Here is a 143,374-nt window from a genome sequence, read left to right as displayed (position 1 = left end):
GCGAGTGCATCGCAAAAACACATAGATATGCCCGACACCCGTAAACAAAACAGCATCTGGCTGCAGTTTAAAAACTTTTTTGTCTCGACTTGGTCTCAGTTTAGGCGGTCTTGACTACAAGTCTACCATGTACTAAATAAAAGTGGGAGGGAGGGTGGGGCACGAAAACAAGAACGAACAGCTGGGGGGAACATGTGTAGATGAGAACTGGAAGGAGCGTTTGGAAATTCAGATACTTCAGTTCTAAACTGGTCATAAGTGTGAATGTGAGCTTGGCTGGTTGTCAGATATGTCCCCACATCATGATTTGCAGAAACTTCAGTTATCCCCTGATGTTCATCTACCCAGACAACACAGACAGGTTCACTCGGGACAGGCACAGAGGGACGAGGAGTCACTGAGCCACACGTCCACACTTCACCAGTTAGTCTGACATGCCTGGGTTTGATTCTGAGCAATGAGGCAACAGAAAAATGACCGAGCCACACGAGGCTCCAACCTAGAACCCTGTCACAGTGATAACCACTGCATAACCGCCCTGCTCCCTGCACGTCCTTTCCCGCAGTTTCAGCCTGCTTGCTTCTTCCCGTCACCTGTGCAGGTAATAAAGTAATCAGCAGAAGCAGCTCCAGTGTCAGCACTGTACAAAGTGGAACATGGTGTCATTCATCGAGACTCTGCATGAGCTGGTAAAAATCCTGCAAACGCACACTTCTAGAAGACTTAGAGCTGTTTATTGTCATTGTGCAGTTTCTTGCACAGCGAAATTGGGTAGCTGGACCACAAAGGTGCTAAAGTAAGAAGAAGAGAAACCAATATACAACGAAGGCGGAAAATAAATAAATAATTAAATAAATAGAATAAAATAAAAAACAGTGTATATGTATACATATGTGAGTGGAACTATATACATAGTGTATGTGGAGGAAACATTGAAACAGACTGGGACCAAAATAATTGCACAGAACATGGAAAGACTGAGATATTGCATATAGATGATCCACAGCAGTGTCAGGGTGGATGTGTTGGGGAAGTCTTTACACACTCTTAGCTTGCATTAAGAGTTCTGACAGCCCGGGAAGAAGCTGTTCTTTAGTCTGTTGACTAATAATAATAATAATAATAATAATAATAACTTTATTTATAAAGCGCTTTCAATGTCCCTTTGTGACATGAAATCTGGATTTCTACTATTCTTAATTATTGTTGCCACCACAATTCTGCTCTGCATGAAATATTTTGGATGGATGTTTTGGTGACTGATTGAAATATGCTTCATACCTTAATTCTTGTGAAAAAATAAATATTCTTGCTGTTTTTGAGGTGAAAACACAACAATGTAAATGGTTGACAGCACACAGAGAAAGCTTATGCACAATGACAACCAGACAACGCAAAAACACAACATAAGTAGTTACATTACAGAGCAAACAAAGCACACACAGGACCATCGAACTGTACACGATGCGTTACAAAGACACTCTAATCAATAACTCACTGGATCACCATCATGGCCCCATCAGGGTGCTGATGGCTCGCTGCAGCTGCACACATGCGCCGCGGTGTTGACATGCATTCACACAGAATTACAATGATACACACATGTGCTCACCATGGTGTTGAAGGTTTGTTCCAGCTGCTGTTGCTGCAGGAGCAGTCCACAGGCCATACATTGCCCCTGACAGTCACTGCATCCAGGGGTGAAGAGACATGCCAGCAGGACCACCAGGCACCACAGAGGGATCTTCATCGCTCAGCGCACCCAGACAGGCAGCGACAAAGAGGAGCCCAGCAAACAGAAGAGTTCAAAACAAGGAGTCAGCAGCTGGAGGATCTGGGAGGTAAAAGCTGTGGGATCTGGGTCCAGCCTGCAGGGAGAGAGAGCGGACAGACTGACAGGAATACTGCATGAATTCCAACTCGCAGGGATAATTTGGTGGATTTGGCCGGCCAGTCGAAGCGTTGGTGGTGGGAGAGTGTTCATCAAATAACAGGAAATGGACAGTGTGGGTGGAGAGAGAGAGAGCACAACCTGAGGCAATAAATGATAAAATGGGCAATTTCCAGTGGACAGGAATCATCCTGTGCAGGCTGGAGGGTTGGATCGCAGATCGAAATCATACACCGCAGGCTGGAGATTAGTAAGAGCCCATATGTGCCTCCACAGATTAGCTTGAAACTACAACACAGGTCATTTCCTGAGGCAGCAAGAAATCCGCACACAACAGTGATTGGACGATGATAAAATGGGCATTAGAGTCAATGTTGAGGCAAAAAATATGCTAGCAGTGAAGAAATGTGTGACAGGACGCGTGCGCAGGCTGAGGAAGAATAACCGGTGAGATAGACCCCATCATCTGGTGTGGGCTCTACCTGTCTGACCCCCATTTATTCTGCCACGCACCACCGAATCAGCCAACAACAGCAATAACAAAGAGAAAAACAGAGCAGCATAGATTGCTGCTGCTTGATAGAAATATTCCACACTCTGTCTGCAGGCTTAAAGCCGGCACCCAAGGCCCTCATGCTCGTGTTTGCCAAACTATAAACGTTTAGGAAACATGTTCTCTGTTTTTCACATATTAACAGCTTTATTGCTGGAGCTGCTCAATCTGTTGACCTTAAAGGAGAGGTCAGAGGTCAAATAAGAAATACTAATAATGAAGTACTTGCTATATATCGACGATACACACCACACTTGTAAGAATCACAGTTTGTAAATTTGTCAGATTTCCCACCAGTAAATCTTTAAGGTCAACTCAGGCTACGTGCACACCGGCCCGGATAGATTAGAAAACTGCGTTTTTGTCTGAAAACGCTCCGCGTCCACGTTTCAGTCGTTTTCACAGACTTGTGCGTCCACATTGAAACATCTGAAAACACTTACGTACCAGTCCTGCGCATGCGTGAAACGCAAGAAGATTCGGCCTGCCTCATTTCTGTCTGCGGCTTATTCACTTTCGTTGAAATGTGGAGGAAAAGCAGCGAGTTTTTAAATGGACTCACAATGAGCTGGAGTTGTTGCTGCGAGTAACACAAAAGCACAAAGTTGCAAAAGCGAGTGAGAGTTTGAAGAAAAGCTCTATGAAGCACGTGCAGACTGATGTTAATCTTTAATAGGGCTGTCAGTAATTGGTCACATGACTGCATCACATGACTAACACGCGTCATCGTTTTAGAAACTGCGTTTTCGCTGTCCACACTGCGACGCGACAGCACCGTTTTGAAACGTATTCGTTTTCGAGAGCGTTTTCAAAACACTGCGTTTTTCCTTGAGGAAAATGTGTCTCGGTGTGGACAGGAGGCCAAAACGGAGAGAAAACGATGCGCATTAGTGTGGACGTATAAGGTCTTAAGATGCGAGCAAAGTTTGGATTGTACACCTCGACAAAATGTTACCAGGATTCAACCTCTCACGCTATTACGTTTACAGAGAGAAGGACACGTATGCAACCAAAAACATAACCTGCTTGGCAGAGCTAAAAACCTTACAGGTGTATGAAACTGAAGGGGAGCACAGAACCACACAGTCACGTATGTGAATCAGCAGAAGGGAAGGAGGATATTAAGGACGTTCAGCCGTTTTCTCGTGCTATTAGATGCGCTGCTGGTCTCAGTCTTTAAGTCTTTACTAGCTGTTTGCACGTGCACGATTACTTAGGGGGTCGTGGAAGTTTGGGGAAGGTGGCAGACCTGCAGAGCAGCCAGAGTCACAGAAGACTGGGACGATGTTCCTCTCCCCGGTGGGTCTCCTCGGTTCCCATTTACAAACTAAAAGAAGAGGAAAAGTCTACCAACTGTGTTCAGACGCGTTCAACAAAATGAGCCAATATTTTTCTTAAAATGATCGATTTTTCCCGTTAGATATGTTTTCTGTGTTCTCGTGTGAATAGAGTGGGAATCACCGCTTTCTCTTTTTATTTACATTTTAAACAGCGTACCAGCTTTGTGGGAGTCGGAGGACAATATTAGCGTTTCCACTTTGTTACATTTCCACTCGTAGTCAGCAGCATCTGAAAGCAGTCATGTGTGACTCCGGCCCATTTACACAAGTAGAAATGGTTTTATGGGAAGTCATTAGCGTAGCTGTTTGTTTGCTTTGCAAAGATCACTTGGTCGCCTGCTGACTAAGCCCATTTCAGATAGTTAGGCTCTCCTGTAAGCAGCTCTTACAAACGAGTAAACCAGGAAAATGTGATGGCGTCGGCCTTCGACAGGCATCAGAATCACAAAGATCCACCTTTCACACATTAATTATATTCAAACAGCGTGTTCATGTGAATACTGTTAAAAGGAGTTTTGTTCATTAATAATAGTTGTAGTGAAATGTTTTAGATAATGGACCGCCACACATTCAAAGGCTCATTAAAAACATTATTATAATTTTTAGCTGGGGCCTGAATATCTGTGAGGTCGAGCAGCGCAGCATTACATGCAGATATGCAATCTATGTAGAGCAGTCCCAGTGTTTGCACCGTGTCAGGACAGGGTTACATAAGGTCAACCCCGACGCTGCGGCGTCACTCGTTTGAGTCAGGACGTTTCAAACTGACTCAAAAAGCCTTGAAAAGACATTTTGTGAAGAAGCTGTTTGCAGTCAGAGCCGCACTTCGACTCATTGACAAACACATTTACAGCCTGAACAGAAAATGTTTGAGCTTCCTTCACATGAGGGGTTCTGAAAAGTTGATGTAACGAACGCCGCTGCGCCGCTCGGGGCGTGCAATAACCCACGTGTTGGCGAACGGGCGCACCAAACGAATTTTTGAACTATGACAAAGATGCTTTCTTCCCCACACGGTGACTTGCTTTGATTTAAAGTCGTACAGAAATATTTGAGATCAGTATTTGATGGGGGGGTTTTCCTGCGCCTGCTTGGTGGTGAACAGGCTTCCTAAAAGCTCTGATGGGGATAAATTACCACCACTCCTTGCTGCTTTGGCCATTTTGAATGAAGGCTATTACTTTGTGGATATTAACAATTAATGGACCGGGCGGTCTCGAGATTTGTGTAGCAGATGTAACAGTGAGCTGGCTGTAAAGATTTGCACGGATCGGCCAGTCACAGGCGTGATTGCCGTCGGTGTTTCCTGCATCACCTGGACACCTCTTCCCCCCCCTTCGCGCACCCCTTAATGCCCTGCAATTCATCTCATTAACAAAAAGTCCAGCGCCGTTATTTGCATCTCTAAACAGGTTTTAGGTGGAGTACACACACGTTGTATATGCCTCAAAGCGTAGTGTTTTTTATGGTGTCATTCCCGTACTGTGGTCACTTTCATATCGTTTGCTTCTGGTGGGAGCTCATGCATATGCGATTTGTGTGTCTAAAATGAGTTAATATTTCAGCAAATGCAGATCCGGTGCAGCCATGTGGAAATGCACACAGAGTTAAGCAGTGAGTTCAGATGTGTGTCGCCCTCTCGTTTGCACACAAGCCTACGCAGCAATGTGTTAAACGGCTTTGAGAGAACTGTTGTTGTGATTCGCCACCATATTAAATACCAATACAGTTTGTCTTAAGATCACAACGTACGTTAATACATCACCAAACAACTGTGCGTCCAAATGAAGATTACCATTCAGGATCGAGCCTGTAATAATAGTAATAATAGTAATAATAATAATAATAGTAATAATAATAATAATAGTAATAATAGTAATAATAGTAATAATAGTAATAATAGTAATGCAAATTTAATACAGGATTTACTTATTAACGGAGCTCTGCTCACTGAAGATCGGTGGGGGGTAGAGGATCTTCATTTAACTGATGAAGGCTGAAAGCAGTTAAGTCGAGTGATGAGCAAAGTGAGCGAGAACAGGGTAGAGGGTAGGGCTGCCATTCCTCCCCACTGAAAGGAGTCAGCTGTGGGAGGCGGCCCTGTAAGGGGACCTGCACCCAGATAAGCAGATAGAATATATGACATCGATTAGCTAGATTGTAAAATCATTTTGTGCAGGCATTTGTGATCCCTGCAGGATAACCTTTAATCCCACAAAAAACATAAAAACCTTTAGTACTTGACTGTTTTGTGAACTTCCTGACATTGAACCTCACAAAAATAAAACACCTTTAAACCACTAAAATGGCTACTGGAAACATGATGTTTGCATTTCTTTGGGACAGCTGTGGACCGCCTAAAAAGACACCATGAATTAATCTGCAGCAGTCGACATTAAAGCATTCCCGGTGTGTGTGGACCTGCCACTGTGCCCAAGAGCCACAGGAGTCTCAGCTTATCCACATCTCAATCACATCAAACTCAATTAGTGTGACACTTTGAGCCACAGACCACCACCCTCCTTTCTCTGCCTGATTTTCTGTAATGATTCGCTTCTCCATCATCCAGTTTAGCCACCTATAATTCTGAATACTATTTTAGTTATCCTCAACATTTCATATCATTTCCAGAGAAGGCAGTTAACGGGGTGCAGGGGGAGGATATGCACAGTGCTGACGGGGAGGCTAGGCCCCTACACAGCCTTTTCCCGACACCGCTGGAGCCGGGGAGAGAGTCGTATTCGAAAACAGGGCTTCATCGTGCGTAAATATAAAAACCTTGGCATTCTTAACGAACGCTGACATGAAAGCAAAAAGAAAATGGGCTTTAACGAAGGGGCCTGACGTCCCTGTACTTTTCAGATGATTCTTCCCATCTCGCTGAAATGAATGCTTTTACCCAGTTCTTTCCAAAACATATATTGTCCTGAGCTTCCATTAGAGTTAACTAAGACCCTGAAAGTCTTACGTGTCCTCAAGAGAAATGTTTTTCCCTTTGAATCAGAGAGGAAGCAATCAGAACATAAAAGGGCCACCGCTCTCATGCATTTGCTTTTGTTATCTGAGTACATTTCTTGTCAGAGCTGAAAATGAACAATCAGAAACATCTGCGGTAATTTTTCTACCAGTTTACTGTCCTTAAAGAAACGTAACGAAAATCATTAAGGGCAGCGTGGAGGTCAGAAACAGGTGAGTGATCTGTTTTTTACTTTTTTGTTGAAGGAAGGTAATCAAATTGTTTCAAACAGCAGACAAGTGCCTTTCAATGTTGTTTCAGCCCAGATCTTTTTTTATTTTAGGCTGTTATGAAATGTATTACTTCAAAAACAGCTCATAAAGGTGTATTTAGTTTTACATAACGGAAAAAAGAAGTGACAGACTTTAGTTTTATTTATTCATAGACTTCATCAACAAGGATGGACAACACTATTTTCCAAGTTAAGAGCCATTTTATGCATGAACTTTGTGAGAATCCGGTCAGACTGGCTATGTGTGAATGCACCAGAACACATGCAAAGTATTTCAGGTGTTCCACCCATCCATCAATCAATCCATCCACCCATCCATCCATCCATCCACCCATCCATCCATCCATCCATCCATCAATCCATCCATCCATCCATCCATCCACCCACCCACCCATCCATCCATCCACCCACCCATCAATCAATCCATCCATCAATCCATCCATCCACCCACCCATCCATCCATCCACCCACCCATCCATCCATCCACCCATCAATCCATCCATCCATCCATCAATCAATCCATCCATCCAATCCATCAATCCATCCATCCACCCACCCATCCATCAATCCATCCATCCACCCACCCATCCATCAATCCATCCATCCACCCACCCATCCATCAATCCATCCATCCACCCACCCACCCATCCATCCACCCACCCATCCATCCATCCACCCATCAATCCATCCATCCATCCACCCATCCACCCATCAATCAATCCATCCATCCAATCCATCAATCCATCCATCCATCCATCCACCCATCCATCCATCCATCCACCCATCAATCAATCCATCAATCCATCCATCCATCCATCCACCCATCAATCAATCAATCCATCCATCCATCAATCCATCCACCCACCCATCCATCCATCCATCAATCCATCCACCCATCAATCAATCCATCCATCCATCCATCCACCCATCCACCCATCAATCAATCCATACATCCATCAATCCATCCATCCATCCATCCACCCATCCACCCATCAATCAATCCATCAATCCATCCACCCATCCATCCATCCATCAATCCATCCATCCATCCATCCACCCATCCATCAATCCATCCATCCATCCACCCATCCATCCATCCACCCATCCATCAATCAATCCATCCATCCACCCATCCACCCATCCATCAATCCATCCATCCATCCATCCACCCATCAATCAATCAATCCATCCATCCATCCATCCATCCACCCATCCATCCATCCATCCATCCACCCATCAATCCATCCATCCATCCACCCATCCATCCATCCACCCATCCATCAATCAATCCATCCATCCACCCATCCACCCATCCATCAATCCATCCATCAGTCCATTCATCCATCCGCTTCCGCTTATCCTTTTCAGGGTTGCGGGGGGTGCTGGAGCCTATCCCAGCTGTCATAGGGCGAGAGGCGGGGTACACCCTGGTCAGGTCGCCAGTCTGTCGCAGGGCTAAGACACAGGGACAGACAACCATTCACACTCACATTCACACCCATGGGCAATTTAGATCAATTAACCTATCCCTACAAAGCGCATGTCTTTGGACATGCACTATTTCAGGTGTTTGCCTTATAATTTATTCAGTATAATAACCAGGTTAACAATTTACATTTGCTGTTATTCACATTATAGTACACGTGTTGGCTTGCCTTAAACAGCCTTAGCTAACTCTTTGGTCAGGTGCAGTGTTGATTCTAGACCGACGCCATTGTGCTGATGTACGACACCAACGCAGGGATGGGGTGGAGGGTAGGAGCGTAGATCCACACAGACACTGTGCCAGCCTGTCTGCTCTACTGTTTCTGACTTTTGAGGGAGAACCAAACATACTGGAGCTCCTCCACTTGGGAGCAGAAACTATTCCCAAGCTGGAGTGGGCAGTCCAGCCTTTCCTGGCTGAGAACCACTGCCTCAGACTAGGATGTGCTAATTCTCCACATGAAAACACAGCCATACTCAGTATGCTAATACTTTTTATACGGTCTCTGAAAAAAATGCCCTCTTGTGTTTCCAGCAAGTGAACAGGGGGATTCATCCTGTACGTTTGTGTACAAAGTTGCAAAGTGAAGTGAATTAATAAAGCTAACGATGGGGTAAATTAGCATTAGCAGCTTTAATAAAAGGTGGAGAGGGCATCCACGGTGTCACAAATGTGAAGAAAAGCTCCATGCTCGTCTGACAAAGCTCTGACTCACTCCATCTCATCCATTAGGTGTCTGCATAAAGCTGAAGAGCACAATGGAGTCTGCTAATGCATAGATAACCCAGAGGTCCCTCGCTCTCAGCTTCCCTCTTTCTCCCTTTTTAGCATCTTCTGTACTTTCCCACTTTTTGCTGCCTCCTTCTTCTTCCACTCGTCTCCCAACGTCTCTGCTTTCCCACATTTATGAATTTTAGCTGATGTGTTATCTCTACAGAGATATTGCAGAGGTTTCCAGCCTTTTCCACCGGTTAGAGATCTTAACTCCTGGTCATTAAGATCAACCTGGAGCCAGGAGCAATGAAAGATGGATTGCATGAAGATGCGATCACTTAAAAGGGGGAAGATGATTAAAATTTCTTCTCTGCCTATTAAATCTCACGGACCATTAATGGTGTTAGATTTATTCTTCATATTCTGGGATTTATGACTGTTTTATGACCTTACGCTCTCCAGTCACTTCTGGGAAATGTGTTGATCTGAGATAATAGTCCAGTGTGGTTTTGTGTGGAAAAGACAAAGATATTGATTCACAAGTCTTATTCTCATACACGTTTTAGATGCCTGTGAACAAATGCACACAAAACAATCTTTTAAAGGAATTCTTCATGGAAATACACAAACACACTCATTTGTAGCTAAGACAAATTAAACTTTCACGGTGCTCACGAACAACAACATATTTTTTTTCCAAAAGTTGCATCTCAGCTGCTCTAGATGATCCAGAGTCATGAGGGTAAAGACTTCGATAGAAAGTAAATCTGTTAAATGAAAATACACAGATTGGAAAGAGAGGCTCTTTTAAATGTCTCTCGTCTGAAGGTAACAAACTGACTGCCACTCACCTCCTTTGTAGCAAGGTGAAGGCATTAATGCAAATCTCAACCCCTGAGCGCATGAAAGCCACACGTCTGCATGGTGAAGTCCCACTGTGAGAACGTGGGACTTGTTTCTGTGGTCAAGTGAGACAGGAAACAGACTGTTGTCACCTCAATGACATTTTTCTGATTGTAAAAATAAACCGTGTTTACAAAAGTGCCTGAAAAATACAAATGCTGAATTGAACTTCATTAGCTTCCTCTTACAATATGACATCATGTTTTTGGAGTTTAATAACTACAAACTACTCGCTGCACTTTTCCTAGTCTGTACTTCCAGGACGTGTTTCCGTATTTCAGATTAGATCAAAAACACGAAGCGTCCTGAACCTTGGTTGTGTTAATGTGATTATACACGAAACAGTAGATAAAACCTCGAGAGCAAAGTTATCATAGATTGCTTTTTCCAGCCTATTAGTTTAGTTTCACCGCTGTTCCTTTCAGTTTACTTCTTATCTTCAACAGAAAGCGTTTGGTTTTAATGTTCATTGTGAATCTGCTCGTGCTGACAGAAAGAGTCAAAAACTAAAACATTCCCTCCACAATTGTATTTAATCTCAGATTCTTTAGTTAAAATATCCTTTTTAAGGGTTTTTCTGTCAGTAGTTAGTCTAGTTTTGGTCACTCTACTAGTTCTAGTTATGAGTGGATCTGGCCATCTCGCACAGAGAGGGGCAGCCAATCAGAAGAGAGCGTCAGAGAAGCTACAAGTGCTTGTGTTAGACAGTGGATGCACTCACTGTGGTCCAGTACAATGTAAATACGGATTATATTTAAATATGAATCATGAACACCTGTTCTAGAAGAGTCCAAGAATAAAACGATGGAGGAGGATATGAACATAACTCCCCCATTTTAACACTGTTAATACTACTGCAAAGGGCTGTTAGCCTTCCCTGCATTATGATCAATCATGTCCCCATTTAAAATTCCAACGCTAGTAAAAATAAATTCTTATTGACCTTCATGGTTAAAGAATATTCTGTGACTTCACTCGATAGTTGTTCTGTCTAAAAATCACAAAAACAAATTTCAAAATCACAAAGTCAGTTAGTGCCACACACAGTGCAACACCACTGAAATACACACCACATATGGCTCCCTACACACACACAGACACACACACTCAGAAAAATTATGGTTCTTAAATGGTTCTTCAGATGTCTTCATGGTTCTTTAAAGAACCATCATACGTCAAAGAACCTTTTTATTTTGTGGATGGTTCTTCAGCTATTACAAATGGTTCTTTAAAGAACAAAAGGTTCTTCATCCTTAGCAATCTAAGTTTGATGGTGTAAATGGCATAAATATTTACTCACTATAACGAGGCTGTGAATTATACTGTGTGTTTTCTTTGTGTGCATGTGTGTGCGAAGGGAGAGGGCGGGATACCTGGCAATTACCCTTTAAGAGAAGATGGTAGGAAACTGAATATTCAAATAAAAGTTAGAAATATTTGCTTAAAAATATACTGGTGGCAGGGGTGGGGGGGAAAGCCTAAAGACCCTAACCCCCCCCCCCCCACACACACACACACACACACACACACCTAACCCCGCAAACCCATTATGAATATGGTGAGTTAACAAACAGTAGACACAATACACACATTCAAATACTGTACTTTAGTTTTAAATTTTAATAAAGCATTACTATTTTCTACTCCAAGGCATTACTTTTGAGATTATTATATATTTTTGAAAATATAGCATAATGATAATACTAGTTATTGTAAACTTTACAAACCACCCAGCAGTATGTAAAGTCAAATTATAAAATACAAGTAAATAACAACTGCAGAACAGAATGTCAGTGTAATGAACACACACTTCGTTTTGACAAAGCACAGCTTAGGTAAATGATCTGAGTAGTTGTTCATCACTGAGCAATTTGTTAATGTGTGTTTCGAGCCAAATAAATGACAGGGAGAGAGAGAGTGACGTCAGAATACGTCATACTATAACCTCCCGGGAGCGGACGGAGGAGGTCAGTCGTTGGGATGCGCATGCGCAGACGAGCGGCGGGTCTTGACTTTCGGGGAAAAAACTCACGGACTATTAAAAAAATATATATATTACTGTTTAAAACACTAATGTGACATGTATTAGTAGTGATGTTGTGCTGAGGGTTAAAATGCCTTTTTGTAACTACAGAATGACAATAAACCATTAATATATGTCTATGCTGTGCTCGTGTTTATTTTGCCCTACTCAAATTCAATTTATGATGCATTTTATTTTGAAAGATTTAAAATGTTTTTTTTAAAGAACCACTCAAAAAAGGTCCTTCAAATGGTTCTTTTAAAGAACCATTTTTAAAAAAGTTCTTTGAAAAACCATTAAAGGTGCCCCAAAGAACCATTTCTTGATGGTTGTTTGGGGCACCTTTAAAGGTTCTTCAATGAACCACTGAAAGAAATGGTTCTTCAAAGAACCATTGTTTGAAAGGTTCTTTGTGGCACCAAAAAAGGTTCTTCTATGGCATCAGTCTAAAGAACCACTTTTGGTTCCAGTTGGCACCTTTTTTTTCTGAGTGCAGTGCAACACCACTGAAATACACACCACATATGGCTCCCTACACACACACAGACACACACACAGCTGCTGGATCATCAGCCGTGGAAATCCAGCCTGTGCGGCCACAGATAAACCGTGGGTGACTCAGCGCACCGTTCAGACCAGCAGGACCTGCAGGAGCAGCAGGAGCTGCGCTTGCAGTTGTGCCCCGGCAGATCCTAAAACGACTAATCTGAGAGAATGCTCTTAATCCGATTTGGACTTTCTGCCACGGCTGCAGCAGATTTCAGGATTGGAACTATTACCTGGCCCATTGCACCATTTAAGAAATGTTATTGTGACACAGATAAACAAATTGACTGGTTACGGGGAACGTAAAGAGGTCAAGAGTAGGCAGGGACATTTGTAGGAAGGGGTGAGAGGACAGGAAGTGAGAACCGGCCGATAAGAGCCGTGAGAAATTCCCCAAGAAGTTTAAAACTGATTCAGAATGAACGATGTCAGCTGTGGAAAAAATCCCTCTGTTGGTCTTGAATCTTTTATTACACGAGCAATTTTTTATCATCCCGGAGTGATATAACTGGCAGGATACAGTAGTGTGTTATGAAAGGAGGCAGATGGACAAAGAGGAGGGCAACAGGAGAGAGGAGGCGACAACAGGTGTGTGTCAGGACGCTCACATTAAACACAGCATCACAAAAACATCATGTAAAAACTCGCTTTCTCATCATAATCACATTCGGGTTTTTAGTGAAGTTGTATTGTGATGGTTTCTTTTCATTGTCCAGTAAGCAGTGCTCTCTATAATGGTTATTCTGGGCACAGTGTTTATGTCTAATCAGTGAAGTTATTATCGGGTACCTCAAACATGTGAGCGCAGGGCTGTGTAACTTCATGCAGAACTGTCAGGTTTACTGGCGCCGGCATTTAAAACTCTTCATACATGTTTGGTTTATAATCAAAAAAGGCTTTCATGAAGGTGAGATTGTATTTCTGTTGTTTTAGTGTATTTTTTAGTATTTCTGTCAATTTTTATTATTACTAGCAAAGCCCTACATGCTGCTTTGGTGTTAGGCCAGGATCTATATGCAGGTAAACTGGCCAGAAAAACACTGATTGTGATTACATAATACATTTGTTAGATACCATATTGTCACCAATATAAATATGCAAAATGAAGAATATGTTAAAATTAAAATCAGATTTAATATTCATACTGTCGCTGTTATCCTCATATTGTTCTCATCATATTTTCCAGACTTTAAGCATTTTTGTAGCTGGTTATTTGATCATCAGACACTCAGATTACAAATTTGCATCGACTGTTACAATATGTTGTGTAACGAATGTAGCACGCACACACTCAACTTCAACAAACGTCCACATTTGTAAAGTCACCGATTAGACGATTATCGGATTTATATCAAATATTTACGTCTGTCACATGGATGTGAGCGCTCACGGTGCCCTAACCAAGGTTTATGTAAGGTTTCATCAGGATTGATGGAAAACACAAACATGCACACACCCATGTGCTACAATCATTATAGTCTTAGTTTTATCATAAATACTAATAACACAAGTGCTCTTAATGCACATTTAAGATAATCCAGCGCTGTATGCAATAATACAGTGATGAAGACGACCCCACCTCCTGTAATTTACACCTATGGCTGTACTGTGATGATGTCACATATCAAGAGCTTGAGGAGGGAGTGGGTGGGGGTGTGACGCCACTCCTCCACGCTGCACCCACAGGGTAAGGGTTTGAAGGGTTCGATCCTGTGAGGAACGGCGTGATGACACGCCACTCCAGATTTGGTTTTATCTTTGAAATTCTCTTTGTCTTAATCTCTGCTTCCTCACATCTGCTGGAAGAATCAGAACTCCTGCTGCTGGAAAACAACACGATGTTATCTCTCGTTGCTTCTGTTCTTTAGGAAACCTTATCGAATGCAGACTGCAGAGCACACCGATCGAGGAGGTGCAGTTCTCTCTCTACAACAGTCTCACTGAAATTCTCCCAAATATTAAGTGGGGAAACGTTGCACCCCTCACATCCATTACTGGTTTCTTTCCCACCATCAGATCAGCTGAGCTTATCATTGCTACTGTTTCCATCAGTGGCTCAAGCAGCTTTCTTTTAATTGGAAATAGATTTGTACCTGGGGCTAAACGCTCACGTGGGTGACATCTCTTCAGCAATCACTCTCTGCGTCGCTTATGTCCTTCACAGTGGGGGAAAAAAATCACACCCCTGATCAAGGTGCATTAAAAGCCTGGAAAGAATATTACACCAGTGCAGAGCAGAGCGTAGTGCACATACATCGGCTGAGGCTGGGGCCGGGATTGGATGTGTGGGAGACGGAGGGAAACCTGGACGCTCCCATGACATTCCCCAAACCTGTACAGGTTATTTAGTTTGATGCGACCCCAAAATGAAAGAATGTGCCTCAAACATTCATTGAAAACATCGAATGTGTGAATCCACAAAGAATATTGGAGAAGAATGAAAGGTTTTCACACAAAAGGGACATTACGCCCTTAATGATGCGCTCAGTTCTGCAGTATTAATTCCCCACTGGCTCTGGCTGTACAGCTGAAATTCTGCAGAGTGTTATGCAGCTGACATTGTGTCATCATTGATCTGGTCGCTGTTAAGCTGCGTTGACACCTGTGCGAATCCATTGGACATGGACCCAGGGAAAGCAATCTAGCACGGCCACACAAGCTCCTTACTTTATCCAAGTGAGGAAACAGAAAAAAGAAGTGTTGAACTGCAAAATAGCTGTACGTGTAGCAGCGCGGGGGCAACAGATAACACGTAAACCTGCTGTTTTACAAAACAGACCCCCATTAATATGCATATATATGAATAAACAGCAAGAAATCTTAATGAATATTTACAGAGAGGCTCTAAAAAGCCTGTAAACGCTTTAATCGGTTCAATCTTTAGCGTAGGCAGCAGAAATCCTAAAAGCAGTTTCAGATGATTACAGGCAGGATGCTCGTAACGCACTGGCAGCAGATCCTTTTTTCTTTTTTGCTTCTTTACAAAAATAAAAGAAATTGCAAATGAAATCGTGACATGCTTTGGCAATAAAACGAGTTATAGATTTAACCTGTTTCAGATCTAAAGTAACATGGAGTCAGGTTTAGAAATGGGATTACTTTCACGCATGATCTTTAAACACCAATACACTGAGACGGGGGGGTCATTCCACCTATTAGTTCAGTGGCACTGATATAACTCTAAAACAGTTAAAACAGCGCCTCTGTCCTGTAGCCATCTGTCATCAAACATCCCCCTCGTGTGCACACATTTATCTGGGAATGGCACATTAACCACCCATTTTCTTCCTGTCTCTGCGAGGATCGTCTTTACTGATAATGGCCAAAGATTATGCACATTCATTACCATTATCATTAGAATCATCATTATCACGCGCTTTCAGCTGATTTTCTGGAGGTTTTTCTGTAGCACGGTTTGAAAGTGAAAAACAGCTTCTTAATATTAATGTTTTATTCAGTCAGATCAAACTAACCTGCTGGTGCTGTTTTCTCTTTTTTTTAAAAACACAAAAAAACAGGAAAAATTGTTTATTGATTTCTTCTCCATCTCAGTCATCTGTGTTGATTTGACCACTTCTGCATTGTTAGCTGTGTTAGGTTAAAATCACGTCAGCCCAAAAGCTGCTGAGTGACTAAGTGCTTTCTCCACACGATCTGGGACTCTCTCTCTCTCTCTGGTTAATTAAGTAGTAATCAGGTGTGGTGTCTTTACTGCTGATGATAACTGTGCTACCTTTAGAGCCGTGGGGACACAAACTGGGTAATGGAAAAGATTGCTTCAGGTGAAGGAGGATTATTCACAGGATTACCTCTTAAGTCAAAATCAAAACCACAGAGCCAAAGAGAGACAAAGTAGAAAGGAAAAGGCAGATGTAGGAGGTGAATCCTGACGGTGGTTGCCTTAAACAACAATATTCCCCCAGGATTAATGCACAATGCATGGGACACACAACAAGTCCTTTCCTAATTAACTATTGTCTCCTTTAAATAATCCAGGAAGTCCAACAACACAATCTCTCTACACAGGTAGACTCGCATAAATAAAGTCACATTCGAGCGCTTGCTTACCTGGATGTGTGAAGATGTTTCTCACAGTCTTTGCCTTCTGTGGCTACTGCAGAGTTTGGGTGGCTCAGCTCGTATCCTTAGGCTCGGGGTTTCAACAACTGAGTGCATGCCTCCTCTGAGGCTTCTTATAATGGCACACCCCTTCCCTCCTGGCTCAGCCCTCCAGTTCCCCCTCACCTCCCTCCCTTCTCCTGTATATCACCACTCGCATCACCGTAGAGAGCTAGAGAAAGGGGTGGATTCCCCCATTCAGTTACGCACAAACCCCCAGCCATACACACAAACGGTTGGCCCGCGCTGACGCAGGAGGTATTGCCTACGACACCAATTTCATCTTCATCGAGCCAACTGATGAGGCTCTAAAAATATGCATCATCATAAGATTTATCCAGAAGCTCCATATCTAAGGTGTCCATAAAGCCCACGGCCTCGACACCAGCTTCCTGCCGAGGTCAGGGAGACGACGGCACTTTGGATGATTTTTTGACTATGACTTAGAAAAGCAGCGTCACGGATGGAGGGAGAAGGTCACAGGTCGATAAAGTTGTTTAAGCTGGAAAAGAGTAACATAACAAGCCTTTTGTTGGTGGCAGTGGGGCCTTGAACAGTATATTATTTTATGGAACAATGACCAGGGTAAGGCAGTCGACAGGCAGAGCGTGCAGCCAATCAGGGCCTAGAGACAGGTATGAGTCATGGCAGATATTTGGGGCTGGAGCAGGGGGTTGAAGGTTTGTCCCACGGTGCTGAGAGCTTTCTTTTTTCTCTTTTAATTTATGTCGTGTGTTTTGATAAGGTGATAATGATGTCGACAGAAAGAAGAACAATGACATAAAAAGACTGAAACTGGGAAAATTCAATATTGTGGCTGATCTGAAGCAGACGATGTGGCCAGAGGTGACTGGCTGTACTAAAATTGTCCATGGAGCTCCACTGGGTGGGTGTGGTGTGACAGGTTTAAGTTACTCTCCCATTAAACTGACCCACACACTGTAATTTGAAAAAAGAAAATGGTGGTTTGAAGTAAATATTAACTTCCAAGAAGAAGAAGAAGAAGATGGTTCCAGTGGGAATTCTAATAATGTGATGCTGTGCATGAAATGCTGATAATGTTTACCATGTAATGGTTTAACATAAAGACATTTAGCTGTGGCAAATTACAATGACATTTGTTTTGCAAATGTTTGCCTAGCAAACCAATTTTGATCTGATCCTGGTGTCGGATAGAAAGTTACTGAATCATGTCTGAGTCCCTGCCTTCAAAGAGAGTGACAGGAAACTGTGCGCCAAGAAGATGTAATAATAACAATAATCGCTAATCGCTATGCTAGCTATAGACAAGATAGGATGGATATATTCTCAGGATCAATACTGTGGTTCACACAGGACCGCTCCTAGACTCACGTTTCCATTTGCAGTAATGTGTAGGTGTTCTTGGTTCTCCTCTCCCATCCATGGGCAGATGTATAGGCACGGGAAGCACCAGCAAGACCCCAGGAGGTGGGAGGAGCTGGGGCAGAGGTGGGTTACAAAGTGGCTTGCAGATGTGCACAGACTGTGTGCAGGCTAAATCAACTGAAATAATATGAGATATATGTATATCCTGTGTGAGGCATCACTTTGTGAGTTTGTGTTTACTCCGTAATGAAAGTCATCTTGTTGAATGCACTTAGGCCAGAGGGGCCGATATGGCAGCCTCGCTTCTGTCTGCCCCAGGGCAGCTGTGGCTGCAACTGTAGCTGCCTCCACCAGTGTGTGAATGTGAGAGTGAATGAATAGTGGCATTGTAAAGCGCTTTGAGGGTCTCAAAAAGCGCTGTATAAATGCAATCCGTTATTATTATTATTACTTAGGTTCAGGCTCAATGTCGGTCTTTAGCAAAGAGTAAATAATGGGACGTTCCACTCTCACAGCAGTGATCACCTGGCCATGATGAATGTGCAAAGCATATTTTGTGATAATCCATCAAATTGCTGTTGAGATATTTCACCAACTCTGACTTTTGATGGACAGAGGAGGGGCCACCAAAGTCAGGTAGGTTAATCCATCCTGTAACTGTTAGTGCTTCATTCTGGTTATATGTTATGTTTTCTACTGGTAAGACAAATTCCCAGGGCTGTTTTAAATAGTGGGGCCAAATGTTAGAGTTCAGTAGCAGCTGATTATGAACACAATAATTTTGTCTATAAATACATTTCATTGAAGAAAATGACTTTTTTCTTCTTTTTCTGAAGTTCAACACCTGAACTTCCTTTCACGTTGAGCTGCTCTTAGCCTCAGCTTCCTTTGAAAATGTGAAGGCTGACTCTGAACCTGTGTGAGGTCTGATAGTGATGGATGAATTGGGTCTATAGACAGAGCCCTGGGTTAGACTGAGATAAGGAGCCTGGAAGAGCAAGCAGCCTTTTGCAGGGTCTGTCTGTCATTGATATCGTTGTGATCCACCAGCTGTTCAGTGCACATAAACGCCTCCTGTGGTGGCCAAGAAGCAGCGATTACCTTGATGACAAAGAAGGCCAAGCTTGGCACCACATCACATTAAAACCTTAGAAGTCTTTTCTATGTATTGATTTTGATTTGGAAATTTGAAGCCAGTAAAATGAAGCGATATAGGATTTCATCTTACGCGGTGTGTTTGTCCTCTCATGTACACTGCTGTGCTTTTTGAAGCTCTTTTTTTATTCACATTGTCTACAAAATAAATTATTAATTTGTACATACTATTATTTCCTCAGATGATGTGATGTATGCAGTATTTCTGATTTGGAGTAGAGCCAAGTCAGCTCCAGTACTGAAAGAAACCAATTTTATCACTTATTAAACAACAAGGATTAGGAACATAAATAACCCTCCTTAGAAATTGGTTATTGGTGTGGAAACAGCCATAGCTTAGCATTGAAGCTATATACAGTACAGTATAATACAGTATATGGGAGTGATTAGTGCAATAACAGTTGGTTGTTTTATGATGAGTTGCAATGAGATATTGATTGATTGATGTCCACATGCACTCATCATGGGCATGAATGTGGTGATAATTTGGGGCTTTTAATGTTTTCTTTGCACTGTTCTTTTTCCACAATGATTGTACAGCATCTTTAATTACTTTTTACTGTTGACCCCCCCACACAGAGTCGAGGGCTCACCATCCACCGGAAACTGCTGGAAAAACTAACATCAAGTTTTACACCACCAGGGAATGAGCTGGCCATGAAGAAGCCACTGCTCCAGAACTGACACCTTCAAGCTTGACTGACATTTACAGCTGCCCACACGAACAAGACAAAGACCTTCCTGAGAAAAGCTTTATAGTCACACAAGCAAATATTAATCAATTTGGCCACAATGACAATAAGTATGTTTCGAGGCTTTCGAACATAAGAACACGCTACCAACTGTCAGGCATGGAGGTGGTAGCATCATGCTCTGCAGCTGGTTTGCTGTCAGTGGTGCTGGTACACTGCACAGGATGGTTGGAATAATGAAGAAGGAGCACAATCTCCGAAATCTTCACCTCAAGTCACCAGCTAGACAACTGAAGACACAGTTGTTCCTAAAGGACAGCGATCGCAAACACACATCAAAACTGGATATGGCCTGGATAAAGCAGGCATAAACGAAGCTTCTGGAATGGTTTTCCTTAAGCCCTGACCTCAAACCTACTGATGTTTGTGGATTATAGTGAGCTCTGTGCCAGGAAACCACGTCCAATAATTCTTCTATTCCCGAAGGTTGTCGTTCGCAGCCAAAATAAATACACTTTGTTTTTTTAAAATAACAAAACATCATCATCACCTCCCAACCCGAGCTTATAAATGTTCACATAAAATGCATTTGTTTTCATTAGGACAAACATTCACTTTCAATTCCTGCACAAGAGCACGTTCAGATGACTTCTTCGAACACCGAGGGAAATATTCGGTGTTAAAAAGGGCAGATGGCGTTAATAACTCCCAAAAGACTCTCACAGACAGAACCAAGGCCACCACAGGCCAAAGTCACTAAAAGCACAAAGAAAATGTGGCGTGAGCATACTTCATGAAGCACTGAGAAACATTTCACCCACCAGGGTGAAAGGTCAAAGTCTACAAATACACACTTTTGGAGCCAGCCTCAGGTGGCCGTTAGAGGACCTGCAGTTTTTGGCTGTACCACGCTTCACGTGTCTGAACCAAAATACTTTGACCTACAGCAATTTGAGGAAAAAGAAATGACCTCGTTGTCACCCCAGTACAAATAATGGTCTCCACCTGGACACCCCTGTCAAAAATGTCTGGCTTCGTCACTGATAGCTGTGGCCAGAGCTGACCGATGTATGGCTCGTTCATCTCAAGTCAAGCTCCTCCTTCCTTTTTCATCTCATCCAGCGGAGGTGTTTTACCGTCCTCCTTTGCAATGAAACTCAATGATGTGAAACCAAAGGAGGGGGGAACTCTGGGGTGGTTTATGGCAACTCGAGGTTTTCACCTGTCAAGGCACAACTGATTGTTATTAACAGCAGGCCGGAAAATGAATTTTTGCCTGGAAAAGAATTGCATTTCCACCCCAAAAGCCATCGTAATTTTGTGCGGAAGAAGAATTACATCTCAGCTCAGGAAAAATGTGCAGTGTCAACCACCAAATCCTCAGAAAACTTTTATTTCGGGGCGTAAGCATTCACGAGGACATATTTCATTTGTTTGTCTGTATTTATCTCATTGCATAACTCCATCCAGATCACTTTGTTTCAGTCCTGCACAGCTACAAAAGGAGTATTTGAAACCAAGCAAGTGTTCTTTCCTCACGGCCACTATATGCAATCAGCCCAGTGCCAGTAGAAAGACATTTGCTTTACGCAATAAAGACATGAGGATGATGGCAGACGTTTCAATGAAAGGCTGGCTTACGGAGGAGGGAAACCATTATTTGTCAGAGTGACGGCTGTGAAATTGAGTACGGGAAGCTGAGAAGATGTTTACCGATGTTTACTCTTCATGTGGGGAAGCTCGGGATAGACCTCGGGATTAAATTCAAGGGTTTTGACCTCAATCAAGGAAATAATTACTCTTGCCCCTCTGGTTGGTGGACTGCTTAATTAGCAAGCAAAGCCCCCACAGAAATTCCATTAGAGTGAAAGCAGAGGTGATTAAAACTATAATTCTTATTAGACTCATTAGTACCTTTTTGGGGATGCCTGGCATTATTGAATGTGCTGGGAAATTGAATTCATGATGCTTTGTGTGGATTCAGCACGCCCTGTACGGTGTCTTCATCCAGCTATGTAACAAAACAAGTCATATGACAATAGAATAAAGGGCAGAAGTGAAGTGTGACTCACTCCAACTTGCTCAAGTTATGAAGAGTATTCATGATTGGCATCACTGATAAAAGCTATGGATCGCATACACATGCACTTCTGAGCTGCTCTTTTCTTTCACTGTGTGCTTCATTGCAGTGAATCACTATGCTTCCTATTATATTCTCCCCAAAGAACAAAATGCACACACACACCTGCTGTTATCTGTCATCACCACAGTTGCCATGCCTCCGCCAAAAACAGTCGATACTGATGTAGCACCCACTCACTCTACAAGAGTGTATAGGTGTGTGTTTTGTTCACAGGCTCTTTTGTGATTAAATGGAACTGCAGCAAAAAGGGAAGTTTGGTACTTTTGGGGCACTTTTGTTGTTTTTTGGGCAAATTAAATAGGTTGATTACAAAACTGTCCTAATAGACTATTCAGATTCCTCTCTTTAGTAATGTATTCTCAGCACTTCCATCACGTTTGTATTTTTTTAACAAAATGCCTTTCGGTACTGAAAAGCAAGGACTGACAAATAGGTGCAAAACACTTCCGGTCAGGCTTTACTTTTCATTCTCTCTCTGAGCAATTAAAAGCACTAAGAGGGAAAAGGTTTCTGTCATAGTAAATGCAGATGCAAGCTGGCAACGTATCAAAACGTAGAAGGGAAAAACAGCAGAAACCCAAAATAGTCCCAGAGAGAGCCAAAGTACCGGATGGCACATCTAGGAAAACGCAGTCATTGTGATGGAAACCTACGAAACAGTAGACACTGGAAACAGGAGGGCAAAGGAACACAGCTGAAACTAATCAGTACAATAAATGAGACAGGAAGTTAAGCTCAAAGCGAGACACCTGCGGTGTACAAAGAAGCAACGACTTACTCAAGCTTAAAATCAGTTTTCTGTCTCACAAAAGTGACTCTTGTTTTAACTGGTGACATCGCAATGGGAACTTGGAGATCCTAAACACAGCTAGCTTAATCAGAATTCTGTAATTTATGTAAGTGCGTTGCAGATTCTCTGCTGGGGGAATTTGTTTTAAAAGTGCAAGTTGTTAAGGTTTGTCTTACTAAAACCAATGAATTAAGCACAACTGGTACATGACATGGTCACAGGAATATGCTTGTATTGACTTGGTGATGCAGAAAATGCGTAAATGCTGTTATCCTCTAATCTGCTGCAAAGTCTCCTTCACATTGCTACTAAACACAAAGAGTACCTGTTCAGGGCAGGGGTCGGCAACAAGCGGCTCTTTAGTCCTCATAGTGCGGCTCCGCGTGGTTTGGGAAGATAACTTAGAAGTATTTAGCTGAAGTGTAATTTGATTATGTATGTTCTTTTTTTTTTAACTTGTACTTCTAAATTGGAAGATTATTGTGATAGGGCCTAAATAAATATAAAAATAAAATTATATTCTATTATTTTTTTCATCGCTCAAAATAAGCGTCACACTCGCGGAAGCCGGTGCACCTCTGCCTCATTTATCGAGACTTTCAACCCCAGGTAGGCCAGTTATGGATCTTCGGATCCACATTATGTCAGCAGCTCCACCGTGAACTATGTTAAAAACAAACACGCTCACGCCTCACAGACGACAGCTTACAGTCCTGTAACGATGAAGTGACTTCGTACAGCCCCGACCTGCAGACGCTGTGCGCAGAGGTTCAGGAGCAGAAGTCCCGTTGTAAACATATCACGGCAGACCCGACGATGTTTGCATGAACAGGCTTTTCAGCATCTCTTTATTGACCACTTTTCACACACGGTTGCTGTGCGCACACAGCCGGCTGTAGCTTTGCAGCTCACAGCCCGACACATACCAACAACAGCAGAGAGAGCACAGACGTTAAGGCGGCGAGGCGTGATTGCGGGTGCCGCTCAGGTGCGTCCGCCTCCCCTGCAGCGGCGCTGCAGACCACGCCCCGCCACACCCATTAACCAGGTAAAATACATATTTAGGCAGAATTTTGCAAATATCTATTTTTCTTTTTTTTTTTTAGCAGCATAGAACTTTTTTCCAATTATTTTTTTTAAAAGTCAGGTCAAGGCTCCAAAAGCCCAAAGGCGATATGAGGGGGGCGGCTCACAGCAGGTTTTGTTTGCTGGGTCATTTTAGTTCAGCTTTCCTTTTGCTATATTTCTTTAAGAGATCAAAATGTGTTAATTACATAAATAAAATGTAATTTTCTCTGTAGCACTTCATGGATTTCATAAGAAACACACCTTAGTTGTTCACACAAAGCATAAAGGTTAAAAACAATATATACAGTGTTATCTTCATTTTAGATGTCAAAAAGTATCCCAGTGTTTTCTTTTGCGTGGAAACTGGCTCCAAATGGCTCTTTGGGTGCTAAAGGTTGCAGACCCCTGGCTCAGGGGATGTTAAACTGGTGGGCCATAGACCAGTAAACCTACATAATAAATGTATAAAATTATAGTTTTTGTTAATTTACTATAGATGTACTAATAGCAAACAAACAGCAACTTTCCTGTCATTTAACTGTTTATCTGTTAATTAATTCATAGGTGTAGTATGAATGGCAATGAGTGGGCAGTCTTTATCAACAGCAACTTGTAAAAATACAGTTAAAACTTCCAAATCTGCTTCACATTTTCTAAGGCTGTGGAATGGGCCAGATTGGAGTCTTCACTGGGCTCATTCTGGCCCCCAGGCCTTATGTATGACACCCCTGGTTTAAGAACTTAAGTTTCAGGGCTCTAAATAACCTGAAAACGCCGACAGCATTCACTGTTAGCATAGCACATCCATGTTAGCAGTGTATAAATGGATGGTTTAGCATATATTAGCACAGGTATCAATAAAGGACTACCGTATTGACCACTTTTACTAACCTCAGGCAGACGGACAGGCGCTCTGCAGGTGGGATTGAGCGCCTGTAATTGGTGTCTAGGCGGGCGATTCTGGGACCGACGCGGGAAAGCAGGTCCTCAAACTGGCCGGGTGACAGACGATGATATCGCTGGAATCTGCCGTCATCCAGGCGCAGCTCCTGGAGCAAATGGTGAAACTCACTAAACTGCTCACGCGCCTGGAGGACTTGATGGACCCAGGTACGGCGAGGACGTCTTTTACGCTGCTGCTCTGCTCTCCACAGTAAATAGAGAAGGGAGACTCTCTCTTCAAGCGCTAGCTCGACAGCTGCCATCTTGCAAAGATGGAAACTCCCACATTTCCGGTTCACGCGCGTCAAAATATCATATTTTGACGCGCGATGGATTTTTCTTGGACACGCGTTGAGACGCGAATGTGCACGTGTCAAATTAGGGGCGTTTGGGGCGTTTTATTCGCGTCCATCGCGTTCGGTGTGAACGTTTTCAACCATAAACAGAAGCCATGAGAGCACACTCAGCGATAACAAAATGTGCAGAAATTAAAATATTTGTTTTACTGCTCTGTGTAATAAATCCCAGGATGAATGATTTTCAGCAGCATTAAGCTGCTCTCGTATTTGCACATTTCTTTCTATTCTTTGTAGATTTTTAATCACCATTTTATCATCACCATCTGAGAAAAAGTCAGGCTCTGATAATATTAAAATAATATAAACATACAGTCACAAGTCATACAGTTGTGACTTTATAACTGCTGATTTCTAATCAATAGCATAACCTGGTCTAGGGTGGGCTGGGCTCGCAGCACGAACTACCATAAGAAACAAACCACGTTTGTATTACAGGAAACCCGGGCTTAACCTTTGGGACATATGCAGGGCCTCATTCCAGGAAGCAGGTTTAGTGAAGTTAGCTCATCCTGGAAGGAGGGAAACTCTGGGTTTTCTGGTTCAGAAAGAGCTCCAGTCAGTTACCAATCAGTTACCAGGGTAACAGACTCTGTAAGCCTGACCTGGAATGCTGAATGGTTTTCTTCAGTAAACTTTGAGGTTTGTCTGACTCCTTCCTTCCTGTTGCACCAGAAGCAGCTGACTGACTGCTGGCTTCATTTCTTCACTCATGAAGTTCCTCTGAAAGCTCAGAGGGAATTCATTTTACCTCTACTCAATCATTTACTAATCAGACTCAGAGCATAGACATTAATAACATCTGATTTATTATTCACTCAGAATAAATCGATATCTTTCTTATTCTGTGACTCTGTGGGCAGCAGCTGTCAGAACATCATTCTTTTGCACAGGAAACGTTTAGTGTATGTTAGCGATTGCTGTTTAAATAAAACATACCTGCATAAAGCTTTAGACAACACCCTGTGTGATGATGACTTATGCCATGTTGTAATCGGTCACATAACCTCTGTCACACTTGGGATTTTGGAGTTCATGTGAATCTTTGAGGCTGAAACGATTTTCAGACTAAAACAGCATTTCATTTATTTTAAAGTTGCTTCTGAAATGCAGCCGCAGACCGTCCGACGAGCTTCTCGACATTCTCAAAGATTGAGATTCAGTCATTAAACGATGCCCAACAACATTTTGAAATGGTGCATTTGTCCATTTGTGAGTTCTGTGCATGCGACTTTGCCACACTGATACTGATAAGTTCTACCCACACTGACTTTGTTTGCTGTTTACAGATTTTGTTGGATCAAACACAAAGAACACCAGAACCGTATTTAAATGAGCTATTTGTAACTGCTAACCGAATTTTTTTGCGTTTACACAGACAAATTCTTTTGTTGTTCGTTCAAATAAAAGCTCCATCTGGGCCTTCGTTTTCATTATTTACCAAAATAATGGTGTCCGTTTTTGACGTAACAAATTCCCTGTCTGAACTCCAACGTGGGCGGGGCTCGGACAATTCGAATCACATTACACGTCTCGGACTTGGCGCTCAACCAATCACAACGCGGTACTGAGGTTTCTTAGCCAATGACGATGCGTGTATAGGCAGAGCGGGATGTTCCGAAACTTAGACACGGAAGTTTGTGACGTTTTCGTCTGCGTTTCCTGTGTGTGTCATAAACAACAACAAAGAAACTCGTATTTGTTGAACATGGTTTCGTGTAAAGTGCCTCCAGTTGAATAAACGGAGGATTCAAGGCGTTCCGTCGCTCATAAAAGAAGCTGAAGTGTTCCGGGTAAGTCGGAAATCAAAGTAGGAAGAGCTTCATGTTTCGATGCCCTTTTAAACCACAGACTGCGCCATGTTAAACGCGCCGTCGGTTACCACCTTCATACGGTCAGTCGGAAGCGTTATTGTCTGTAATATACGGTTCATGATTGTTCTTCAGTTAAGCTTTATTTTAAGATTTATTATGTTGACTCGTTACGAACCTGAACGTCAACTTGAGGTTAGTATTTTCTCCTGTCATAAGCTACGATATGGATAAATGTAACGCTTGCTTACTATATTAAAGCGCTGTTTACGGTGTGTATATATATTAATTGTATAACATTAATCTGTGTTTGTCAGGAGACACAGCAGCTTCCGAGAGAGATGGAGGAGCTCTACACCTTAGAGAGGGAGGTGGGACGAGGCAGTTACGGCGTGGTGTTTGAGGGCCGTATGGCCAAAACTGGACAGAAGGTGGCTATTAAGCGGCTGCCCTGCAGCAACCCAGAGTGTATTGAACTCTACTTGCAAGAGCTGTGGGCCATGAGAACCACAGCCAGGAACCACGTCAATGTCATTGCACTGCACAGCTGCCTCCTGCAGACGGGGTCCAGGAGCCTGAAGACCTTAAAACCAGGGAAACTGCCCCTGCGTCTGGTTGAGAGCGTGCTCAAAGGAAGTGTGGTCACAGCAAAGCAAAGTCAGGAAAGGACCAATCCTCAGTCTAACACCAGGAGGACAAACTCTGGCTTCAGACTGCAGGACAGGACTAACACTGTGCAGGCCAGAGCTCATCTCCATAACAAGGATGAATCAAATGCATCTGATTCCACAACCCCTCAAAGGCCTCAGAGCAGAGTCAGGAAGAGACCGGCCCCGAGGGAGGAAGAGCAGACTGCGCCGCTGCGCTGCTTGGCCCTGTGGCTCGTGATGGAGTACTGTGATGGAGGAGACTTGAATCAGTACCTGCTCTCCAGGCCCCCAGATGCTCAGCGTAACCACAACGTGGTGCAACAGCTGTGCAGCGCCGTGGCCTTCCTACATAGCCTGGGAATCACCCACCGGGACCTGAAACCTGACAATGTGCTGGTGTGTGTGACACCAAAAGGCCCCGTCGTCAAGGTGGGCAGATGTGACGGTGTTTATCTCAGATCAAGTGGCGTCAAGCTTTGTTTGAAAAGTCACACTGTTCAAATTTGAAGGCACATTAGTGCTTAATAGTTCTGCTCTCTGAGGGGGTGTTTGCTTTTCACAGCAGCAGTCTGCTTGAGACGCAATTAACATAAGAAAGTAAAATATGAAGAAAACAATTGGAAACAAAATTGCTCTACTGATCTCTTTATAGCTAAGCAATGAACACATTATATACAAAGCAGAGGGAAATATTTATGGCACAGCAGTGCAGCCAGGAAGTGAGATTCTACTGAAAGTCAAATCACAGATCAAGTGTTCGTGTAAATCCATGTAAACCCAAACAAGCCAGATTATCTGGTGAGTTTTTATCTTTATATGTGGAACAAATGAAACTCTAAATTAAGATGCAGCTACAGGTTGCTTTCATTGTTTGTTGATCTGCCACTTACATCTCTACAGAACATCAGAAAGTCATGAAGCATGTCCAGCCAAAAGTGATGTCCTCACATGTAAAGAGCACTCTACCAACATTGACTCATCATTCTGTAATGATCAGACCTTACGTATCTTTGTAAATCATCTTAGATGCGTGGATGAGTCTTGATGAAACTTTGGCCACTGTGACTGCCAACATCTCTTTGGTGCTTACAAATATTTTTACTCATCCCACACATTGTTCGATCAAGCACCAAATAAAAGTGTCACTGTATAGAATACAAAGTCAGATTAGAGTAGCGTGTCACGATATAATATAAATCAGGGGTCCCCAATCCCAGTCCACGAGGGCCGGTGTCCCTGCAGGTTTTAGATCTCACCCTGGGTCAACACACCTGAATCACATGATTAGTTCATTACCAGGCGTCTGGAGAACTTCAAGATGGTTATTTATCCATTTAAATCAGCTGTGATGGATCAAGGACACACATCTAAAACCTGCAGGGACACCGGCCCTCGTGGACTGGGATTAGGGACCCTGATATAAATGATCATAGCATATGTATGTTTCCCATCTTCCCAATGGTTGATTAATTTTCTACCAGTTGGCTAGTAGGAAAAAAAACTTTGTGTGCCAGCTTTTCTTTCCTTTTCTTTTTTGTTCTAAGCCAGATATTAAAAGTAAAGGACAGCGCTTTTTACTGTCCTTCTAAAACCAGGGGTACGCAACTCCAGGCCTCGAGGGCCGGTGTCCTGCAGGTTTTAGATGTTTCCTTGATCCATCACAGCTGATTTAAAGGGCTAAACGACTCCTCAGCATTTCTGAAGTTCTCCAGAGGCCTGGTAATGAACTAATCATTTGATTCAGGTGTGTTAACCCAGGGTGAGATCTAAAGCCTGCAGGACACTGGCCCTCGAGGCCTGGAGTTGCCTACCCCTGTTCTAAAACTATTGGTGGCACATTGATGAGACTAAGCCCAAGCTGTAAGCTAACCGAAGGCGTGCTGGTTTTTCTTTTTCTTCTTTAACCCCGAGGTGGCAGATTTTGGTCTGAGCAAAATGAGTGAGGGCTCCGTGGATGGCGGCCTGACCAGACAGCACTTCTCCTCCACCTGTGGTTCGGACTTCTACATGGCTCCAGAGGTGTGGGGCGGGCTGACCTACACGGCCCAGGCAGACATATTCTCTCTGGGCGTGATGTTTTGGGCGGTCCTGGAGAGAATCACCTTTCTGGAAGAAGGGATGACTCAGGAACAACTGGGTAAGCGTCTCGCTGAGAGAAGACGTCACCATAAGCCTCTGCCTCACTATTTGGCGCACTCGCAGGAAGGTGGGAAAGGTTGAGTGTGCGGTCAGCCTGGTGATGATGCATCGCGCTGAATCCAGTTTGCCTTAATTAAGTGGCACATATTAAAAATGTCAGCTGCTATACATCATTCATTTATCAAGCATGGATGGTACGATCATAGATCTAAATAGCAAAAAGATGAATGATGATTTATGCAATGCTGATGTGGATTATAGTACCTTGTATTTTAATACAAGCTGACATTATGTAATTCAGCCTTCCATCTTATTAAGAATTTGAGAAATCTGCGTGTTCGTCCATTCTCTCATCTTTGCTCCAGACCTGAGAAAGTTTTAATGATCGCTGGTTCTCTGCAGTGACTGCTGCCCACTCCACTCAGTAAGAGCCATAATAAGAGGGAGATGCAGCATTCAGAAATAAACTGAGATCTCTGAATCCCACAACAGCAAAGTGGTGACAGTGTAACTTTCAGGAGAAATAAAAGCACTTTTAAAAACGATATTTTGTGGAAAGGTTAGCAAACTTTGATTTGACTTTGACTGCATGATTCGTAAAAAATGTACAAACTTCAGACTCCAGCTTTCTTTCTGCCAGCTCCTCCTAATAATAGCATATAAAACGATATCAAATATAAGTCATATATTTGGATGTGTGACGCGTAACTTAACACAGCGGTCCCCAACCCCCGGCCCACGGACCGGTTTGGTAGCGGGCCGCGAGAGTTGAGGCTCGGGTGTGAAATTGATGGTTTTCAGGGTTTTTATCATTAACTCTGTTTCCCTGGGTCTTTCCCGTGTCGTAGTTGTGCGTCTTATTTTGAAAGAAATGTTTATGCGTTACCATAGCGACAAGAGAGCATTAAGGGGCGGAGAGGAGGACGTTACTCTCGATGTTGTTGGCGCATTTCAGGAGGACGCTGCTAATAAATTCAATTCAATCTTTATTGGCAGACTTCATGTCCATAAAAACAAGACAAGAAACACACACACAACTCCCCCCCACCCCCCACAACACAAGGTATAAACCGCTAAATATATATATGTATATAAATAAGTATATAAAGCATTTGTAAAAATATAAAACCATAATATACATAAAACACAATTACTTAAAATAAATCAATAAATACACAAACACTTTAACCAGTGCTTTCTGAGACTGGATGAGTAACGGGAACCACTCACTGTCGGATCTGTAAGTGCTAAAATTATACTGTTACTCGAACCATCCAGTCGTTCTCTAAAACTGAACATTAACTTTCTTAAAAGTGCTTTAAAAGTCCAGACACCCACAGCTACAAACATCTGGCTGGCACTACCACTTCTAGGTATCCTGCAAAGGATTCTCATTGCATCATTATATGCAACATGCAGCTTCTGCATGCTACATTGTTTGTAGGATGACCACAAGGGGGCAGTATATAGCGGTGTGCAATACGCTTTAAACAAAGCCACTGGAAGTGAACAAAAGCTGAATTTGCCTGCACATAGAGCTTACACCGCTGTCTGTATATGTCATCATCATCATTCATTTGCTCAGTAATAAAGTGACCGAGGTATTTCACCTTTTTAAGAACTTCAAGAGTTTTTGGGACAGTTTAAACAAAGGGAAATTTAGCTGTTTATCCTGCTTGGTTCTACATATCAAAACAGCACTTTTAGCAGCATTGTACTCAATGTCATATTGCACACCATATTCAGTACAGACATTGAGAAGATCCTGTAACCCAGCACTGCTTGGACTAAAAACAACCAGGTCATCTGCATACATGAGATGATTTATCAGTGCTTTACCTAATATACACCCAGTGTTACAGGCTCTCAGCTGTATGGACAGATCATCAACATATAGATTAAATAAAATTGGAGACAAAATCCCACCCTGTCTGACACCAAAGGGGGCAGAAATACTGCTTCCCCATTTAACCTGCATGTTCTGATGAGCGTACCAGTAAGAGAGAATCCTCGCCATGTATTGAGGAACTCCCCGTCTCTTCAGTTTATCAAAAAGTTTTCTGTGGTTCACTCGATCAAAAGCCTTAGAGGCATCAATGAAACACATGAGGACAGATGAATTTTTAGCCCTGTACAAACTGACTATTTCCTTGAGTGCATATATGCACATGTCAGTGCCGTGCTTTGGTTTGAAGCCAAACTGATTATCCAGAGAAGAGATGAACACATTAACTCTGTCAAACACAATCTCTGATCTGAGAGGTTTTGTGGTCAGCAGCAGCTCAGTCGGTGGTTCCAAGTTTTACACAAATGAGTCCTCAGTCTGTTGCTACAGCTTTAAAGACGATTGCCTATATTTTCCTAAGTGGCAGATGAGTTGGTATTTGTGTATGACAACATAATTTGTCCTTCTCGTACGTCAGCATTGTCATCAAACTCTGATGCCGTGGCATTGGAAGTATAACGTCTCCAAAGTTGTTGGCAGTTCGATTCGAGCAGAGGAGGGCACCGAGCCATGCGCTGGAGCTCCGCAGTGAGATTTTAATTTCTTTTCTTGATGTCTCGTCAGAAACCCGCGTGGCCGTCGGATGGTGCAGCGTCTCGACGTACAATAACACAGAGCGCTGTTCTGCTCTGCTCTCAGAGAGTAATGAAATGGCTGCAACACCGACGTCTCATTTTGTTCGCACAAACCCGATTCTGCTCAGAGGAGACCGAGCAGCGGGGCGATGTGAAGCATTATCCCCCAGTTTAGTGCCCGAGAACTTCCCTGAGTCGTTGATGTTTATGCTGAAAGAAGATGCTTACAATTGGAGAGTTGTGTGAGTGGATCATTTTTCCCTTTAATAAAAAAAGTAGAGTTTAGCAGCTCAGCTATCACAAAGAGAAAACCGAGAGATTCAACTGAAGGTGTTTCAAAGGTAGAAATAACGCTCCATTATTTAACTTTAGCGTGTCTGAGGATGTGCACGCCCACATGCTTACACAACGATCCAGGGGAGCGGAGAGGAGCCAATCACAGAAAAGCCAGACTCAGCCTCCTGTGCTTTAGGCCTGGAAAGCCTTCATGGCGTTTTGCTCAGTCAGGTTAGGCAATGATTTGCTGGGCTCTGACTCGGGCCAGCGTTACTCAGACTTCAGTGTTGACCTCAGGCTTTTATGAACAATGTGTCACCTTAGGGTCCTCTGTGATTTTGGTCACACTACCTCAAAAACCTGGTGTTGAGCTAAAGTACCAACCGATGCTTTTCAAATGACTTTTTAAAATTTTTGCAGCACATGTGTTTCAGTGATGCGGCTTTATTAGTTTCCCTCCATTAATCTCATTTTTCTGTTAGTTAATGTAGTTGTCTTATGTCTAATGATGACGAATGACCAGTTCAAGTGAGTTCACAGTTTTATCTTATGGTATCTTGATTACACTTATCAAAATCTTCTGGTGCAAAAGGAAGAAAAGAAGCTCAAATATTTCAACTTTGATTCTGAAGATCAGAGGCAGGAAGTTCTTTCTGCTCATGGGTTAGGATCATGTTCAGCCTACAGAAGCAAGCACATACACTTGTATGTAATGACACCTGTGGACAGGTCGGGCTGAAATATACTGAACACCTTTCAAAGTGTTGACATCATGTAGTGACCAAATCACAGTCTGTGAACACATTTAAACATGAAAACACTCGTTTCACCATCCGTGTGTCTAAATCTTTTTTAATGTAAACAGTTATTGTTAAAGTGAGGTGCAGGAAGTGTTTGCATCCAAGGAAACTGACGTGTGACAGGATTACTGTCCGTGGAGTCAGAGCTAGAACCTTTACGGGTTTCCGTCATCTTGGGGTCATGTTAGCTAAACCTTGGAGTAGGGCCCGGTGCCTGAACGTCATCTCATCTTTGCTAATAATGATCCGACTCTTACGCCGTAGCACTCTAAGCCAGACTGATTACACTTGATGCTGTGTCACAGGGCCAATCAGAGCCCTCAGTTCATCATGTGATGCTTGATGGATTGTTCCTGTGAAGGAGTAATGCTGGCCCTGAGCTCTTATTGAATCTCCATTTTCTTTGTAAAGGACCCATACATAAGAAATGTCACACAAGCTTTTTATCACATGCATACTAACAGTCTGCCACATGCAGACACATAGAAGGGAAATAGTTTTACTGAGCCATCCACAAATAGTCTCCACAAAGAGAGCAATTTATGAGAGCTAAGAAAATCCCAGCGTCAATTTAATTTAAACACTTTTGTGTTCCACGTTTTTCCTTGTCATTTAATTGTAATTATGTTGTTTCTGATTAGTCCATGAATGACTCATTAATAAAGTGTGTCTCGTCGTGCTCTGAACATCTTGCACACCCTGTTAGTAATTCCTGGTAATATTCCACGCCAGCTTCTCAAAGTCACTGAGGTCTGAGGCGCTCTGCCGTGTCTAACCTACCCGTCTTCCTCCCCGTTTCCCCTTCAGGCGCCTACGTGTGCAAGGGACGCTCAGGCTGGCTGATGCCGCTGGGAGAGGCTCTGTGGGAGAATGCAGAGCTCCAGCTGTGCATCCCGACGAAGTTTAAGAGAGCGCCCCCGCTGCCGCCCCCTCCCGGCCCTGCCACGTGCGCCCTGCTTTCAGAGATGCTCGCCTCAAACCCGGACGCCCGGCCGACGGCTGACCAGCTGGGGGCCAGGGTGCGCTCCGCTCTGAGAGAGGACTCCCACTGACACAGAGTACACTTGAAAGACTGTAATGGGCTGAACGACAGTAAGGAGCCCAGACTGCAGTTCGTCCTGTTTGTTTAAAGGTTTTTTAATTCCACATTATTATTATTATTATTATTATTATTATTATTATTAATTTAGCCTAGGTATGGCTCTACTGAGCTATAAGGACATAAAAGTAGTAGGCTTAAATCTGTAGCGTGGGTCGGACTACATAATGCTGTGTGTGCTGAAATAACTCTGTGATACTATTTTTGTGTCTAAGCTGTAATGTTTCAGTTTATGCTGTTATATATTTTCACAAAGGTGTGTGTGGACATGATTTTAATACTCAGTTTCACTCAAACGTTCTCACCTCAAATCTTCAGAACAAAATGTCTATTTATTCTTCTGTTTTAGTGAAATATAACCTTTGTATACGTCAGTTTACTTACTCTCAGAGGCACTTAGCGTCTTTTTTCCTGCCTGTGTGCATTCAAACATTAATATTTGAGTTTGTCATTTGTAAATATTTCTTCTTCATTTCACGTGTTTGCTTTGAGTTAGTGACGCCGTCAGCTGTTTACAGGATTTTCAAACTTGTGTCATATCTGCTGCACAGCACAAGGCTCGCTGTGACGGACGGTCGCTAACGTCTCCTCCTGAACAGGAAATTAAAGCCAGGCATGTGGATTGTTGCTGATCATATCCACGCAGTGTTCACTCTGTTTATTAGTGATCATCAGTCTCAGTCACATGCGTGGATGAATGGAGATCGATTATAACATCAACTGTGTCCTAAATTTCTTGTTAATCTCATGTAATTTAAATAAAGATGGATTTATAACCTCTTTAATCAGTGGTAACGGGAATTTTTATTCATGTAAAATTCATGCTTGCAGTGTAGTTAAAGTCAAACATTGACCTGTGGAATAAATGAACTCTTTGCTCAATAAGGCTGTTACACCGAGCGCACGGAGACTCGGACATTAGAGGGAAGTAGTATGGGCTCAAAATGTGGTCATAAATATTTTGTACTTGTAAATCAGCTTTGTATCTGTGAAAAGATTTGTGTGTGGACTTAGCCCCAAAAAACCCCTGCAAGTTACAAGTACGAATTTTGGCCCTATTTTTCTTCCTTTCATCTGATTGGTCAATGTCATGTCAATCACAAATGTAACAATCCAATCAGAGAACAGATGGGTTTGGCCGTTGGAAGGCCGCTTTTTTTGAACTGCAGGTCTTTGAAGGAAATAAATGCCCTTTTACATGCCAACCCAGCGTTTTCCTTCATCACCACAAAGGAAAACAGTCTGTGGTCGTCCGAGTTTGGTGATTTTTGTGTCACAGGTCTACGTGTTTAATATAGGGACTACCACAGCCTTTTCAACAGTGCTGCGGAACGCAGGGTGGGGGCGGGCAGTGTTTTGTAAATGACAGTCTTCATTACAAAGCTTTCTTCGTTATGAATTAGCATACATGTTTTTACATTTGAAGAACTAGCAAAAAAACCAAACTCTTGTAGAGGACATAAAGTCAGAGATAGAAACGACAAGGAGCAGGTGCATCTAGTACAGGTAGAGCTGCTGCAAAAACCCACAGAGCCCAGCAGCCAGCGCAACAAATTCTGGATCCTTTGCTTTTAGTTAGCAGTTAGCATTAGCAGCACATCCTGCTCTGATGTGAAAGGACTTTTATGCTGCGCACTGTGACTCACAGCAATGGTCCCAGGTCAGCCCTGACTTTGTGTTAAACTAATCCTAAAGTAATAACGGTATTTCTAACCACTGATATACCACAACTTTCTCCTTTCAACAGCTACTGAAAGTTAGGGGACCTAGCTGCTATTGGATATTTATATAGAGATCCTCCAGCTTCAAACTGTATTACCCTTCAAGGACCTGCAGTTCAAAAAAAAGCGCCCCTCCGACAGCCAAACCCATCTGCTCTCTGATTGGATTGTTACATTTGTGATTGACATGACATTGGCCAATCAGATGAAAGGAAGAAAAATAGGGTCAAAATTCGTACTTGTAACTTGCAGGGGTTTTTTTGACACACAAGTCCACACACAAATCTTTTTTACGCACGCACAAATTCTTTTTACACATACGAAACTGATTTACAAGTACAAAATATTTATGACCACATTTTGAGCCCATAAAGTAGCGATTTAAGCTAGTGAGGTGACGGTCAGCGCCTGCGCTCAGTGAGGTTGTCTGTGACAGAGGCCAGTACATCACAAACACGACCTTTGAATGCTTGTCCACAGAGGTTGTAGAGGACGGATCGCTCCGGCTCATCACCACAGAACCTGTGCAGGTGGAACATTAAATGTCTTCTGCACGAATCCCCAAAACAGAATCACAAACACCGGCTACGTTATCAAGTAAACCCAGCCACTGAGTAAACCTGTGCAACTGCTTGCCAACGCATATCTAATCAGCCAATCACGTGGCAGCAATTCAATAAATTCAGGAATGTAGACGTCATTAAGCAAACCTGCAGAAGTTCTGTTTGAACCACGGCGTGCAGAAGCGCATCTCTAAATGCATTTAACTTTGAGTCCACATGCAGTTTACACAGAGCATATGTGAAAATGTTGCTGAGAACACGTCTCAAATTTCGCTACTATTCACATGATGGATCAGAATTTGGCATGAACAAAAGTATGGATCCGTCCTGCCTTTTATTTAAAGCAGGGGTCAGCAACCTTTCTGATGATGAGTGCCATCTAGTGTCGCATTAACTGGTATTAACTCAGCCAGTTAATGCGATGCAAACCCAGCTGCTCATTAAAGCTTTCTGGTTTGATCAGTCTCGAGTCTTCGGATGTATCCGTGTATTTCCGCGGTGCTGATGCTGCGCTGAGCGGACAGCTGCTGAAGCATTTGAAGTGTCTGAATGTGGAAATTTCAACATCGCTCGAAAAAACTGCCAGCTAGCAACGTCCCTCTGTTGTTTTTAGCCAATTACAAGTTGAATCTGGTAGTTGGGGTTGTTAGCTAAGATACCGTCATTACGAAACGGCACAACTAATGTGTGTATGCGAGTTAATTTGCGATGTGCAGCGCTGGCCCGGCCATTTATTTTTTAATGCACCTTCTCAGATTAACTCACTGCGTGTCGTGCCCAGGGCTGGACTGGGACAAAGAATCGGCCCGGGCATTTTGACGAGAGACCGGCCCCCCATAAAGCCTTTGAATGCAAACGCTGTTGTGACAGTGATGTACAGTCTTGTTGGTATATGTATGATTTCTATACATTTTACATCAGATGAAAACTTTGGTTGTAAGACTCAGATAATTATTTATTAAAAGTGAGATATTTTAAATGATAATAAGAAAGAAAAGTATTTCTTTGTGCCCCCCTCTCCCTGTTAATGCCCTACCTGCCCCCCTGGCAACACTTTGCTAGACCCGCCCCTGCACAGTTACCAGCTGTCAGCTACACAGAAAAGGATCCTGGTGTTATTTGTCTCTCAGAAACAGTTCATAACTTCAACTCATCCATGTCACCTAAAAGGTAAACCTTTTTCTCCATCACCTGTTCAGCTCTGATGATTCAGTAAGGACATCTCCTGGTTTCATCTTCATGTTTCCCTCTCACCACATATCCAAACCGACATCATGACCAGCAGCTTTACAGCTGTGGCTCCAGCAAACATCAGCTGATACTGGAAATTAATATTAAATAAATTCTAACAACAGCTGATCAAGCTTAAACGTGCTGCTGTTGTTTAGCGCGACATCCGCTGGTTTCCTCTTTCTGGCACAAAGTGGGCGATAAACAAACAAGAGAGAAAAGCCGATCAGCTGATCATTGATCAGTTTCATGATTGAAGTAGCAACAGGAGAGGGAGGGGGAGAGAATGAGAGAAGAAGAGGCCGCTGTGCAGCGTAATGACGCAGAATAAATCCAGCTTTGTGTCTTTTTCCATCCTAGCTGAAGAAAAAGTCAGCACAACGAAAATAAACTCCACCTAAACTTGGTTTATATCTGACCCAGATAGACTGCAGGTCATAACTTCTTACCTGAAGTTCAGTTCACCTGACACTCGGACCGGCGGCTGCCTCAGGTCTCTCCTTCTCCTGCCTCGCCTTTCCCTCATCCACCTGCTGGAAGCTCCACCATAGCCACCACCAAACAACTGAGTTATTTTTACAAATCAAAGGAGCTTGCAAAGAAAGGCGTCTGGACTTCTTTAAGTTGCTTGAAGACGTTTCACCTCTCATCCGAGAAGCTTCTTCAGTTCTAAGGTCAAATTCTAAGGTCACATCCTGGGCCATCTGACCTCAGGAATTCGCATGATAAGGTGGGGCCAGGTTTCACAATGAGCACACCCGAAACTCTGGCTGATTGGGACCCACACCCAGTTTCACACCTTGGCTCAGGCGATTAGAGGATCATCAGGGGTCCTTTTGTCCCTCTGTGGGGGGAAACTCCCACTAGGTTTATATCTGGGACTCTCCACCATGTGACCTTAGAACTGAAGAAGCTTCTCGGATGAGAGGTGAAACGTCTTCAAGCAACTTAAAGAAGTCCAGACGCTTTTCTTTGCAAGCTCCTTTGACTACGATGACCTGGATGACTGAGAACCTTCACAGACATATTTTTACAAATCTTCCAGCATCTGGCCAATCCACCACCTTTCATTGTTTATACCGTTACTACAAAATAAATAATAATAAGATCATCGGCCCATAAAAACGAAAAATCACCATCGGCCCACCGGGCAAATGCCCGATGGCCAGTCCAGCTATGGACGTGCCATCAGTTAACCCTTCGGCACGCGTGCCCAGGATTGCCGACCCCTGCTCTAAAGGATTCCTTTAGTTGTTCTTTTTGCAAATGCACCAAATCTGGTCCCTCCTAAAGTCCACTTTGGACCACACACGCAGAGTTCTGTGAGCAGCTACCAGATCCTTCGTTTCAAATCCAGTCAAGTGTTGTACAAAAGCAAAATTACTCATGTTGTGTCACTTTTCATGTACACGAGCCAGAGTGTACAGAAACAATTAGAAGTTCAATATTACAGATGGGAACCATAATCTCCAGCTCATATTTATAGCCCACTGCGTCTCAATGTTAACCGATGAAGTTTCAGCAGATGTTAGATGTTATCTTTCATTCCCTCATATGTCTTTACTGAATGACAGTAACATTAGGAGGGAATTTCGTGCTAGACTATCTTTAGACGACGCCAACTTGATTTGGCTAACTTGTACTTGCCAAAGGCTCTTATCCCCCATTACTCAAAATTGGAATTGCATTAGGAAGGGATCAACTTACAGCAAGTGTGGGCTGGAAGAAACATTACAGGCGCACTAACTCTTTCATTGTACTGTGAGTGTTAAAGTTAAAAGCATAAATCTGGAAAAACTTGTTTGACTAAAAAAAATCTCTTAGTTATATTTTTTCCCACAAATTAAGGTTTAAATAAAAACGTGGGAAACACGGGGCTTTGAGCTAAATGCTAACAGCAGAACGTGAACATGTGGTTGAGCTAAGCTTTTGTTGAGACACTCAAGTCTGAGCTGTAAATATCAGCGCCATAAAAATGTGGTCATCCGAGTCATTTTGATTCACTGCTGAGGATGAATTATTTGAATTATTGCATATTTGTTTGTTTTTTAAACTCAGAATTAACTTTTGGTCGAATATTTGAGTCATTCTGACTGGAAACACTTGATGAATTTTGATGAGACTTTGTGGTTCGGCAGAGTGAGCTCAAGCTGGTTTCCAGTTCTCTGCTGAGATTTCGCTTTCTTCTCTCCTACAATGTGAACTCGTGAATGGGATGTAAATAGATTACCACATTGTGATTCAACTTCAATTCATTCACCAGTTCACGATCATATTCACCTCGGGGTAATGCATAATGCATAGACCCTGCAGAATGTGAGAGAGAACCTCAACAATTAGACAATTCACTGTGAGCAACTGTGGGGAGAAAGAACTCCCCTTTGATAGGAAGCAAGCTCTGATAAAGCTCAGGGAGCAGCAGGTGTCTACTGCGACTAGTTGGAGGGCGGAGGTGTATCTGGTGTGTGTTGGTGCATCATCATAACAGCGTTGGTCCCGATCCAGCCAATCAGACATGTTCGTTTTGTTTCTGTAACCATAACGTTGTTTTCTTTATTCATTTTCTTTTATATTATTCTTTTATCATTTACGATGCTCGTGTTGGTTTGCTTGTGATAATGTTTAAGTAGCAAAGTCTTGGCTAATGCTAACTGATGCTCAGACAACACGATGTTGATCCTGGACCAACGTGAAGGATCCTTTTTATAAACACGAGCGTTTGGTACTTAAACTTTTTTTTTTACATAACTCAGATTCAGAAATGAGAAAAAAAGTTTTGTATTAAAGTTAAATTCATGCCTCAGGTTCTCAGAGGACGTGATAACTTCTGCGTTTGGATCATACAGGACTCTTCATCGTTTAAATACAGCACCTGACTCTTCTGCGTCGGGAGCTCAGCTGAGACAAAACGTTTAAATATTTCCTCACTTCAAATCATATTTTCACTCTCAGTCTGAAAACAGGATTACCGGCCTGCTTCTGTCGTTATTTTTACACTGCGAGAGTTTAAACAGCTTCACATCTGTTTACTTAAATTCGACTTTTGGGCCGGGCGTCTAAAACGGTTTGAAGCTCACCACAGCTCGATGCCTTTCTCATCTCTCACTGTGGTAATGTTAGTGGGCAGTTCTGTAACCTTCAGCCTGCTGCACCTCGGCTCGTGTCGCAGAGAAGATGAGACCCGACTCCACACAGTGTGGCGGCGCGGGTGGGGGACGAGGAGTCCTTTCAGATTTCACAGCTGATAGAAGGAGTGAACAAGCGTGGAGAGAAAAGCCCGAGTGTGGCGTGTACCTCACTGCGTCAGGACTGCAACACACACAGCGCAGTCACGACACAGCGGCCGCATCCGTTCAGCTCCAGTCGCCCGTGCGGTCGAATCCTACACGAGGCAGAGGTCTCCATGTGAGCCCCCTTTATCGCTATGTTTGATGACAAACGCTTTCCTGTGACTGTGGTTTAAAACAGCAGCCAGGACAGGTACGAGATTTGACCGGAAAGGATTTGTCAAATGAGCTCTCGGCGCGGGTCTGCTACCAACCCCCGGCGATGAGGATCACATTATCAGAGGCTCTGATAGGATGTGACCTTTACCCCTGGAAGCTTTCCACCTTTCTGTCGTTTAGTTTTAACGCCTCAAAGGTCTCCCTGCAACAACAACTCAAAATCTCACAAGCAGTTACTGAAATATACTTTATTGTTCCAGAAAAAGACAAGAAGGCATGACAGAAAACACAAGAAACAGGATTAACTGAGACGCTTTTATGTAACGCTAATATTCAATTTCCTGCCCTACAAATCAAAACAACAGCTGCCCGGCGAGGACGCTTTCCACTGTTTGTTCATCCGCCGCCGTCCGTTAATGAACGCTCCCCTCGTAATGGGTTTCTATGTGATTGCAACATAAACATGATTAACTGGAACCGTGATGCAGGCGTCTCATTCCATCCCAGGCAAACGGTTATTTCACGGATACCCAGATATGCCGATTTTTCTCCGCTGCGCGCACGGATCATTGGAGTGGAATTAAAAATGCCTCGGCAGGTTGGCTCTTGTTCCACGTCAAAGTGAATCAGTGCTGCTTGTTGTGAAAGAGTCTGAGCGGTGCGACCGGGACCCGTGTTTACAGAAAAAGGGGGAGACTCGGAAATGCGCAACTTTAAATAAAAGGCGCCCATATGAGGACACTGTACGTTTAAAGAATCTTAATTTGAACTCAAAACACAAGGCTGGCTTCACCCTAGATAGCGTTCCCTAATTCCTTACATCCTCTCGTATGTCTCCTTATCTTTAAAAAACAGAAGAAATGGAGCAGCGGCGGCCTCTGTGTGCTCCAGATAAAACAAGCCGACCAGCACCGCCTCCGATACTGCAGAACACCATCACATTAATATTCGCGTCCCAGAGTGCTGTTTTGATAAATAAAGTCCGTTTCAGTCCGCTCCCGGCCGGTACAGGTCCTTCACCATATACGGTCCCTCCAGCTCGTAGCCCATCTTCCTGTAGTAGTTCCTTGTTCCCACACCTGCAGGATGAATCACAGCATTCTCAGTGTCACAGGACCCAAACATTCACATCACCGGCTCCTGATAATCTCTCAGTCTGACACACGCAGTGACATTATTGGCTCGTCACAGATAAATCTGTGTTGTTCACGAGGCCTCAGCACACCGGGCGGGCCCCCTGTTTGATTTGGCAAAGTCTCATCCCGGGATCAAACCAGGGATCCTTCTGTTGTTAGGTGAATGTGTAAACCAGCACTTAAAAAAATAAGTAGTCAGTTATTACAGTGTACAATTCAGTCTCGGCCACATCTTCAAAAACACTTCTCCTCTGCTCCTTCAGATTAAAAGCATCAAATTTCTGGTGAAGGGTAAAGATTTTTCCTCCTTTCACTGTGGTCTCCGTGGTTACAGTTACTAAAGATTGTCTACTTTTACAAACTAAAGTGTTTGTTTTTTCTGTGTCAGAACAGTTCACATCGTCTGCATCGACTCACCTGATATAACAGCCAGTTTGCAGGAGCCGTGCTCATCCCTGGCGATTCTTTCAGCCTCCTCCATCAGCATCATGCCAAACCCCTGCACACGCAACACAAATACAATTGGTTTGAAAACATTCAGAGCTTCTGAGGTTCGGCCGGTGTGGAGAAAAACTCGGAGAGGCTCGGAGCGAAACCGTCACAGGCATATCTGTTGTTGTGTGTGCATGTGTGTGAAAGTGTAAGCCACCTGATGCTGGAACTTGCTCGGGTCTCGGCTGCTCACAGGGACCACGCTGCCATACACGTGCAGCTCACGGACAATGGACACGCCTCCTTTGAGCTCCGGGCGGAAGGACTGTGGAGAGCAGCGGCGCAGCCGCAACAGACCGATCAGGATGTCCTGCTCAGGGTCTTCATAGGAGAGAAAGGTCTCCCAGCCGCTGTTGGCCACATAGTCTCTCCGTATCAGCTCCACCTGCACACAGACATCTGTGTTAGGGAGCATCAGGAAACCACAACGTCTCCTCGGCCCGTCTCACGCTGCGAGTGAGGGCGTCGGTTACCTGGTAAGGTCGGACTTTGTGGTGGATCTCTTGGATGCCTACTTCCCGGGTTCTGACGTCACGACACTGCAGGCGCACACACACACACACACACACACACACACATACACACACACACACACACACAGAGACGAATTAGAAAGTCCAATCACCTCACAGCTGTTACAGCTCATCAGTATAATGCTCCTGCACATGCAGCTTATATATAAAATAGGGGTGGGGAAAAAAATCGATACTGTGTAGTATCGTGATATTTTGTATCGATACAGGGACAGCAGAAATCGATATTTTGTTACAAAAAGGTTTCTGTGCTCTGACTTCAGAGCATGTTGATCCTTTTTCTGAGCAAGAATCCTGACATCCCTTCACTGTCCAAATGTGTTTAACTGTTTTTGGCAGCAATAAACATGACAGTTTACTTATTTTAATTTAAGACATGTTTTATTTTAATTACGTTTAAAACTTTTTTATTTAATGTAAAATCATATTTTGTTTTAATTTACTTTCAAATTCTTCAGTTGCTGAATGGGCTGCATAGTTTTCATAAATAGCTATAATTGTACCAGATGGTTGCATTAAGTTAAGCTGGACTAGACTGTAATACAAACCGTTCAGTTTGTCAACGATAAAACTGAAATGAGAGAAAGACTGAGTGCGAGACTTTGATATTAGATAAAATGAATATTGATAAAGTTTACCTTTATGGACAGAATCTGAATATCGCAAAATATTTTTAAAAATTGCAATAATATCGTATCATGCATTAAGTATTGTGATAATATCGTATCGTGGGATGTATGGTGATTCCCACCTCTAATATAAAACAGACTTTTATCATCTCAGATTTCTCACAAGTTAAATGTGGCTCCACGTCTGGACCTGCAGTCTAACTGCACACAGTCACAAAACGATAGACAGGAAGTGTGACTGTGGGCTGCGGTGTTACCTGCTCCTATGCAGATCTAAGCCACAGCTCAAGCCACAGGTGAAACGTTTTCAGAAAGACGCAACACGTCAGCGAGCTGTTGCTGGAGGTGTTACCGTGTTAGACGGTCGTAAGTCACTGATGACAGTATGGAGCCCCATTAGGGATCTGGGGGTGTGGGGGGGCTCGACTGTTTATCTGTGTAAATGGTGATCAGCTGGTTAGCCGAGGCGTGTCCCTGCTGTAATGTGAGGAGCTCTGTCGGCGTGTGCAACACGAATTCAGACCACAGCAATGCCTAAGATCAAACTGGAGCCTCGTTGGCACCGGTCCCTCCTCTGCTCTCAGCAGCTGTCTAAGCACAGATAAAGGGCACTTGCTGTTACCACGGTAACCGCTGTGTCTCCAAATGAACCAGGCCTGAAATCTTACGGATTCGAACTTTAAAGCTTTCTGTTTCAAGGATGGCCAGCTGTGTCTTAAAGGGGACCATTTCTGCTCATTTCCAGCCTCAAAGTTTTATCCTTGGATTCTAGAGGAGCTCAGCGTTGCAGCGGCGAACACGACGCATCCCCGGGTCGAGGCCAGGAGGAGACTCGAGTCCAGTATCAGGAAGCACTGGCTCCAAGCCCGGGTAAAGGGGAGCTATCATCTTTCCTAAAATCAAATGTGCACGTCCATCTGCTACGGTGACCTCTCGGGAATAAGTACCTCACCTGTAGAGTCGCTGCGCGTGACTCCCAGCTCAAACTAATTCGTATTCATCCCGTCTGACACGAGTCGTTTGAGCTCCACCTCCTCACTCGAAGGCCACATTCATTCAGCTGTTCTGCCCTCGAGTGCTCACGGCGGTTTAAAGCCTGAACTACAGACTTCATCACAGCATTAGTTGTGTTTAAAACAGGGAAAGAGTTGAGGTAAACAAAGAGGAGCAGCTTTCTGCAAACCGGCTGGAAAAGTTTGCAGCGTCAACAAGAGAAGGAGGTCATGTTTGAATAATTTGGCATCACAACATCAGCATAACAGCGCAGAGCTGCGTGTGAGATCGACGCAGCGTGATTCTGGTTCGTAGCCGTGTGTGGAGCTCAGCCAGACAGGCGTGAGGGTAGTTGGTGTTTTTGGGAAGAGCAACGCAGAGCTCTTTCTGTGGTGGCGTTTCAGCTCGGCTCTCGCTGTCTGATAACGGCTGCTTTTTAAATCCAGTCTCTTTAAACGACGCTCTGCAGCTGCTGACTCTCGCATGTGCAGCCCAGCCTGGTGTTTTCAGCTTGGCTGGGCTCGTACCCACGTTCTAATCTACTTTCCAGCATAAATTCAACAAATGCTGGAGGAGGTCGGCTGGGCGGGAGGGTACGCAATTCTGTGCTCCAGCAGTCCTCAGCTACACCTGTGTGGCGTTTTAATCTGTCATCTTACCCACAACAGCTACAGCGGGAAAATTACTCTCACAGTCAGCATTTGCACATTGGCACTTGTCGCCACTCGAGTTCAACTGTTCTCCCCTTTTGTCGGATCAAATCCCAGCTGGAAAACACCGTTAGCTTCCTCCCTTAAAATAAGCTGACGCACAGCATGTCAGGCCTTATAGTCTCACCTCAGTGCCCATGTCCTTCATCCTGGCCAGTGCCAGCTCTCTCAGGTTGCCGTGCTCCACACCAGAGCTCACCAGCGGCATGGGGATGTCCCTGATGGGCGGATGATACAAGAAATGACTGAACAGCAGAGGCGCTCCACATCTTTGGTACAGTACTGCACTCGTGGTTTTCTGCACTAACAGAATTTCTTTTTTATACAGAAGCAGCTCTGCTGTCATGCTTCACGCTCACATTCACACCTGAGGGAAATTTAGAGTCACCAGTTAACCTGACCCCGCCCAAACAAAAACACTTTGGGGTTCCTGTAGGAACCGTTCATCTCAGCTTCATCTCCACATTTTTATTCTTGCATTCCATTCCTGTAGCTTTGCATAAGTCACACCTCAAATTAATTCCTATTAGACGTATAAAACATCTGCAGATTCTACTGTAATAATCGTCGCTGTGGTGGCTGTAAAAAGACAAATGAGTTTTTTATATTACATTTGGATTGTACTCAGTTATGGCCCAAAAAAGACATTTTGCACACACGAGGATATTTAATATATTTAAGGAATAAAATAAAATAATATAATAAAATACAATCCACTGAATATTTTGCAGTATTTTGATGTTTTTAGCACAAAGTTACCTGAAAAACTGGCCACCGTTCTTTTTCCCGGTGTGTGTGTGTGTGTGTGTGTGTGTGTGTGTGTGTGTGTGTGTGTGTGTGTGTGTGTGTGAGTGAGTGCTGGGTGAGCCCCATATGTGAGTCACTTCCTCCACAAACCGCTGCCTCTGTGCATTTTTATTACATTCATTCAAACACATCGACCTGTTGGAAGCTGTACATGCATATTTATGAGTTTAGCATCTTTGTTCTATGAAATAACCTCAAACAGTTACTGACTGCATCTTTGAGGCTTTCTCCTGATAACAGAGTTTGTTAAACTTCATCACCCTACAGATGCAGCTCTGAAGCATGACCTGGCTTTAGCCATGTGCTGGAATTATTGAGAATTGAGTGCACGCAGCTCACGTACCATCAAGCGTATCCACTCACCTTTGCACTCGGTACACTCGGGTCCAGGGCGGCACCAGCGCCAGAATCCGAGCCACGAGATCCACCAGAGCGCTGGGCGTGTAGCTCTTGTACCGGCCGGTCTTCCACAGCTCGTACAGACCCGTGCCTCGGATGACCAGGGTGGGGTACAGTTTCAGTCCATCTGGCCTGAAAGCTGGATTTTCAAAAAACTCCTGGAACAAGCAGATTCATGTTGCACTTTAAACTCACCGCTTAACAGAGAACAATTCACATTTGCATCAAAGTTTTATTTCTGGAATGAAGCAGAGAGTTTGTTTGAGCTTCTTGAAACTGATGAAACGGGGTCAGAGAGAAAAGGAGGAGCTGACTTCATTTATGTGACTTTTCCACACGGGTCAAGAAAAACGGGCCTCTGCAGAGGCAACGAGATTGGCTAGAAGCAGCATCCACTGACACTCAGTTATTCAGTGGGAGGAAAGAAATGTCTGGGTCTGCGCAGTAAGAGGAGTCAGTGTGATTTCCAGTCATGCTCCTCCCCTCTGCGCACGCTATCATGATCAGGACCGTGAAAATCTGGAGTGGAGGCGCATTCTCCAAAATAGACCGCATTATCGGTATCTCATAATCTCCCCCTCTCTCGTCACAGCTCATAATCACACGAGGACATGTCCCACACGGCCCTGCAGTGCAGCTGAAGGGAGGGAGGTGAGGGAGGAGGGGGAGCCGATCCGACAAATAACAACGCTTCGATACCAAAAGAAGGAGACCTGGGACTGGGGGCGGCGAGTATGCACCTGCTACTGGTTTGGACTGTAAATTCACAGCTTCTGTTGGTTGGTAGAGAAGAAACTCGTTAGGATGCCTCCCTGAGAACAGGAGCATCTGTACACAGGAGATAAGTGAGGGAGGAGCTCAGGCTGGGAGGAAGTTGTAATCGAATTTCTTTATCAGAACGAGCGTGAAGTGCAAAGTTCTCCTGTTGCTGCCCTTTGCAGATTTAAACTGGTCTGGGATGCTGCAGACAGCAGCGGGCCCATTATAATAGGCAGCAGCCACAGATAACAGGAAGCATGACTGATTTGCGTTTGCATTCATCTCGACCAAAGACAATGAGGAGCCCCCGCCTCCGAATGCTCGCAAACAGAGGACCTCAATCAAACTATTATTAGCAGCTGTCTGTAAACCAGTGATATACAGGGTGGGTCATTTATATGGATACCCCGCAATAACATGGGAATGGTTGGTGATATTAAAGTCCTGTTTGTGGCACATTAGTATATGTGAGGGGGCAAACTCCTCCAGATGGGTGGTGACCATGGTGGCCATGTAGAAGTCGGCCATTGTCTTTAGTTTTTTTCAATAGGAAGAGGGTCATGTGACACATCAAACTTATTGGTAATGTCACAAGAACAACAATGGTGTGCTTGGTTTCAACGTAACTTTATTCTGTCATGAGTTATTTACAAGTTTCTCTTTGTTCACAGCCATTGACATGTCGAAGAGGTTAACACATGAGGAGCGAAATTGTGTTGATATCTGGTGAACGCAGTAACCAGGTCATTGCAGCAGATTTCAATGCAAGACACCCTACGAGACCACCCATCTCCCATGCTACAGTTAGCAAACTGCTTGCTAAGTTTGGTGAAACTGGTTCAGTGTTGGATTTGCCAAAATGTGGACGCAAGAAAACTGTCAGTAATGAAGAAACATCAGTGGCTGTCCTAGCTTCATTCAGCAAGAGCCCACAGCGTAGCACTCGCCGCATGTCACTGGAGAGTGGCATTAGTCCAACATCCCTTCGGCGGATATTAGCTACTCACAAATGGCACCCATACAAACTCCAGCTGCTGCAGCATCTCAACGAGGATGACCCAGATCGGCCACAGAATTTGCAGAATGGGCAAAACAAAAACTGGAACAGGACCCTCAGTTCACGCAGAAGATTTTGTTCAGTGATGAGGCAAACTTTTATGTGAATGGTGTTAACAAACAAAATCACCGCTATTGGCCTGACACTAACCCACAGTGGATGGATCCCTCCAAGACTGTTGGAACAACAAAAGTGATGGTTTGGTGTGGTATATGGGAACAACGACAGTGGGTCCATTCTTCATCAATGGAAACCTCAAGGCTGCTGGATATTTGAAATTGCTACATGATGATGTGTTTCCCTCTTTATGCACTGAAGCTGGCACGTTCCCTGAGTTTTTCCAGCAAGATGGTGCACCACCACATTATGGGTGCAGGTCCGAGCATTCCTAGATGAACAGTTTCCTGGAAGAAAGTGGATTGGTCGTCGTGGGCCAGTTGAATGGTCCCCAAGGTCTCCCGATCTGACCCCCTTAGACTTTTATCTTTGGGGTCATCTAAAGGCAATTGTCTATGATGTGAAGATACGAGATGTGCAGCACCTGAAACTACGGATACTGGATGGCTGTGCTGGCATTTCTCCTGCGGTGTTGCTATCAGTGTGTGAAGAGTGGGAGAAGAGGGTTGCATTGACAATCCAACACAATGGGCTGCACATTGAACACATTTTATAAGTGGTCAGAAACTTGTAAATAACTCATGACAGAATAAAGTTACGTTGAAACCAAGCACACCATTGTTTTTCTTGTGACATTACCAATAAGTCTGATGTGTCACATGGTCCTCTTCCTATTGAAAAACAAAAGTTGTATCCAAGATGGCCGACTTCTACATGGCCACCATGGTCACCGCCCATCTGGAGGAGTTTGCCCCCTCACATATACAGGGAGTGCAGAATTATTAGGCAAATGAGTATTTTGTCCACATCATCCTCTTCATGCATGTTGTCTTATTCCAAGCTGTATAGGCTCGAAAGCCTACTACCAATTAAGCATATTAGGTGATGTGCATCTCTGTAATGAGAAGGGGTGTGGTCTAATGACATCAACACCCTATATCAGGTGTGCATAATTATTAGGCAACGTCCTTTCCTTTGGCAAAATGGGTCAAAAGAAGGACTTGACAGGCTCAGAAAAGTCAAAAATAGTGAGATATCTTGCAGAGGGATGCAGCAGTCTCAAAATTGCAAAGCTTCTGAAGCGTGATCATCGAACAATCAAGCGTTTCATTCAAAATAGTCAACAGGGTCGCAAGAAGCGTGTGGAAAAACCAAGGCGCAAAATAACTGCCCATGAACTGAGAAAAGTCAAGCGTGCAGCTGCCAAGATGCCACTTGCCACCAGTTTGGCCATATTTCAGAGCTGCAACATCACTGGAGTGCCCAAAAGCACAAGGTGTGCAATACTCAGAGACATGGCCAAGGTAAGAAAGGCTGAAAGACGACCACCACTGAACAAGACACACAAGCTGAAACGTCAAGACTGGGCCAAGAAATATCTCAAGACTGGTTTTTCTGAGATTTATCTGATCATTCGGGACTAACTATGAAGATTGGGTTTAAAGCTAGCCCCAAAAACACCTTATGGAGGCTTAACACAGGTCTGTTAAATAATGACTTGTCTAAAAGAGAAATGGGACAGGAGTTAAAAACATATTTAGAACTCAATGACAATGGAACAGTTAATCCTACGATTTTATGGGATGCGGCTAAGGCATACCTAAGGGGTAAAATTATTGCAAAATGTGCAGTCCTAAAGAAGGTCAGAGCAAAAAAGCTGTCAGATTTGCAGGAAAATTTGGGAAAATTGGAACAATTGCACACTGTTACGAGGTGCCCCCAGGTATTGGAGCAGATGAGGCTGGTTAAACAAGAGATCCACAAAATTTTAAGTGAGGAAATTGAAAAAAAATTAAAATATAATAGACAACGGTGGTATGAGGCAGGACCCAAAGCTGCTAGGCTATTATCATGGAGACTCAGGAGGCAACAACAGGAGAACACTATTCATAAAGTTCGAAATTTAAGAACAAATAAGATAACTAATAAACTTGAAGAAATTCAGAGAGCATTTGAAGAATATTACACTGAGCTATACACACAACCGGACAAAGCAGATGAGCATAAGATTCAGAATTTCTTATCCAGCCTAGATCTACCATTTATAGGTAAGCAGCAGAATGAAAAACTCGTCAGAGAAATATCAGCAGAAGAGATTAACATTGGGATCTCAAAACTCAAGACTTTTAAAGCCCCAGGATGTGATGGATTTCCACCAGAGTGGTATAGGCAGATGAGGGAACCCTTAATCCCGCTACTAAAGGCCTCTTTTAATTACTCTCTGAGTGGGGGGGCGCTCCCACCATCGTGGCGGGAGGCGTATATCTCTGTCATACCAAAAGCAGGGAAGGATAAAACTGACCCCAGAGGTTATAGACCTATTAGCGTGTTAAATATAGACTATAAACTATTTGCCGCGATTTTGGCTAGGAGGCTGAGTACATTGATGCCCACGCTGATAGAGGAGGATCAAACAGGCGTCATTGGTAACAGACAAACACACGATAATATCAGAAGGGCCATTCATATTATTGACCGGATACTTAAAGGGAAAACTGGAACAGTTCTCATTGGGCTTGATGCGGAAAAGGCATACGATACAGTCGGGTGGGAATTTCTGTTTCATGTGTTGAAGAGATTTGGGCTATGTGACAGGTTTATTCAGTGTATAAGAATGATTTATTTGTCTCCAACAGCGAGGATCAAAGTTAATGGAAGCCTCTCAAATCGGATAACGCTACGACGTGGCTGCAGGCAGGGCTGCCCGTTGAGCCCACTGCTCTTTAACCTTTTCATTGAGCCGTTGGCTCAATGTATCAGGGAAGATACTCGATTGGAGGGGGTTACAACGGGGAATGTGGAAAATAAAATTTGCTTGTATGCAGACGATGTGCTGGTAGCGCTAGGGAACCCGGAAGAGGGAATTCCTCTGCTTATGGAAATACTGGAAGAATATGGCAGACTGTCTGGTTATAGACTGAACATTCAAAAAACTCAAATCTTGGCATTCTCCTTTAACCCCTCAAGACAATTGGTAGCAAGATATAGATTCGGATGGCATCAATCTCAAATGGAGTATTTGGGGATCCTGCTGACAAAAGACCCTGCATTGTTATATGAAGTTAATTATAATCGGGTGAACAAGAAGATATATGAAGATCTGGAGAGGTGGGGCCTGCTCCCCCTCGATCTGGGCAGCAGAGTTAGAGCGATAAAGATAAATATCCTCCCAAAGCTGCTATATTTGTTTGCAGCACTTCCAGTTGAGGTTCCAGCAAAACAATTTAGGGAATGGGATATGCATTGCTCAAGATTCATATGGGGGAATAAAAGGCCGAGAGTGAAATATGCAACAATGCAGCTGCCTGGTGAGCGGGGGGGCATGGCTCTACCGTGCTTTGAGGATTACTATCTGGCAGCCCAGATCAGACCTCTGTGCTGGTGTAACTCTAAGTTTGAGGCAAAATGGAAGCACATTGAGCTTTCCTTGATGGATTTCCCAATACAGTCTGTTCTGGGGTCTCTTGAGAGTTTGCCACAGGCATATCAGATGCAAAATTTATGTGTAAGTTTTTCCCTGAAAAAATGGGCAGATGTGATTAAAATTTTTGGTCTTAATAGGGAAATAGGGTTGCTGGGATGGCCAGCGTATCTCCCACGCTTCCTTCCAGCATTGTTAGACCATAAATTCAGGGAGTGGTCCAGGCATGGAATCACTGCGATCTGTAAGATAGTTAAGCATGGGGAGCTGATCAAATTTGAGGACATGTGTCAGATTTACGAGATCGGCAGGGAAGATTTTTATCGTTACCTGCAGGTTCGGAGCTTCTTCCGGAAGGAAATTAGAATGCTTGACGCAGATGCTAGTGGGGTGATCCAAATATTTATGGATGCTTATGGTGAGAACATTATAAGAGGTACTATAGGCAAAATATACAGAAGTTTTACAGCCATGAAAAAGACCTCAACAAGATATGTCAGTCATCGATGGGAAAAAGAAGCAGGTATAACTATCTCAGAGGAAGATTGGTTGCGGATGTGGAAGAATGTGTTGTCTACCACAAATTCTTTAACATGGCGAGATTTTGGATGGAAGAATTTAATTAGATTCTTCATCACACCAAAGCAGAAATCCAAAATAAGTGGTTCAGGCGCTTCATGCTGGAGGGAGTGCGGGGAGGTCGCTGCAGGTTGCTTCCATGTCTTCTGGTCATGCCCTAAACTGAAGACCTTTTGGGAGGAGATTAAACAAATGGTGATGGATGTGCTGGAAGTAATACTGGACTTCTCCTTTAGTACCATGTACCTTGGGAATATCCCTGAGGATATAAATAACAGAGACTTATACTTACTGAAAATAATTATGGTTGCATGCAAAAAGGCAATTACTAGGTGTTGGTTACAGACAAGCCCCCCCACGCGGAAGCTGGTCATAGACATTATTAACGCAATTCATCATATGGAACTGATTACCCTCTCACTGCGGCTACAGAAGGAGAAAGGAGAGAGACTTTGGGAACGATGGGATCATTATGTCAAGAGGCTAGAAACTGATACCTCTGTGATGCAGAGGGACAGCTGCGAATTTGTTTGAATGGAACATGCACCTGTGTAATATGTAATATGTGTAAGTAAAACAAGGCGTAGTGTATTTTGGAATATGCGAACATATGTGACTGTGTTGGTTCCCCCTGCCCTCTTTAGTTCTGTATGTAAAATAAGATGAAAATCAATAAAGAGAAAGTATTAAAAAAAAAAAAAAAAAAAAAAAAAAAAAAGACTGGTTTTTCTAAGGTTTTATGGACTGATGAAATGAGAGTGAGTCTTGATGGGCCAGATGGATGGGCCCGTGGCTGGATTGGTAAAGGGCAGAGAGCTCCAGTCCCACTCAGACGCCAGCAAGGTGGAGGTGGAGTACTGGTTTGGGCTGGTATCATCAAAGATGAGCTTGTGGGGCCTTTTCGGGTTGAGGATGGAGTCAAGCTCAACTCCCAGTCCTACTGCCAGTTTCTGGAAGACACCTTCTTCAAGCAGTGGTACAGGAAGAAGTCTGCATCCTTCAAGAAAAACATGATTGTCATGCAGGACAATGCTCCATCACACGCGTCCAAGTACTCCACAGCGTGGCTGGCAAGAAAGGGTATAAAAGAAGAAAAACTAATGACATGGCCTCCTTGTTCACCTGATCTGAACCCCATTGAGAACCTGTGGTCCATCATCAAATGTGAGATTTACAAGGAGGGAAAACAGTACACCTCTCTGAACAGTGTCTGGGAGGCTGTGGTTGCTGCTGCACGCAATGTTGATGGTGAACAGATCAAAACACTGACAGAATCCATGGATGGCAGGCTTTTGAGTGTCCTTGCAAAGAAAGGTGGCTATATTGGTCGCTGATTTGTTTTGGTTTTGTTTTTGAATGTCAGAAATGTATATTTGTGAGTGTGGAGCTGTTATATTGGTGTCACTGGTAAAAAGAAATAATTGAAATGGGTATATATTTGTTTGTTGTTAAGTTGCCTAATAATTATGCACAGTAATAGTCACCTGCACACACAGATATCCCCCTAAAATAGCTCAAACTAAAAACAAACTAAAAACTACTTCCACAAACATTCAGCTTTGATATTAATGAGTTTTTTGGGTTCATTGAGAACATGGTTGTTGTTCAATAATAACATTATTCCTCAAAAATACAACTTGCCTAATAATTCTGCACTCCCTGTACTGATGTGCCACAAACAGGACTTTAATATCACCAACCATTCACATGTTATTACGGTGGATCCATACAAACGGCCCACCCTGTAGAGTCAAACGTGAGGTCGATGGATAAAGCGTGGCCCCAGTTGGCTCGTGCATGACAAAAATGTGAGAGACCAACAAAATCATTCAGAAAACAATTGCTTTAAGTCGTTGGCATAAATCTGGTGCTTCAGTTTATTGAATTACAAGATGTTTTTAAAATCTTACAGAACTGCTAACAGCCACGTTAATATTTCTTTACATGAGTTTAGCAGACAGACAGCCGCTGATCCCCGTCTGTCTGGTCACGTAGTGTCAAGAACCTGAACGAGCTCCCGGTGTTTAAACCCTCGAGGGGGTCGACCGCTTCCTATTTAAACACCTGGGACTGAAGAAGCCTCTTGAACGAGAGCTTTAACAACCTAACAAACTTAAAGAAGCCCACTCATCTTCTTTTCGAGCTCTGCATGATGTACAGTCTGTACTGATGTTGTGATTGATATGGAAACGTTTGCTCAGCCTTTTTGAAATGTTCTTCTGTTACTGGCACAAAATGTGGTGAAGACATAAAATAAGGACCTGCTATTACAAAGGAAGTACTCCACAGTGTGCTACTCCAGAGGTTATTAAGCAAACTAAAGTGAAACATCTTAATGCAAATCTAGGCACTCCTCTCTTCTCCATTTCCCCCACCTTTTCTGATCATTTCTTCTTCCCGTCCTTCAAACCGGCTGTTCCTGGATGCTCCGTCAGTAAGAGCTTTAGCTCGGATTTTTATGGAAAAGGATCCTGAAAAGCTTAGTTTGGATCCTGGAGTGAAAATTCATATTTTTTACGCTCCACTCACTGGCATGACGGGTGTCATGGAAGATTAGATATGATGAGGAGGAACAAAGGGGAGTCACACACAAGTTGTATAATGTAAGTGTCAGTGTGATAAAAGAGGCAGAGAGGAAGCCGGTGTGACTGCTGGAGGAGACGAGAGGAACGTTACAACTGGAGAGGAGAGAGAAGAAAGAGATCAAGTGAGAGACAACGGAGGAGAAAAGGAGACGCGAGAGAGAAAACACTCTGGGCTGTCTGGGAGAAACACAGACGACAGAGAGGACGAGCGACAGAGGAAATGCTGCAGGGAAGGAAACACAGATACAGCTTCCTGTCACAGTCCCGCCCTCCACGGTACAATGTGAGTCACATTCACGGGCACGACGGCTTCAGTGAACACACATGTACGTGAGGTTTGCTTTGAAAGAAGTCCACAGCTGAAGTGCACCAGACTGGAGACGCTCTCACGGCTGCACACCTTCCTTATTCTGCTCAGAGAGAAGTCCTACTCTGCTCTCATGAGTCGCTCCGCTCACAGACACTTGCCATATAATTATGTTTGAAATAAAGTCCTCCCTGTATGAAGGTGAGGATTGTAGCATCTGCCAATGAACTCCTCACACCTTCACAATAAAAGCAGAACTTCTGTGAAGAAAAGTGGGACACATGTCCCCCAGCGAGATATCAGAGACCAAAACATGACTACTTCCAGTTATTGCTGCCAGAGCTGTTCTAGAATAGAATAGACTAGAATAGAATAGAATAGAATAGAATAGAATAGAATAGAATAAACCTTTATTATCCCACCGTTGAGAAATTTGGGTGTTACACAGCTGTTACAGAAGGGGGAATATAAACTATAGAAGGAAGACACAAAGTAGTCCTATACACACAACTGAAGTTCATATGTACAGAAATATGTACACGTGTGTGTGTGTGTGTGTGTGTGTGTGTGGGTGTGTGTGTGTGTGTGTTGGGGGAGTGATTCTGGTGAAACGTACAGTGAACAAAGAAGCCGATGAGCAGGACGTCCAGCCGTCTGACAGCTGCTGGTAGGAGTGACCTCCTTCCTGTAAAAGTCTGTTGAACGAGCCGCTCAGTGCTCACACAGGCTCATCAGGGGTGGGAGCTGCTCAGTGACTGGAGGCTACGTCCACACTGGCCCGGATAGATTTGAAAACGCTTCGCGTCCACACTAGCGTTTTCAGTCGTTTTCACAGAGTTGTGCGTCCACATTGAAACGGTCGAAAACGCTCACGTTCCAGTCCTGCGCATGCGTGAAACGCAAGAAGATTCGACCTGCCTCATTTCTGTCTGCTGTTTATTTGCTTTCCGGCTCTTTGAAACGTTGCAGCAAAATGTGGAGGAAAAGCACCGAGTTTTTAAATGGACTCACAATGAGGTGGAGTTGTTGCTGCGAGTAACACAGACTTAATGTGGTGTTTGCTGTACAGTGCAGCGAGGAATGCTCAGACCTCTACATCGGAGAGACCAAACAGCCACTTCACAAGCGCATGGCACAACACAGAAGAGCCACCTCCACAGGACAAGACTCAGCAGTCCATCTGCATCTAAAGGTCAAAGGTCACTCTTTGAGGATGCCAATGTTCACATTTTGGACAGAGAGGACAGATGGTTTGAAAGAGGAGTGAAAGAAGCCATCTATGTCCACTGTGAGCGACCATCTTTGAACAGAGGCGGGGTTTACGACACCAACTCTCTGCCATCTATAATTCAGTTTTGAGATCCTTCCCAGACGCCTTAACGCCCACTCACATCCTGGGCCATCTGACCTCAGGAATTCGCATGATAAGGTGGGGCCAGGTTTCACAATGAACACACCTGAAACTCTGGCTGATTGGGACCCACACCCAGTTTCCCACCTTGGCTCAGGCGATGAGAGGATCATCAGGGGTCCTTTTGTCCCTCTGTGGGGGGAAACTCCCACTAGGTTTATATCTGGGACTCTCCACCATTTGACCTTAGAACTGAAGAAGCTTCTCGGATGAAGGTGAAACGTCTTCAAGCAACTTAAAGAAGTCCAGACGCTTTTCTTTGCAAGCTCCTTTGACTACGATGACCTGGATGACTGAGAACCTTCACAGACAAGTTAGAAGGAAGTTAGCTCGCTAGTTTCCACCTAAACATTTCATACCATGTTCTGACTGAGAGATTTTTGAAACTAATTCAAACGTACAGCTCTGCTACCACTTCCAACATAAATGAAGACAGAAAACTAAACAGCAGTGGCGTTTGCAGGGTTACTGAAGTTGGACTACCTGGTAGAGGTGGGAATCACCATACATCCCACGATACGATATTATTGCAATTTTTTAAATATTTTGCAATATTCAGATTCTGTCCATAAAGGTAAACGTTATCAATATTCATTTTATCTAATATCAAAGTCTCACACTCAGTCTTTCTCTCATTTCAGTTTTATCGTTGACAAACTGAACGGTTTGTATTACAGTCTAGTCCAGCTTAACTGAATGCAACCATCTGGTACAATTATAGCTATTTATGAAAACTATGCAGCCCATTCAGCAACTGAAGAATTTGAAAGTAAATTAAAACAAAATATAATTTTACATTAAATAAAAAAGTTTTAAACGTAATTAAAATAAAACATGTCTTAAATTAAAATAAGTAAACTGTCATGTTTATTGCTGCCAAAAACCGGTAAACACATTTGGACAGTGAAGGGATGTCAGGATTCTTGCTCAGAAAAAGGATCAACATGCTCTGAAGTCAGAGCACAAAAACCTTTTTGTAACAAAATATCGATTTCTGCTGTCCCTGCATCGATACAAAATATCACGATACTACACAGTATCGATTTTTCCCCCACCCCTACCTGGTATATAATGTTGTGCTACGTGATTGCTAGCGACACAGCTATGTTAGCATAACATTAGCACAGTGAAGCTGGAGGATGAACGTCAACTTTTTTCCCACTGGATAAAAGTTAACGTGAGGGATTCTGGTGGTCAGGGACAAATGCAATCGCATAGCAGGATGCTGTACACGGATCAAACTTCAGTCAGGAGAACAACTGAGATTATTCATCCACAATACGAGGTTAGTCATTAATATACTGCAACAACATGAGAACAGAACAGCTGCGAGAGAATTCAACATTAATGAATCAATGTTAGGGAAGTGGAGGAAGCGCAGTTTTTGGCTTTCCCCATATTTCAACAGTGCTTCATCTCTTTGCTGTGACTGTCGGCATATTTTGCAGACGATAATGGTTGTAGCCGCTGCGATGCTTTCGACCAAAACAGGCGCAGCTTGATGACATCATCAACATGCGCTATCGCTAGAGCGGTATAGTCAAAATCTCTATCGTTGGCCAAATTTATATCGTTTCTATCGTATATCGTTTATATCGCCCACCCCTACTGCACGTGGCTGGAAAGACAATAAAGCCACTGGACCTGTGAGAACCAAACAAACTGCCCACATCACGCTGTGCTGTTAGCCAAGGCTTCTACAAACTCTGACATTTTAAACTTAAGTATCTGAGATTAAAACATCTTTTTCAAACATGTCTTCACTTTGAGCTGAGTGTGAAAGCAGGTTACAGCTAATCTCAGAGCAACACGGCGGTTTGGGGTCTTTTCATCTCTGTATCAGATTCTCCTTCAAAGCGAGCCACGTATCAGACACAGCAGCTTAAAAACGAAACACAAACACGGTTTAATTATCAGGTACGAGAGGGGAAATCAATATCACTGCTGGTTCTTACACAGCCACTGTCATATCACCTGCACCGATTAGTCATATCTGCTCTTTTCCTTCATTGCATTTTCATCACCTGATTTCAAAACAAGTGGAATGAGCTCAGAGGGCACGCAGCTTCAAACCGAGTCGTCATTTACGTCCTACAGTTTGGCGCTCTGGGAAGGCAGCCCGTCTGATTCTGCGCATTCAGCCATGTTTCCAATCACAGCAGCAAACTGAGCCCGTCGTTGAGTGGCATCTGACAAGACTTCCATCAACTGTGAGTGACTGTCGCCGTCTTCTCCGGGTCTATTTTGAGACGCTACACGTGGGACATATTTGGTACTATCGCACTGTGAGGTGACGCACGCTGCTGCCATGCAGAAGAGGGAAGGTCTGACTACTTATTCCACAAACAATAAACCTGATGATCGACCAAACATGCTATTTTTAGTCTGGAGCTTTTAATCATTTTGTTTCTCAAGAACATGTCAACACACTTCTGTCCGCTTACAACTTTTCTTATGAAGGAAATCCATAAAAATATCCAATCAAGGATTCGATCCTGGCTAACGCTGAGGTCCAAAATAATCAAGTGACCAGTGACTACTTTTTTGTTTAAAAAAAAAGAAGACGAGGATCACAGAAGTAAAATTTAAAGCATAATGATTCAAAATTATGCAAATTACACAGGAAGTCGCCCCTCCCCCCTCTGCTCCTCAAGCACAAGGGTCACGTGCGGAGTGAAGCGGAAAAAAGTGCGAGAGAAAGAGGCTCGCGCATTCACTTCAAAGAGCCGGCTCTAAGAGGCGGTTCGTTCGCGACCGACACATCACTACGTGGCGGTCTGCAGCTGGACGCTCGTTAGCACGGGCAGAGAGCTCTCACTGTTCGGGCTGGAGCCGAACAAAAAACTCCCTGATAGCGACCGTGTTGAGTCTGTTCCTTCCCATCCCATGCAAGGCCACCTGGATTGGCTGGTAGACTGTTTACTTAGCCTGGCAGGGCGAAGGACACTGTCTCAGCTGAACTATGGACACGCACACACACACACACTTACACTGATAAGCACACACTCATCCCCCCTCCCTTTCCAACGCCTTCGATGCTTGTTTCCTGCGAGGGAACACGGCGGGCTGTGTGCCGCGCTGGAATGGTAGCGCTGTGCAGGGCGGCTGCTGTGTTTGCTTCGGATTACTCCTCACCCCCCACCCACCCCTGTGGCTTGTCATGTCTTCACAAAGTTGTGCTGTGGACATTTATGTGCTTTTTGTGCAGAGGAGTTTTTTGTTTCCTGTTCTCATGCTGTCCTACCATGGAAGCACAGCATGAGTAGGGATCTCTTTTTTTCCTCTTGTACTTTTCCACTGTAGTGTACATTTCAATGTTTTTTTCTCTAATGCTACCAATCTCCAACCTGTATCCCCATGTAATGTCTGTGCTATATGTGTAAGGTCGGGGCGGGGGGTCCCATTTCACTGCAGGGCAACCTGCATGTGACGAATAAAGCTTTGATTGATTGATTGACTGATTAAAAGCTGCGTCTTTGAAACGTGTTGTTTGAGCAGGAAGGCACAACTTTTAATTTGAAGTTTGTGTCTCACTTTTTTGAGTTTCACCATCATTTGATGTTTCGTTAGTGAGTGTTTGCAGAGCGGTCGGCACCTTCCATCCAAACCGTGGCGATCTGCTGGTGACCAAAGCGGTCGAGAGGACACTTTTGGTGCAGCACCTTCTTATTCAGCCTGACAGCACCCAGCACAGCTGCTGACCTCCAGAAACCACCAACCAGCTGCTCGCTGAATGCACATTTTTCCTTAGCGACCAGAATTTTCCAGGGAGGCCACCAACGAGGCCTCAAAAGTAATGCGATTACTGTAAGGACTCACAACATTTCCTGTATATGCAGAAGACAGGGATTCACAGCACTGTACAAGCAAAAGGCTGCCATCATTTAACCTCCAAAACCAAGTCCACTCGCCCCGGTGGAAGCGGTTCCCTCTTATTGACAAAGTAATACCGATAACCTACCAACCCTCACTCGTTCCTCGTATCCGTTCTCACCTTCAGCTCAGATTAGCGGTAAAACTGCGCTAAAGAGAAAGAAAAAAGCTCACAATGAACTGCTCCACATCCCTCTCCATGCCCACGTTCGGCAGGTCTGGCATCATGTGGGCGACCACTTTGAAGCCGGCATCCTTTGCCAGGTGGAAAGACTCGCACACAGCTCGCACCGTGTGGCCTCTGCACAAACACACAAGCAGAGAGTAGCTGTTAAAGCCTGCAGGCTGCAACCCCATCAATAATAATAATAATAATGTATACTTTATTGATCCCCGTGGGGAAATTACTCTCTCTGCATTCGACCCATTCACTCAGTGAAGCAGTGGGCAGCCACTAAGCAGCGCCCGGGGAGCGGTGTGTAGGGACGGTACCTCGCTCAGGGGTACCTCAGGGTAGCCGTTCAGTGGATTCGAACCCCTGACCTTCCGATCATGGGGCCGCCACTCCACCTACTGAGCCATCCCCGCCCTGCTGTCACATGACTTCTACCCACGGACCTGTTGGTGTCGCGGGCCACGTCTTCATAGACGCTTTGGACTCCTATCTCCAGCCGGGTGCATCCGTAGCCCAGCATGTCGCTGAGGTGCCGCTTCAGGCAGTAGTCGGGCCGCGTCTCGATAGTGATCCCCACGCATTTGGTATTACTGCGCTCCGAGTACCTGCAGGAGAAAAACATTCCCAGTTACTTGTGCTGATGTCGTTTCTGCTCATTGGGTGTTTTTAAAATATCGCTTTCATGTCTGTGTGATAATGTCTTTTTAATTTCACTATTTAGTCTCACAGAGTCTAAATGTTTGAGTTGCTCCATATGAAGGAAACATATTACTGGGACCATTTAGCAACATCAATTTACAGGCTGCGAGTTTGCTCGGCTCATTATCCCGACAGTTAACACTAACCTCACATTAAAGACACACTGATTAATCCAATAAAGAAAATGCATGACAGGGGGAAATGCTAAATGAGACATTAACAAGTGTTTTGTTTGCAAGTCACTGACACTTTACTGGGTATGATCTGGATCTACTTATTAAGAGATGTGTTTGTCCTGCTGGATTCAAGCGTTTTCTTTGAAGCTGTCTCTAACACCATTTCAAATGGATTCAACAAATACATCTGCCAACTTCTGACATAATTACAATACATTTTGAGGCTCTCTGGGTTATAAGAGGCAGGAGACGCGGGAGCAGTGCATGAGTCAGAGCAGCCATTGGCCGGGTAACATCTCAAATGAAGCTTGTGGTTCGTCCAGATAAAAATCTGCTTTATTACAAACAATCCCAGCTTATAAACTTGGATTCAGATCTCTCTGCAACTCTGCCAAAGTCCGTGAGTCTAATCTTTCTGCAAAGACAAACACTTTCAGTGAAATCTAAACTGTCCTGCTCAGACGTCTTCCATTTCAAATCTGACTGAACCTGATAGCATCTTGTTCATATTAAGTGAAGTCTGTCAACAGTCTTGGCATCAAACAAAAATCACACACTTGATAAAGAAAAGCAGAAACTTTAGAAAGTCCCGACTGGCTCGTCCCTTTAAACAATTTGTCTCTGAATCACATATTCAATCAGACCCTTTGTTCGAATTCTTTATAATCTCTATTTCTTTATGATTTTCAGTGCTCGAGTCGCCCCTCATTTCTTTCTGAGGTGCAGTGATTTATTGAAATCATGAAAGTACAGGACATGATGCAGAAACAGTTTGCACAAGTTTAATGATCTTCAAAGTGAATATTTGGTACGACCACCTTTAGTCCGCTCTGCACTCTGCATCTTTTCCATGTCAGTAATATTTGGAACAACGTGCAGTATGATCATAAAAGCTAACCCATTAAATATTAACAGTAGGCCACACTGCTCACTAAGTGTCCCTGCATGCCACGTGACACAGGCTGACTAATAAAGCAATAAACAACAAGGACGCCTGAGATGGAGAACAGAGCAACATGTGACGCAGCGCGGTCACTCGTCTTCTACAAATCTCGAGACAGAAACAACATCGAGTCCAGTGATGCTTCCAGACTTATCTGAGTGACTGATCGAAATCACACACACACACACACACACACACAGACACACACACACACAGACAGACACACACACACACACACACACACAGACAGACACACACACACACGCACACACACACGCACACACACACACACACACACACACCTCTTCTCGTGACACTGGCCAGGTGTCATTCTCTCCGCTCCAGCTGCTCTGATGACGATTAGCTGCCTTCACACCGGCTCATATTCCTTCAGACTGTATCTGCTGGCAATAAACGTCCATCTTTTACAGTCTGCTGGCTGATTTACACCAATTACAAGAGTTTATGCTCCAGAGAGAATGATCAGATTGTGTGAGATGAATCAATAAAAAGTCTATTATCTCGGGCGATTATCTCGAGGTATCTCACTGCTGCGATCTGATCAGGAGCAGAGTGAGAAGCAGAGACATCAAATGCACACGACTTTTTTCAAACACACACACACACACACACACACACACACACACACACACACACACACACACACACACACACACACACACACACACACACACACACACAGAGATAAGGGCAGCAAAACCGAGTGTTTCCTGCAGACGCAGCCACTGCAATTACCGTAATCCTAGCATCTTAACAAAGCATGCTGTTAGAAGTGCAGGGAGGATTCAGGCACACTTTCACACACTTCCCGCAAACACACTCGTGTACACACACGGGACATACATCAGAAGAGACACGCAATCGCACAAACTAGCCTCTCGGGCCTAATCGGACTTTAGGAAAGCAAATAGCTCCTGCACACAAACAGGCTGATGCGGCTGGCCGCAGACAAACCCATTATTTGGTCCAATCGTCTCTATAAACCTGACTCTGAATCTTCTCCAATCATCTTGGTGTTTCTACTCATCCACACTGAGCAGCTGCGGGACAATTTCATTCAAAACTGGCCACAAGTGGCCGAGTGAGAAATCGATGGGAAAGCAGAGGACTCGTCAGAGTGACCTCGATTATTCCTTTCACCCGAATCCTGAATGAACTCATTCAACAGTTTAATGTGTGGATTCCTCATCAACGTCTTTTTACTTCTTTCAGGAAGTCTGGTGGTGACTGAACTAAAGCAGAGTGGAATCAGGCACGCTACTTTATTACTGCATGGCACAAGCAGGGGATGCTGGGAGTCCCAGTATTACACTCATGCTGCACTGGCTTCATTTTTATTTTTCAGCTGATTATATAAACATGTAATGAAGGTTAACACGTTTGGTGACACACAAACAGCGATTCCCAAAGAATCACCAGCATGGTGTGCAGCACAGCCTCTGAGGAAACAGACCTGATGATGTACAGCAGCAGTCACAGGTTTGGACACACCTTCTCATTTAATGGTTTTACTACTTCCTACCAAGGTTATTGTCGTTAACGAAAACTAGAAGTGAAAAACATTTTCATTAACGGAAATAAAAAATAAAAATAAAAACAAAAAAAGGAAAACTAACTAAAACAGTAATGAGTGTTCACAAAACTAACTAAAATTAACTGAATTTATAGCAAAAATGTGTTTCGTTTTCATTGATGTGTGCGTGTCAAGGGTGAAAATGAAGTTTAGTTTCCAGGTTTTTGCTTGCTGTGTCTCATTGTGCCAGCAGGTGGCAGCACGTTAGTCGAGTCGTCTGTGTTGCTGCTCCGTCCACGCGCAGAATCATGTCAGGAGAAAGCGCCAGAGTCCAATTTGGGATTACTTTGAATATGACTGTTTTGGATAAAGCAAGTGTCTTGTAGTGGAAAGAGACAAATTATGAGGGACATTTCTAAAGGGAAAAAAATCCCACAAACCTTAAAGTGCGCTTGAAAAGCTCACACAAGAAGGCTAACCTAGCTTAGCTTGAGAAGGGAGCACACTCAACCCTCATCCCCAGAAACAGAAGCTAACCCAGGCAAGGCAGCCTGATGCATCCCGAGACAACAGGACGGGGACATCTACACAACTGTGTGAGTCAATTGCCTTCAAAGAGTTTATCAATTCACTTGAACCAAAATTACGAACACACGGTGCTGCAAGAGTTAATAGTCTCATTGGGGCCAAGATATACATTTTATAGTTGCCTGGTATCAATGGTTGTTCATCTGCCTTTATTTATTTAAAGAACCCATAGGTGGGAATGTGAGTTGTCTGTCTCTGCGTGTTCGCCCTGCGACAGACAGGCGACCTGTGCAGGGTCTGGTAGCTGCAATAGCAACATACCCAAGGATGAGCAGAAGAGCATGACTGATGTGATGAAACTGGGATTTTGTTGCACTTAATTATTGCAAACAACTAAAACTATAACTGAAACGAATCAAAACTAAACTGAAACTAAGGATTTTCACCAAACAATTGGTAAAAACTAATTAAAACTGGTATAAAATTGAAAATCTGAAGTCAAAACTAAATAAAAATAAAAACTAATGAAAATTGTAAAACTATTAAAACCCTGCTTCCTACATTGTACAAACTGAAGACATCAAATATATGAAACCAGATCTTTGGAGGCAAATAAAAAAAAAAAAAGGTTAAATAACTCTAAATATGTTTTATCTTTCATATTCCTCTAAGCTGCCGCCCTTTGCTTGTTTTGGCAGGGCTGCAAACCTGAGATGGTTTCACAGGTGTGCCTGTCAGGGATCATTTGTGGAGTTTCTTGCTAAAACCTTGAATGTGTGCAGTCACAAAAACCATTAAGTGCTACGACCAAACTGGCTCACATGTTTATGGAAAGGAAGCCCAAGAGTCCCTCTGCCGCTGAGGATAAATTCATCCGAGTCACCAGCCTCAGAAAGCGCAGGTTAGCAGCAGCTCAGATCAGATAGATGCCACACAGAGCTCCGGCAGCAGACACATCTCTACATGTTCAGAGGAGACTGTGTGAATCAGGCCTTTATGGTCAAACAGCTGCTACGAAACCACGACTAAGGAAAAGCATTTCATGAAGCTCATCGAAGAGCAGTAATCACAGCAAAGGGGGCTGCTTTAAAGAATCTAAAATATAAAACATGTTTTGGGTTATTTCACACTTTTTTGTTTCAATCGAGAGAATCTACAAAGTAAATCATGAAAATAAAGAAAAACCATTAAATGAAAATCTGTGTCCACACTTTGGTCAGAAGAGAGAGCTGCGTCTGGGCAATCAGCTGATCCACCTACTGTTGCCTCAACATAAATGGTCTCAGCGGAAGAGGCCGTCTCTTCTCTCCCGCCATCTCTCAGGGTTACAGTACAGTAGCCCTGAGAGAGACACAGGAAACGGGGAGAAAAGGCCGAGGTGCGCCACATGACACAAGGCACTAAAAAAACTGGCTTATCGAGTAATAATCCAAATGTAAAAGTTACGTTTCAGATCACCACCAAAATATACAGAAGAGGTCAAACAAAACAACGGGTGACAGAAAATCTGTTAGAAGATTGCAGGTAAGACTCAGGTAATAGTTTGATGTTAACATGCAAATGGACAGTCAGAGTAAAATGAGATGATCAGAAGGCGAGAAGAGCTCAGTGAGTTCAGGGAAATACTGAAAATGGTGAAGTAGCTCCCTCTTGTGGTTACAACCTTTACACATTTTCTGAAAATCCGATGGTAAAAACACTGCAGCTGAGACCAGAGGCTGCAGGGGCGAGTGGCCGTCAGGGAAACGTGCAAACAGGCCCTGCTGCCTACAGGAAAAACCTCTGTCTAATAATCACTGCAGGAATCGACACATCCCAAAGACGTCAGCCGCTTCACAATCTCTGCATCACTCGCTGCGAGCTTTTTGAAACCAGCATGAAATCCAACCTTTAACTCCGACATTATGTCATTGGAGATGTTCTCACGTGCCTTTTCACACAAAAGCAGGCATTTACTAGCATGGAAGGGTCCAAACATGCTACCGTTGTTATTCTCAGTAGTTCTAGCATACGTGACCGTTTTAACATCCTTGTTATCAAGAGAGATCCTACTATGTGTTCTGCTCTTATTGTGAGACACAGACCCCTGCCAGGCTCAACGCTGGAGTTCATTAAATACCTGACAGCCTCAGCCACGTTGTTAGAGGTGTGTCCTGACAGGGCGTCGTGAAGGTTTCTGATGAAGTAGTCTCTGTAGTCCTCAGGCAGAGCCATGAAGGTCCCGCCCATCACGATGAACTCCACTTTGTCGACGCTGTGGCCCAGCTGCTTCAGCTGCAAATCACACCCGAGGGTTGGGTACCATTAAAGCAATGGACTTATCTGCATCTTCAGCTAAGTGCAGCAATGCACCATTATTCAGCAGAACGATCATTTTGTTCCCTCAAAAAATTAACTGTAATTAAACTTCAAACAGCTAGTGCACATAAACCGGACCCCCCACAGGCAAAGCTCCATGGAAAAAACAAAAACTGTGTCCAGTTTAAAAAAAGATCCACATGAACTGTTCCAATGACTGACTTTGCTCTGCTGCGAAGCACTAATGGGCCCATAAATTTAAGTAATGGCATAATTAGGGTCAGTGAAAGCCTCGACACTCATTACAGCACCTAAATATATTATCACCGGCTGATTTGTGGAAATGGCTCATCTAGAGACCACATAAAGAGACACACTTCAATCGAAACACCTGATTAAGGTGCTTCCTGCTTCTGTAATTTCAGGAAAAGCCAAAATAACACGAATAATCAAAACAATGTCAATTTTTAAAAAGTACACCGTAGAAAATCACCGACCTGCTCCACTCGATGTCTGGTCTGCAGGTAGGGGTCGTAACGAGCTCGGATGGCTCTCATGGAAGTCGGCTGTCAGAAAGAAGGGGAGAAGCAGGAAGGACGTTTAACGTTTGCTTACATACAAAAGACAGACATGTGTTCCACAGGGTTCTGTGCTAAGAACCTTACAAACCCGTTTTATGGGTTAAATTAAAAAACATGGCTCAAAGTATCAATGCACAAAATATACAAACTTGATGTATGTGGATGGCATCACTGTGGCCTCCAGTAACACTGTGAGGAACCTGGGAGTCATTTCTGAACAGAGCGTGTCCATTGAGCTGAATGTTAAACCGTTTCGGAGGAATGCTCTTGTTCACCTGCACAATATCTCTGCAAACATCCTGCCTCATGCTGAAGGACCACTTCATGTAACTGTTACTTCTAGGCTGAATTACTGTAGTTATTATAACGGATTTATACCTCTGGGTTCTTCACTGTAGGGAAGTCACAAACAAAGACAATTCTCAAACACGACATCATAACGTGATGTGAACTTCCCTAGAAATGTAGCTACACGTGTGTGTCGAGGCACATGCGTATAAATGCTGGTCTCTACACAAACACAGCGAGAGCACTGCCACGATTCGATTTTGTCCGTAGCTTTTCTAAACCGGCTCCAGGATAAATCCAGAATTCATTTTTAAGTCTTTGTCCTCACAAAGTCCTGGATGATCAGGCAGTAAAGACCTCGCAATAACATTTTATTCTGACGAGCACGTTGCTCTCTGACTGCTTATTTGTGGATTTGAGAGTTTCTGAAAGTAGAATGGGACGCAGAGGCTGCTGTGGAAACAGCTCCCAGTTTGGGTTGTGGAGACAACTTATTTACTTTATCAGGCTTCAAACCTTCCGAGCAGGCATACACAGTAGATGAAAATCAAGGTGCTTCACCTCGTAGCCAGTGTAAGACTGTGTGGAGTACTCAAAGTCAGAGTCCGGTCCCCCGGGACAGTAGCTGCCAGAGTGAAAACAAAAAACTGATTATTAATAAACTCCTGTCAGCACTTCAAGCTCAAACATGTCAAAGCTTTTACATCTACCTGGCTTTAGGGTTTGTTCTGTGTACCACAGTATGACCACTAAATATACTTACACAGCACTGATACTGCTCATGCTGAAGCAGCTCAAAGATGAAATATGTCCTCACAGATTTTCTCTCATCAAAAAGCAAAACTTACACACAGATGTTGCCTGTAAAGCTGATGTGAGGACATCGATGAGGTTTACACATCACAGCTACGACTGCAATCTGCAGTAAAAACACAAGTTATTAAATCTGCTCCCATTTTGGGGGTTAGGTATTGTGAGAGATATAATTTCCATATAGTCTGAACGTTCATGCATTTCCAATCTTCACTGTCCATCTAAAGCTGAGCTGAAGGATTAAACCCCATCAGTGTTGTATGCTGTACTCATCCTATACCAGACATAAACACACACACATCTGCTAACATGTGACTCCAAACTATTACTCAACAAGCCACTTAGTGCATTTTATTTCAGCCTTACTGAACCTTAACCTGAAATATCAGACTGCAGGACAGAGACATGGACGGCAGAATAAACACAACGTACCCCGCTGGCAGTGCGGATAGGTTTGGCCTTTAGTTTGGGCACCAGCGCTCGACGGTACTGCGGTGGAACAGCTGCGATGATATCCACCAGTCGGGGCTGAGCTTCAAGTCCATATTTAGCTGAGGCCTGAGTCTTAACTCTGTTTGAAAACACAAAATGCAACTCGCTTAAAACTCACCTAGAACTGAAAATTGTACAAAAAACTAATTAAAATTGTTCTTTAATGCAAACTTATTTTGGTTTTATGGCACAAAAAGCTTTTTAAAAAAGTTGGAATAGGCGCATGTTTCCCACTGAGGAGATCAACGGCTCTGGTGTTGACAGGAAGAGGTTTCTCGTTGTTCCTCGATGTGTTTCAGCTGCTCCTTTGTCATATTAATTATTCAATAATGTGCTAATGTCTTTTGCACATTGTGGTCTAGCGTTGTCTTGCTTGACATCTGGATGACAGCATTGATTCCTTCAAAACCTCCATAAATCATTGGAGGTTTTGGAGCCCCTCAATGCATTGAGGGGCTCTTCACAGATGTACAAGTCACCCATGCCAAGTGCACTAAGGCACACACACCAGATGTTTGGTTGTGAAGTTTGCATGAATAACAACAACATCATTGGCCCAGACTACAGGACTGCAGCACTTAGATGACCACAGGCCCAGAGAAAGACCCACGTCTTAAACATAAGGGGGGGGGGGGGGGGGGGGGGGGGGAGAGATCTACCATCTATACTAGATTCTTAATTATTGTAATATGCAGCCTATGTAATCTACACAGTAATCACATGACTGTTTCCTGCAGCTGATACCAATTTCTAATCTTTTGTGACATGGAGGGTAGACAGTTAGTGGGACCAGTTCATTGCTGTTTTGGTTACAGACTATTGTTGCACACGCTGTATGTCTACTGTATCGTTGATTACTTACTTGTTAAGATTGATGTCTTTTCCCTTCTCGTGGGCTTCAACCAGCTGCTTGATGACATCGGCAATGGTCATCATCATCAGCTCGGCTCGGCTCAGGTCACCTGACCAAGAGCAGCATAGTGAGATTACTGTCATTACAGTGAGAAGATTTATTCGCAGGTTATTTAAACAGCTTTATAATGTGCAGGAGTCCAAATTGTCGAATGCAGCTTTACGGAGTGAATCACAGTCCAATATGCGGTGTAACGGATCTCTATGAAAACGAGAAAAGTTGCTGAACTCTTCTCTGCCGAGTTATGCAGCTTCTGTCATCATCTTATGGGACCTGCCGTTAGCATTAGCTTTAAGCTACAATCACCCTCAGCACTTTAGAAAGCAGTTTGCGATGTTTTAAACGCTTTGCCACACACTCACTCTTTTTCTTTGGCTTCCCCATTTCCTTCGTTAGTCACCTAGTCCAATTATTTACGAAAGGAGGTCTGTTAAAAGTGCTTCATCTGTCTTTAAAGCCCGACAGCACTCTGGGGTAACAGTAAACAACTCCACGTTGCGACCGAACACGGCACCTGTCGTGCGGGGATAGCGGCTGTCGCAAAATAACGTAAACACACTTTCGCAGTGTTTAACCTGTCATTTATTGACGCGTAAATCTGTTCATGAGTAAAACAACGCCAGGTTTGGCTTATTTAACAGCGAGTAGGGCTGTTTCGCTAAAACATCCCAACATGTGCCGAATAAGCGCAGCTGGAAGGAGACGCGCAGACTCTACGACAGGTGCGACCACAGAGCGGCGCTCCATTCCGTCTCATAGCGACGGTCCGCGTGTGCGCGGAGCAGCTGACGGACTTGGAAGCTCTCTGACTTAAGTCTCGCAGCAAATCCCTTTAGCCGCGAGCTGACATGGCTTGACTGATTCCTGCGGGAAGTCTTCAGGAAATGCAACAGGTGGAGGAGCTGTGGTTGTGAACCCTGGACCATCGTAAGTGTTTCTTAGACCTTAACGGGGCTTTCCACGGTGCTGTGTACTAGTGCCGGTTACTTTTGTCGGCGGTAAATGTGGAAGTATTTAATCCTGTGTGCTGCTGTCATGCAGCCCTCATTAGCGTGTCCGGCTAGCTGCTGTGTGTCACTACTTGAAGGTGCCTGAGAGGAGAGGAGGGAGTCGGACGGGCAAACCACTGCACACACGGTTAGTTTGCTACTCTGAACTATGGCGGGTTTATTTCTTTTCTTTGCCTTGTTATCTTCTCACGGCAGACTTCACCAGTCACTGACTGGAGTTAAAGTGATTTCGAAAATGAACGCAGTTTAATCGCTGTGTTCAGGTGTCACTCGGATAAATAAGTGTTATCTCACAATGTGTGATATTACGTACACGCAAAGTCATTTCACGGGTGTTTTGGGGTTTGTTTGTTTTTTAATTCATGTGACGCAGGTCAGGTGCCACCATGGATGACAACAGTGTCAGTGACTCCAATGTAAAGGTGGCTGTTCGTGTGCGGCCAATGAACAGGAGAGGTGAGTACAAACGGCTGCACTCGCTGGTTTCAGTGAAGCCTTTTAAAGGCAACCGTCCACCTTCAAAGGGAAGTATCGGCCCTGCACTTCACCCATATCTGAGTCCGTGTTTGCTCTCGTTCAACTTTTGGTAAACAGTAAGGCTCGGTGCAGGGTTCGGTTTCTCCTCAAGCTCTGAAGTATACACGCACTTCTTATGTCTTTAAATTTAAGCTTCAAATATGGCAGAGACGTGTTTTGTGCACTGTCACTGGCCTGTTACTTCTGACAACAGCTGAGCTGGACTGGAGTGTCAGCTAACTGCAGCAGCAACCTTTGAACTTTTAAGTGTAGCTATCACTTTCTGATTAAGACCCTCAAATGAAAGCTGATAAAGTATTTTAAAAGATAAAATACAACCTTGTGACTCATATGCCCTAACACCTACTCTGACAGGAAGTTGCTGCTCTGTCTCCGCCTTAAAATCCTTCCAGTGCAGGTAGGAATGAGGAAGAGAAGGTGTGAGCCTGGTTTTCCTTAGTGTCTGCACAGGGAGTTGTAAACTGGTCGTAGTGTTTGTGCAGGCCTGGATGAATCAGCCTCAATAAAACCTCTTTCCTGCCTCCCTTTGTTGGCCTGTTTGAAGCTTAAGGACACACAGGCATGCATGCATGCATGCCACCTGTTACTCTGCAGAGTGACTCAGTCACTTTTAGGGAAAGTTATGACACCCAGTATATGAGCTGCTGCTTTTAAACGGTGCATTATGAAGACTGCAGATTGTTTTTGAACATTTCACTTTTTTTTTTAGTCCAAAAATCACATGTTGTTTTTCTCCACTATCCAGAAAAAGACCTGAAAACCAAATGTGTGGTGGAGATTGATGGGAACCAGACAGTCCTGCATCCAGCCGTCACTAGTATGAACACAGCAGACCCCCGGTAAGCTGTTACATGGAAGAAAGTAGTCGTGAGTTTGAAGCCAACCTGTTTAAATTTCAGACACTTTGTGGTTTCGTTTTTCTCCTTTGTTCCACTTTCACCACAACATCTACTCCTGCTTTGATCCTGTCCACAGTGGAGCCTCCCTGGTTAGCCAATCAGTTTCTTTGTCAGGAAACATTGTTGAGCAGACGTGTCGGCTTGAGTCACGTTGCTGCGGATCATCAATCTGATGACATCACACTTGACAAAGTAAACTTTAGTTAAGCGGCACGCCACAGCTTGTTTAGCTGTGTTTCAGACGTGCACCGGTGTTGGTGGCTGGAGCATGACCTGGAGCTTGACCATAGGTGTGCTTCAGAACGTGTTAAATTGAACTTTGCAGCATGGATCTAATAAACTCTGGTTTTTCTGTAGACTGATGATAGCTACTAAATCTTTGGCTATGATTCAGAGCTGCAATTCCTTTGCTACTTCCTACCGTGCGATGTCGCTGTCATGATAGCCGCTGAAGAACATTCAGAGATTTAGGCTTGCGTCTGGTCCTTTGTTGGATAAGTATTTACCAAGACAGACATTGTCTCAGTGAATCAGCACCATACACACAGCTTCCAGGTCAGAAATGTGAGGCCAGTGCAAAAGTGGTGAGCAGGGGGTCTACAAGCTCTGTAAACCGTTTCCTGTTTCCGTGAGTATTGACACAGCATCGTGGACGTGGTTCCATGACGTGAGATGGTTGAAAGGCTGCCGTACCAGGTTTTCAGCTTCTCGGTCACATTGACTCTTCACCTGTGATACTTGGTCTTTCATGCTGCATTTCTATTGGTTGGTTTGTAGAAGCAGAAGTTGTAATGTGTCAGTGTGATGACCAAAATCACATTCAGATGCACTCACCGATACAGCCACCTACATGTCTTACACTGACCTCTGTGGGGTCACAAAGCCACTGCGGTAGCTGCAACTTTTTTGCGCCACAAGCAACGATATCCTGATATCATGCTATCAGGGTAAGACCATGACATCATCAGGCCCTCTGCCTTACACAGCAACACTCTTCTCCTCATCGCTGCAACATTTTAATGACTCTCTCTCCTTTTTATGAGCAGCTATTTGCATTGGACAAGTGCAGACAGTTCAGTGAGATTCCTGGCTGTGAGTGTGCTGTAATATGTGTACAATAGCAGGACTGACTGTATCACAGATTCACTCATTTAGTTACCGTCAGGTGAGTTTGGAGAGAATCTAACCAGCTTTTCAGGTTGGCGCCCAGTCGTTTGGAAAAGGGCTCAAATCTAGAACTCCACCCACCCTCCGTGGAAATCTCCCTCTGGCTCTTCTGCATCGTTACTCTTTACAAAGGGCGTGTGTCCCGGCTCAGCCCTGCTCAGGTAGTTTGACGCACATTTGAAGGAGCAGGAAGAAGCAAAGGGAAATGGTGTCGGAGTTTTCTGTAACTCCAGTCGCGTTTATGATGTCACACTGGTGCAGCGCGTTGCTGTGCACACACAAAGCTGTATTTGTTTTGATGGCCGATCCTCCTCCTCGTGTTGCAGTGAGCCAGATACTGAGTGGTGCAGGGAGATGTTCCCTGGAGGTCCTGGCCCTCGTTCAGGTTCCCTGTTCAGCATGTAACTGTGCCTTAGGGCAAACATGGACTAAATGAATCACTGCCTTTGTAAGGAGGTTCGAGTCTCATATTTCACTGTGATTCTTTGCATTTTTTCATGCGTGTGTATCTGTGTTTCTTCTGTCCTGACACGCTTCAGCGGCGCTGCGTTTCCCCATTTGGGGCTCGGTATGAACACGTTTTACAGGCTCAGTGCGGCACAGATGGTCCCAGACCAGCACAGAGGTCAGACGGGAACGGTGGAGGTGGTAAACTCATCTGTAACTCATGATAGTTCGATTTTACATTAACAAACTAACAAGTATCAACAGTGTTGTTACTATAGAAGAGAATTTTATTCTTCCTAATGGAAGGCGTGACCTAATTTATCCAGTCGGTAAATTTGGTCTTTACGAAGCTTTAGCATTTCACATAAACTTCTCACGTGTCGCCGACTTCTCCAAAACCTTCCTGCCGACTGGAGTTAAACTGCTTTTTTGGCCTCTGTGGCACAAGCTGGTCTCCAGTCCTACCACTGCTGTCTCAATGGGACGTTACAAACGCTGCAGTCATTGCAGTGTGACGCTATAATACGTTGGATTGTGACGCACAACCTGACGTTCAGCCTGGTGCTTAATCGCACTGTCAAATGTACAAATGCACACGATTGTTGGATTTGTATAAAATATCTGTATAACTCAGATGTTTGCACTCACAGGGTGTTCATGCAAAGGTTGATCATGATTGGTCAGCTCCTGTAGGAGGGAACACATGCTACCATCATTACACAGCAGGATCATAATATGAATTCATAATAAAGAGGGTGTAGACGTTAGGCGATAATAGCGGCAGACCGACGTCATCGGCTGATCTGATCATATTAGCCACTTGCAGGTGTTTTGCTATCAGCGTCTCTAACAGACGGTTCTGTGTGCCGATTGTTTTGTGTGCATTTCGTGTTCAGCCAAAGTGGAAAGCAGAAGGCATCTGTGTCTGTAGTACTGCAGTTCCCCTGTCTGCTGTGAAGAGGACGGCCTCTTCTGTAAAGTTTGTGCTTAGTCAGCTCACTGCCTGATGGTTCAGCTGCTTCAGGGGGTGTTAATATGTCCCAGCACCCTGGGAGGCTGCAGCCCAGCAGGGCCTGTCAGATTAATGAAGCCCTGTTCCTGCTTTACCCTCCTAGGACCTGCGTCCACATATGTGGACGTCACATTTTGGGTTATTTAGACCAAAATACTAAGTCTTGCTCTTCAAAGGCCTGATATCCACTTACGAGGACATTATGCTGCTACTGTTCTATCGAAATTTTAAATTGATATCCTCATATGGCTCTGATTTTTCTTAGAAACACAAATTAGGTAAAAAAAAACAACAAAAACCTGGTGATTTCTTTGTTTTTACGTTCATCAGGTGCCAATCAGCCCAAATATCAAAGAGAAATGAAAAATGCTGCTGTGGAAGAGTTCAGGACTCCAACAGTTATTTTCATGAATTTCCTCGGATGCTCTAAGAGAACATTTAATATATAAGAAAATGCCCTGGGATGGATTTTAAAATATCAAACTTCATGATAACATTTAATTTTATGTCTTCACTATGACGTCTCCATTTTTTTGATTTGTAAATCACTGGTTGTATAAAGCCAGACTTTGTTGATCACAGACTTGCTGACCTACCGTCGTCCTGCTTTAGTGATTCCAGTTATCTCAGGAATGTCCTCACCGTCCCAGGAGAGCGGGACTAAAGGCTGCTCTTTCATGGACCAGCCCAGTCTCACACAGGGAGGCCTTGTTTCGTGTGTGTGTGTGAGTGAGAGTGCGAAACCTTTACTTTTAGTGACTCAGTGTGGCTGAAAATGCTGCCATATTATTGCATGTCAGACTTGTGTGTTGTCAGTGTTTGCGTTGTTTTGCTTGTACAGGGTTAGTTTGATTGTGCTGTTATATGATTGGCTTTTGCTTCCTCCTGTGTGGGGGCACTTGTGCTCCCTGGAATATGACGCTCACGCTTTGGTTTTGAGTGCAGTGAGCAGTTTGGTGGTTGTTGTATTTGAGCTCGCGTGTCTGGCAGATGGGGGCAGCGTCACGTCTGAGCCGGAGTCCTGATGTAGCTTGAGCTTTGCCTTAAAGCCCACCGCATCCTGTTCGTTCAGATGACCGTCCACACACCCGCCTCTGCCCCAGAGTGCTCAGCAGCTCCCCAGCGTGGAGCTCATTGAGCTCAGCCTTGAAGATACCATCTGCACCGAACTTCCTCTTCTTGGAGATCTGCACAGCCGTCTTCCATCCGGCTGCAGACAGGAAAGCCTCAAGTTTCCTTCAGTCCTGCTGCTTTTCTGCTTCCTCAGAAAAACAGCACAAGTGGAAAAGCCAGTATGGAAGCTCTTCAACTGACATCAGCCTGAATGTTTCACAGCCTGGAGCACAAACCCATTCAAAGATGTTGTCAGCCTGTTTCTAGTAAGACAATAACAGGAAGCAGATAGAAACCGATTTTGTGTTTTTAGCACTTGGTTGCAGGAAAAACAAGCTTTTAAAGTAGACTCTTGTGTTTCTCTGTAACACACATCCGTGCATACACACTCAGTGGATGTTTATTAAACGCGACCAAAGGTTCGAACAAGGTCATTTCATGTGTGCGTGTGCACGTGTACGTGTGTGTTTGTGGTCAAAGATTTTACTGAGAAATATGACAAATAAGTTTAAATATCAGTAACAATATTATTTCTTCTTTTCTGTCTCCAGGAATCAGCCCAAGGTAAATATGATGAGTTATTAATCACACATTTATGGTGTGCACATTACAGACGTGTGTCGCATGTTTTCTGCAGGTCTTTGCGTACGACTACTGTTTCTGGTCTATGGACGACTCTCAGAAAGACAAGTTTGCAGGTTGGTACATTTTCACAGAGGTTCATGTCAGTCTGTTCAAACGTGTCTCCTGACAGTGTTTCCTGATGCGCTGAGCTATTTATGGAGCTGAGAAAGCGGCCGTGGGGGGGCTGGGATGAAGGGGTTACACACTGCGTCACACTGGTTGTGGCTCAGTCTGAAAACAGCGAAATTATTCTTCCTGTCGTCTCGTTCGTGTTAAAAGTTTGTAGCTCATCAGCTTCGTTTGTGTCTGATTCCAGCAGTTAGTCTGAGTTTTGTGTGCAGGTCAGGACGTGGTGTTCCAGTGCCTCGGGGAGAGTCTGCTGGACAATGCCTTCATGGGCTACAACGCCTGCATCTTTGCTTACGGGCAGACGGGTAACATTTCAGAACAACAACTTTCAAATGAGTAACGATAAGAGGAACTGCACATCCTACCGCAGCATCACATGTTTCCATTTGTCCTCCTACGTCAGGTTTGAATGAAGCGAGTCAGGATTTGACTGTTTGTGACTTTTAGTTCTCAGTAGTTTGGGTCACAGTCACTGCAAAACGTTGTTTCTGTGCTCCACAGCGCAGTAAGCTGTTTCACACTGTTTCTGTCTGAATGCTGAGTGTTTCCTGACCCACGTGGGTACTGATCTGTTGTCGCGCTGCACATATTGGCTCTGGAGGAAAGAGCTGGCACAGTCCATCTTACTATCACGGCACGCTCTGCCTGTTTAAGCAGAAGCAGCACTTGGTGTCTTCGACTTCATACGTGATGAAGTAATGATGCCGTGGCTGATATTGTCAGGACGCCATCTTCTTTGCCATTTTTCCATCTGCTGAACCGAAACAAGTAGATTAACTTTTGATTGATGGGCAGATGCAGGTTCGGGCAGGTCAGCCCTCCCTGCCCACAGCTCCCATAAGCCTCGTCTGTCAAACAGCTGCAGGGTGCAACATAAGCCTGGCCCAGCAGTCCCCTCTTCGTGATTACAAATGAATAACATGGGATGCTGTTTGAGACCCTCACACTCTCGTCAGACATGAAGCGCTCTCACCTGACTCTAGTTTGGCAGCTTCTTTTATTCCAGCTGAATTTTCCTAAATGAATTAAGTTTGTTATGATCCTGGATACAAGCATTAGCTGCAGCGCTCTGTGTTAAATGATCAGTGATTCGTTCTGTCTCTCACTGGCGTCTGGATCGTTTATCTTCAGGTTCTGGGAAGTCGTACACCATGATGGGCTCGTCAGAGCAGCCCGGTCTTATCCCTCGACTCTGCAGCTCGCTGTTCAGCAGGACTGAGAAGGAGGCCCGTGAAGGGGAGAGCTTCACTGTGGAGGTGTCCTACATGGAGATTTACAACGAGAAGGTCCGAGACCTGCTCGACCCGAAGGGGTGAGATGCTGAGAGCCTCGCTCGTCATTCTGCTGGGATGTTGGAATAACATGAAACATTCAGGGTCCCTGAACAAGTCCAGGCAGCTGAAGGACTCAAAGCTGTGACCGTCTCCTTATTTCTGCAGAAGCCGACAAGCGCTGAGAGTCAGAGAGCACAAAGTTTTGGGGCCTTACGTGGACGGTCTCTCCCGTCTGGCTGTGACCAGCTACGAGGTAAACCAGCTGTTTCTTTCTTTATCGCATCGGGTTTCCGAGGACCAGGAAGTAATAACGGTGGCTGCAGACGGCGCGTGTGTTTGTTGGTGTTCAACAGGACATCGAGTCTCTGATGTCAGAGGGAAATAAGTCTCGCACGGTGGCGGCCACAAACATGAATGAGGAGAGCAGCAGGTCGCACGCCGTGTTCAACATCATCCTCACGCACACGCTCATGGACCTGCGGTCTGGGGTAAGGACACGCTCGCATGTGCACGCCGTCTCTCTGTGCAGCTGATTAGTTTTCAGTTATTGGCTCGAGTGTTAATGAAATGTGTCTGAACTCAAGGGGACTCGTTTCGTCTTATTCAAAGTCCCAACATGCAACACTGAGAAGCAGCTGATCCTCACATTGATGTTAGTCGACCAGCCAGACCTGCATCGCACTGTGCAAAAGTCTTGAGCCAGCCTTCGTGTTTTCATATTTGACTTTCTTTGACAGCGGTCAGGTACCAGGACCGGACTCGAAGAGTGACGCAAACATCTGGAGGAATTTATTTCTTTATTTATTGTGTTGTTAAGCAACACTGACCTACTATGAAGTATAAACACTCAAACCTGTCGGTGTCTGTTGGCACTTTGCTGTTAGCATTCTGTCACAAAAACACATCATGTGTCCAGTTTTTCAGTTACATCTATAAAAAAAGGTATAAAATAATAATTGGCGTCAACATTTGCGATACCCAGATGTGTTTTATTCGTCTTTTGTCTGTGAATCGCTGCTTCTGTTGAGTCGTTCTCATTCAAAAGCTATGAGAGATTCTAGCTCGATGAGCTCCTGTGTGGCGCCGTGTGTTTGCTGCAGACAAGCGGGGAGAAGGTGAGCAAGCTGAGTCTGGTGGATCTGGCTGGAAGCGAGCGGGCAGCGAAGACTGGAGCTGCAGGGGAGCGGCTCAAAGAAGGCAGCAACATCAACAAGTGAGTGCGCATAAAATAAAGCTGTGATACTGACAGTCGAGACGGTTTTACTGCCTGCTGCTGTTTGTCTTCAGTCTAGAGCCGAGTGTCCGCCTCGAGGTTTTAGATGATGAGCCAACACAGCTGATTTAAACGGCTAAATGACCTCCTCAGCATGTTGTGTAGTTCTCCACAGGCCTGGTAATGACCTAATCAGGTGTGCTGACCCAGGGTGTACACCGGCCTCGAGGCCTGGAGCTCCCCACCTCGGCTGTAGAGCCTCCAGACACCCGTGTTTGTTTGAAGTTATTGGAAACTTCTTGTTTCTCTGCATCTCTGAGCATCTCTAGTGCTGAAAGAGTTCTGATGTGTGTAGCCTGCTATTGGGTCACCAGTGTGAACGCCCCTGAACAGGAAGCATATTTTAGTTTCTGCAATTAAAGATGTTTTGCAGAAGCGCATCGGCGTCCGGCTAACAAACCGACAGGAGCGGTCTTTGAGTCGGTGCTTCACTCAGTCGTTTGAAGCTGAGATTGTTCAGGTGTGGACTTCTAATCTTAGCATCACAAGCCCTTTCTCTGTCCCTCCCTGCAGATCTCTCAGCACTCTGGGTTTAGTCATCTCTGCCTTGGCTGACCACGGAGCAGGGAAGAACAAGAGCAAGTTTGTCCCCTACAGAGACTCTGTGCTCACCTGGCTGCTCAAGGTACAAGAAAGGAACTTTGTTTTCAAGTATGCAGCCTCAGATCGCACTGCAAACTCACATCGGAGGATTTCTTTTGCCTCAAATGAATTAATTTTGTGACGTTTCAAGGCTCTGCTGTTTGTTTCATTAGTTCTGCTCAGTTTGAAAAAGGCTCCATTTGCCAGCTTTGGGTGTTTAATTTGGCTCCAGATAGCATTGTAATGGTGTGAAATGTTGTTTCCCCAACATCCTAGATTTCAGCTGCGTGCTCATGAGTCATTGTGCTTAATTATATTACTGTAATGCTCAGAGTTTAAGGTGATGTTCGTACCTGCAGGACAGCCTCGGAGGGAACAGTCGCACTGCCATGGTGGCCACTATCAGCCCAGCAGCAGACAACTACGACGAGACGCTGTCCACTCTTCGTTACGCCGACCGGGCCAAGAACATCGTCAACCACGCCGTGGTGAACGAAGACCCCAACGCAAGGATCATCCGCGAGCTACGAGAGGAAGTGGAGAAGCTGAAGGAGCAGCTCACCGAGGCGGAGGTTTGGCCTCGTTCAGCCTGTGACTGATCAGTGAGAATTATGGGTAATAATCCACACACGTCCAGAGTCTAATGAAGCTGCTGTCACTCTCAGTCTATGAAGGCCCCCGAGCTCAAGGAGCGACTGGAGGAGTCGGAGAAACTGATCCAAGATATGACGGTCACCTGGGAGGACAAACTTAGGAAAACGGAGGCCATTGCACAGGTAGCAACACACAAACACACAAGACCGCATACAAAACACGTCACCGTGGCTTTCTGATAGCGTTTAAATCCTCAGTGTTTGGAGTTATCAGCTAACGCTCGAAGGCTTTGACAGGAAGGTGTAAACACTGTTAAACTACAAACTAATTAAATTATGGGATTTCACCAACGCTGAGACGGACAGTACTGCACACACGGCCGTGCTGTTGGTCACATCATTCTATAAACTGGGCCAAAAGACACCAACAGCACAGCTAAGAGGGTTAGCAACTTCAGTCAGCTGTTTGTCACCTCACTGGGAGAGGGTTGCATCCAACCTCTACGTGTTACTAGTATTCAAATGGATAAGGTAAAAAATGCATTCAGCCACTGTGCAGCGGTTTGAAATGAACTGAAAGCATCCATAAGTGGTGGTAGTGATGGTGACGCTGTCATTGTACCAGCCCGTAGACCTGCAGCCTCAAGTGGCCGTTAGAGGAACTGCAGCTCAACGCTTCAGCTTAGCTTCAGTTTTCAGGACACGCTGAATACGTTATTTTTCCATCTCTATCCAGAGGAATATATTTTTAAAAACTCTCTTTGAACTCAGAATCAATTCATTTATTGAGCTGACGCATGTCATCAGTCTTTTGTTTTGTTCATGATGGAGATTGTTTAGTATCCCAGCCACTTCTCTTTTCTTCCATCAAGCAGCTCCAGATCAGAACAATCGCTCGGTTAGTTCCTGTGTTGAACGTGACGTGTGTTCTCTGCAGGAGCGTCAGAGGCAGTTGGAGAGTCTGGGCATTTCTCTGCAGTCGTCTGGTATCCGAGTGGTCGACGATAAGTGCTATCTGGTCAACCTCAACGCTGACCCTGCCCTCAACGAGCTGCTGGTCTACTACCTAAAAGTACCGAGAACTCACCATCCATCCTAAATACATCGAGTTGCTGCCATTTGATTGGTTGATTAGATGCTTGCATTAACAAACAGCAGATGTGCTCAGGTGCAGCTGTTTTGCTTGTGTTAGTATTCAGATTGTTAAGTGACCGTTGTCCTGTATCCAGGATCACACGCGCGTGGGTTCAGCCGACTCACAGGACATCCAGCTGTGTGGGATGGCCATCCAAGCAGAACACTGTGTCATTGACGTCACAGAGAGCCACGGCGTGGTGCTCACTCCTCACCGCAATGCTAAGTATGTAGCTAGCCCGTGACAAACGATACTGCAGAAGACCGGCTCATTGCGATGCTCACAAAGCTGCGTTCAGTTTGAATTGGATTGCAGGTCAATCTCACAGCTGCAGACAACACTTTCCTGCAAAGTGCCTCAAATGTTAGCAGCAATGACGAGCACTGTGGAGCTGCCACCAAGCACTTTGGTGACAGCAGCTGTGTTCTGTTTAATAGCTTCATATTTTTCCAGTGTTATTGTTTCCGTCCATGTTGGTTATTGATCACATGCAGCAAACTCCGGTGATATGGACTGCCTACATTTGGCAACCCTGCGTTGATTTTAGTTCAATCTGCATTTGTGTGACTGCTGATGTCAGACTGAGTGAATCCATCTAAGGAAAAGATGCCCTGGGTTTGCTCCATGTGCTTTGTAGTAGAGCACCAGGATGCACCAGCCCGACTAAAATAAAATGTTTTTATGAGTTGAATCAGAGCCGTGTGCTCTAATAATGATGCAACAACCTAAAACTATACTTAATATTTTTGGGAGAGTTCATTTGTTTCTGTAGATGCACATCAAATGTTTGCTTTGTGCTTTCTCTGCAGAACGTACGTGAACGGCACCGAGGTCGTGAATCCCGTGCAGCTTCACCATGGCGACAGGATCCTGTGGGGGAACAACCACTTTTTCAGGTGTGCGTTTGAACCTGGATCTGCGGCGTCGTATTTCTCACGCCGACATTTGTTACATGTGGTAACAAAGTGTTTCTCTTTCACTCTGCGACGCTTCCTCTTTGTCCGACTCGCTCTTTCCTCTGTGCGAATCAACACGCGAGCACAGGATCAACCTGCCCAGGCAAAGGGTGCAAAAGGGGGGTGAGGAAGAGGAGGATGCCGCGATGACAAAGCGTTCGAGCAGCGACTGTCTGGAGGTCGGCGAGCCGGACGCATGCAGCGACGTGTCGAGCGAGAGGAGCTTCGGCTACGAGTTCGCCCAGGCCGAGGTCATGATGAAAGGCATGTGGAACAACGGTGAGTCAGAGTAACGGGGGGGCGAACGCTTTTTCAAAATGTTGCCTTCAAATCGTAACATTGTTGTCAATGGTCAGCCATTTGTTAGATGAGCTAATAAAAGATGTTTGTTTTTTCATTTTTTGAAAAATTCTTTTTTATTTTTTGACCTAAAAGGAGAAAAAATCTTGAAGCGTTTTGTTGATACCCTCACTTCAAGCTTGGCAGGTGTGCTGCTGGGAAATGGAGTGAATGCAGAGTTTGAATGTAAAAATATAAATAATGTGAAGAACAGCCAAAGTCAGACACAGTAATGTGCCCTCACTGTCTTACTGGAAGCCAAAGCAGTTCTGACAGGCTTTGATCTGTTAGTGGGGTCGATTTGGTTTGAGGTTTATCAGCGTTTGTGTGTCTGCAATGCTTCCAGCCACTGACTCTCACACTCACACCTACAGTGTCTCTAATAGAAAGCCAGAATAATCAGTGTCTTCTCAATTATCCTCCCCGTGTCCTCCTGCAGACCCGTTGCAGTCAGTGTTGCAGACCCTGGAGAAGCAGCACCAGGAGGAGAAGCGCTGTGCTCTGGAGCGCCAGAGGCAGATGTATGAACAGGAGCTGCAGCAGCTCCGCCAGCGAGTCACCCCCGAGAAACCATCGGGCGTCCCAGGCAGTGCTACTGCAGCCGTGTTGTCAGCCGGCTCGAACAAACGTGTGCGTCGCTGGAGCGAGGACAGGTGGCGCTGTTCTCTCTGTCGGATAGGTCCCCAAAGAAGAAATCCAGGAGCCTCTGCACAGCGTGGCTGACTGTCATCGTGTCTTTGTGTTACAGAGAGGCCATGATAACCCGCAGCCTGCGACGACTTAAAGAGCAGATCGTTCGGGCTAGGCTGTTGGCTCAGGAGGCCGGCTTCATTGCTGAGGAGCTCAACAAAAGGACAGAGTATCTGGTCACTCTGCAGATCCCGGCCGCCAACCTGGACGCCAACAGAAAGGTACAGCAGGGTGACGTCTGCTTTAAAACAAACGTGGTACCTGTTAAAGATAAAGGCTTCACAGTTCAGTCGCAGCAACATTTGATGAGGAAAAGTGTTGAAATGATGTTTCAGTCCTCATGGATTGAACTCGTAAAGCCGTAGCCGACTGTGAGGATGGAAATGCTGACAGGGGCACGTTTGTTAAAGCCATTTTTGGTTTTCCTGTCGCCGCAGCGCGATGCAGTGCTGAGCGAGCCGGCCATCCAGGTGCGGCGTAAAGGTAAAGGGAAGCAGATCTGGGCTCTGGAGAAGATGGAGAACAGGCTGGTGGACATGAGGGAGCTCTACCAGGAGTGGAAGGAGCTGGACGAAGACAATCCAGTGAGTGGAGACACGAACTAGAACGCCCACAAATAGGACGCAGCATGCATCAAACTGATGAAAGCCACGCAGCAGGAACGCTCATTAGTCAGAGCGTTTGTGGGAAAGCTGGGAACAAAAAAACATAACATGTGAGACTGAGAAATATAAATGTTTGTTTTGTTTTTGTTTTTTGAATTTGCTGGCAACAGCAGACTACATGAAAGTTGTGATTGAGGTTAAAGTTGTAACTGCCACTAAGTGGAACGTCTCGTAAGGTAACAATAAGCTGAGTATTAGAGCCTGCGGCTCGCTCTGCTGTCAGTGTGACAGCGCAGGCCAGTGGTGTCCAACTCCAGCCCTCGAGGGCCGCAGTCCTGCAGGTTTTAGGTGTCCTTGATCCAACAGGCTGATTTAAAGGCTGAATGACCTCCTCAACATGTCCTGAAGTTCTCCAGAGGCCTGGGAATGAACTAATCAGGTGTGATTCAGGTGTGTTGACCCAGGGCGAGATCTAAAACCTGAAGGACACCTCAGGTGTTGGCTAAGCCTGGTGTAGGCAGCTTAAGGGAGCAAATCTTTCACTCAGTTTGTTGGAGTGAAATGAAACAGGAGCTCCCCCAGAAGAAGAACGGGGGTAAGAGCAGGTTGGTGTTTTGATCTGCAGTTCGTCCAGTCTGCATGTTGAGTGGTTTTCTCTCTCTGTGATTGGTGCACCTGTGTGCAGATGTTTGGGTGGATGAGGGATTATACGTTCTCACTAACTCTTGCTTCCTTTTTCCCCGATCGAGGTGATGCGCTCCTATTTCAAACGTGCCGACCCCTTTTTCGATGAGCAAGAGAATCACAGCCTGATCGGTGTGGCCAATGTCTTCCTGGCCTGTTTGTTCTACGACGTCAAACTGCAGTACGCGGTGCCCATCATCAACCAGAAGGGAGAGGTACGATTGTTTTGGCTTTACGCCGGCATCTCGCCGCCTCGTTTTCAGCCACAGCGGCCATGTTTTTCCCTCTGATGAACTGGAGAAGTGTGAACTTACCTGCACGGCACCAAACGGACAGTTAGCAGCTAGCTGATGGTGCTGAAATTCCCGTGTGTGTTTCAGGTGGCAGGTCGGCTTCACATCGAAGTGTGGCGTGGTACAGAGAGCTGTGAAGAGGAAGGTGGAGGCGGTCCTGACAAGCAGCTGAGCAGCACAGATGGAGATCCACATGAGCGCAGACTCCGCTGCGTGGTGAGAGGATTTCAGTTTCTTTAACAGGTCCAGCTCTGCAGAAACCCAGCGTGCCCCTCCGAAACGCTGCTAGTCATAATGCAGGACACGAAGTCATAATCCTGCCTGTTGTAGGTCTCCACTTAAAGCGAGCGTTTCTGCCCCGTATGATGGAGCTGGATGCGCTCGTGTGAAGTGCGGCAGGTTTACTTAACTTTAGCTTGTCAAAGGAGCTTGCAAAGAAAAACGTCTGGACTTCTTTAAGTTGCTTGAAGACGTTTCACCTCTCATCCGAGAAGCTTCTTCAGTTCTAAGGTCAAATGGTGGAGAGTCCCAGATATAAACCTAGTGGGAGTTTCCCCCCACAGAGGGACAAAAGGACCCCCTGATGATCCTCTAATCGCCTGAGCCAAGGTGTGAAACTGGGTGTGGGTCCCAATCAGCCAGAGTTTCGGGTGTGTTCATTGTGAAACCTGGCCCCACCTTATCATGTGATTTCCTGAGGTCAGATGGCCCAGGATGTGAGTGGGCGTTAAGGCGTCTGGGAAGGATCTCAAAACTGGATTATAGATGGCAGAGAGTTGGTGTCGTAAACCCCGCCTCTGTTCAAAGATGGTCGCTCACAGTGGACATAGATGCTTCTTTCACTCCTCTTTCAAACCATCTGTCCTCTGTCCAAAATGTGAACATTGGCATCCTCGAAAGAGTGACCTTTGACCTTTAGATGCAGATGGACTGCTGAGTCTTGTCCTGTGGAGGTGGCTCTTCTGTGTTGTGCCATGCGCTTGTGAAGTGGCTGTTTGGTCTCTCCGATGTAGAGGTCTGAGCATTCCTCGCTGCACTGTACAGCAAACACCACATTGTTAAGTTTGTGTTTTGGAGTTTTGTCTTTGTGATGAACCAGCTTGTGTCTGAGCGTGTTGCTGGGTCTGAAATGCACCGGGATGCTTGGAGAAAACTCCTGAGTTTTTCTGATACATACATGGGGATGACAATGTTGTCTGTTTGACCTTAGAACTGAAGAAGCTTCTCGGATGAGAGGTGAAACGTCTTCAAGCAACTTAAAGAAGTCCAGACGCTTTTCTTTGCAAGCTCCTTTGACTACGATGACCTGGATGACTGAGAACCTTCACAGACTTAACTTTAGCTTAACTGCCTTCTGGTTGTGTTTTGTCGTTGTGGGAAAAAGTCCTTTTCCCTCTGAGGTGCATTTCTGCTCATCCTAGGTGAAAATCCTCCAGGCCACCGGGCTTCCTCGCCACCTGTCCAACTTTGTCTTCTGCCAGTATCGCTTCTGGGCGCAGGAGGAGCCGGTGTTCACCGCTCCAGAGGTGGCCTCTTCCAGCTCGGCGTCCGCCTCCAGAGACCCTCAGTGTACTGTAGTGTTTGACAGCACCAAGGTGGAGCGTTTCTGTGGTTAAGTAAAAGTTGTGATCAGCAGGTGAGTTGTCACTAACAGAAAACGTGCCTCGTGTCATCTTCAGGAATTATCTGTGCCGGTATCGGAAGATTTTGTGGAATTTCTGGCTGAGGGGGCGGTGGCCATCGAAGTGTACGGTCACAAACAGGCTAACCATCGCAGGAATCTGGCACTGTGGGACCTGGGAGTGATCCAAGCCAAGACCAGATCCCTCAGAGAGAGGTGCATCAGTACGAGCGCATCTGCAGCAAATAAACTTCAGTAATCTGAAAAGGGAGATTTGAGAAGCATGAACACAAGAAGACATCAAAATTGGAGCAGATGGTGGCATTTTATTGGAATATGTTTATACTTTATATGTAATATTTATTTTATATGAGCCAAATTAAGTGAGTTCAGATCCACCACCCTGAGCTCCCCCTGAGTAAGGTACCGTCCCTGCGCCGGCACCCACTGCTTCACTGAGTGATTGGCTTCAATGCAGAGAGGAGTCCCACCCACAGGGATTCATAACGTATACGAAGGAGAAAAGTGTTTACAGAGGTCAGAACAGGAAGTCATCATCTCATTGACTGCAGGGAGAGCTTTTGCAACCACAGCTGTCGCCACCTGCTGGCCTTCAGATAGAATGCACCGATCTGGTGCAGCGTCAGCCTTTGAGCACCTTTCTTATGTTCTGTGCTTGTTGCTGTGCACTGATGGTGCGGTCTCTCACAGGTGGAGCGAGGTGACCCGGCAGCTTGAATTGTGGGTGAAGGTGATGGAGCTGAATGAGGCGGGAGAGTTCACAGCTGTAGAAGTTGTTCCTGCTAAAGACGTCCGGACAGGAGGAATCTTCCAGCTCAGACAGGTTGTGTGTCCGTGTGTGTGTGTGCGTGTGTGTGTGCGTGTGTGTGTGATTAGGTATGAAGAAAGGAGTCCAGCCGTCTGTAACGGTTCTTTCCTGAACAGGGACAGTCTCGGCGAGTGCAGGTGGAAGTTTGTCCAGTGCCGGACTCGGGCACCATGCCACTCGTTGCAGCCTCCATCCTGTCTGTGTCTATTGGAGATGTAAAGGTCCGACAGGTGCGTCTCCCCAAAAACGATCCAAAACAGGTGAGGACGCCGTTCTTCAGACTGAGCACGGTTTCAGTTTTCAGCCTTTTAACTGTTAATGTGCATGAATTTACATTTTAGGTTACAGATGAAGAAATGGACAGCTATCAGGTAAGAGACGCCGTGCAGTCTGTGTGTGATGGCGAGGACACGGTCTCAGTCTGTCTCACGTGCGCGTGCGTGCGTGTGCGCGTGCGTGCGTGTGTGTGCGTGTGTGCGTGCGTGCGTGCGTGCAGGAGGTGGACCTGGAGAGGATGAGGGAACAGTGGCTGGTCACGCTGACGCAGAGACAGGAGTATTTGGACCAACAGCTGCAGAAGATCGTCTGTAAAGCAGGTACAGCTGGAAACACAAGGGCAGAAAGGGGACTCGCTGGCCACTTTATTAGGTATACCTTGCTCGTACCGGGTTAGACGGCGTTTCGCCTTCAAACATGTTGTATATTCAACAAAAGCTGGAAACGTTCCTCACAGACCTGAGTCCATGCTGACGTGATGACATCACACCGTTGCTCTTTGTGTCTGCTGCACATCCAACTCGAGCAAAGAGATCTGGTTACCATGGAGGTCACTGAGTATGGTGAACTCCGCTGTCGTGTACCAGACGCCAGTTTCAGATTATCTGACGTTCGTGGCGTGAACCATTAACCCGTCGGAAGAATCTATCAGCAGATGGGCGCTGTGTGATGGTTACAGGGACGGGCGCAGCAGTAATGCTCGCCGTAGGATGTGGTGCGTGCCAACAGTCTGACACGCCTCTGAGCCGACCGTGTGGCTGTGTAGCACATCCAGGTTACATGTGATGTGCGTTCAGAGATGCTGCAGTTTTTACCCCTCAGCCATAAAAGGCTGATGGGGTAGTGCCGTCACCCAGCTGGGCGGGTGGCACGGACACCTTTGTGAGCGTGTCGAGAATGAGGAGAGGGTTAGGGTGAGGCGCATCTACTGAAAAAACTGGACGAATTTAAAGGTCAGAGTATGATTTCTGAAAGTCGTGTGAGAGCAGTAACTGAGGGATGGCACAGGTGGTCGCTGTCCATCACCCAGAGAGCTGCCACTGAACTCCAGGGATGGCTGTGTGAGGAAACACCCAGCACATCAGGAAAGTCTCGATTCCTCAGACCATGAGCCAATAAGCACGGCACATTCATTTGCAGGTCTCCTTCACCATGTTTGCATTTCTAAATATGTTCAGTTGGTGCAGTGTGTCAGCCCATTAGTTTGTTTGGGGTTTTTGCAATAATATGAAGGGTGTACCTAATATAACGACCAGTGAGGGAATCTATAAATAATGATAAAAATCTGTCTGAGCGGTGTTTCTACCACTAAGCGTTTGTGACGTTTTTCCTGCTGCTGCTTTCGTTTCCTGCGAACGCGCACAGACAAGTCGGAGGATGATGTTGAAAGGGAATCGCAGCTGTTGGAGTGCCGGCTGACCCTCACCGAAGAACGGAACGCCGTCATGGTCCCGTCCGCTGGCAGCGGCATTCCTGGAGCGCCAGTAGAGAGGTGGGCGGGTTTTATTGGGGTTCTTTACTTTTCTAAACAACAGAAGAAAATGAGCAAGAAAAGATTTCTGGTAAATGTGGAGCTGCTCCAAAAAGCTTTCCTGTATTTAGAAAGTGAATTTATCTTTAATGTGATGGAACATGCAGAAGCTCAGGCCACAGTCTCCAGTGTCGTTTTATTTTACTACCTAACATTTCAAAGCTTCTAAATTAATGTTGAATTCATTCATTCTGTCTTTATTTTCTGTGCCCTTTGATCTTGAAGATGTCCGACTGTTTATTCTCTGTTTTAGTCTGAATTTCAGTTACTGAGTTAATGACAACAACCAATAGTTACTTGTAGCATGTTTGTAAGTGATCGAGCGTACTGTTAAAAACTGCACTGCTTTCACAAGAAGCCGTCGAATGATCCACGGTCCTCGCGGTGTCAAACACAGAGCGGTCGCCACCTTCACTCAGGAACAAACCTTAGCAGCTGGTCACTTTCTCCACAGGGTCCCTGTACCTGGGATGGAAACACACACTCCTGCCCTGTTTCTGGATCTCAGTGGTATGTTGTTGTTCTCCTGGTAAAAACCACGTGTGCTTGTAGCAGCGCTGAAGCTCCTCTCCGTGTGCGTTTTCCCTCCAGCCGACGATTTCCAGTCCAGTCTGTCGGCCCCGCTGGCCGGAGGACAGGACGCGCTGCTCAGTGGGGAAGATGAAGACGACTTCTTTGACCTCCATATTGTTAAACACTATGATCCAGAGGTGAGCAGGCTGTAAAATGACTTTTCCCTCAGGTTTCTTCTTCCTGCTTTAGAGAGAATTAAAACTACCAGATGCAGATGGAGGGAAATCTTGAGCCGGTCATTTCCTTGTGAATGCGTTCCAGGTGAAGGCCGAGGCGTCCTGGGACTCCACGGTCCACGAGTGCCCCCAGCTGAGTCGCGTGGCGCCCGCTGACCAGAGGGTGTACCTGACGGTGCGCACGGTGGTGCAGCTGAGCCATCCGGCCCACATGCAGCTGGTCCTCAGGAAACGCATCTGTGTCAGTGTTACTGGGAGACAGGTGTGTGTAGCTTAGATGGTGTGATGGGTGTGCTTCACAGCCCGCACCTGAGGAGATCAGCTGATGTGTTGTTGCGCTGCAGGGTTTTGCCCAGAGTCTGCTGAAGAGGATGTCTCAGCGGAGCTCCGTCAGCGGCTGTGGGATCACCTTTGAAGTGGTTTCTAACATCCCAGGAGTAAGTACCAGGATTCATGTTGGCGTCTGCATTAGTGTTCAGGAAGGAAGGAAAGGGGAATAGAATAATACTTTAATTGTCCCACAAGGGGAAATTTGGTTGTATCAGCAGCAAAACACACATATAAAGAACAGAAAACACAATTTTTACATATTTACATCATGGACAACAGTTACCAGAGCACAGTTGTTGGGATTAGTGTACAGATGTGCAGACAGCAGGAGACTGAAAGATGTTTAAATAGTGAAGAATATTTAGAATCATTAGAAACGTGCAGATTGTGTGATTGTGCATTAAAATGTAGACATGTAACTTCCAATAAGTTAGTGTATAAGATAAGATAACTCTTTATTGTCATTGCACAGTCATACATAGTACAGTAGTACAATGAAATTGGAAAAACTGTCCTACGTCGGCACTACATATAACACAACACGACACGATATGACACATCACAACGTAACAAACAACACAACACAGTATATTAACTTAGTATAAAAAAGAAGAATAAGTGTATGTGTATTGCACACTGTTATTATTGCACATTAATTATTATTGCACCTTGTTATAAATATAAATATTATTGTTATCGTTTTAAACATTGTTACCTCCCCCTAAAAAGTCCAGGGGAGGTATCCAGTCAGGTCAGCTATTTACATTGATCAGGGCTATTGCCCTGTTGTAAAAGCTGTCCTTGAGTCTATTTGTTCGGGACCTCAGCAGCCTGAACCTCCTGCCAGACGGCAGCAGCTTAAACACCCGGTGTCCTGGGTGTGTGCAGTCCCGTAGGATGCTGCGTGCCCTCTTGAGACAGCGAGTGCTGTACAGGTCCTTCAGGGAGGGAAGAGGATGTCCAATGATTTTTTGGGCCATGTTGATGACCCTCTGGAGTGCCTTTCTGTGTGCTGTGGTGCAGCTGGAGAACCACACACCGATGCAATATGTCAGCACACTTTCAATGGAGCAGCGGTAGAAGACGGTCAGCAGCTCCTTCTTCAGGTCCATTTTTCTGAGGATTCTCAGAAAGTGGAGACGCTGTTGGGCCTTCTTTAAAACCGCAGAGGTGTTAGAGCTCCATTGGAGGTCTGTGTCTATGTGCACACCCAGAAACTTGAAACTGGAGACCCTTTCCACGCACTCCCCGTTGATGCTGACAGGCTGCAGCTCGGACTTCCTCCTTCTGAAGTCAACTACCAGTTCTTTTGTTTTGGTGGTATTGAGGTCCAGGTTGTTGTCTGCACACCAATCTGACAGCCTCTGAACTTCAGCTCTGTATGCAGTCTCATCTCCCCCTGAGATGAGCCCCACCACAGTGGTATCATCTGCAAACTTGATGACTGTGTTGTCTGGGTGGGAACTAACACAGTCATGTGTGTACAGAGTGTACAGTACATATAAGCTGAGTAAGTAATGTGCAGTTATAACAGTAGAAGCTGCTACAGCGCAGATGTGAACATCTATGATTGTTGGGAGCAGTTGTGATTGTGCAGTCTGACAGCTGCAGGGAGGAAGGCCCTGCAGAAACGCTCCTTCATGCATCGACGATGCAGCAGTCTGTCACTGCAGCAGCTCTGCAGCAACATTCACATGCATGGGGTGGGAGACTCTGTCCATCAGAGTCCTTCTGTCTCCCACCACCTGCACTGGGTCCAGGGTGCATCCCAGAACAGAGCTGGCCTTCCTGATCAGCTAAATGGCAGTGAGAACAAAAATGGTGAGCGTGTACATTTCTTGAATCTGGTGGTCATTTTAGAGTAAGAACATTTCGACGCACATATGGAGGAATGAATCCCGGCGTTCCAGAAGTAGACGGCACGTTCTCTGTGGAGAGAAAAGGCTTTCTCATGGACACTTTTCCAAATAAGCCGACACATGTTCACGCTTTTCCTAATTGTGCCATGATGAACTTAAACATTGCAACCTCTGGGTGAAGCTGCTCCTCCTGGGAAGGATCAATGCTCTGTTCATTTTTATCGCAGCAGAGTGATGCGCTTTAACGTTTTTGGGAGTGACCTTTGAACCCTTTCCAGATTGATGAGCAGCCACAGTTGCTTCTCTGAGATCGTCTTTCCTCCTCAGTTAACACACCGGAAAGCTCCAGACCAGCAAAGTGACAAAAGACTAGCTTTTATAGAAGTGCTCACACCTGCTGATGATCAGTTAATCAGATGTATTGATTAGCAGCATCTACCTATGGAAGAGGTGAAGATGTACGTTTTACACACTGATACTAATATAGGATATGATACTAGGTTCAAATCTCTGACCTTGACCTCAGCTTCAGAGGTCATGTTTTCTGAAAGTCTTGTGATTGTGACAAATTCAGAAGAAGGCAACATCGGACGTTACCATGACGATTTTTGTAGACTCGAACAGAGCGTGGTGTTTGTGTAAACATCAACATGGCGTGATGCTACCACAGGAGTGCGACCAGATCAGCGTGTTTTTAATATAAAGGTGTTTGATCTGCTCACACACAGAACACAGTGTTATTTGGCTTTGAATAAATACTGCCTTATTTCCCACTACAGGACATCCACGGTCCAGAGGACAGGGAGATGCTGGCCCGGCTGGCCGCCAGCGCAGAGGACGAGCAGTCGGCCGCCAGCGAGGCAGCCATCGAGAAATACCTCCGCAGTGTCCTGGCTGTGGAGAACATCCTGACGCTGGACAGGCTCAGACAGGTGTGGAAATGTGGTTCACCTGAGATGTGAAGCAGATTTGAATATTAAAACATTAATACTGAGATTTATCACGAGCTCAACTAAAACCCAACATTTCCAGTTGATTCAATGAACACAAAGCAGTTTGTCTCCAGTGGAAACACTCAGAGACGCTGTGTCCACGAAGGAAACAATCAGCAGGTGTGTGTGTGTGCGTGTGTGTGTGTCTCTGCGTGTGTGTCTCTGTGTGTGTGTGTGTGTGTGTGTGTGTCTCTCTGTGTGTGTGTGTCTGTGTGTGTGTGTCTCTGTGTGTGTGTGTGTGTCTCTGTGTGTGTGTGTGTGTCTCTGCGCGTGTGTGTCTCTGCGCGTGTGTGTGTGTGTGTGTCTCTCTGTGTGTGTGTCTGTGTGTGTGTGTCTGTGTGTGTGTGTCTCTGCGCGTGTGTGTCTCTGCGCGTGTGTGCGTGTCTCTGCGCGTGTGTCTCTGCGCGTGTGTGTGTGTGTCTCTGCGCGTGTGTGTGTGTGTCTCTGCGCGTGTGTGCGTGTGTCTCTGCGCGTGTGTCTCTGCGTGTGTGTGTGTGTGTGTGCGTCTCTGCGCGTGTGTGTGTGTCTCTGTGTGTGTGTGTCTCTGTGTGTGTGTCTCTGTGTGTGTGTGTGTCTCTGCGCGTGTGTCTCTGCGCGTGTGTGCGTGTGTCTCTGTGCGTGTGTCTCTGCGCGTGTGTGTGTGTGTGTCTCTGCGCGTGTGTGTGTGTGTGTGTCTCTGTGTGTGTGTCTCTGTGTGTGTGTCTCTGCGCGTGTGTGTGTGTGTGTGTGTGTGTGCGTGTGTGCAGGAGGTGGCTGTGAGGGAGCAGCTGGCTGGCAGAGGAAGAGCTGCCAGACGGTGCCTGAGCTCGCCGGACATCGAGCGGGTGAGCAGGCTCACTTTACTTTGTTGCTGTTGTTAAGTCTCTTTATTCTGCTGTTGGCAGCAGCGACTCACCTGGGGTTGGTTTATACTCTGGGTTTTCTTTCTTGATTGCCTTTGTCAACAACCAGTCTCATCATCAATCTGCCTCACTAACCTCTAACCACTTAACCTTTGACCCAGCTGTCAGACAGCAGCCTGGATCTTGGCTCCTCCCCTCTTAAGCTCAAAGACTTCAAGGTGAGACACTGAAGTCAGCTTCTCTTTGGTAACTGCTTGTACTGCTTAGGTAAATACAACCTCATTACACTCCAGTTGTTCCTGCTAATTAACTGCATGTTTGTGATGATACTAATTTGCATGTCTGGATTCATACAGAAGGTGAAACCTGATGGGTCTCCAAGGTGCTTTTACTAATACACTTACCTGAAGAGGATATCTTATTGTGCTTTGAATGACCATGAACCACCGACCTTCTGATTAGTGACTGACCTGCTCTGCCACCTGAGCCACAGCCACCCATAAGCAAGCGAATAACGCAGGAAACAGATTTGATCGTAAATGTGTGCACTGAGAGCGAGCTGTGCAGCAAGTGTGATTTTTATCGTGGTGGAAGCAAAAAAGTCAGAATCAATGCCGATGTTTATCAAACGAGAAGCGTCGTTTGGATCTTCTTTTGCTGCTGGTTCAGTCAGTGTTGGTCAGAGTGACGAAACCTGCAGCTCAGACTCTGAGTCGGCTCTCAGCACCGACGGCGTGTTCGCGTGCTCCGCTTACATCTTTTCCTGTTTACTTGCTGTTTTAGCTGTTTGGCAGTTAATGAAACAGTTTTGTGAGCTTTAATCGGAGATTCTGCCGTTTCTGCCAAAATACATTTATACTTAAATCGATTCAGGACTTAAACCCAGCCCTGTACAAGTAATCTGTGTAACCTCGCTGAATGACGTATGACTTAAACACTGTGGACAAATGGTAACAAAAATAAACTAAAAATGGTTGAAATTCCTAAAACTCGGTGTATCAATAGAAGATGTAGCTTAACGCAGTGAATGAATGGATGGAGCTGTGTTGCAGCTGTGTTTGGCAGCCATTGGATGTTGCTCCCACAAAGACTGAAGTGCTCTTCATCGTGTCTGCAGGCCTGGGACAGTCATCACGACCTCTCTGTGGCGCCGCCTCCTCCTTCCAGACGCACCCTTCCCAGCTCCTTGTCCCAGAATCTGAACGCAGAGACGGGTACAGCTATTTAAAAACACCCTCTGTGTGACCTTTGATGTCATCAGCTGTGCATCTGATGCTTTAGTCTGGGGCAAACTTTTTCTCTTTAAGAGTCTTATTCTCAAAAATGGTTTGGTTTGTTTGGTTTTTCTCTGCCCCCCTTCTCCATCTCCTCTTCCTTCTTCTGCAGAGCATTCAGGCTTCACTGCTTCTTCTCTCCCTTTAGTGAAGGCCGTACCCAGGCTACTGAAGTCGCTGCTTCCTGGTGGGAAAGAGGGCAGAGACCAGACAGCTGTCCATCAGCAGGTAGGCTCATTCGGTCTGTTTATTGTGCTCTGCATTAAAGCTTGTCTTCGACCTGCATCCTTATCAGGGATTTAAAGTTCGTATGCGTCGCTGCTACCTGAATCTGAACACGCCATCTCCTCATCAACAGTCTGAGTTCTTCTGTTGCCATAGAAACAGAGCTAATGTCTGTGGAAACAGAAATATGAGGCAGATGATGTAAATGCACCTTTTGCCTCGTTGTTTTAAGATTACGAAGAAAAGCATGTTGTGAATAAAAGCTTTGGATGGTTTGCAGAGTGTTTAGTTTTGGCAAAACGGAGTAAATCCCGCCGACGTCCATATTAAAATGGCCAACATTACTACAGCCCGATAGAGACACAGCTGCCATCACCTTTCAGGTAGCTGCTAACATGTCTCCTGTTTAGGGAACGGTTAGGACAGCGACGATTATTATTATCATCCTGTAACCTCACAGGCTCACAAACCTAATTCAAAACACTGGACTTGATGCTTTTCGGAACATTGTGAAAGAAATTATGTGACAAATCTAATTAGTGAAATCCTCATATTACTTACTATGGTGGCACTAATTACCAGCTGAGCGTGTGGTGTGCATTTCTGGACAGGCTAATCGGCCAGCTGGCACCAGCTGTTAGTGTAGTACTCCACTACCCGAGAGACGGCGGTTCATGAACCAACACGTGGCGCCATGATGGCCGCATCTTTTTTCAGCTGCTAATAAAATGGAGTGTAGTGGTTTACACACTCGTCTGCCATGTGAAGGCAGACGAGTGTGTAAACCACACATCCTTCGGGCGATGTCAGGAAGAGCATCTGTCATAAGAAACGGGCAAATCAAATCGATGCACTGTAGTGAACAAGGCAGCTGGTAATGAACGTGCTTCCGTTTTCAGCCAATAACTCTAAAGTACTCGAGTCTTGTGTCTGAGTCAGAACAAGACTGAATGGCTGAGCTGTCCCCACCGACTGATGTTCGTGAGCACGTCTGCTTCAGGCGCTTACTGTGCGTAGACCAGGGGTAATTACGAGCTGCTGAACTTTATCCTGACACGTTGCTCCTTCAACCTGCGCAGCATCTGCTCTTCTGCAATCATGCAGCTTTTTTCATAGCAGCCAAACACTCCAGTGTCTCATTTGGCTGATTGGCCCTTGAGCTGTGGAGAGTAGCTAATCAGGGGAATGTTGGAAAGGAAACCCAGCAGGCCTCGCTGTGCTTGTTGTTGAGAATATTGCTTTAATTAGCATCTTCCTGCCACAGATGTTTACAACGGTCAACACAAAACAAAAGCTTGGAGTGACGCAAATAATAGCGGGCTGCCAAAGGGTAATTTGGTCGATGATCACGGCCCGTACGAATGTGTTTGGGGCTCTACATGAATTGTAGAGCTGTCATTGGGTTTGAATACTGCTGTACTTTGTACTTTCGATACTTGCACATCTCTGGACCTTAGAAGTGACTGATGTTATAAAACCAACAAAACTAATTTATTAAGTCTGCATGAAAGTTTCATTAACTATGACTCACTCTTTTTTTCTAAAGATTTCTTTCATATAAAGAAATGAAGGAGTTTGTCCTGTTAGACAGCAGACATCCGTAGACCAGATCAGCGGTCCCCAAACCCCAGCCCAGTACTGCTCCGTGAGAGTCCAGGCTCGGCCGTGAAAGTTATGGTTTTCAGGGTTTTTATCGTTAACTCGGTTTCCCTGGGTGTTTCCCGTGTGTTATCAACAAATCTCCTTTTTGGTACCGGTACTGTTTTTTATTTTGATGTATTTATCTGCGACACTTTAAAGGCCGGTCTGTGAAAATATTGTCGGACATAAACAGACCGGCCTTTGAAGTGTCGCAGATAAATACAACAAAATAAAAACCAGTACCGGGCCGGGGTTTGGGGACCACTGGTCTAGCTGATAAGTACTATTGGCTAAAATTGTGGTTGTCCGTGAGATTGATCAGCACTTCCAGCACCAACTACTGAAATGTTGAACTGCTGCGAGTAGAACGTTTGAGTCATCGTTTGTTAAATCAGGAAGTTTACGCTCTCCGGATGAAACGATCGTCTCAGAGGGAGCGCGGGAATTATTCGGTCTGTGTTACGGCTGTACGATCACACTCGGACCTGTTGGAGGTTTACTGAAGGTGCTGTAAATACACACGTTGTTGTTGCTGATGCTTAAATGCAGAGGTTTTAATGCTACATTTGGAACATTGATCTACCACACATCACATCAATACCTGAAAGATGACAACAGCAACAACAAAAGAAAAGTAAAATACACAAGTGTCAGTTTGCACTGCTGCACTGTGCAGCCACGTGGCTAAAAACCTGAAACTAAAAGGATTTATGTGCATCTGGCAGCCTGGCTCTAAACGCTCAGGGTGACGACTGGATGAAGAGTTCCAGGACACAACTTTGACTCGCAGCTTTCAGCAGTTAGTCGACGCACATTATGCTGTGTTAAATGAAGCACAATTCCAAGTAAACTGTGTGCTGCAAACCATAGGACATCACGTTTCTTTGATTCGGTTAAATACACACCTTCCAGCATTTTCCTGAAACGGACGATATGCAGTGAAGCCAGCCCACCGTCAGCAAAGGTGCCAAAGCTGGTGCGCATTTATTTCCAAAGAGGAGTGTGCGCTCACATGGCTGAACTGTGACTTTAGCCTCCTGGTGATTAGCTCCTCTCACTGATGCTGCACAGCAGCCAGCAACAACAACCTCAACTAAACGTTTACTCCTCAGCACCTCCTGGGCTTGCCGTGCTTCAGATGAACGGCTGTCGAGAACACGGACACGTGGAGATTGCGGTTAACACAGACGGGTGCTTGTTGTGCTTTGATTTCAATAACCAGTAAAGCAGAGGCAGCATTTGTTGTGCACCTGATGTGTTGTGTTGACCTGCAGGTTTATTTTCCCGAGCACGCGAGGGGTAGGATAGACCTGTTTGACCTACTTTCTGACGTCAGACCTGCGGACCATGTAGGTCGTCGTTCTGCTCTCAAAGCTCCTTGTGTCCTAAATCGAGCAGCTTCCTTTCTGCATGAACTCAGTCGTCATGATTAAAATCCTGTCTGCTAAGCACACGCATCTTTTAAAGATCAAGATGGGTTTTTGTTTTCTTCGTGCTTAATCAGTTGACGGATGACGAGTTTTGAATCCTGAGCAGGGATCAATGATGATGGGTGCAATTATAATTAAGGTGCAATTATACTGATTGTTTGACTAGTTTGTCATGATTACGAGTCTAATGAACCAATGTTTTTATTACACTGTCTGCATCTCGTGTCAACATCTCGAAACGCTGTTATCGAAATAAATATCTGATTCCTTTCGTCACGTGAACATACGAATCTGATTGCACATCTTTCATAATTATGAAGAATCATCTGCAGCTGCAGCAGACGGTCAGCTGGCCTAATGTTAGTACCAGAGAGGGCGTAGCAGGTCGGTGTTCAGCCTCATTGTTACCATCACAGGTTCAGTTTTCTCTCTGCTTGTTTCTGTCCTTCTGTCTCTCTGATGCTCCCACAGCAGCTAATCACCACATCATGCAGTGTGGCATGAACAGACTTCTGTTAATCTTCAGGTTTGAAGCGGACAGAGCTGATTGGCCCCTGATTGCATCTTGAAATCAGCTTGAAAAGCCTTCAGTGCTAATTAGCAGCTTTGAGATGTTTTATCTGAAGTCACATTAACTTTGCTTTTTTAATTCCGACCCCGTCGCAGAGTCTGCCGCGCATCGTGGTGCAGTCGGCCAGCGTTGAAGAGGACATGAGCAAACAGCGGCAGGCGGTGAGTCCTCCAGCCCCGCCCGCATGGTGTTAACACATTGTGTAGATCTGTTCTTCCAAACATAGAAACTGATCGGAGTGGAGTGTATTCAGTAATGCCGTCTGTGTCAACCGAAACTCGCCCATCGTTCGTCATCGGCTGTAAATGCCGTGGTACAAAAACGTTGGATGAAGTTATAAAAAGCCTGCACGGCTTCTGGCAGCGCTGTTTGTCTTTTTAGATTCTTCACTTTAATATTTTTAGACGTTTGTGTTACTTTGAAAACACGACAAGTTCACCTGACCATCCTGTGCACGTTAACAGGACTGTGATTATATGGAATACATTCATGTTTAATACCAGCAACATCTGCTGGTCATTGTTATTCAAACATTTCTGCTGCTCCAAGTATCCAACTGAACCTGGCTCCAAGTACAAAGACTGTAGAATGACAATGATGTAGCTTCCATGTTTAAAAACTGAGGGCAGGTTGGCCTTGTGATTGACAGGTAGGTTTTTCAGTCAGATCCTCAGAAATGGTGAAAAACATTCATCTTGAGGCTGGACTAACCAGGAGCTGGCACTAGGGTGGTTATGATCAGAAATTGGAAATGAATTTGTGGCAATTCCATTTTTGGAAACTGGCAAAAAGACGCTCTTTGGCTAAAACCACGTTTCTATGGTTTGCCCCCAGGTCCCCATTGATGAAACAGAAATCCCCAGATCTGTGCCTCTTCCACCTCCAATCATCCCAGAAACTGAAGACTCCACCACCAGTCCAGTGAGCGAGGCTTCCAGTGGATATATGTCAACAAGCATATCTACAGTAACGCTGTCAGAAGTCTACACGCTGAGCTGGGACTTGCCTTCGTCATATGGTAGCAGGGATGGCTTTGAAACTGTGCTCGATGAGCACGAGGAGGAAAATGTTGTGACACAGAAGTTCTCTCCTTTCTCTGACACCACACAATCGGACACTCTTATTTTAGACCAATCAGGGCCTCAGGAATTACTGAGTTTGAGACAGAAAGCAGATGCAGAGAGTATGGAGCAGGAGCCATCTGAACCAGATGTTATGCCGAGTCAACAAGAACCAAATCGGTTCCTATCAGACCAGTTAAAGGAGGCCGAAAAATCTGATCCAGCTGCAGAAGCAGAATTGCCAGACCAGACCGAACAAAAACAGGACCGTGGATCAGAGCAACGAGATCATTCAGAGGTGGCACAAAACAATGGGACCAAGCAGACAGAAGTGCGCCATGTAGACCACAGTGAACCAAAGACTCCTTCAAGAGAAGATCTCGAGGTGGCTGCCACAAACAAAGTAGAATGTGAACTGGCGTTTTCTAATGAGACACAACGATCTGCTCAAGAAGGAGCGAGGCGTTTGGAATCAACCGTCCTGCAACCCCAGCAGCGCACACAAGAGCAGACGGCTTCAGACTTTATTCAAGATCCTTCTCCAAGCCTGATCCAAGCCTCAAGTCCTGATCCAGGACCGCCTGTAGACCTGGCTGCTCAAGCTTCATCCAAGCAACAGTCAACTTCTGATGTTCCAGAAACAAATGGTGCCTCCTTCCTACCCTCATCCTCAGCCACCAGTGAGGTTCAGCAGCCAGCAGCTTCTGTCAAACCTGCCAAAGGCCCCATTTCTTCTCCCAAATCAGGTCCCTCAGTAGCTAACCCCTTCAAGATCCAGAAAGTGAAGTCTTCAGACCTCAAGTCATTTCTGCAGATTCTGAGTGAGGAGGAGCATGATACCCCCACACTGGTGAACCAACCCTCAAGTTGTGGGACAGGACCCAACCTTTCAGTGCCGAAGGAAAGTCTGGAAATCATCTCTGACACAGAGGATGGAGATACAGCTGCTTCTGCTGTTCTTCCCGAGTGGTTGAAAGAGGGCGAGTTTGTGAGTGTGGGGGCTAATAAGAGTGGTACGGTGCGATATTTGGGACCCACAGATTTTGCAGAGGGGACTTGGGTTGGAGTGGAACTTGAAGTACCAGCAGGTAGGTTTAGATTAGACCCAACACCAAATCTGATCGTTCTCATTCTTCATGAACATGTATGCACTGCCAATTAAAGCCTCATTATTGCTTTTTTAAATTTTTACGATTCATGTATTTTCCTCTTTCTTTCAGGAAAGAACGATGGGTCAGTGGCTGGTAAGCACTACTTCCACTGCAACCCTGGTTACGGCGTGTTGGTAAGACCTGACAGAGTAACCCGTGGCGATCCCAAACGCCATCGCCAGCAGCAACAAAAACGCCGTAGTGCCCATCTGTCGGGGTCCAGCCCAAACCTGGCAGCCCTTACAGCTCTGGCCAAAGGCGAAGGTGGAACCGGATCAACCGGTCGCGGCAGGGGGGAGAACCGCAAGTCGTGGAACACTTAAATGGCTCATTGCTGGGCATCCCCAGCACATCACTGCCCATATGGGACAAAAGCTTAAGCCTACTGGCACAGTGGTGTCTGGCGTACTTTAGACCGATTTACTGGAGGTTTGACAGTAAGTTTGGATGAGTCACTCCACGCTCTCGTGTCTAGAGGATGATTTTTGGCTTTTCCTGTTACAGGACTCCATTCCTGTGTGACGTACTTGGCAGACATTGGATGTTTTATCTGAAAATGTGAATGCTTTTAGATAATTACACGCTAACCTTTTATAAATGTATTTATTCAAAAGACATTACATTGTAATCAAAGCACTGCGACCTGTATATGTCGTGTAAGGAAGCGAGGGTACACATGAAGTACGCTACAGACGGATTCACAGGAGGCACAGTCTCCTTTTTACTGTGCATACCAAAAATGCCCCCCCCCCCCCCCCCCCCCCCCCCCCCCCCAAAAAAAAAGGCTAGCCGATTTCTTTCTCGTGCAGTTCCAAAGATAAACAAATATGAGTGCAGACATCCAGATGTGTGTTTTGTAATGTATGACTATATGGTGTGCTATTAGTCTTGTGCCTTGAAATGCTTTGAATAAAGCCTTTGGAAAAATGCCTTGGACACGTCCCACCGCACTGTGTAGGAATAAAGGGGATTATTCTGATGTGATTCTGCTGGTTAAAATCATTGCACTCGTCAAAAATGCTACTGCTGGAATTTTGCAACAGTTATAAATCTATATTTTCCTCTTCCTGTCAAGCAAATGCAGGAATCTGCATTAGTTTCACGTGAGGGTGTTTGAGAACGTTACTTGTGACTTTCCCTGTATGTGCTGCAGTCTGATGTTTGGTGAGGATTGTGTTGGTTTTAATGTTGTGTTAGTTTTTGTGCAGAAATGTGTTTTATACATTTGCATTTAAAATGATCAAGCTTGAATGTTTGTTTAAAGATCAACTTTTTATAAGTGATAATAAATCAATTTAATTCGTGTGTGTGTGTGTGTGTGTGTGTGTGTGTGTGTGTGTGTGTGTGTGTGTGTGTGTGTGTGTGTGTGTGTGTGTGTGAGAGAGTGTGAGAGAGTGAGTGAGTGAGAGATAGTTACAGCTTTATTCTCTGGTACATTATGTACTCATTTTTTGAGATTAGAAAATCTTTTACGACGATGTCCTGGTAAAAGAGATTACATAATCACTGCATCATCTCTATTGGGTTTTATTAGGATTTATTTTTTTTTTTATCATTTTATTTTTTTAAGCTAACTTTAGAGAAGGAAAAATAAAGTTTGAGCATCTTTCAGCACCATCTTTATCTATTTTTCAAGAGAACAAAAAGAGTGCCTCTGCAAAACCTTTGGTCTAGCTTAGCTCCTCCGTTTCATGCTATTCATACTTTTTCTTTCTTTAACCACCGGGTGATTTCTCCCAGACCACTCCACGACCTCATCCACCGGTCCTCTGTCCTCCTTCTGTCCACACAGACTGTAAGTCTGAGGTGAGAAGCGCTGATATTTGGAAAGCAGTGACCAGCTGTTCCTGCACAGATGTTGTAATCACATCTGTTTTCATTTGTGGACATGATGTCTCAGTGAAATTCATGGTTGCTGGTTTCCAAATGTCTTTTCCTTCCTTCCTGAACACTAACATGATGTCCTGGTACTTCCTCCTGGGATGTTAGAAACTACTTCAAAGGCGATCCCACATCCGCTGACGGAGCTCCGCTCAGATGTTCTCTTCAGCAGGTTCTGGGCCAAACCCTGCAGCGCAACAACACATCAGCTCCTAACGCTTGAATGACATTTGGTAACTTCTCTTAAATTCCGACTGAAGCAACGACATGGCAGGATACTGCTGACTGACAAAAAATCTGCTAGTAAACATCAGAGGGTTACCCTGGAAACAGGAGCCTGGGATGTTGTAGTATAGGCCTCTGCAATATGAAGCAGGACTTTTAGCTTCTCGGTAACTTCTAGAAACCTTCAGTTTGACCCTGGGTTTATTTTATACTAATTATATTTTTCTGTGAGCAAATATAAGCATTTATGTTTCTATGTGATTCTTTAATATGACAAGTACACTGGAGACAGAAATTTGCACCTAGACTGAGCCTTTGTTTGAGTGCTTTGAAACATCAGCGCTGTAGCATGAATGCACAGTGAAAAACCTCCAAAAGGACCTGTGCAAGAACTGGGAGAGTGCACAACATGTTCTGGTATCAGTGGAATTACAGAAAATAGTCCCAAAAATGATCACCTCCATCCTAAATAAGCTAACAAAACCACACCAGCCATTCTGATGTCTAAAGAAAAACAAAAACCTACCATTTCCTTTTCTTTTAAATGAATATATATACTTTGATTTCTAAATGAAAATGTGTTGGTTCTTGTATATAATACAATATGCAGTGTTTCTTACAAATAAATACTGTTAAATGAATAAATCCTCACTATCATTTTTTTAGGAAAACAATAATATGGTCATTGTTCTATGAATGTAAAAATGCTCATGAATATATAAACGTCTTCCAAGGTCGTTTTCAACAGTTATTTCTGATTGTTAGCCCCCCCATTAAAAAAATCCCAGAAACGCCCCTGGGCAGAGCTCAGTGGCAGCCTGCATTGTGGGAAGTATGGGACCACGCTTGGTATCCGGTTGTTCAGTGATGACGCGACGAATCCTACTTCCGGGTCTAAAGTAGTCTGCGTTTAATCAGAATCAGAATACTTTATTGATCCCTGGGGGAAATTATTTGGCCTTTGTGTTGTTAACATGTTTAATGTTTTGTATTTTCTTCTATTTAATCTCAAAAAGCTCCTAAAACAGTCAGTGATCACTGTTGACCTCCCTCGGCTTTTATTACCACTAATCATTTATTTAAGCTCAGTTTTTAAAACCTTAGGATGTAACTACAGCCCAGCCCATGCAGCAGTATATGAATGACTAACCTCATATTGTGGATGGATTATCTCAGTTGTTCTCCTGGCTGAAGTTTGGTCCTTTTACAGCATCCTGCCATGCGATTACATTTGTTCCTGACCACCGAGAACACTCACGTTAACTTTTATCGAGTGGAAAAAAAGTTAGCTTGTTTATATTATGCTAACATAGCTGTGTCGCTAGCGGTCACGTAGCACATCATTATATACCAGGTAGCCCAACTTCAGTAACCCTACAAACGTCACTGCTGTTTAGTTTTCTGTCTTCATTTATGCTGGAAGTGATAGCAGAGCTGTACGTTTTAATTTGTTTCCAAAACCCCGCAGTCAGGACATGCTATATTGTATTTAGATAGAAGCTAGCGAGCTAACTCCCTGCTAACTTCTAACTCCGTTAAATGTCATAAATTCCGTTTTCATGGATGCCTGGATGTTAAACTCAATTGTTACACCTGGTAGAGCAGAACGCTGATCATTTTATTAAAGATGAAAGACTTTAGACAGTTTTTCAACTCTCAGTAATGCCATAGTGATCGTTTGATATATGGACCTGCAGTTTAGGCCCAGACACGGCTAGTGACGTCAGACTGAACAACCGGATTTGGGGAAATCGACGGCGCATTTGAAGCGCACTTCGAATTGGAACAGCCGTCGTCGCGTGGCGGTGACATAATCGCACTTAAAATGCGTACGTTTGCAGTCTGTTGTGTTGCGTTCAGGGGACGCCATGTTCAAAAGTAATAGCGTATTTGGCGCGAATGTGGGGAAAGGTTGTGTGAATGTGAGATGGGTTATTTTGGTATGTTGTTCTGCTTTAGCCGCGAGTGTTTTGTTTAAGTTGTATGTAAAGTCATTTTGAATTAGTTTGTATTTATTTTGCTTTTGAGAGAAACTTTTTGTAACTTTATTTTTGTTTGTGAACTCTGTTATTTTATGGAAAGAATGCATTTCTATTGTGTATATGTTGCAGAAATAAATGAGCTCCGGCCTGAGCAAGACGCTAACTAGGGTGTCCTCTCTATTAATCCACAGTTTGCTCATATCTGGCTACGCAGTGCTCTCTAGCCTGTGTGCCGCTTGCTGCCGGTCCAGATTCCCCTAGGTCTGGTGCCGGTAACAGAAGCATATAGAAATACTAATGTTTCTATACTTGTATAAATAAATTACAGTGATTGTAAAATAAAACGCACCCTGAAGTTACCCGGATAAGCTTAAAGTCTATCTTCATAGTGTAGAGGCCAATGAAACAGGATTTATGACTTACCCAGATAACTTCAGGGTTGATCCTGGGTTTTCTGTACCACGAAGGTGGTTTACTTCTTACAAGTGTCACGCTAACTTATGCTGTGAAGCCAACTCACGCCAGTGCAGATCAAGTTCCACATTAGACATCAATGTATGAAATCGCTGCCTGATGACCAATTTAAGTCTGCCGAAAATATCCTCACCATCCTGGAAGATCCCTTGAAGCTCTGCAAGGAGAAGTTAAGGGTCTAAAAAGTCATTGGCTGCATCCCAATAGTCTTTTTTCCTTAGGAAGGTTCCTAACTGAAAGAAATGGTAAATGGCCTGCATTTGTATAGCGCTTTGCTAGTCCATAGGACCCCAAAGCGCTTTACACTACATTCAGTCATTCACCCATCCACACACACACTGGCGATAGCAAGCTACATTGTAGCCACAGCTGCCCTGTGGCGCACTGACAGAGGCGAGGCTGCTGGACACAGGTGCCACCGGGCCCTCTGACCACCACCAGTAGGCAACACGGGGTTAGTATCTTGCCCAAGGATATTTGGCATGCAGCCAGGAGGCAGCCTGGGATCGAACCACCGACCTTCTGATTAGTGGCTGACCTGCTCTGCCACCTGAGCTACAGCCACCCCATGACCTGGAAGTGTCTCCATGGCGGTCGTAGTAAGAGCTATTCCAGGTCTGTTATACTAACTGATAAAAGGGTGATTAAGGTTCAGTGTAATCAGTTTGCATTAGTAATGTCCTTTGCTGTGTTGCAGTCATTAAGGTTATGATAAAAAAAACATTTTCCTGAGAACATAGCTGAGAACTACGGCCTCAGACTTGGAGGTTCACCAAACTCTTTTTTTAACTACCTCAGCAACCTTAGCGCCAGTGACGGCCGAGTCATCTCCCTCATCCCAAGACTCTGCTTACTCTATGAAAGGTGTGTCAGTGGGATTGAGGCATTGGTCAAAGTTTGCCTTCTTCTGTCCCAGTTGAGGTCCGCGATACTCCGTCCCTACACTGTAAGGTACAGTCAAAACTTTGCATCAGTCAGTTTGTCAGAGCTGGTTTGAGGCTTACCGAAAGTCATGTTCAATACTTGCACCAACAACTCTGAGCTGATGTTCAGCGAATAAGAACAAATGAGTCAAGACCCATTCCCTGACCCAGACGTGCACAGAGGTGACCGTCTTGTCCATCACAGCGAGCCACAATGCTTTTATTGTTCACCATATGGACTTACATGGAAATACAATTTTAACCTCCTAGGACCTGGCGTCCACATATGGGGACATCACATTTTGGGTTGTCTAGACCACAATACTAAATTTTGCTCTTTCAAATGAGCCATATTGCTTAAAGGGGCTCAGCTGTTGTTTCTCATTTTGTTTTCGTACTCAGGAAAAATGCTGCAGTGTTCAGACACCAAATAAAGAGTTCTGCATATCATTATTCAATTGTGACTTTACAGTGTTCTATCAACAGTATAAAGCCCAAATAGTAAAGAGAAATCAAAATGCATGCCATGAAAGAGTTCAGGTCTTCAGAGGTTAAAATCCATAATTTCAAGTTTATTCACAACATTTGCATTAAATAAGGTTTTATTGTTTGGAATATATACTTAAGCTTGGACTCACCAAACCTTTATGTGACCTGTCATATATGAAAACAATCTAAATTTTCCTCAGGAGTCAGTGTGCCATATGATGCATTAGCAATAAATTTATTAATGCTCTATAATAACAGTTACACACTATATAGAACAACTTTATAAAGTTATATTTGTTCGCAGATGTTGGCAGCTATCAGCGAATACTTATCAGCTATTTTGAAACAAAAAAAGACTTTATCCATAACAGCAAATGAACTGTACAACAGAAAATACAAATGCTATTTATGGTCTCCTCACAACAATGATAAGAAAAATAAACTAAGCCATTATGGCATGTTTGTTAATACAGAGACATACATGCTAATGTGATCTCTGGTCTCCCACTCAGAGACACAGGTCTCCCAGTGTCCAGCATTCAGAGGCTGCCTGAGGACTCATGTGAGAGAAAACCTGCTCACACAGACATGTAGAGCCAAACACTGTCAGTAAGGCCTCTGCAATGTTCTGAAGACAGTTAAACCTGTCAGGTAGTGACGTCCAGCAGGTGAACATGCAGTTCCATGAACACGCACGGCTGTGGATTCCAGCTGTGTTCATAGTTCTGCAAACTTTGACCCCCACAGAGTCGAGCTTTTCAGTTCAGTCAGCTGCATTTCGATTAACTGGCTGAGTTAATACCAGTTAATGCGAGGCAAACCAGCTGCTCATTAAAGCTTTCTGGTTTGATCAGTCTCGAGTCTTCGGATGTATCCGTGTATTTCCGCGGTGCTGATGCTGCGCTGAGCGGACAGCTGCTGAAGCATTTGAAGTGTCTGAATGTGGAAATTTCAACATTGCTCGAAAAAACTGCCAGCTAGCAACGTCCCTCTGTTGTTTTTAGCCAATTACAAGTTGAATCTGGTAGTTGGGGTTGTTAGCTAAGATACCGTCATTACGAAACGGCACAACTAATGTGTGTATGCGAGTTAATTTGCGATGTGCACCGCTGGCCCGGCCATTTATTTTTTAATGCACCTTCTCAGATTAACTCACTGCGTGTCGTGCCCAGGGCTGGACTGGGACAAAGAATCGGCCCCCCATAAAGCCTTTGAATGCAAACGCTGTTGTGACAGTGATGCACGCTGTCTTGTTGGTATATGTATGATTTCTATACATTTTACATCAGATGAAAACTTTGGTTGTAAGACTCAGATAATTATTAAAAGCTTGCTTTGATTCGTGTACTTTGTATCTGTGTATAGATCTGCATACATGCAGCCAGCAAGACCATAAACACACATTCTCATTGATATAGCTTTATTCTCTTGTACATTATATTTATATTTATGTATATATATATATCATACTAAAATAAACACAAGTTAAAAAAATGAACAAAGAAACTGTACAAAAAATGTATATATACTACATCTTAATTACAGAACAGTCTACTGTCCAAAAAAGGCACTAAATTCTGAAATGGGCAATACAGTAATTTTGAACATAACTAGATTTGAGATTGATACAACAGCATTCAGTCCTCTTTTTCTGAGCTATACTGGGATGAAGTGGATGGTGTTGCACTAGGGGACACACAAGGACACGTAGGCATGTTGACCCTGACAACCACAAGAGAGGACGCCCCTTCAAAGCAAGCACTTCCACTGAGTATGCATGACAGCAAGTGGGGAAGTGCCCGTGTCACGCTCGAGGTGGGTTCCAGTTTTCTTCTGGAAAAAAAAAGAAAAATAGCACAATCTACTTTGTGAGCACCTGAGGGTTCTTTCATCCACCCCATGAACTTTTCTGTCAAGCTTCAATGTTCATGCAAAAATACTAGCGGATTAAAACTTGTACTTGCTAACTGGGCCACGGCATCTCTCAAAGTCAAAGGCAGTTCATTTAAAAGTGTCTCATAGTGGGAATAATCTCTGAATGCATGCTAATTTCACCAGTTCTAATACGCAGCATGTTTTGTAGGGGAACATCGCGCCAAACTCCCCCCCAAACTCTTTAGAAGGAAAAAAAAAAAGTGATCATTTCAAGTAGTTTAAAGAGACACGCTCTCAGTTCAATGAATGCTTCAATCTGTCCGAGTCAAAAACGGGTGCACGGTTTACACGTGCGCTGGTTCAAATCAGAAACTGGAGATTTTACCAGGGAGTTTGGTGTGGTGCTATTTACCAAAGAGACTGGCACATACTGGGGCTTTAGTTTAGAATGAAGCAGCTCTACTTGAATTTCTCTTCTTTCCCCATCATATATTGGAAATTGGACTTTTTGTTAAAGGTTACATGTAAAGTTTAGTTAACATCAATACTTAGTTAAATACTAATTTTAGTTAATACTAATTTTCATTAAGGTGCATCATGGTTTATTTTTCATAAAGTAGCTTACTATGTCCAATACAAACGGGAAGACTGCTGTTCAGTCAAATAAGGGATGAGCAAAACAGTCAAATAATGAGAATTTTAAAAAAGAGAAAAATAATTAGAAAAAAAAAAGCATGATTCATTTCAAAACATTTGTTTTTGTACAATACCATAAAAATGAGTATAAATACATACTGTTTTTAGCTGAGAGCTCTTTCTTTTTCAAACACAGGTCCCAGTTGAGAGCCACTGTATTGCAGCTTTGAACTTACTGAAGCAGTACAATTAAATCAAGCTTTACTAGACTACAGCTGAGGACTGGAAGTTGGTGTACAAGCAGGAACCAGACATTAACCGCAGTATTAAACCTGTGAGCTTATTTGGTGCATGATCACCAACAGCCAAATCAAACTATCACAAACTTGAGGACCGGCATTAAATTTCTGGCAGACTGTTTAGTTTAATCCCGCTTCGTAGAATATTCTTTTCTTTCTCCAAAACCATCGCTAATGCAGGGACTCTGACTTCGTGGGGAATGTAATTAAAAAATTGTTGTCACGACTGTACGGAGCTAATGCTAGAAGCTAGCTTAACTTAGCTGAGCAGAAAGTCAGGCTTTTTACAAAAGGGAAAAAATGTGCACTTGGTTGACGTTTTTTTTTTACTGATTAAAACACATAAATCACGAAAAAACGTAAAAAAAATAAATAAATAGAAAAATTATTGTGTTTTAAGCTAACAGTCAATGCTAACGCTAGTTTTCAGTTAACCAAGCCGGAGTTAAAGGATCCACAAGTAGCCACAGAGAAAAGCCGCAAGTCACATGTTCAAGAATAAACTTTAGACATTTGGTTTGTTCCCGTTAGACAAAGCTGGCCTTGATGCTTCTGTCCTGTGGCTAAGCTGAGCAAACCTAGCTTCTAGCTCCACTTTGTGCTAGGACATATCTGGCATATAGAAATAACTGCTTCAAACAAAATAATACAGAAAATAAACAGTCGAGTCCCCCAGCACTGAATAAGAACAACCCACCTCACAACATAGTGATATTCAGTAAGAGATGGTTTTGGAGATCCTTCCATCAGGGCAAAAAAAGGAAAAATCACCTCTTTAGTAGTCGGTGACTCTGATTCCCTTTGAAATGGCAAGTTTTTGTCTGAGGCTACAGAGATGAAAGAAGCCTCGAACATGTTTCTGATATTTGTAACCATTTTCACTGTGGACTTGATCTAATTTGACCTCTCTGATATTAGAAAAAGCACATTACTATTATAACGAGGCAGCGTCACAGAAGTAGTAAAAAGCTTCAGGGTATTTTATCATTGTATGCCTGGTTGCTAAAACTTACCTTTACTGACACAGACCTGCTGTAGTGTCATGCCTATACTGAGTCAAGAAATAAACCTGCGTAGGCCAAAGGAGTTGGTATAAATAACTTTGGATGGACTTTAACACTGTTTTCAGATCAGTATTAGCTTAGCGTCTCTCTTTTCCTTTGGCATGGATGATGTTTCAAACAAAGCATAACTCGTCTTATTAGATAGCTTACAAAGTTTGCTCGATTATCACATTGACCGCAGCTTGATCCTCATAGTCTTTAGTACTTAACAATAGTGTCACAGGGAGCAGAAATGACTACGTCCAGTTGCTGTTTGGCCTAGAACCAGAGGAAGAGCAAGTAAGGAACCTCGAATCACTGCTGCTGCTGCTGGATAGAAACCTTGATACCGTTTGCCATCGTCAGTGTGTGCTGAACATGTTTCGTAGTGCAGTGATTCACAGTCCCCATCCCTGTTGTATGAAAACCTGCTTGCAAAAAACAACGTCTGTCTGCGTGAACGTAAGGCTACTACAGAAAGTTCAGATACGTTTCTATCCAACCTAGCAGCTCTACTGCAAGGAAACCGAAAGCCATTTATTCTACTGAGGAATGGACAGAGGAGAAGAGTGTCAGCGCAGCTCTGATATCATTTTTGCTGACTGACTTCCGTTTTTCCCGAGATGTTAGGCCAGAGGTTGCTCTTCTGATGAATTGCACAATGATAAGGTGAATCTGAGGGTCAGGTAAGTAGGTAGATAGGTAGCACACCATGAGGTGAGTGAGACTGAGAACCATAAGAACCATATACATATATATGTATATACATATATATGTATAAAACATGTATATAATATATATACAGTACACATTACTTTTCTGAGGTTGACGTTGAGGTGAGATAGACTGAGGATCGGCTCAGACGACCAGGCTGGAGAGGGAAGTAGAAGGGGAGCAAGGACGAGGTAAGGAAAGAAGAGGTATCCTGTACTGAGGGGAAGAGAGAGTTCACACTCCCGGACAAGAGCCGCCGTTTAGAGGGGTTTGCGGGAGCCGCCTTTTCTTCTGTGGCTCATTTCCACAGAGATCACAGGGCCTACAGTCACCCATTTCTGCCAGCTGTGTCAATATATGGAGTAAGGTGGAGCGGGGTTGGGGGTAATTACTGTTGACAAGGATTACTCTGAGGAGGGAAGAGGAAGGGGGAGGCCAGGAGAGAAGGGAGAGTTGGTAAGGGGCTGGCTGAGGAGCAGATGATGAAGCTTTACTAAGTAGCATTACTTTGGTCTCTTTTCAGTCCCCCAACTCCATCTATTACACTCCCTTCTCTCGTCCCCTTCCTCCATCCCAGGTCCTGTGCAGTTCATTCGTCCTCCAGGGACTCCGTCTTGATGTCGTTGGGCCCCCCTCCGGTTCTGGACAGGGCCAGGATGGTGTGGTTGACGGCAGCCATCTCCACAGCCAGAGAGATGGGGTCCTGGTGCTCGCTGTGCGCTGCGCTGTCGTCCTGGGAGAGGGAGGAGCATTGGGAGGAACATCAAGGACAAAGGTCATGACAGGAAACAGAATGTCTCTACATCAGAGGTAAGGAAAGAACACGTGCTTTTGACATGTTAAAGGAAATCATTTAAAAAGACACAAAAAAAAAAAAGTATGTAAGTAAGTAAAGCATGTAATGGGATACTTCTACCACAAGGTGACAGTAGTGGCTCTCTGAGGAAAGCCTGGTGTTTTTGCTTGAGGTGCCCATCCCCAGTTAGGAGGTAACGTTCATGTCTGCAGCCTGACACTGACTACAGAGAGTCTAGAGTCTCCACACGGTCACGCTAACAGCAACACACTGCACTCACAGCTTTGCCAATTTGAGTTAGTGTGCACAAAACTGAACTATGACAGAAACTGCATGCATTTGACCCCACGTGTCCCCCCCTCAGCACACTACAGCACTGATCCACAGCTCACTAAGCCCCAGCTTTCATTTTAGTGGACAGAAACCCTTCATTTCCTGGTAACTGTGACACTTTAGCTTTGTCAGCCACACCCCCACCCATACCAGGGACCACCCAGGTCCTGTGCTACCCTTTGCACGTCATCATCACGTGCAGCTGCAGCTGTGCACTGTTAGACCACACCTGCTCTGTGGGCTCCTCTTTCGTGTTAGGGCTGTTGTTGCCTCTTCAGCTCGGCCCCTGCTGAGGATCCAAGACGAAGAGTTTGTGCATGAGCAAAGTGAAACAGGGCAACGCTGCAGCTGCTGTCTGTGCTTCTCATGCTGCTGTTTTAACCTTTCCCCTTTGTGGTGAACTCGTCCAAGCCCACTGTTCAACCACTCAGCTACTGATGCACAGCGTCGCCCCTGTCGGGCTAAATGTTTGCTTTTGTTTGGAAGGACTTCATGCAATCATGTCTGTGCTGGGACCCACGATCCTTCACTCTCTGAAGGCAGATGCCCGTGTAAATGGACACGAAGCCAGTGCAGTGAACTACGCTGAGAGCTGGATTCAAATTCACGGTTTGTTTAATGTGGTTGATCACACGCAGGGATCGTCTACAACACCTCATCCTTCTGTCACTCAGCAACGTGCTGATCCAGAGAAGATCCCCACATTAATATCACCGTCAGCTTCATTCAAGGATTCTGCTGTGTGTATTACGTGAAAACAATTCGGCTCAATACAATAATCAATCAATACTAATCGATTGTAGTTTGTGAAATGTAGTTTGTGTTTCTCGGTCAAACCAGTCACTGTGATTTCAGAGGGGTCTGTGATTTAGACCGCTGCTGTTGACCATTAAAGGTTTAACTGTAAAAAATGAATATTTCAAAGCTTCAACAATAAATGTTCATGTTTTCACGTCAGGTTAATGCAGGGCTGATACACGGACGTTTGAAGAGTGTAAAACAGCGCAGCTGCAGTCAGACGATGAACCACGTCTACTGCAAAAGCTTCGTTTGGATGTTAAGAACACGCTGGCGTGACAAGAGCCTGAAAATCAGTGACATCGAGCAAGTCATCAACTTTTCAGTGACATGAAATCTGATTACTATATTCATCAGAAATGTGAGAGAGCACTGTGGACATGGAGGGACCTCTTTAACCTCAGTCTGATGCAAATGTGGCTCTGCTTTGGCCTCATTTACAGCTGTGCTGCACACGCACACACAAAGGTACACAAAAGGGAAACTCGTGACAAAGGCTGATGATTCACTCAATCCAAATCCAATCCACTAATCTATGGTAACAAACATCAGCGTCTCAGCGTGTTGCTGTGTGTGGGATACCTGTGTGGGCGAGGTGGGCTCCAGGCGATAAAGGCCAAAAGGTCGGCTGAGAGGTCTTTTGTCAAAATAGGGGAGGTCACAGGCCTGGAGGTATTCCAACAAAGAGTTACTGCGTTAGCTAGCAGGTCATCTGAAGAGCGAGAAGCACTGTAAAATCTGCACAATGACTTCTTCTCTTTCACTGTTACAGCAAGCGGTGCTTCACAGGTAGGGATGGGTATCGAAACCCGGTTCTTGTTGAGAACCGGTTCCCACTGTTTCACTTCCTTGGGATCGTTTGCCATTTTTGCAAACGATTCCCTTATCGATTCCAGTCACCCCGAATGACGTCACCACGTTGCGGAGCGTCATTTACCTGGCAGGAAACACGGCGGCTCAAACGCTCAAAACTTTGGTTATACTTTACAAGAACGGATGACAACAGGGCAACTTACAATACTTGCAAAGTAGATATTTCATTTAAGGGAGGAAACACTACGAATATGCAAAAGCATTTGCTCACAAACACGCGATGACCTTAAATGAATGTCGTGTTTTTAATTCCGCTCGACTCGTGAATCTCAACCCAGCAGCAGCGGTAACGTTTGCACGTCCTCTCCCGTTAATGCGGCAGGTAAATAATCAACAGTAGTGCATATTATGTTAGCGCGATCTGCCTTATTACAAACCTGCCATTACTGTGCATTTAGTGACCATGATGAGACAGAGTCTGGCTCAGATGCTGGCAGTTCTCGCTGCAGTCTGCCGGCAGCGTCTCCTTTCAGGCAGGATAGACGAACGTCACCGAGCAGTGACTCAGTTTGTGGTCAAAGGCTTGCAGCCGTTTGCCACAGCAGATGATTTTCAGTAAGTGAATGTGTTTAATTGTAGGCAGGGACATTACTGTTGTGTAATTGCTACAGAATAATTTATGTTATACTTTGTAAATGTAAAATAATAATAAATATTCTTCTGTAGCAATAACAATGTTTTTCCTGGGGACCCTGTGACACCCCATTGAAGAGCCGCAGGCTGGATCTCTTAAGATCTCACTGTTGGGTTTGTAAGGCCATGTTACTCCTAAATGTCTCTCTTGTTCAAAGAGAAGATATAAAACAAAGTTCTGAGCTAATCGACCTTAGTGTCCTCCTTTGTAAAAAGAATCGATAAAGAATCGAATCGTTAAACAGAATCGAAAATGGAATCGGAATCATGAAAATCTTATCGATACCCATCCCTACTCACAGGAGAAACACATTCACACTACCGGTCAAACGTTTTAGAACTCTGACTTTTCCAGCCTTTTATTGTGAAAATCCTGCAGTTGAATGTCTCATTGCACTCTGACAGAAACGATTGGAGTTAAAGAAATCATGGAATCAGTTTATAGACCAAAGTGTCTCCTTTGGCAGATATAACAGCTGAACAGCCGTCGCATTCTGGCTACAACAGAAATCAAATCTTCTCCCATATCTGTAGCAGAAGTTCCCGTGAATGTGGACCCTGTAGGCTGCGTTGCTTTCGCTCTTCTGTCCAGTTCAAACCAGCTCGGTGGGGTTTCAGTCTGGAGACTGTGCTGCACACTCCATGTTTTCAAGCTCACCATCTTGTTCTGTTTTCCTGAGGTAGTTCTTGGACTGATGTTTGGGTCATTATCCTGCTGTAGGATGAACTCCTGACAGACTGGGTCCACACCAGAGGGTCCTGCACGGTGCTGCAGGATGCTGCGGTAGCTGTTTTGCTCAGGGTGCCTCTCACTCTGTGCGAGTCACCGACCCTGGATCAGCAAACAGCCGGGTGATGGCACTCACTGTGGAACCAAGCCTCTGTCTTATTCTGACGTCCTGCTGATGGCTTTCTTGCTGCAGCCCGTCCTCTCCTCACAGCTGAAACTGAGACTTACTATGACCACGATGACTCTGTGCCTGAAGCTGCTGTGCTGTGAGTAAGTAAAATGTATTTATATAGCGCTTCTCGCAGATAAAAATCACAAAGTGCTTTACAACAAAGAAGATGAAAAGAATGGAAATACGACAAATAACAATGTGAAACAGTAAAATACAACCAATTAATTAGAAGCTTGCCGATATAAAAATGTCTTCAGCTGCTTTTTAACAGAATCAAAAACATAAATAATAAAACCAGTGGGAGTGCTGCACTGGCTGAAAGGCCGATCACCACGAGTTTTAAATCGAGTGCGTGGGGCCACCAACAGTCTCTGATCTGATGACCTCAGAGCTCAGGAAGCAGAATGGCGTTTCAGCAGGGCAGATATGTACTGGGGAGCCTGACCATGTAGGACCCTAAAGGTTAAAACTAAAACCTAAAACTTACAGTCAACCAGTGAAGGGAGGCCAAAACTGGAGTGATATGAGATCTTCGCTTGGTGCCTGTTAAAAGTCGTGCTGCATATTTCTGCACAGTCTGAAGATGATTTAAAGCTGATTAAAACAAGTAAAAAGACCATTACAGAGTCTAAACGTCAAGAAATAAAAGCATGGATAATCATCTCAAGTTCAGCTTTGGACACCATTAGTCCGAGTTTAGAAACATTCCTTAAATGATAAAAACGGTTCTGCTCAAGGATGCAGTGAGCCGCCCATCACACCGGCTGCTGTCCTCTGACTCAGGCGTGTCTTTGGCTCTGCAGACATCTTCCTGTCACACTTTGTTTCTGAGTGACTTTGATGCTGAAGGAAACTGGACTCGCTCACACTGTGACGTTCCTACTTTTCTGTGGCGGTCTGTGTCTCTTCCACGGTTAATTCCCTTTTTCTCACCATTTCTGTGCCAACACTTTCTGCAGTACAATACTGCTCAGCTGATGCTGTCCAGGGTCTGGTACCACAGTGTGCTCCAACACTACAGGCAGAGGGGCTGAAGTGATCCAGGAAAGTTGGAGCAGCAGCTTTCAAGGCCGTATCAACCTCCTTTACTGCAGCTTCAAACAGTTAACCCATGTTGTTCCCTGAAAAAGGTCTTTTTGTATCGTTCTGAAACGGACATTGTGTTTCAGTTTTGGGATCATTTGTTTTAAACCTGTGGTGTTTCACCACTTACCTTTGTACCAGTTCAAGCTGTTCACTGGACCGAATGACTTCAACTGCAATAAATTACTGGACAAATCGGGCTGTTCTAAAACGCTGGAGCCGCAGCGTATATTTTGAAATGTAACCTTGTTGCTTGAGATTTGCATGTTGAGCAATCATAAGTAAGCTGGTGTGTTCAGGTAAAGCAGACATGTTTCCATTGGTAACAGGACAAAACGAGGGCACGAACATTTGCTCACTGACGCCTTTCAAGTTTCAATCATGCACAGAACTTGAAGTGCTTTGTATATTCAGGGTGCACTGCAAGCTGCGTGTTGGGATTATTAACACTAACGAGACAGAGACCAATTAGACAGAACAGTCAACAAAGCTGAAATGAGCAGCATGTAAAAGAAAAGATCACAGCTCACTAACAAGAGAAGCTCGCAGCTTCGTGCTTGTTGTTGATCAATTATGAAAACAAAGCTGGAAGACAGAAAGCTGCTCCGTCTTTTCTCAGTACGATCACATGTTCATTCTGCACTACCTGCTCCGAGAAGTCGTTCCCGTCGATGTCGTCGCTGTTGGAGTGTCCCCCTGGACTCTGGACGTCTATCCCGTGGCTCTCCAGGATTGTGGCTTCTTGGAGAAAGAGGATGGCTCGTTAGACTTATGATGCATCACTGACAATACTACAAAACATGAGAGCAGTGACTGTAAGCCAGCGACACAACGAGAGGTTGTACAGAAGCCCCGATACATCTGAAAGAAACGATGCTCCAAAGTAAAAGAACCTGTCTGAAAGTAGTCAGTAAAAGGCTGCTGTAAGGATGAAGTAAACAGCTGAAAGCAGTGAAGTAATACTGCAAATATTTGGCTGAGACAACTTAAGACGAAGAGTCTTAAGATCAAGACGAGGACGAACAGACTTTTTACCCACAGGCTGTCAGACATGCCCTACCTCCACCCTGATTGGAGGATAACTGCACTGCCAACACCCATGGACATTACACCTTACTTATAAACTGTATTTCTACGTATACTTTAATGCAACCAACATCCCTACCTCTTTAACCTGTATTTATTATAGTTGCAACAGCAAGCGAAGGCCCAGACACAAAGTTTTAACAGATTACAAGTGGCTGACAAATATGTGACAGATCGAATTCACCGTTACACTGTTGAACAGCTGCCGTCACGCTAAGAAGGAAACACGCCGTCTTCTAATTCCAAGGTTTTACATATAAGGTCATAATGGAAATCAACCACAGAACTGCACACTAAGCCCCAAAGCAGAAGCAGCGTGCGAGTGTAGCCTTACTGCCTCCATCGTAACGAGGACGGTAAGCAGCAGCCAGGTGCTGATCAACAGCAGTGTGAGCACATCTATAAAAGCACAAGTGTTGTTAGTTTGCAAGTCTGGAGCATTCAGGCGACACAATGCCAATCCGGAAAGAAGCAACTGCTGCTGCCCATCATCAGTCCGACAGCCAAAGCTCGACCCACGCTGGGTCACACGGCGACCCCAGGGACGTCAGCGAACCTAGCCAATGACAGAAGAGTGAGGAAATAAAGTCAAGCTGCAGTGACCAAAGTCCAGACCGGATTAGAGCGGAAACCCCAATGAGCAGGAGGCTCATCCAAAGCTTCACTAAAGAAACCATACTACTAAAATCTCGCATCACTGATTAAAATGCTTCTGACAAAATGTGAAAAAGCTCAAACATCTGAAAGAATAAATAAACGCACTGATAAAAAAATGTTTCTACTGCCGGCATATCTAAAGAACCCGAGTTTGGCTGGAGCAGTTTGAAAGTCCTCCGAGCTACAGCCGTCCTCCTCACTGCCAGCCCCCTGCAGAGGTCATGGCAGGGACACAGTAACACACATTTCATTAACAGTTTGTAATTTAAACAGAGCTACATTACCAATGTTGGCACGTCTCTTGATCTCTTTGCGACGATTGGCAAACCAGTTGTAAACTTTCAGAGAAGTGACCCTCTCCAGATCAGACAGCTTCTTCCCTGGAGGAAACATACAAACACAGCATCACCATATTTGAAACCTTTTATTTGGGATGAGGAAGAAGAAGAATACTCCGAGTGTGGCCACGTTTGGATACGACTGGTCTTGATGTTGTCATTTTATGCTTTAAGACATTTGTGTCAAATGTTGTCATAATTATGAATTACGGCTCAAAACGAGCACATTCATAACGTCACGCCGTCCTCAAGTCCAAGTGACTGTTTGTGTCAATCTGAGCACAGATTTCACACGATGCGTTTCACAGCTGCTTCAATATCTGCACCACGCAGACGCAGTTCTGTAGCCAGCAAACAAAGCCATCACTCATTACAGTTAACAACACGTGTGCAGCTTCGTGCACCTGCTGGTTTACCTGGTTTCTGGATAACAGCATTGCAGGCGTTTGCTATCTCCTCCCTTTTGGCCTCATCTGGATACTGGTTGTCGTTGAAGTAGCTATAAATAGCACAAGAGCCACAGTGATTAAATTAATTTCACAAGGACGATGTCAACAAACTGGAGCGGCTGCTGTTTGTCGTGCACGCGGTGCAGCTGAGTGCGTGCGAGGCTTTGCTGGCTGCACCGTTTGACTCCTGGAGGAAATAAGAGCGACGTTATGAAGCGCTCCTACCATCTATCATCTCTGCACACTTCCTCTGAACCTCACCTCTCCATCACAGCCAGGCACTCTTTTCTCCAAGTGAAGCGGCTTCCCCGACGCAGGCGGAAGGTGCCGGGGGCGGTGGTGAGGGGGGGCGGGGTTTGCCTCCACTCCATGTCCTCCAGAGGTAACGGAGCTGGTCGCATGTTCAGAGTGGCACCTGCAGCAGGAGGATTACTCAGAGTCAACAAGTCTGCAGGTGTCGCTGTGGTTTGGAAGCACAAGTGACAGAAGGACAGAACAGCAGCGCAGAGATGTGATGGCGCGAGGACCGTGGTCGCTCTGGCAGCCAGAGCCCCGAGTCCTTCGTGAAAAACCAAGCGACATCGTCTTTTGGTAATCTCACGAGTTATGCTGACACCAAACTCGCGTCAGCTCAGGTAACGATCGCAGCAGAAAAGAAACCGAGCGAGCTCTCTTGTAAACCTCGCCACGTTACACTGAAAGCTCGGACATTTAACAAGGCCGAACCGGATCACCTGGCCGGTGCCGGTTTATCAGAAAGCCGTGAACGAGGAGTCAGTTTTCTCTGCAGCAGCGACGCAGGTGCGTGCGTGGGGGGGTGCTGGGCTCGGTCGGGCTCAGTCTGGCCATAAATAGCTTGGAGCAGTTTCCAGAGCTGATGGTGTTGGCGGGGCTCCACCGAGGAACATGCTGCAGAGAACAGGGCGTGGGACGTCTGCTGCCTGGCTATAGGGCGGTACAGAAAACACACGCCGGATCTGAAGGACGCGCCGGCCTCTCGTTTCGCCTGTTAACCCTTTACAGTGTGGAGTCAGGATGACCGTGCACACAGCAGCAAACCCAAAGTTACTTGATAACAACAAATAGTTTTTTTCTCTTCAGTTTGGGACAGTTAGTCGCCGTTACAACAGGCTTCCAATCCAAGACATCGTGACAGTCAAACACCTGGATAATTTAAGATGACCTCACTGAAGGTCAAGAGCTAAGAGGTAAATCCTAAATCTTTACATAATTTGGAAACATTTTTGGTGTAGTAGTGATTTCTAGATTTCTACCGTTGTCGTTCTGCTGACAGCCACATTTCTCTAAAACAAACGTCATTGGTTCCAACATTTCTTTATCTAACACAATAAAGTCACATCTTTAACTGCCGCTGAGCTCTAAGTGAGTAGATTCCATAATATAGTGATCAAAACACTGTAATATGGAAGAAGTGACAGAGTCATCAGTTAGGACGACACAGGAAACCTTCATGCCTCTCGTACTGCAGTCCTACCTTGAATCTGATGCTACACAGCTACAAGTTACTCGAGTTGGATGCAGATTCTTACTTTCCTAGTTGATCACCGGGTCACTTCCTGTAGTCCCTTCTTGTTGGAGCTCTTCTTCCACTTTTCTTAGAGCACCTCCGAGTTTTCAAACTGTTTTTGTTAACATTTAACATTTCTGCAAATACCAGAAGATGTTCACTACTTTATTATCACAGCAACATTTAACAGTGGAGGCAGCGAGTTTTCTTTGCCTCCATGCTGAGCTCAGAGAGGCAAACTCTGCTGCTATCTTTACGTCTTTGCTGTTGGGACCGACTCATGAAACAAGCTTTGAAGAAAACAATTAACTGGGACATATGCTGGGAGACATTTGTCCACATAAATACACATACCTTTTGTTCCCATTAGCACTGGCAACAACTGTGGGAACCCAGGCTAATTTGTAGCTCTGCTTAAAGCCACGAGGCCAAACACGAAACTGTTTTTTCAACACTTTAAACGAGGTTGTCAAACGTAAACAAGCTGAGGGCCACTCTGCTGTTCTACTGCAAAACAAACAGAAAGCAGTGTTTGTGTTTTTAAACTTCAAATATTGTAAAACAAACAAACGTGAGCGCAGATTTGAACTAAGTGAAGCCTTTCATCGAACGACCAAAGTAACCCACGTAGCAGCACTTCTGCTCCCACCGTGTTCGTATACGCAGACAGAAGTGTACACAGTGAGCAAGTAGGGGTGACGTGGGCCACAAGTGGCCCCCAGGCCGCGAGTTTGAGACCCCTGTTTTCAGTAAAGAGATTTGTTCTTGTTCAATGGTCTTTAAGTTTTAAACAGGAAAGGTGCACCTCGAGACTTCTCACCAAGATTGACACTATGGCTTCATCAGCAACAGAAAACTTTGGCCCCTCCCACCTTGTCCCACCAATCAAAGCCAAATGGAGACCTCAGACTAGAGTGGTGGCGGTGAACCGATCTCCAGTGCAATGACCGAACGGCTTGTAACAATGCAGCGATGTCACGTGGAAGGCGACGACGGGGCATCCACACTGGTGCGGAGCTCACTGCGAGGTTTCTTCTTCCATCTTCATTCTGCTTTGCCGCTCTGCTGCCTTCTGAGTGAAGGATGCTCAGGACAAAACAATTATTTATTCATTTCCTAGTCGGCTGCTCCTCCCCGACTCTCATCAACTTAGGCTGTGTTTGTGCTGACTCTACTCTGCTCTCCTCGTTTCTTACCTCGGTGGAGGTGAAACAGCCTTTCCGTTTGCTTTGATCCTTCATAACTGCTGCAGAAATGACAAATTAACAAGACAGTGTGCTGCTAAGCAACAGCCGCAGTCAAATGTGCTATTCGTGTACGTGTGCATCGCTAAGACGGACGTTTTCGAGATTCGGTTGGCGCAAAAGATTCAAAGCATGTGACTAGCAGATCTTATACGGAGGGGAGATCGTCTCCGATTTGCTTCCACTGAGCGACACACACAAACTGCAGGGTCACGCCTTCCCCCACTATCACGTACTCTCAACTGCCAACTGTCGAATGAGGGCAAAGCGCCAAAACATATTGTGCCAGTTAATCAAGCCAGATGTACCTGGTGTGGTTTTCTCCAGCGTGTACCAGCGGTAGAAAGCCCTCTTCTTCTGCTCGCTCAGGTCGGAGCCGTGCTGCAGCAGCCAATGGGAGATCCTGCTCTGACTGATGCCTGGAAAGCAGCCACACATCAAATTACATCACAGTGGTTTTTGCACAGAGCACAAAGTGTAGACAAGCACTGGAAGAGTTCAACAGACACAGAGCAGAATAGGAAAAGGACCACACGGCGTTTCCTCTCACATAAGTTCAGACTTTCTGTCTTCCTCCATCACTTATCAGTCAAACGCTGCTGGAAGCTGGGTCTGAGTTTGAGCTGTACGACTTTTTAAATGCCACGGTTTCTGGCCTTATTTTGCAGCACCTGTTTGGTTATTGAGTAATGTTAGTTACATTCCTTTGTGTGACTTTAATACCTGCAGAAAAACAAAAACAACAAACCCACAATGTGTGCAACAGCACAGGGGTGTTCTTCTACGGGTCAACTGTAATACAGAGTTCAGAATTATACAGGTGACTTGTTGGTAACAAAGCAGCCTTTCTTTGCACTCCACCTTAAACCTGACCTGAGAACAACTGGCCCAAGCTTCGCCCGTACAGCCTCAGCTCGCCTCATGTCAGAGCACCGACTGGCCTTCAGCTGCCTCTGCTCAATATGAAGCGTCATGCTGTTTTTGGGGACAAACGTGATTTTAAAACCCTTTGTGTGGCGCCTTTTGCACCACGTGTTGTGAAACATGTGGTGCAAAAGTTCTGTTTCCCGTTTGCAAGTTTTACTACTGCTCAGCTTTTAGTTAGTGAACACAGGCGTGTCTTCAATGCAAACTGATCTCAAACTAGGCCTGTGACACTGGGCCTTTAGTAATTAGGTCCGTGGGCATGCAAACACTGCCCCGGTCAGTTTACACACTCCTGTGCTGCGCTTCAGTGTCGGCCGAGTGTTTTGGCAAACCCACGATCCAGCTGCGGTTCCGGTCGTGTGGTAGGAACCACGACCGGAACCGCAGAATGAACTTTTTATTTGTAGTGTGAACGTGATGCGACCTCGATCTGAGGTGGAAATTTAAGTTCCTTCCCGTAGTCTTGTATCCTTTGCATTTTGGGATGCCAAAGGGTGGGCGTGCAAAGTTCTGGCTCGCAGCCATGAAATTAATGTAAAATTCTCCATGTTCTCCACCAACCCAGAACACCTTCCTCCTATATTCACTTTGTTTCTCAGGCACATCTGGCCAATAAGAGGACTAAATATTCTCACGTGTTGATGAGTTCACAAACATTTTCCTGTGTAAGGAGAAACCAAACCATGGGTGTGAAAAGGCCCTCGCTCTCCTTCCAGCTGCAGCTAAACAGCTGTGTGCAGGCTCAGGATCCACAAGCTTCTGATGCTGCGCTCAGACTCCAGCTCCACTGCAGGGTCACCACTGAGATCCTGCAGCAGGTGCAAATCTGGTTCATGCACTGAACTCAGGACAACGACTGCTGAACAAGACGTTCAGTTCATGTGGAGGATGAGAGGAAGCGTATCAACTTTCAAAGAAGAAACCGACGAACAGACTCGCTTCATAATGAATTCAAGAACACCCCGCCAATCTGTGAGAAACAGCTCGACGTGCAAAAATGATCTTGTGTTGTTATGTGTGAGATGATGCAGACACACAAAAAAGGTCCACTGACAGATGCGTGAAATCAGGCGCTTAGTCAGTGTTTAGGGGGCAGCCCAAGTCTACGATGTCTTCGGGGTCAGGACACAAGCTTTTCACAATAACACAAAGTTCCTCAAACGCCAATGTCAAAAGTGAGGAGGAGCGAACGTGGCATGGCAACAGGAAACGGCTGATGCGAGTGACGTGGCTGAGCATGTCAGCTACTAACCGGTAACTTGTGCCACCACTGCCTGAGAGATCCTCCTGTTCCCCAGGAAGGCTTTGATCTCCTCTTTCACCAGACTGCTGTCCCTCCTGCAAACACAGAGCACACAGAGATCTTCATAACCTGCAGCTCGACACAGGTGGCAGAAATGCAAAGAAAACAGCTTCATTATTACACATTTGGGAAGCTGGGGCAACGTCTGGCTGCTAGACAGCTGTAAAAAATATATGAAGTGAATTACAGCTTTCATTGTTGTGCCATTACACAGGCAACCTGCTGCATAATTACCCAGCTTAAAAGGGCAAATGCATACATGTTTAATGCTTTTGTCACCAATTCATTCTCATTTGGAAAAAGCCATTCGTCTGGTTTTCTGCACAATAACACGTTCATGATGATTCGATGCGTTTCTTTATTGCACCTATTCACGGCCAACCTACGAAACCGCAGCTCCTCTTTGCTCTGGCCTGCACGTCGACAGCATGTACCGTGGCTTCCCCCTCTTTTATAGCTCCCACGTAATCAGCATTGCATTTCAGACGAACATGAAGGCAGCGGCTCTGAGAGCCGAGCCGCAATCCAGTAATCTATATTTTCAAAATGCATTTAAAAGGGCATGTGTCCGCTATCTGACTTCACAGCAGCAGGAAAATAAATATATATAAAGCATGCAGAGACTCGCAGGAACGCAGGATGTGCGGTTACAGTGTACCCACCCTGCTTTCTGGCATCAAGCCCATTCCCCTCCCACACACACACACACACACACACACACGCGCGCACGCACACGCACACGCGCGCACATGCACGCACGCACGCACGCACATGCACGCACACTCTGTCTCAGCTTCATTCCCGTCTAGCACAGACTGAACACGTGTCTGAATCTGAAAGTGCATTCAGGTTTTTTACACGACAGCGTTTCCAGCAGGCGCCCTCCCTGCCCCCCGCCCCCCACCCCACAATCACAGCAGCCTTTGAACCAGCCGCTATCCCAGGCTCACACAGTCAAAATGGAAATCGCATCAAAGTCCTAAGCACTCTGTTTGGCATATTTGTGAAATGAAAATGCGTCACGACTCTTTGACATCCAGCATCAATATCATCCACGCCAGCCTCTCACGGCGCGGGCTAAAATTAGAGCCTGAAGAAAAAAACGCTGCTTGTATCGACACCAGTGAATCAATGTAGCACGAGCTGCTGTACAAGCTACGAGACTGGGGAGGAGAGGGGGGGATGTTTTGGGTGCCAACTCAAAGGCCAAACTCCTGCAGAGAAGCAAGTGTGCACTTTGAAAGTGAGAAAAAAGGGAAAGGGCACCGTGGACCGCGGACAGGCTGAGACCTCGTGTCACGCCCCCGCAGCCCTGCCGAGCGAGAAGCTGGAGAGCCCTGCAGCAGACGAGGGCTTTTGAACGCTACTTAACTTCTCGGTCGTTCTAAAAAGGACGCGTAATCTAATGCAGAGGCAGCGCGAGTGAGCAGCGGGCCGGTCGCTGACGACGGAGCCTATTCTTACTCGTACAGTTCACACAGGGCAGCTGAAGGCAGCGGGACAGCACAGCAGTAGGAGGAGACAGCGCATGTGTGAAGTGCTTAGAGGAGGAAGAGACGAGGCGCTAACACGCACACTTTAATAGATTATGAACACTTTACCTGTCAATGGGCCTGAAAAACTTCTGAGCCTCTGCTCTCAAAACCTAACCAAGCTGAATGTTACTAAATGCAGTTTCATGTAATGTTTCCAGAGGTGCACAACACAAAGCTTGTTCTCTCTTCCCTCTTACAGGAGATCAGCTTGAACTCGAGCGGTTCCCTTTTCTGACGATGTGCATCGTCCCGACAAAAGTGCCTCTGTGCCGGCTCGGGTTGCTCTGAAGCCTCACAGGATGCACGTCTTTGTGGGCGACGCAGGGGACGAGCCAAAACTCTCATCCATCACGTGCTCTGCTCCTAAGGAGAGACCAGAACGCTGCCGTCTCTTTATCCGGTATTAAAACCGGATCTCTTTAGTCCCCATCTTCATAGTAAGAATCTGGCAACAGATCTGCATTTGTGTCGCAGCTGAACTGCAGACGGGCGCGCTGCTACAGCAAAACATTTCCTCAAGTCAGATGTCAAAGTGACGGGAGCTGGAAAGGCAAGTTTCACGACAGCAGAGCAAATGCCCGAGTCAGGGAGGTCATTTAGATGGGACTAAACTGCAAAGTTTCACGGTCTGCGTTAACCCCGGCAGGCTAGGCTGCATGAAGACAAGCGCAGCACTCTCATATTCAAGCTGGGGAAAGATGCAGAGATGGCTTGGCTCAGAAAAAGTAAAAAGTCCAAATATGACTGGCTCCTGTTTCCCAGGGCAGCCTTTGAAATGCTGGGGATTAACGAGGAGGACAACAACTTTGGTGTATGTGATGCAGCTAAAACATTTCCACTTCCTCTGTGCTGGAACGAACAGCACTGCCAGATAATGTAGGGCACATGCAGCAGTCGTGATGACGCTGCTGCTGCTGCTTTCACTGTGTGTGTGAGATGATCACAAAATGGGTCCCCGAACAGATCTGGAGTACGTCGGCAGGTGTGTCTGTCAGTCTGTGAGCGACAGACTTTGTCAACAGGGTGACGTCACGTGAAAAACCCCAGAAATAGAAGGGCCCACGGTGCCTGGGCCCATCCACACGTCACAGCCCCGTCCAACACGCTTCTTAGTACATGTGTAACGGTCTATATGCTGCATCTCTGTGAGACAAGCGTATAACGTCCAGGATTCGTCCAAGGACTACTGGTCTGTAGCTGTGCTGTTACAGTGGTGCATGCTCATACTGAACGTGGTATGAAAACGTAATCTGTGTAAGCAAAACGCTCAGCCTTCAGACTAAACCACCTTTGACTCAGTGAGATCAGATACAACAGCTCCGGTGCACGAGACAGATCGTGCAGCATGAAGAATCATTAGTGTTACGGATGCAAACAGAAACGGTTTTGCATCAAATGCTAGAGAACGAGGAGCTCCTGTCTGTGCCGTCCATTTTTCAGACGATTGTGTCAAACTTTAGCTTCACTTTTGAAATTCCAGGTTCCTGAAATCATATCAGACATTTGGCTCAAAAACATTTCTAGATAATGCTGCTCGCAAATACTTCAGACTTCACCATGAAAACATTTTGTATGAACAAACTGTAAAATAAGAGTAGATGTAGTAGATGAGACACATGAACTGCTGCCTCTGCCCTCTCCACCTCCATTTTTCTAAAATCTCCAAGTGAAGGTAAATTTGTGTAACAAGAGATTTTTTTTTAAGAACATTTTTAATTCTGGTAACGGATATTTGAAATCTTTCAACATGAATCCTTTTCCTAGAAAGCAAGAAGCACATGGAAACCCACGTGTACAAGGCTTTTTGTGTGTGCAGAGTTTCCAGTGCATAGACACATCCAGATAGCTTTAACCCTTCAAGGCCTATCGAAGCGTGCACGCTCCGTTTTGCACAACTATTTTTAAATGCCGGTAGAATTGCAACCACATAAGCTAGCACAATATTTCTTTTGCATTTGAAATATGAGGAGTTATATGCATTCAGCCTGTCCCAGGCCGCAGTTTTTATGGCTATGTTTAAGCTGCGGGAGATTTCACTTGTCATGTTTGCATAGTAAGCTAACGATTGATAAGACGATGTCAGAGGAATTGGTGCACAAATTATCATCACTCACCAATCTGTGCTGTCGCTCTCTATACACAGTTCGCGCGATTGCAAAGTGAAAGCAAAAAACAAGCGCAAATTCAAACGCGATTTCAATATGTCACATATTGACAGTGGCTCACCGATGCCAATGACATAATTACCCAGCTACATTTCTGAAAGAATGCAAAAGCATTGACATATATTTTTCCTTCCTACGATAGCCCGACGGGCAGGGCAGAGATAGATTTTGGTAGCCCGACTGGAAAAATCACTAGCCCCGGGACGTCGGGCTAGCGATTTTGCGAGCCCTGCACTACAGCATGTAAAAATATAAAGATAAGCTCTGGCAGACTTGGGTCTATGGTGGGCTCTAAAGGGTTTGTGTTTGAATATATGTAACCTACAGCCTGGGTTTTTATTTTTAACCTTAAAGGAGAAAAGGCTCTGCACCTCACTGGCCTTCTATCCTTATCAATAAAAAAATCATTTGATTTATTTCCCGGCTAACATCAGCGCAGAATAAAAGTCTGTTTATGTGTCGACCGCGGTGAGGAGCGCACACCGAGGAGGGAACGATGCAAGGACACAGGAAGCACCAGTCCTGGCAGTGAATGCCTCGTCTCCATATACTTCTACTTTCCTTCACTGTGAGATCCGCTCAAAGCAACCTGTTTCTCCCTGTCATTTCATCTTTTCAGTGAAGCGAGCAGCGACGTGCAAACAGTCGACACAGTGTAAAAGAGACGCTTTCACACACATACGACCTTAAAAAAAAGAACGCCATCTTCAACCCCTCCAGGTCAGTTATTACTTTAGTAAAGAAGATAAACAGACGATGAACTGACTTGGTCACTGACAAATATAGAGCTCAATACAAAAATAGAGCTGAAGACAAACTAGGAAACACACTAGTGTGCACAATCAGGTGTGGAGATGTGTGAAAATGACTGCCAAGACCACAAACTCAACTCTCAGACTGCTTACTGGCACGAGGCTGCCAAAGAGCTTTAGGAGTCCACGCTTACGGCCGTTTAGCACCTGGCCATCATCCCAGACAAACTCGTGGCTTTAGATGAATGCCGCCTAGGGCGGGGCTATATCATACCGTTCACGGTAATGTAATGTTGGGCAACGATAAGAAAATGAAATATGGGTAAAACGCGCATGCGCAGCGCCTAGGTTTACATACGCACATGGCGGCGACGCAGAACGAGAAGAGCGAAAGCAGATCGTTGAATGAAACAGATGAACCTGAACTGGTTTGTAAAAATGCTGCAGCTTCACTGGTGTGGAACTGGTTTAGCTTTCGTCCGTCAGATACACAACAAAGCACTATTTTTGGTAGCGCATGCTAGCGGGCCGTCGTTATTACCGTGTTGTTTGGAAAATACGGCGCACTTAAAATCATCCTTTGATTTTTCTGAAAGTTGACAGAGCCCCTTATAATCCCGTGCGCCTTATGTATGAACTCTGGTTGTGTTTCGGGAAACGATTTTATGTACACGGCGCTCGAAAATCTGTCAAATGTTTCAGTACGACTTTGCTGAGCTACGAAGCCGCACCGCTTGATGGATTGTCGGAGCATTACGGCTATCGTAGGCGGAGCCTCGCGGAGTGATACGTACTGTGCTTCAACATAATGTTACCGTATTGTGTGTGTATGACCTCTTTTTAAGTTTTGTGGATGTTATACTTGGTTATGCTGAGGATGTGTCGGCCAGTTTCCACTGGAAATGTTTTTTGGTTAAACTGTCAGCGAGGAATTTGCACTGTTACATTTTATATAACTTTAATGCAAAAAACAGCTGCTTGTTTAAGTGAAAATACATTGTTGGGTCTTTTGCACTAATAAAGTTGAGGAGTTGTAAAGTATTTTGCCTCGTGTCAATTATATCGTCAGTTTTATCGTTATCACAAATTTTCGAATGTATATCGTGATAAATATTTTCGGTCATATCGCCCTGCTCTAATGCCGCCTTAAAGTGCCGCTGGCAGAAAGGCCACCACGCAGGAACGGGTGCAGCCGCACAGTCAGATTGAGGACGCTGTGACTGCAAAAGTCTACAACACAAACTGGAGAAAATGACGCGTTTGTCTATATGAATGAAACTCCTTACACACGTCACTGGATGAGCCCATTACTGTGAAACCGTGCCCTTAACCCTGTTTTACCCTCTTATTTGTGCCATTACAGACAACCCTCCCACACCTGTGGGCCAAACGAGGCACAGCTCCCCACTGTGGGAAGTTACCTCCATCTATCAGCAGAAAACATCCTTCTAAGAGAAACCAAGGTTTTTTTAAATTGTGTATAACACGTGTTATAGTGGAGTGTGGACAACTCTGACACCTCAGAGTAACTGTTATGTTTGGGTGTCTCAGGAATCGACAGCACCTTGCTACCACATGTTGCTAAAATAAGCTTTTGAGAGTGAAATTCAACTTTTTGTTAGCTGCATGTTACATCCATACTGTAGAGCCCCTGATTTCCCCTCAAGTGGGCATCATCATCACAATATGATATAAGAGGTAAAGAAAGTTAAAGGGGAAAAGCCCTCAAGCTTTATGGACAGTCGTCTCCACAGTGCTTTTGTTGTCGTCCTGACCATTCAAACAAGCCACACTCGCACAGGGCTCCAATCTATACACTTACACGCTCTCTCCATCTCAAGTCCACACCTACGGCCAATTTTAGAATTACCAATTAACTCTGGGCTGCAGGAGGAAACCAGAGCAGCCACACATGCAGACTCTCCACAGGAAGGACCCAGGCAGCTTTAAACCCACTGCTGAATTGCTGTGTGTTCACTCAAATGAGCTTTGTACAAATAAACAAGCTAAATAGATTCCTAAAGCTTTGGTCAATCAGTAACACTACGAGCTCACTAATGAGCTCATCGGTGCGCACATCCCGACGTCCCACTGGTAAAAGTCAAGTGACAAAGTGGGATAAACCTCAGAATGAAGATCACAAATGACTCCCTGAGAAGATGAACCAACCTTGCACTTGCTGCTGTTTCAGACTTCGAGGTGTATCGATCAGCCAAGCCAGAAAATTCCCTCCACGTGCATCGAGCTGGGCACTTGCATCCAGATACGTTTGCAATACTTTCTTCAGTGTCCAATCTTGTTCCTCTCACACAAATTTGGATCCAAATCACAATCACCTCCAAAGGTTTTTATCTAAATCTGCCCGTAACTTTTTGCTAGTGCCTTCTTGCTGTGAAGCAAGAATCATTTCATCACTGTTCAGTAACATCACCTACAGACAGGCTTCCCAAAGACATTTTATGCAACATGAAGCTAAATGCAACAGCATGGATATTACATTTAGAGCCCCCAGGTCATGAACACAAATGAACATGAGATATCTACAGCTTCATGTATAGTTCTAGCAGCAGCTGCACACAATGAAGCTTTAACTGAAGTTCCTGCTAATTAGCCCTCACCTTACCAGCTTTACTGGTGATAAAAAGCAATCCCCCAACCTAGTGACGGCTGCAACCTTTAAGAACAAAACAACAGGAAAACAGGCATCGAGTTGTAGAAACAGTTTCAGTGTCGTCCGTGTGTTTTCTGTGAAAGTACTGTGACTGTGGACAGCGCCACACTAGACTGAGGCGTGTCGATGATTATTTCAGACTAGCCGCTTGAAGTTTCACCATCCTAGCAGTGACTCACTAGCAGTAAGTGTGGGGTGGCTGTAGCTCAGGTGGCAGAGCGGATCAGCCACTAAGAAGGTCGGTGGTTCGATCCCAGGCTGCTGCATGCCAAATATCCTTGGGCAAGATACTAACCCCATGTTGCTCTCCGATGCGTCCATCGGAGTGTGAATGTGTATGAATGTTAGATACTTAAGCGTGTGATTGGGTGAACAGGTGAATGAATTAGCTGTATAAAGCGCTTTGAGTGCTCGGACGAGCGCTATATAAGAACCATTTACACCCCGCAGTATTATTCCCCGTCACCATCTTTCACAGCTTACTGAGCTCAGCAGCCTGGTACTACTACATACTGCCCTCTGGTGACGTTTTTGTGCAGTGCATTATTCTTCCCAGTTCTACAAACAGACTCGACAAAGTTTCTCTGGTCATTCTCACCTCATCAGCTCCTCCACCTTATCATCGATATCCAGATCTTCCTCTGTAGATTCAAACCCGAACGCTCGCGTCGCTGCAGCGCTGTTCACCGGATAGCGTGGCGGAGACAGTTTTCCGTTGGGGGTGGCAGCTAGACTGTCGCGGCCGTTCTGTGTCAGGGCCACCAGCGAGACCGGGGACGGCAGGATGGCAGAGGGCGGCGGCGGCCCTGGAGGCGGGGACGTGTCGTAGCTGTTGCTGGGAGACAGCGAGAGCCCCCCGGCGCTGTTGAACTGCGTCTGCGTGGCTGTGGAGATTTTGGAGGTCGTTGAAGAGGCAGCAGCGGCGGCGTGATCGGCGGCTCCACCCTCACCGCCACTGTTGATGCCGCCGCCATTGCATGACGCTGAAGAGGTGGTGGTTGCCGAGGCAGTGTTGTTATTGTTGAATGACGTGGTAGTAGTAGTATTAGAGGCAGAGTTGTTGGTGCAGCTGTTGGCCCCGCCTACGCCGTAGGAGGACGAGGAGGAGGAGGAGGAAGAGGTGCGGCGGCCAAACTTGTCGCCGTGCTCCCGGTCCAGCCGGTCCAGAGTGTCGAGCGCATGCAGGATCTCCTGCTTGGTCATGCCGGTGCGACGCAGCCGCTGCAGCAGATCTATCTGCTCAATAGTGAAGCGCGGCTCCTCGCTGAACTCAGACATCCTGCTGCTGCTGCTGAGATGAGACACAATACAGACAAGCTGAGAAACACAAGAGGAACACAAGCCGAGGAAAGGAAACAGGAAATGCAGACGGGGCAAGTTGAGGAAAGTAGGAAGGAATCCTTAGAAAAGTAAGTGGAGAAGGAAAGGAAAGGAGGAGCAAGTCAGGCAGTGGAGGGGATGGTGGATGACAGAGGAAATGAGAGGATTAAGTAGCAAAGAGTGAAAAGGAACGCAGTCACAGATGGGGAAAGAGGATAAAGGTAGCGGAGGAGAGTTAGAGGGATAAAGTAGGCATAAAACGGGTGGGAAGGGAGGGGAATAAAAAACTGCAGGAAGAAAATATAAAGAGGCAGCGGAGAAGAAAAGGAAGACAAGAGCGAGAGACAGAAGTGTGAAAGAAAAAAAGGCGAGGGGAGGGGCAGGGCATAAAAATCAGCTATTTTTGGGAAGCAGCAGGCAACACGCACAGAGTGCCAGAGTCACCTTGACAGCTGATGCTATCTTAACATTCTGTCTGTCGTTCTTTAAGAGCCACAATACATCCTCGGCTCTGCGCACCACCCACGCTGTATGTTTTTCACGAGCAATTTGCTGTGATCAAAATCAATGCAACTGGAATCAGACTGCGGCAGATTTTCCATCTTCTGTGCCAGCCCGACCTGTGCCGATATGATAAACGGTTTAAAAGGGGTCACTGGCATTTTTCTACATCTGTCTTTCTCCAAACTGTGCGGAGGACAGAGCGGAGGGGGGAGGAAACATAAATGACTTCTGAGTGCATTTGAAGTTATCATAAATAATGGGGGGACACTGGCACATAAACCATTACCAGGCCTTCAGACACGTGCAGTAAAGGGTCATTTTGGGTCTGAGCACATTATTTCTGCAGCGCTGACAGGTGAACATTAACTAGTCCTTGGTGTTTAGAAGGTGAGCTGCTAATGCTGTAAATCATTACCAAGCAGAGTCAAAATCTGTCACACCCCAGAAAGACGGGCTGCACACAACAGAAGACCGCTGGATTTGGATTAGTGAGCTTAAACATGCAAGTGAAAGAAAAATGTGTGCTGCAAACAAACAAGAACATTTGAATTCATGCCCACTGTGATCAAGTGGGTAAGTTACCCATTCACCCAGAAGGCAAGTTCACCCTGCACGTAACTAAAGCAGCTAAAGATGGAGCTGTCTGCATTCCTATCGGGCTTGGATGTCCCCTGATAACAGCGCAGCTAAGTTCACGAACTCGGAGAGTGTTTGTCATGCCAACAGCAAAACTACAACAAAATAAAAACACAGCCACGGTGTCGTTAAACACAAACTCTAGATTGTCTGACAGCGCAGCTTTCTAAACGCTTCCAGTCTTAAAGCGCTTCGCCCCGCAGTTGGCGGCATCTCTTCCCCCTCCATGTGTTTTTGTTTTGCTGGCCCGCAGTGAGAGCACAGATCCGTCGCGCCTTTCACCGCTGCAGGCGAAGCGCTGCTGATGCCAGCTTTCACGCCCTTTGCCCGAAAGCTAACGTTAGCGAGCGCTCCGTGCGGCACACGGACAAACCGCCCTGACTAAACGTCAAAATTACCCAGCACGGCGAGCCCTCCGTAACACTCGAGGATTGCTCTCGTTTTCTTCACTGCCCCCCGAGGCTGAATCCACACTGACAACAGCCCCCTGGCATCGCGGAGGGCGATTAGCCACCTGAGGTGGGCTACGCGGGTCGCCGTGGGCTCGTGCGATGATTAGCATACAACGCTAGCCGTGCCAACGCCGATACTAGCTGACGTTAGCCGCCGTCGCTGGCTAGCGAGCGTTTGATATTAATAACATCACTTTCTGTGTCGAGAGAGCCGAGTAACAGGACTTACCTCGGGTTCAAATCGTCCACTTAACCATTTAACTTTGTAACGGAAGCAAAGCGGCGCGGTGTCGTTTACTGCAGCCGAGCAATGAAGCAGCTGGGAACAGTGCCCTGTCCGACCCTTTTCCAAGGATTTCTAATCAGAGGCGAATTATTTGCCTCTCTGCTTTGTCTGTCTGACAACAGCCATATTGACAACTAACACCTCCGAGCAGCTCTGAGGGAACTGTAGTTTCACTCCCGCAAAGGCCTCCAACACGCGGCGGCGTTCCCTACGCTAAGGACTACAAATCCCTGAAACGAGGGAGAGGGGGAGCTGATGGCTCGCTGATCTACAGTTGTCACAAAAAACAGTGATGCAGTTTTTAATGTGGCCACAGCGGCTGCTCTCCCTAACCCCGCAGCAGCTGCACCAGGCGACCCGTGCCACCTCACCGGCCAACCGGGCAGCCACCAGCCGGCTGCACATCTAACCGCATTACCGCTGCGACACGTTTCTGTACACCTCACACGAATTCAGTTGCAGTGTGACCATACAGGGGCCCCTACTTGTTACTCTATTAAAGAAAAGGTAAAGGCCACTTAGTCTTTAAATGAAGTGGAAAACCCCCTAATTAAGTTGGTGCCAGTAATCAGACCCAAGGAGACGGATTAGAAGAGCAGCCAATTAAACAGCTTTGGTTGGAGCACAGGCTCAATAATCAAGATTATATGAAATGTGGAATACAGAATAGAAAAGAACAGGAACAACGCAGAGCGGCGCAAAACAGGAATCTGCTTCAAGGATGTCAAACTGATTTTACATTGTAGGACACATAACAGCCAGCGTCGATCTGAAGTGAGGTGGACCAGTGAGACTCTTTCTGTGAGTGCGAAGTTGGCCAACCACGCATGTAAACTCTGGGATGTTTGAATATAAGAAAAAGATTAAAGCAGTACACCTCAGTTTGTTTTTTAGATGATAAAGAAATGCTGCTTTGGACTTAAACTGTAAGAAATGCAGATGGGTACACTGTGGTCATAGAGGGATGGTCCGCAGCAATACCAGGTGGCAGTTGATGCTCAACTGGTACTGAGGGGTCCAAAGTGAAAACATCCCCACACCATCCTGAGCCGTTGATACAAAGCTGAATGCTTCCATCCTTTCATGTTGTTTACATCATTTTCTGAAAATACCATCTGAAGGTCGCAGTAGAGTTTCATCAATTGGACAATCTTGTGTTGTCCGATATCGGAGAAGCGGTGTGGACCTCAGTTTCCTGTTCCTGACAGGAGTGGCACTCGGTGGGGTCTTCTGCTGCTGTAGCCCATCAGCTCCAAGGTTCAACATGTGTTGCATGTTCAGAGATGCTCTTCTGCATGTCTTTGCTGTAACAACTGATTATTTCAGTTACTGTTGCTTTTCTACTGGCTCAAGGCAGGCTGTCCATTCTTCTATGACCTTGGACATCAACAAAACATTCTCACCCAGAGAGCTGCAGTCATTCTCTGTAAACCCCACAGCCCATCTAGGATCATCTACTACACCGTGTTTAAAGTCCCTTAAAGTCACCTTTGTTCCTAATTCTGATACTTGGTCTGAACTTCAGCAGGTCGTCTTGATCATGTCTACAGCCCCTAAATGCTTTGAGCTGATGCAATCTGATTGGCTGATTCAATATTTGCATGGATGAGGAGTTGAAAAGATGTGCCTAATAAAGTGGCTGGTGAGTGTAATCTCAAAACTGCATTAAGTATATAGTTTAGAGGTGCTTTTGAATAATTTTCCTCAACAGAATTGATCCAAAATTGATAAATTACAGAATTTATTCAAACTGAATGCTAATGAGCTGTTCATGGTTAAAGATTAGCAATAAAGGGACATTTAAAGCTGCTTAATTCTGGAGGGGGATTGGATCCAGGTGTTTAACCTGACATGTGCATCACTTAGACACTTTGTCTGAAAAATACAACTCATTTAAGTTAACCATTAATATAGTTTGGGGGGGGTTTCTTCTTCTCAGCGTGCACCTGCTTTGCCTCAGCAGAGTAGATGCACTTACATTTTTCATTCTCTGAGTTTTAATCAGAGAAATTCATTAGACTGCGTCAAACAAAGATGCAGAAGAGCACCATTTGTATCAGCTAAAGGTCCATATATGATAATCTGCTCACGCACAGTTTGATCCAAGTGGTCACGCTGGGAACGAGACACACGAGTGCTTCTGAGCAAGACAGTCAAACTTGATCTGCCACAGTGGAGGCGTTAAGTATAGTCTGTGCTGTTTGAAGCCTTTGTGCTGCACAATAGAACAGGATGAATACTAATGCAGTTAAAGCGGTTGTCTATGACCTACCGTTCATGAATAATGCATAACAGACTCATGTAAGGTGCTTGGCATATTTACAGCAAGCTATATGGGAGCACTACTGCTTCACTACAGACGGAGAACCGCAGAGATGGCAGTGAAAATGCTGCTTTGCAGAATCTGTGCAATTTCCTGTACAGTCTGGTAGTCACACTGCCCCCATGTGACAACTACTGTCCAAAAATAGCTTGAGGAAGGAGTCAGTTTGTAGTTGTCATTGTGTATTTTATTTTTAAATGTATTAAACGTGTCTTATGATAATGAGTCCACTGATGTGAGCTGTAACAAAAAGTTGAAATACTGCTTTAAGTGAGATCTATGATGCTCCTTTTTTTTTAAAGTTTTGAACTCTAGAGTAGCTTTGCATGATTCAAAAGTTCAAAATAATCCTTATTTATATCATACTGGGGCTTGATGGAGTCCCCCGGCTGTCTGACACAAGCTGTTTAGTTCTCACCGTTTTAAAGGTGTCAGGGAGCGTATTTGAGTATCTTATTTTGAATTCAATTCAATTCAATTTTATTTATATAGCGCCAAATCACAACAAAAGTCGCCTCAAGGCGCTTCATAGATACAGAGAAAAACCCAACAATCATATGACCCCCTATGAGCAAGCACTTTGGCGACAGTGGGAAGGAAAAACTCCCTTTTAACAGGAAGAAACCTCCGGCAGAACCAGGCTCAGGGAGGGGCGGCCATCTGCTGCGACCGGTTGGGGTGAGAGAAGGAAGACAGGATAAAAGACATGCTGTGGAAGAGAGACAGAGATTAATAACAGATATGATTCAATGCAGAGAGGTCTGTTAACACATAGTGAGCGAGAAAGGTGACTGGAAAGGAAAAACTCAATGCATCATGGGAATCCACCCGGCAGCCTACGTCTATTGCAAATCAAATCAAATCAAATCAAATCACTTTTATTGTCACATCACATGTGCAGGTACATTGGTACAGCACATGTGAGTGAAATTCTTGTGTGCGAGCTTCACAAGCAACAGAGTTGTGCAAAATACAATAATGTAAACAAGCAAAATACAAGAATGGCTACATCTGAAACTAATAAATGTATGTACAATATATAATAGTATATGCATTTCTGGATGTGTATACTAAATATTTTTCTACGTGTGTGTGTGTGTGTGTGTGTACACATATTTTACAAATTAAATAGAGTAAACAATAAATAAAATATATAAAATAAAATATACAGAGTGAGACATGTGCAAAACAGTGGCGTTACTGTACAGTATGGAGTACATAATGTTAAAGTTCCAGTAGTGAAGCTGAGGTGTCTATGACGTGTTCAGCAGTCTGATGGCCTGATGGAAGAAGCTGTCTCTCAGTCTGCTGGTTCGGGACCGGATGCTGCAGAACCTCCTTCCTGATGGAAGCAGTCTGAACAGTTTATGGCTGGGGTGACTGGAGTCCTTGATGATCCTCCCCGCTTTCCTCAGGCAGCGCTTCCTGTAGATGTCTTGGAGGGAGGGAAGCTCACCTCCAATTATCCGTTCAGAGCACCGCACTACTCGCTGGAGAGCTTTGCAGTTGTAGGCGGTGCTGTTGCAGCATAACTAAGGGAGGATTCAGGGTCACCTGGTCCAGCCCTAACTATATGCTTTAGCAAAAAGGAAAGTTTGAAGCCTAATCTTGAAAGTAGAGATAGTGTCTGTCTCCTGAATCCAAACTGGAAGCTGGTTCCACAGAAGAGGGGCCTGAAAACTGAAGGCTCTGCCTCCCATTCTACTTTTAAATACTCTAGGAACAACAAGTAGGCCTGCAGAGCGAGAGCGAAGTGCTCTAATAGGGTGATATGGTACTACAAGGTCATTGAGATAAGATGGGGCCTGATTATTTAAGACCTTGTATGTGAGGAGCAGGATTTTGAATTCTGGATTTAACAGGAAGCCAAAACAGGAGAAATCTGCTCTCTCTTTCTAGTCCCTGTCAGGACTCTTGCTGCAGCATTTTGGATCAGCTGAAGGATTTTCAGGGAGTTTTTAGGACTTCCTGATAATAATGAATTACAGTCGTCCAGCCTGGAAGTAATAAATGCATGAACTAGTTTTTCAGCATCACTCTGAGACAGGATATTTCTAACTTTAGAGATGTTGCACAAATGGAAGAAAGCAGTCTTACATATTTGTTTAATATGTGCGTTGAAGGACATGTCCTGGTCAAAAATGACTCCAAGGTTCCTCACAGCGTTACTGGAGGCCAAGGTAATGCCATCCAGAGTAAGAATCTGCTTAGATACCATATTTCTAAGATTTTCAGGGCCGAGTACAATAACCTCAGTTTGATCTGAATTAAGAAGCAGAAAGTTAGCGGCCATCCAGGTCTTTATGTCTTTAAGACATTCCTGCAGTTTAACTAATTGGTGTGTGTTATCTGGCTTCATGGACAGATAGAGCTGGGTGTCATCAGCATAGCAGTGTAAATGTATGCTATGTCTTCTGATGATGCTGCCTAAGGGAAGCATGTATAATGTAAACAGAATTGGTCCTAGCACTGAACCCTGTGGAACTCCATAATTAACCTCAGTGTGTGAAGAGGACTCTCCATTTACATGCACAAACTGGAGTCTATTAGATAGATATGATACAAACCACTGCAGTGCAGTACCTGTAATACCTACAGCATGTTCTAATCGCTCTAATAGGATATTATGGTCAACAGTATCGAACGCTGCACTGAGGTCTAGCAGGACAAGCACAGAGATGAGTCCACTGTCAGAGGCCATAAGATCATTTGTAACCTTCACTAAAGCTGTTTCTGTGCTGTGATGAGCTCTGAAACCTGACTGAAACTCTTCAAATAAACCTCTGCAGATGATCTGTTAGCTGTTTGACAACTACTCTTTCAAGGATGTTTGATATAAAGGAAGGTTGGAGATTGGCCTATAATTAGCTAAGACTGCTGGGTCTAGAGATGCTTTTTGAGTAAAGGTTTAACTACAGCCAGCTTGAAGGCCTGTGGTACATAGCCGATCATTAGAGATAGGTTGATCATATTTAAGATCGAAGCATTAATTAATGGCAGGACTTCTTTGAGCAGTTTTGTAGGAATGGGGTCTAAAAGACACGTTGATGGTTTGGAGGAAGTAATTATTGAAGTTAACTCAGAAAGATCAATTGGAGAAAAAGAGTCTAACTTAACATCAATGGTACTAAGAGTAGCTGTAGATAATATTACATCTGTGGGATGATTACTGGTAATTTTTTCTCTAATGATAAAAATTTTATTTGTGAAGAAGTTCATGAAGTCATTACTAGTTAACGTTAAAGGGATGGTTGGCTCAACAGAGCTCTGACTTTTTGTCAGCCTGGCTACAGAGCTGAAGAGAAACCTGGGGTTGTTCTTATTTTCTTCAATCAGTGATGAATAGTAAGATGTTCTGGCTTTGCGGAGGGCTTTCTTATAAAGCAGCAAACTATTTCTCCAGGCTAAATGATGATCCTCTAAATTTGTGACACGCCATTTCCTCTCCAGATTACGAGTCATCTGCTTTAGGGTACGTGTTTGAGAATTATACCACGGAGTCAGGTACTTCTGATTAGAGACCTTAGTTTTCACTGGAGCTACAGTATCCAGAGTCGTACGTAGTGAGGAGGTGAAATTATTAACAAGATAATCGACCTCTGTTGGGGTAGCGTTCAGATAGCTGCTCTGCTCTGTGTTGGTACAGGACATTGAAGATGATAACAGTGGGTGGATTATATTCTTAAACTTAGTTACAGCACTTTCAGAAAGACATCTACTGTGATAAAGTCTACTCTCCACCGCTGTGTAATCAATTATTGTAAATGTAAATGTTATCAGGAAATGATCAGACAGGAGAGGGTTTTCAGGAAACACTGTTAAATGTTCAGTTTCTATGCCATATGTTAAAGCAAGATCTAGAGTGTGATTAAAGTGGTGGGTGGGTTCTTTTACATTTTGAGAGAAACCAATTGAGTCTAATAACAGATTAAATGCCATGTTGAGGCTGTCACTTTTAGCATCTACATGGATGTTAAAATCACCCACAATAATTATTTTATCTGAGCTCAGAACTAAATTAGATATAAAGTCTGAGAAATCAGACAGAAACTCTGTGTAAGGCCCAGGTGGACAATAGATGATAACAAATAAGACTGGTTTCTGAGTTTTACAGCTGGGGTGGACGAGGCTAAGCATCAGGCTTTCAAATGAATTAAAAGTCTGTCTTGGTCTTTCATTAATTAATAGGCTGGTGTGAAAAATTGCTGCCACACCGCCCCCTCGGCCTGTGCTTCGAGATTTCTGGTAGTTAGAATGACTCGGGGGTGTTGATTCATTTAAACTAACATAATCATCCTGCAGCAACCAGGTTTCTGTAAGGCAGAGTAAATCAATTTGTTGATCAATTATTAAGTCATGTACTAACAGAGACTTGGAGGAGAGAGACCTAATATTTAATAATCCAGATTTCACTGTTTTACTCTTTGGTTCAGATGTGGATACTGTATTGTTCTTTCTTTGTAATTGTTTATGTTTAAGTCGTTTGTTGCTGGTTTTTAGTTTGTTTTTTGTCTTTTTGGAAGCTGACACAGTCTCTATGGAGATGGGTTTTGAAGTATATTGAAATCCAATTTTAATAGTTACTGGGACATAAAAACTGCATATCTAAAGTCATC

At 44.8% G+C, this 143,374-nt stretch overlaps 5 protein-coding genes across 27 annotated transcripts in view; 2 read left to right on the top strand and 3 right to left on the bottom strand.

The window, feature by feature from the left end:
• pnocb (prepronociceptin b) overlaps positions 1 to 25,246 on the bottom strand; it is a 33,990-nt gene extending 8,744 nt beyond the window's left edge. The window contains exons 1-3 of one of the 4 annotated variants that reach the window (XM_076873635.1): positions 24,910 to 25,246; positions 10,084 to 10,190; positions 1,613 to 1,868 (exon numbers count right to left, since the gene is read on the bottom strand). In XM_076873635.1, the coding sequence (XP_076729750.1) occupies positions 1,613 to 1,750 (138 nt within the window). In that variant the 5' untranslated portion in view covers positions 1,751 to 1,868; positions 10,084 to 10,190; positions 24,910 to 25,246. Of the gene's footprint in view, positions 1 to 1,612; positions 1,869 to 10,083; positions 10,191 to 16,772; positions 16,862 to 24,909 lie in introns of those variants that run through there. The other 3 variants (XM_004542313.3, XM_076873634.1, XM_004542312.3) reach the window with 3 other exon arrangements.
• Positions 25,247 to 26,924: 1,678 nt separating this feature from the next.
• Positions 26,925 to 35,456, top strand: si:ch211-63o20.7 (Serine/threonine-protein kinase pdik1l-B-like). Of its 3 annotated transcripts, none has more exons than XM_004542315.4 (4): positions 26,925 to 27,109; positions 27,445 to 28,206; positions 29,689 to 29,914; positions 34,380 to 35,456. In XM_004542315.4, the coding sequence occupies exons 2-4, from the start codon at positions 27,469 to 27,471 to the stop codon at positions 34,622 to 34,624; spliced, it is 1,209 nt and encodes a 402-aa protein (XP_004542372.2). In that variant the 5' UTR covers positions 26,925 to 27,109; positions 27,445 to 27,468; the 3' UTR covers positions 34,625 to 35,456. The 3 variants fall into 3 exon arrangements, with proteins under 3 accessions (XP_004542372.2, XP_004542373.2, XP_004542371.3); XM_004542316.6 differs by having other exon boundaries at positions 27,104 to 27,210; XM_004542314.5 differs by lacking the exon at positions 26,925 to 27,109 and adding an exon at positions 27,173 to 27,322.
• A 6,408-nt stretch (positions 35,457 to 41,864) lies between these two features.
• Positions 41,865 to 71,410, bottom strand: elp3 (elongator acetyltransferase complex subunit 3). The gene is made up of 15 exons (XM_004542325.5): positions 71,242 to 71,410; positions 70,829 to 70,928; positions 69,907 to 70,045; positions 69,510 to 69,580; positions 69,223 to 69,286; positions 68,290 to 68,358; positions 67,614 to 67,768; positions 62,058 to 62,219; positions 61,614 to 61,740; positions 47,295 to 47,488; positions 46,252 to 46,342; positions 43,733 to 43,798; positions 43,417 to 43,644; positions 43,185 to 43,266; positions 41,865 to 42,710 (listed from the first exon to the last, which is right to left on the bottom strand). Exons 1-15 carry the CDS (start codon positions 71,261 to 71,263, stop codon positions 42,619 to 42,621), a joined length of 1,662 nt encoding a protein of 553 aa, XP_004542382.1. The 5' UTR covers positions 71,264 to 71,410; the 3' UTR covers positions 41,865 to 42,618.
• Positions 71,411 to 71,660: 250 nt separating this feature from the next.
• LOC101482075 (kinesin-like protein KIF13B) lies at positions 71,661 to 104,237 on the top strand. Of its 6 annotated transcripts, none has more exons than XM_004542322.6 (42): positions 71,661 to 71,806; positions 71,921 to 72,016; positions 72,263 to 72,345; positions 73,172 to 73,265; positions 77,616 to 77,628; positions 77,702 to 77,762; positions 78,030 to 78,122; positions 78,949 to 79,129; positions 79,257 to 79,344; positions 79,445 to 79,579; positions 80,192 to 80,304; positions 80,878 to 80,989; positions 81,306 to 81,518; positions 81,612 to 81,722; positions 82,477 to 82,611; positions 82,769 to 82,899; positions 83,484 to 83,570; positions 83,719 to 83,909; positions 84,409 to 84,622; positions 84,718 to 84,880; positions 85,097 to 85,243; positions 86,014 to 86,163; positions 86,329 to 86,457; positions 87,663 to 87,836; positions 87,921 to 88,078; positions 88,574 to 88,706; positions 88,808 to 88,951; positions 89,033 to 89,062; positions 89,188 to 89,287; positions 90,333 to 90,459; positions 90,953 to 91,008; positions 91,090 to 91,208; positions 91,333 to 91,509; positions 91,592 to 91,684; positions 94,216 to 94,368; positions 95,175 to 95,252; positions 95,432 to 95,488; positions 96,388 to 96,484; positions 96,657 to 96,772; positions 100,507 to 100,572; positions 101,246 to 102,560; positions 102,693 to 104,237. In XM_004542322.6, exons 3-42 carry the CDS (start codon positions 72,276 to 72,278, stop codon positions 102,944 to 102,946), a joined length of 6,078 nt encoding a protein of 2,025 aa, XP_004542379.2. In that variant the 5' UTR covers positions 71,661 to 71,806; positions 71,921 to 72,016; positions 72,263 to 72,275; the 3' UTR covers positions 102,947 to 104,237. The 6 variants fall into 6 exon arrangements, with proteins under 6 accessions (XP_004542379.2, XP_076729745.1, XP_076729743.1 ...); XM_076873630.1 differs by having other exon boundaries at positions 90,857 to 91,008; positions 96,693 to 96,772; XM_076873628.1 differs by having other exon boundaries at positions 90,857 to 91,008.
• A 5,763-nt stretch (positions 104,238 to 110,000) lies between these two features.
• On the bottom strand, positions 110,001 to 136,886 carry hmbox1b (homeobox containing 1 b). Of its 13 annotated transcripts, none has more exons than XR_013093067.1 (11): positions 136,096 to 136,304; positions 133,836 to 134,525; positions 126,064 to 126,149; positions 124,193 to 124,303; positions 121,374 to 121,527; positions 121,080 to 121,162; positions 120,610 to 120,705; positions 119,229 to 119,323; positions 115,674 to 115,757; positions 112,105 to 113,897; positions 110,001 to 110,430 (listed from the first exon to the last, which is right to left on the bottom strand). XR_013093067.1 is itself a non-coding variant. In XM_076873627.1 (10 exons), the coding sequence occupies exons 2-10, from the start codon at positions 134,513 to 134,515 to the stop codon at positions 113,754 to 113,756; spliced, it is 1,533 nt and encodes a 510-aa protein (XP_076729742.1). In that variant the 5' UTR covers positions 134,516 to 134,525; positions 136,379 to 136,886; the 3' UTR covers positions 110,001 to 113,753. The 13 variants fall into 13 exon arrangements, 11 of the variants coding, with proteins under 11 accessions (XP_076729742.1, XP_076729741.1, XP_076729734.1 ...); XR_013093068.1 differs by having other exon boundaries at positions 113,266 to 113,897; XM_076873627.1 differs by lacking the exon at positions 136,096 to 136,304 and adding an exon at positions 136,379 to 136,886 and having other exon boundaries at positions 110,001 to 113,897.
• Between the last annotated feature and the right edge of the window lie 6,488 nt (positions 136,887 to 143,374).

Source organism: Maylandia zebra, linkage group LG15 (assembly GCF_041146795.1).
Source record: "Maylandia zebra isolate NMK-2024a linkage group LG15, Mzebra_GT3a, whole genome shotgun sequence".
NCBI lineage: Eukaryota > Metazoa > Chordata > Actinopteri > Cichliformes > Cichlidae > Maylandia > Maylandia zebra.
Note: the sequence above shows the minus strand (reverse complement) of the source record. Positions and strands in the feature narration are given on the sequence as shown.

Coding starts and splice junctions, on each gene's coding strand:
- si:ch211-63o20.7 (XM_004542314.5), top strand. CDS start 27,176: ATGTTAAACGCGCCGTCGGTTACCACCTTCATACGGTCAGTCGGAAGC. Junction 27,323..27,444: donor AACCTGAACGTCAACTTGAG/GTTAGTATTTTC, acceptor TGTGTTTGTCAG/GAGACACAGCAGCTTCCGAG. Junction 29,915..34,379: donor GATGACTCAGGAACAACTGG/GTAAGCGTCTCG, acceptor TTTCCCCTTCAG/GCGCCTACGTGTGCAAGGGA.
- elp3 (XM_004542325.5), bottom strand. CDS start 71,263: ATGGGGAAGCCAAAGAAAAAGA. Junction 70,046..70,828: donor AAAGACATCAATCTTAACAA/GTAAGTAATCAA, acceptor GTTTTCAAACAG/AGTTAAGACTCAGGCCTCAG. Junction 43,645..43,732: donor ACAAAGTCCGACCTTACCAG/GTAACCGACGCC, acceptor GTCTGTGTGCAG/GTGGAGCTGATACGGAGAGA.
- LOC101482075 (XM_076873628.1), top strand. CDS start 72,276: ATGGATGACAACAGTGTCAGTGACTCCAATGTAAAGGTGGCTGTTCGT. Junction 79,580..80,191: donor TCATGGACCTGCGGTCTGGG/GTAAGGACACGC, acceptor TGTTTGCTGCAG/ACAAGCGGGGAGAAGGTGAG. Junction 90,460..90,856: donor CCTGGAGCGCCAGTAGAGAG/GTGGGCGGGTTT, acceptor TTTCACAAGAAG/CCGTCGAATGATCCACGGTC.
- hmbox1b (XM_076873617.1), bottom strand. CDS start 136,259: ATGCTAATCATCGCACGAGCCCACGGCGACCCGCGTAGCCCACCTCAG. Junction 121,163..121,373: donor TGCCTGGCTGTGATGGAGAG/GTGAGGTTCAGA, acceptor TGCTATTTATAG/CTACTTCAACGACAACCAGT. Junction 115,758..119,228: donor GGAACGACTTCTCGGAGCAG/GTAGTGCAGAAT, acceptor GAATACCTCCAG/GCCTGTGACCTCCCCTATTT.